This window comes from Drosophila hydei, unplaced genomic scaffold, assembly GCF_003285905.1.
Source record: "Drosophila hydei strain 15085-1641.00,03,60 unplaced genomic scaffold, DhydRS2 tig00000001-arrow-pilon, whole genome shotgun sequence".
NCBI lineage: Eukaryota > Metazoa > Arthropoda > Insecta > Diptera > Drosophilidae > Drosophila > Drosophila hydei.
The window spans coordinates 13409738-13548677 of record NW_022045643.1 but is presented as its reverse complement, the minus strand read 5'-3'; the positions used below and the strand labels follow the sequence as shown (position 1 = coordinate 13548677).

The following is a 138940-nucleotide window of genomic DNA, read 5'->3' as shown; positions in this document are numbered from 1 at the left end:
CACCCGCTAGCCGGCAATAACAACAACAACAACAACAACAACAACAACAACAACAACAAAAGCAATAACAATGACAGCCGCAACGACGGCAACGGCGACGGCAGCAGCTGTCACATAATTCCGCTATAAATTCTTATAGAGTTTGGACTAGCTGTTGATTTCAACACCTTCATGGGGCCCACAGCTCTGCTTGATAAAGCCAAGACAGGGCCTCCGCCTCCTACGCCTGCGCATATAAACTGCTTGTAATACGCGCCTATTAATTTAAAATTACAGTTTTTCAAGATTTTGTTGCTGTTGTTCGGGCAGAGTGAAAAAGTTGAAATATCCGAAAGAAAAAAATTAATGGCGTACGCACAGATTTACAAGCCTCAGCATCGATATGCATAAATGCATGCAGTCGAAGTCGGGGCAGTCGGAGACCATAAAAGAGCCTCAGCCCACACTCTCTGCTCTCCTCTGTGGCCCTGCAGCCATACAAACGAACTACAAAGCCACTTAGATATTTTGGCTTTGATAAGAAGCGGCGGCGTCGTCGTCGTCGTCGTCGTATCTTGAACAAAACACAGCAAAACATACGCTTAAAAATGCATTTACAGTTAAACTCATTTAACTTCAATCGATTTCATTCACGACCTGCCTTCGGAGTCCAACTAATTTATGTGCCGACATAAAATGGTCATTCAGTGTCGGGATGTGGCATTCGTTCAGCGCAGCAGCCCCTGTGCGCATCCTTATCACCGATATAAGAATCCTTTTCCTTAAGGACACATTTCATGAGTTTTCATGGTGGCAACCGACTTCTATGCGGCCGCCTACCTGTCACCACCTGTGCGTGGGAATCTCGATTAGGAGCGTCTGCCCAGTTTTTACAACTATCTGGCAGCTATTCCGTTCGGGTACTCGAAAATCTAACTTGACTTTGACACAGGCAATTAAACGCCGCTTAGTCAATGCGGATGCCGAAACGAGCCGCTATCCGTGGCCAAAGATACAAACGATTGACCAATTGGCTTAATCGACTTGCCAACTACTCACACGACTACACTCTCTAACATAGTCGAAGTTGTCTATAAAGCTAAGGACATTAGTTTCAATTAACTTTAATATTTATTTGAATCTAGCTGTGTCTAAGTTTGTGATTCACAGCTATTGAAAATCCTCTTTCGTAGCACATAGAATCGCTTTAAATACTAAATATATACTAACAAATTTCCAAATATGCGATTTGCTTGCCACAACAATAAAACAAACTTGAGATACATTAACTTTGTGGACGCAGTGCCGCCGTAAATATGTTAATTAAAAATTATAGATAATGCACTTTTGTGAAATTAGATCATAATCAACTCGTTAAGTGTTTTTCTGGTTGTTCAGTGTAATTTAAAGTCAGTTTTAGCCACGCACTTGTCGATGGCATTGTCGGCGGCCTGTGATGATATTGGCCAGGCATTTCAATTGGCTGTTCTATGAAATTAGCACCTGTCCTATGGTCCATTTGAAATTCCGCAAAATCATTATGCCACATCATACGATCCGTTGCCCAAACACTAATAGAGCAATAGCTGCCATGGACTCCAATGGTCAATGATTCTCCTCCTCAAGATGATGCTGCTGCTGCTGCTGCTGTGGTTGTTGCTTTGTTCGTGTGTAATAACTCCTTCAATCGATCCGCTGATCGGCAGATCAATTGCTGCCGCTATCGACGCCGCGGCGTGGCATGAAAATTGCATGCTTTCTATTTCAGATGAAATCAACTAACAATGGCCACAAGAACATCCAACAACTACAACAACAGCAGCAGCAGCAGTATACTTGAATTGAGTTTGAGCCATTGTTCTGCTGCTGCTGCTGTTGCCGCTGACGAACTTTCGCAAAGTTGCCTTTGTGCAATATTATTAACAACAGCAACAACGGCGCAGACAACAACAACTGCAACTGCAGCTTTGAGCTCTCAATCGAGCGTTACAATTTTCACAATCTTACAGCGATTGGTCATGCAGCAGCAGCAGCAGCAGCTTATGCAACACCAGGCCCACAGCTACAGATGCAGATACACTTGTGGAGGGTACACAGACGCAGATACACAACACGCGCCTCGCTATATGCATGATCGTATATGAAGATCTGAATGCCAAACCTGGACTCGAACTGCTGCCAGAGTTTGCAAAATCACACGACGAGTCGATGCAGCGCAGAGCGACGAAATGCTCTGCGTTGCAGTCGCAGCCTCTGGGTCTGATCTTTGCCGCCGTTCAAGGTGTCTGCCTGGCCCCGATCAGACTGCACTCAATGTGTGTGAGTGTATGTCTGTGTGTGTGTGTGTGCATTAAGACAATTTATAGCCGCTAATGTGCAAGAAAAACCCACCGCACAATTGGCCAACTGCTTGGCAGCTTCCGTTCCGTATCATTTGTCTATTTAGTTGCGGGGCCTTGCTTTTCCGATTAACTTTTTGCTGAACTTCATTACCTGGTGAAAATGCAATAATACCAGACTGGATCTACTGCTACTGCTATGCAATTTGTTTTCTGTTGGGGGAAGAGCCAGCCGCACATGTGATTCTCTGATCATCCTGTACGAGCACCGATACGAACTCCCGAACTCCTGCTCGCGGGACATAATGATTAAAAATCGTGTGATGAGAAATCGAATGCAATATGAACTGCAAATTGGAACAGTGGCCAAAAACACCTGTGTCTTGAGCAGCTGATGCTACCCTTGATAACATCCTCAGGGGCAGGGGCCAGGTTCCATTGGATTGATCAATCCAAAAGACAGCACAATGATTGTGAAATTAATATTATGATTGCGAGTTAATGATGTGGCGAGTGAGTTAGTCAGCGTTATCTTTAAGTTAAGTTAAGTGTGTTAAGTGTTGTCCAAACCTAAAACGTATAAGCAAGCATTTGATTTGATTTTTTATGACAGTCGACAGAACAAACATCAATTAACTTGGATAACATTAAATAATCACTTTCAATTAATATAGTGCGAGTCTTAACGCCATTAAGCTATAATCAACTCGCATTTAGGGTGTGTGCCGATGGTCTGGAGATAATCACTTATTCCTACCTAGTTGACAAATGCATATAATTTCTATATAGCTCATTAAAGTTTGTATTTCATTCTATAATAGAATCACAACACAAATTTTCTCATATTTATTCTTTTAGAAAACGATATTATAATTAATATTATTTTATATAATAATAATATAATATTTCGTAAATCTCTTTTACATACTTGCCATTCGTCCGGCTTTCCTGAATTTTTTCCTCGATTTTTATATACTTTATATATTTGTACATATAACATTTATCGATTTCGAACTGACTTTTGATACTTTTACTTTTATAAATAATAACGTCCTTTATATTTACTACTACGTATTCTTGTCTTAAGCAGTTGCAATAAGTAAAATATACATTTAGACAAGTGAGAGCCTTTAAGTCGGAAGTGGCTGGCTAAAATACCCTGAACACTGGGCGATCTGTGTCTTCAAGCATACAAGCTTGTATCTATGTATACACACGGAGTAAGACGTGGAAACGTGTACATAAATAAACATATATATATATATGAAAATATTTACTTCCCCAGCTAGGATCAAACTAGCATCTATATACATATTCTAGTATAATTTTCATTAAATTTATATTTTAAACAAAAAGTGTGCCTTCGGTTCTTTTAACTGATATTTAATGTATTGGCTATATTTGCAATTGAACTTGAATGTTTTCGGACCTCTCAAGTTTTGGTTTAGTTTCCAAAATATAATATTGCACATGTAAAAGTCGGAGACTTTAGCTCTAAGATCGAAAGAGATATGACCTATTAAATTAAGCTTAATATATTTTTTATAAAATTTTATGGAAACCGACAAACTTATTGATCTGCGCGCTCTACATGATAAGCTCCGTGCTCATGCTTATGGGGAGAGACGCGACAGATGGCCGCTTCGCCTAGACTCAGCTCTTCTTTCTGATTATGAATATATTTGCATTATGGGATAATGCTTTCAACTTTTGCATACATTTTATGAATGTCATTATACCCTGAATAGGCATTTTCAATGGGTTCAGGATGTAAAAATAAGTGTCAAGATGTCAGAAATGAAATTCTTAAAAACTTACTCATTTGACGCTTTTCCATGACATTTCGCCATTTGCTTCTATCTGGCTCTGCAGCCATGAGCTATTAAATGCAGCACAGCCATTTATTCAAAAGCATAATACGTTTTACTTACAATATTAATTACCATCAAATTTCTCATGCCGTTGATTTGTGGTCGACAAAATATGTGATGCAAAATTATTTCAGCCTCATATGCGGAGCTGCCCACAACGGACACCGCACAAGAGCCGCAGGCATAAAATATGCACAGTGTAACCCCCGTCCGGCCCGCCTTTCAAGCGCCCCCATCAATAGGATCATCCTCGTCCGCAGTCCGCAGGCGGCAGGCAGCAGGCGTTGCCGTTGACATGTTGCCGTCTCTGTTGTTGCTGCTGCTGTTTGTTGCTGTTGCCGCTGGCACTAAATTAGTTGTTGGCAGCGTCGCTAATACAGCTCACTCTCACCTTCTACCCACTGCCCCGCTTTTGCTGCCCCGCAAACGATGCACTCAATTACAAGCATGCACCGCCGCCACCGGCACCACCAGCACCCGCACCACCAACGACTTTTGCCGTCATTTTTGTGCAAATAAATTATAGATTTTTTTATTATTTTTTTTTGTTCATTTTTATTTTTTTGTCATGCAGCTTTTTGTCTGTGTGGCTGTCTCCCTCTGCTGCTGCAGCTCGTCGGCGCTGCTTTATGTAAATTTTTGTCTATGCTAGTCTAACAATAATTTGCATATTGAAATAAGTTGCCGTCCACGTTGTTGCTGCCCCGTCTAATTACAAATGCTGCACTGCCCGCCCCTTGAGATGTGAGCTGCAAACTGCGATCACAGCGCGCTGCATGCGACGAGATATTTTGCGGCTAATTGGCTGTTGGGGCAGGTGTAAGACACACGGAGAGACTGGCAAACAGACAGACAGACATACAGGCAGGAACTGGCAATTCCAAAAGACCAAAGGCAGCGCCAAGAATTGTCAAATTCGTACGCAAAATTCATTGGAAATATTCGAGTATTTGTCAGGCGTACAAATTGCGTTTGCGCTTCTATCGAAACCAAAACAAATTCGCACTCAAATCTTTGGACAGGTCGACGACAAACGTGTCGCGTGGGCACCTGGCAGGCATTTTAAGTCGATCGCCGCTTTTCAAGTTCCACTTTGGGCCACATTGCACATGTGCAGCACGTACGTCTCTAGTTTTCGGGGTGTTGACGCCGCCGCCCAAACGATAGTTGCGATAGTTGCGCCCCTCCGCCCACCGCCTCCACAGACTTACCACCTTGCATACAACGTTGCTCATTAGCAACGTGATTAAATTGACCAAATTATTATGTAATTAGCCATTGGCTGACCCACTTTGGACTCGACTTGGCTGTTATCTTGGCCTGCCTTTGACTCTGCCACTCTGCTAGTTAACTGCTTTAAGTTTTTCATAATTTATGGAACGTGCCTACCGTCTAGACAGGAAATGCAATTGCCGTGACGAATGTACACATGATAAGCTATGTAGACAGCATTTTATAAACTATGCGATTTCTAATATCTATAGATCATACATACATCATAAATATTTGATCCCAAACTCTCAAGCACACAGCTGGTAACCAAGTTCTTTAATAAGGTAGACCCACCTAGTGTTATTAAGAAAACATCTCCGTTCTTAGCAATTGAAAATATAGCATAATTATAAGACGAAAACTTAACTTTTCTCTAGAAATGTAACTGATTTCTCACATTTTTATGCAGCTCAAGTAACTTGATTCCTGTCGTATTTGGCTCCCATTGAACCAATTGTTTATAAATCAATTATGTCTACAAGCGTATTGACTCTTCGGTGCTATGGGTTTATTTTATGTCTTATCTGAGTTTGGTTTCCTTTATTGACAACTGGCAATTCACAGTTGGCAGGGCGCGAATATCTGGGAAGTCACGATTGATAACACCCACAAGTTGCTAGCATTATTTTTAGCACTATTGTGCCAATATAAATACAGAGATATTGGCAAGCCGCGAACATCGAATTCCGCCGACGATTTACGCACGTAGTGGCTATGAGTTTTGTATGCCCCATGCAAATTGTGTGAATGGATTATTTTTGTCGATTATAAAAATGTTGTATGTTGGTCAGCTGAAGCTAACGCTTTCACTGACAGCAGATTGCCAAATTGGTTGCAAAATGCACTCCAGTGCACGGAGCCGCCGAACTATCGATGGCCTTGCCAACAGTTGCCCAGAATGGTGCAACCCCTGGCAAGGTGAGCTAGGCCTGTAAGGCCACAAAATTATGACATGACCGGCGACGAGTGTGTGCCAGCTGGAAATGGTTTATTGACTACATTGCGCTCTTTACATAATGAGCGGGACCATTTTGTAGATTGTTTGAAATGTGACGACAAAGCTCATTGAGCATTCCGGGCACGCCGGCCACTTGGCTGGCCCGGCACACATCACATCACTTTCATTGCTTGGCCATTTTGATAACGTTGAATGGCTTGGACGACTGGCCATGCCAGCTGTTCGACCTACCAGGCTGCACGTGAAATTGGCCAACGATTGCAGCTGTTTGCGGTGCTATAAAATGCGTGGGCTCCGACCGATTAGAGCACAGTTCAACGACAACAGCAGAGAAACACAAGTGTCTCAGGCGCCCCGTCAATCTTAACTTTTGGATAAACTCAAATTAAGTGTGAAATCTCCATAATGAAGGTGGGTGCAAGGTGGAAGATTGGCATAACAAAGTTTCTTCTAATGGTTGAAGTTTTCTTTAGTTCTTCATCTGCACTTTGGCTTTGCTGGGCGTAGCTCAGGCGGGTTTGCTGCCGCATCTGGAGCACGATCTTCATCACGAGGAGCTGCCACACTTTGTGGACGGCGACGTTCATCATTCGGATGGTATACATCTGGGCCATAGCTCCGCTATAGTGATCGATGGCGGCGATCACCATGTGGACCCAGTGCCACATCCTGTCTACCATCACGATGGCTATTCTGCCCATTTGGATCACGATGTGCACCATGCCCATGTTCATGCTCCGGCCAAGATCGTCAGCCACGAGCCCATCCATGAAGTGGAGCCAGTTCATCATGTTCACAAAGTGGTGCACGATGAGCCACACCATTTCCTGCACTACAGGAATCCCGTGGTCGATCATCACATTATCCACAACAACCATGCCCACATCGATACGCACGCACATGCCCACGCTGACCTTCACCACTATGCCCACCACTCAGCTCCGTTGGTGCACCATCATCATGCGGCTCCGCTGGTGCACCATCACAGTCATGCTGCTGTGGTGCACAAGACCATCTATCCGGCCCACTTGGATGTGCACAGCCATGCCAATCTGCTGTCCTTTGCCAAGCACCATTTGCACGGTAAATACGGCAAAGTGAAGATCACCGAGACTCATTACTGAGAGATTTCCCCCTCCACATCGATATACACCACATCTCACATACACCCACATATAAACACTTATCCAACTGCATGACGACGCTTTCATAGCTAATTTATTACGCACAACGTTTAGTTTGTAGTGCTCGAATAAACGGGTTGTTTTTTAAAGATCTTTGTGTGTACAGCTCTCCTCTGCTTCTCATCTGCCATATTCCCACCACGGCCATTGCTCAGCTCATCAAATCACTCACTGGCCACTCAACAAGGCAGCATAATACATCAAGCTGCGCGAGCCAGCGTAATTTACTTGCAATTTAAAGATAAACAGGCGCGATAATGTCTACAAAGCATAAACGTGAGTTGACGCCTACAATAGTAGGCAGCAGTCGAGCTTGGGGCAGTGGCAGCGGTTGTGGCATGGACAGGGGCTGTGGCAGTGGCTCTGCCACAAGTAGAGGCACAAACAGCGCAAGTTCAGGCCATACATCATAGCACTATCGCCCCAACCGCAGAGAGTGAAGGTGTTGCAGTTGTTGCTGCTGCTGCTTGCCTCACGCCAAAGCGTCGCTTCGTGCAACGCAACTGCACAACTGAACGAGCTTCTGAACAATTGCAAAGTGCCGAGCACGAAGCCAGCGCGCGATGCAGTCGACCCTGACAAACGCAAATGCTGTGGCTCAGGCTGCGGCTCCGGCTCAGTCTCAGGCTCAGGGCGTCGCGTCGTGTCCAACTGCATGTCTAGGGGCCAAAAGCGCATGCGCAACACGTGGCTGCAACACTCACACTCCTTTTCCATGCCCGTTCCCATTCCCCTTTCCGTTACTATTCCCCTGTCGACGCTTCGAGTTCAGCCAACCGAACAGCGCTTCACCACTGAAATTTTCTAGTCGTGCGGCAGCTAAGCGCGTGCCGCGCTCATTTTCATTTTCATTGGTCCACTACAATGGGAAAGAAAATTCGGATTAGACCAAAGCAGCTTCGATTTTAAAATAGCAAAAGGTAAGCAGATGCCTAAATGCCCTAAATGAAGTATTTAAACTGATGGACGTTTAATTGTATAAATCTACTTGAATAGAAAAGGTAAATATGGCTAAGCCTCGGCAATGATTTTATCTGCAAATTCCAGCAGTCAATGGCTTTAAAAAAAAAAAACATTTTAATTTTGAAAAAAGCTTAGCTTAACAGTTGCCCGTTCTTAGGTTAAAAAATATATTGAATTTATTCTTGTAATCTTATTGTCACTTCAATCTTTCTTTATTTTACTTAGACTTATTGTAAAATGCAAAACGTATATTTAATCTATGGTATAACTATGGTCTATACAAAATTCCGTAACCTCTCGGAAACATTGAAGAAAATAACTATATTAAATAATTCTTTCTTCCACCATTCTTTCTTCAGAGATGTCCGCTCATCAGTAATCAATGTTGGCAAAATCAATTTAACATTTAAATATTCATAAAACTGAAATAAATCTAAGCGAAAAGTTACGACTCAAACGAGACTTTTTTCTAGTTTCCTCCTATTCTATATTTATATTTGTAACTACTGTACATTAAGTGAAGATTAAACATTAGTCAACTCCCACTAGTCAAACCTAAATATAAAGTCATGGCAGCCTGTTCTAGTGTATAAATATTATTAGCAAATGGCCAACAAATTCGCAAATCGCGAACTCTGCTCTTTGTCAACAGTTCGCATTGAAAGCTGGTAACAACAACATTGTTGTTTGTGGCAACATAGTTAATGTGGCTAACGCTGGCAAAAATCGTGCCGTTCGAATCTAAACCAAACGCATCACGACTTTTGCTTTTGCTGTTGCTGTTGCTGTTGTTAATGTTGATGGTGCGTTATACGTTTCTTGTTGCCTTGTCGTGCGTTATGCTTCGAATGGGGCAGGCACTGAGCGTCAAATGTGCCACACGTTGCAATCGGTTTTGCAGCCAAGCCGCAAGCAACCAACTGCTGATGATCAGCTCTGCTCAACACCTGCCAAAAATCGCATATACAATAAATCACAACAAAACGTTAACTTTTTTATTACGTTGCGCCGAGAAGAAGCTGTCAAAAAACACTGATGCGTAAAACACCCGCAACCTGCCGCCTGCCGCCTGCGGCCCGCCGCTTGCCACCTTCCGCCTGCTGTCTGCCGCCTACCTCCTGCCTCTTCCTGCCACCTTCCGACTGGCTCCGCTGCGCTACGATTAAAGTCAGCGTAGTGTGGAAACGCTAATGGCCAAGGTATACAAAAGTTCGGGGGTCCGCGTGATGCTTTTGCTGATGCTGATGGCGATGGCACTTGCTCCGAGCTGCTGGCTGCAGCTCTGGCCGTGGCTGAAGTTTAGAGCTGGGGTTGCAGCCGGCTAGTCAGACAATGCCACAGTTTATATTGCAAGTGGCTGCGCTGTTGGCTCGGCCTGGTCATTAGCAGCAATGCAGCTGCAACTGACGCCGAGGCAGTGTAACTACAGTAGCTATTCAACGGGGCAGGCAGCAACAGCAGCTCACAATTGCAGGCCCGGGACTGCTGACTGCCAACTGCTGACTGCTGACTGCTGACTACTGAGTGCCGTCGTCTGCTTGGCAGCGTAATTGTGTTAAAAATTACTCAGGCATCTTAATCACTTTGGTAAATATTTTGCTTGTGAGGCAGCAGCAGAGTGAACGAGGTTAATGCGCTACAGCTGCAACAAGCGTCGCCAAGACTCATAATGTTGCCAGAAACAGCAGCAGCAACAGCAACAGCTACAGCCACATCAACAAAAGCAAAAGCAGCAGCAGCAACAGCTCGCTCCTTACACACTTCAATCGCCTGTGTGGGTGTGCGTGTTGTTTCCACAGGTTCTACATGCAAAAGGCTAAGACGGTCTGTGCCAAGTTTTCATTCATGAAATTGGCCATATTGATGGCCAGGGTGCACAGGTGCGGCGAGCGGGCTACTTGATTGCATGTTCGAGCTCAGTTCATTTTCAACAGCATCAAGGATCAAATGCATTTAATACGCGACGTTGCCAGCATCGGATGTGGCTCCAACAACAAGAAAAAACTACCTTGTTGTTGCTGCTTTATCGGGAGTGCTCATCTCTGTGAGGCAGCCGGTTAAGTTGCAGGTACGGGTCCTCAACAGAGGCGGGTGGCGCACCTGCGGCAAACTGCTTTGCAATTATTACGTTTTGCTAATCTTGTTGTTGTTGCTGCTGCTGTTGTTGCGGCCCCAATGGCGATGCGAGTTATGCTAAATAAAGCCGCTAAGTCCCTTCGATGGCCGTAGCCTGATGATGTTGCAGTCAGCTTCTGTTGACCTGTGTGTGTGTGCATGATTGTGTGTGTGTGCTACACTTTCTCTGCTGAGCTCTGCACTCACATCGGGGCATCATAATTTAGCTGCAATCATCATTATCGTTGCCGGCTGGTCTCCGGTCCGAGATTCTTGTGCAAAACGCCCGCACGTAGCAATTTTGGCATATTTTTTCTTACAGGCAACAGGGCAGCAACAAATTGCAATTGGAGCGAAACTGCATCACCATCAGCGGCAACAGCAGCAGCAGCAGCAGCAGCAACTGTCAGACAGTCAGTCATTTAGTCAACCTGAAAGTCTGAAAGTCAAGCAGTCAGTGAGTCTATCATTCAGTCAGTCACAGTCCGCAAAGTTGCCAGCAATTTGCTCAAATAAAAACGTAAAAACAAAATGCAGCCAGGAAGCTGTTGCTGCTGCTGCCGCTGCTGCTTCTGCTGCTGCGCATGCGTCTTTGGCAGCATATAATTGTCTTGGGCGAGCGAGGATGCTTCGAGATCTGTTGCGTTGATGCAACACGGACACAGCTGTGCCACTGCCACTGCCACTGCCACTGCCATTTCCATTGCTGCTGTGGCTACTGCTGTCCATGTCCGGCGGCAATTGTAATTACCGCAGTTGCGCCTCCCGTCGTCCGTCTTGGCCAACGCCTTCGCCTTCGCCATCGCCATCGCCCATCGGCTGGACAAATGCGCAGTAGCCTGCCATTTCAGTTACGCCTGCAGTTTGTTATTACGCGCATTATTTCTTCAACCCTTGGCCCCTCTCCCCTGCCACCCCTTCCGCACAGCCACTACATAATCTGCACTGATTGCATTCAAGCAAACACCGGCGGCCAAAGGCATTTGCATTATTTTCGCATTCCACAAACTTCAGCTGCATAATTTTATTTATTTTTATTATTTTCTTTTTTCTCATTATTTATTTAAGAAGTTGCGGGTTGAAAGTCCTTGAAAAGTATCCTAGTTTCATTTAATTGTTGTTAAAGAAAACTAATTTTTACAATAGTTATTCATAATTTAGTTGAATTCGTGTAAACTTTACGAAATCGCATGCAGTTAAATAATGGATCTAGTTTTAAGAGAGTTTCCTTGTCTATAAGTACTTTACTGATTTCTAGTTAGTGTTATTAACATAGTTTGATTTGTATGGCTGCTAAGGATTGTCGATTTAAACCACAACTACGGGTCGGCGCATTAACTTAATCTAGCTAAGCATTAGTTTACATAGCACCATAAAACATTTCGAAAAACGCAGCACCTTACAGAACAGGCTAACTCTTCAAAGAATAAGGTTCTCAGAAGGATCAGACCGGTCCTTTTCAGATTTTGCTTCCGCAAATCATATAGAAACAGCATGGAAGTAATTTGATTTTGTTGTCAACTAATATCACAATCTTGTTCACTGATTCATTTTTTATGTTTTCTTTTTAGATGTACTGTTGCATTGCTTAAAATAAACTAAATGTTCTTAACTGTATTATAATGGCTTCGATTAATATTATGTGTTATTTGATTTCATTTTCGTTGCATAAATCTTTGATTTGCATTCTTATCTCTAGAAGGCAAATGTAAGCTAAGAGTTGAAAAAGTCTTTTGATTTATTTATCAATTAATTGTTGCTTAATTTACAAACTCTTTTTCATATTTAAATTTAAATTTGTTGAAGGTAAAATTCGAAAAGCACTATAAAAATATGTGAGGAAGCGATTCGAGTAAAATTTAATTTCAAAAATTTTCCTTTTTTGGGTTACTTATATTTTTACATTTAAAAAGTTTTTACCTCGGGAATTGAGTTGTTCACTTTGAGTAAATGGATTTTGATAAAAATACTTGACTTGTTCGTTTTGTTTGTATGCTTATAAAGCAGCATTGAATGCTTAGATCTTAAACTTCTTAGAAGCAGTTGAAAAATGTTTAGGCTTATATTTATTTAAAACATGGTACGTATGCTTGGTAAATAGTTATCTATGTAATTAGTATTAGTCAAAAAGTTGATTTCTTTGCAAAAAATCGCATAATTTACAATGCTTGATATATATTTATTGTATATATATATTCATGTATCTATATCTATAACTAAATCTATATCTATACCTATATATGTATGTACAATATCAATAACTCGTTCGAGATTAATGCGTATCAAAAATTGGGTTTTTAAGGCACTTCCGTGTGACGGAAATATACTAAATTTACATATATATCTATATATAATATCTGTCTGCAACATTTATTTATGGCCTGGCATTTGCGAAACTATGTTAGGAGCTGGAAATACCCAGCTTAGTGCCACCTTTTTCGAGCACTAAATCTTTGGCTAACAATCATTTGGACTGGCTCCAAAGCGCAGTGCCAAAGAATTATGTTGATGAAAACAATAAAGTTGGGCAGAAGAATGAACCGAACCGCACCGAACCACACTGAGCTGAACCAACACACGACAGACGACACACAACACACAACACACAAACTTCAAACTCAATTTTCGCGCTACAATTACAAATGACGGCGATAAATTTCGCGATGCCCAAAAAGACAAAGGAGTTGCTTTAACAGCTAGTTGGGATGCCCGTCCAACGTTCCTGTCCGCCAGACGGAAGTGATAATAAACGCACGACACGCGCGCTTGCTTAGAGATTTATGCGTGCAAAAATCCAGGCCGAGCTGCAAATAATGTCAACCGGGCGGCGGCATTCGAAATGATGCACGACCCACAGAATGGGGAATGGGAAATGGGGTACGCAATGGATTATGCAATGCGGCATCAGCGATGTGCGCCTGATAATTCAGTGGCCCCCGGTTCGACTCTCTGGCTAACCATAAGTCACAACAGCCTCCCTTGAGCCCATGCCCCTGCACAGACTGCAACATGCAACTTGACTAGAGCTTGGCTACTTAGTCGGCGGTCGTGATTTATGGTCGCTGCAGTTGCGGCTTTTGCCCGATCCCGCAATCTCTTTCAATTACGTCGCTTTAAAGCTGCCACCAAAAACTTTTGCCTTTTCTTAATTGCAATCGGGCGGGCTGGCAGACAGGCAGGGGTGCTGCCACAATTAACCCAAAAGTTAAACTGTGCCATGACTGCAGTTCGTGTTTGTTTTGCGTGGCGACTCGTCTGCACCCCTGCACTTATTAAGAAATTAATTTAGTCATTGGAAAACAAGGTCAGACATTAGCCGCAAACTGCATTGCAGCAGTCGCAGGCGGACCCAGCTCCAGACCAACTCCCAGTCCCGCCCACGCCCACCTGGCTGGCATTCGTGTCGTTTGGCCATTAAGCCTAAAGAAATTTGCGCGTTGCCAAAGGGACTGGAAATTGGGCAGGACGACGGTCACCCCCGCAGGTGGTAAAGCGTGGGAAAACTTGGCCAAAAAGTCTTGTGAGGGGCCATTTGGGGGCCATTCGTCTGCTGCGTGCCTGACTGCAATTTCGTGACCAGCTGCGACTTTGCTATTTGCCATGTAAGCACTTTCGACTGCCTAAAAGCTTGTAAGCCAGTTTCCGGCAAAAGGACTTTGGAGCCCCACCACCTGGCGATAAGAATAAAGGTGGCATAGAAGGCGAGGTGGAAGATGTCGCTGGGACCGAATGCTCTAACAGATATTGAGCCAGCGTAACCCAGATTTACCCATGATCTGTCTTTTAAAAATCTTGATCCAATAATTTATGTTGTGTTTACGGTTCCGCCTCAAGTTCAAGTTGCTATAAACAAAATAAAAATTATAGCAGTGTGCCATAAAAAGAAAATAAATAAAGATTTATGTGTATTGTTTTTTTTTGTCTGTATTTGATAGTATTTTTTTTTGTTTTTGTCTTGTTTGTTTTATTTTTCAAAAACTTTTGAACTTTTGAAACTAATCATAACGAACTACAACATAAATTAATAATTTATTTAAACGGATAATTAAAATTAATAATCAATATTTCATGCGCTCAGAAAAATGGTAATAAATAACAAAAACTTCAACTTGAAACAGTTATAAAAAGAATTTAAAATATTGGCAAAACAGAAACTTGCCATAATTTTTAATTTTTAATTTATAATTTTACATTTTGAATAATTTTTTGCATTGCTTCAGTTTAGCCAAAAATGTTTCTTTGAATATAAAATTGAACTAAAAAACACAAAGTTTTTATTTCATTTTATGAAAAACAAAAATATAAAATGATACATTTTTTCAAAAATTAAAAGAGATTTTTGTTAAACAAAAAAAATAAAGGAATAATCATTAATTTAGCTTTGCAATCGCCTCACGTATGAAATCGAAATGTTTTAGTTTTTGTGCCCTAGGGAGAATTCTTTGTCTTTTTCTGTGTGTAAAATTGTAAAACTATAATTAAATTAATACAAATTTTTGTCTTTTAGGCGCTAAGACGTTAATAACTAAATGCGCAATGCTGCCGAGTAGAGTAACCTAAAATAAATTAGCGTATTTTAATGTTAATTGTAATTAATAATAAATTATAAATAACCGTAGTAACTAACGTTTTGTTTATGGTTTGTCCGCTTTGCTTTCAATTACTAAATACAAATACGTTAAGTCTATGGCAAATGTAGCCTAGATGGGTTGCATGCCTAGCTTAATAATTTCAATGTTGTTAAAAAATGCCCAGAGGCCAAAATCTCTGACCTCTACCTAACTAACTAACAATTAACGAACTAGCTAACAAACTACGTCTAGCTTGCGCCCATATGTACTATGAATAAGTTTTCAATATGACGTTAACTAACTGCTAAATTGTGGAACATGGAATTGCTAGCTGTATCTGAACGTTGTAAACAACATTATCCAAAAATACAATACTACGAAATACCAACTAAGCCTGTCTCCGTGCGATTGGTGCAGCTCTAGTTGTAGCTCTACAACTAATTAAAACGCTAATACGTTGGGAGGTGGTCTGAGTTAACTCCGTCTGTATTTGTCTCTGGTGTGTGTGTGTAAAAATTAAAATAGATCTTTAAGTTTAATTATATATATAAATATATATACGTGTGTGTGTATGTGTGTGTATATAAACCTAAGCCTTTAACAGTAGGTAGTAATTAGGTTCTCAGTCTTCGCAGAGAGATTTTCAGAGTTGTACGTAGCACGAAACTACAACTGATCTATGGGCTCAACTGGCACTAAGCTGGACAGCCAACTCAACTCTAGTGACGCTTCTAAAAAGTCATGAACTGTCTTGCCGCGGCCGCGTAGAGATACCGTTAGGCACTCTCCGTCTTTACCACAATGGGCATTGGTCCACCCAGACCGAGAGGAGATTTTTGCAGCAGCTCCTCCTGCTGGAGCAACAGTGGCAGATTCATGTTCATTTTCATGTCCAGCAGCGGCATCGGAGATTTCGGCTGATCGCCCCGGCTACCACCACCTCCACCTCCACCTCCACCTCCACCACCACCACCTCCGCCACCGGAGCCACGCGACTCGTAGCGTGTGTGGGTGCGCATGTGTCGAGTGATCATATCGCGGCGGCAAGCGGCATACGGACACTGTGGACACTTATAGGGTTTCTCGCCGGTGTGCGTGCGCTGATGCGTGGACAAGTGGTCGGAGCGCGAAAAGACCTGACCGCACACTTTACAGGTGTAAGGTTTGACACCGGTGTGCAGGCGCATATGACGAGTCAGCATGTCGGAGCGGGCAAACGAGCGATGGCAAACGTCGCAGGAGTAGGCTTTGGTTATGTCGTTGGCGGGATTGCGCGACTTGTGACGTGAAGCCATGTGCTTGGCCAGCCGATCGTGCAGCGAAAACATTTGCCCGCATGTCGGGCACACATAAGCCACATCCGAGCCAGGCGGCATCTCCTCCACCACCGGCGACACGTCCAGGTTATAGCGCCACGCCACCGTCTCCTTTGTGGTGGGTGAGGCGACATCACCCTTAATCACCGGAACACCCACTGTTGTGGTGGGTACGTGCGAGTGCAGCGGATGCATGGGCATCTCCATTTTGATCATGGCTGCTGCAGCCGCAGCAGCTGCTGCGTGTGCTGCTGCTGCAGTCATGGCATATGGAGACATTGCAGCGGGCGGTGCTAGGGTCGATGTGGGCGTTGTGCTGGTCAAGGAAGTGCTCGAGTGCGTGCTTGACGCCGGCGAAAGCGCATTCATGCTCTCCAGGCTGCTGGCAGCGCTCATTGATGCGGGCGGTGGTGGCATCATTGCCGCAGTGGCGGCATGTATAGGCGGCGACCCCGACTTATATTTCTTGGGATCGCCAAACAAGTCGCTTCGCATGCACAAATCCAATGGACGCTCCTGCGGCGGCGGCATGGGCTTCTCACCAGACGACGGGGAATTCTTCTTCTTGGCCGGCTTCGGACTGACACGCGTAGGCTGTGCGGCTGTTACCGAGGAATCGCTGCGCGGTGGCGAGGGCAGCGACGGTGGCGGTGATGCATTGATCAGCACGCCGGACATCAAGTGTTGCTGTTGGCTACCATTAATGTTGCTGTTACTGTTGCTGGTTGGTGTTTTGCCCTGGCTGGTGGGCGAGGTCTCCGTTTCGGAGGCTATGGAGGAGGGAGTGTGCTGCAGCGGTGAGGGATATAGATCCTGTCGTCGTCGGAACACCTCATTCAAATACTTGGTATGCAGATAGTAGCCAAACAGCGGCGATGGTATGGGAAAGTATCGATCATAGGGGCTTGGCATGTGCTCAGTCTTGATGTCCACGTGCAGCGGATTCTCCTTGGCATCTGTAGCAAGATCTGGCGCTGGCTTTGAAGAAGGCGTCGCTGCTACCTGGAGGGGACTCATGCTTATTCGCGGACTCTCCTGCTCGTCCTGGTCCGAGTGCGAGAGTTCCTCTGCGGAGAGATCAGCCTCGGCCTCAATCTGTTCCTCATCGCTGGCTGCCGTCAATGCGTCACGCGCTTCTCTCTTAATGTAGTTAGCCTCATGTTTCTGCATGGAATCATGCGCTGCATCTCCGTTGTCCTCATTCTCTAAGTCTGCTTCCATTTCATCCATATCCCGCTCATCCATATCCATGGGCTCCGTTTTGCAGGCCACGCCATTATTGTTGTTATTTGTGTTGTTGTTATTTGTATTATTATTATTGTTGTTGTTGTTGTTGTTGTTGTGATGGAGCTTATCGAGCACAGCTGAGAGGCGCTTGCGCTTGCGCTGCTTCCACGGCATAATGTTGTTGTTGGCTACAAATGGCTGATTGTTGTTGTGCTGCTCGACACTGGCTACTGCAGCTGCTACCGCTGCCGAAGCGGCTGCTGCTGCCGCCTGCTGATGGAGACTGAGGGCCAGTGGCAAATGCTGGTGGGGCATGGGATGCCGATACTGCAGCTGAGCGTAGGGCGCATAGTGGGAGGCGGCAGCAGCTGCTGCTGCTGCTGATGCTGCCGGCGGCTGCTGTGCGGGCGCATAGTGCTGGCTGGGATGGTGGTACTGCGCCGGATGATGGTGCTGATGCGAATGTGGGTGTGGATGATGGTGATAATGGTGGGGATTGTGCGAGCCGGCGGCGTGATGATGATGCCCCATGGGGTCGGTGCCTTCTGCCATCGTCATTAGGTCAACTTTTTGTGGCGTGGGCGTCGTGCTAGCAACCTTCTGGCGATTATTGAGTTGCCTAACCTTGCGCGGCCAGGGATTCTTGCGGGCGACCTGACGCGAGCGATTTGGCTGCAAATAAAAACCGAACATGAAATTGTAATAAGTAAGTGTTTGCATATATCTATTAAGTTTTTAAATGCCTAGAAATGTCCAATTTCGTATATTTCTATTGCACTGTCTTAGAATTGCCATACCGGCATATTTGTGATCGAGCTTGCTTCTATTTGGTCTGTGGAAGCTTTTAAAATGTGCAACTTTTGTTAAATTATCTCTTGTTTTATAATTTATTTTCGTCTCTACAAGGATTTTTGCACTGAAAGTTGAATTCAAAACTGCGATAAAATTGCGTCGACAGCTTAAAAAAAACTACTCCTGTCCCGTTCTACGCTGCGTAAAGTCAAAGCTGTCAAAGTGCAATAGGTGCTTGCTGTCTTCTTTGCACAACGGCATTTCAAACAGTCTGGCAGCTCTAGAAGTTTGGCTGTTATTGAGTGTGACACATCAATCAGTAAAAAGTGAACAAGTTCAAAACTTAATTAATGTAAATAATTAATTGAAAATGCAAACGATGTGTTAAAAATTAAATTAACATGAAATCGGATGTTCCTGTAACTATTTCGTGACTACCAATTTTTAATCTAATCGTTATTTGATTGTTACTTTATTAAAGTTGTCAACTCTACAGCACATCACCAAGTGATTGACTGGATGGCAACGCTGGCGCTGCTGCGGCATGCATATTGCAATTGGCAAAGCCGTGGCGCCTCATAAACTGAGTCCAATCAGTCAAGCATCAAAATGCTGCACTTGCTCTTGGCTTTCGCTCAACAAATAAATAAGATAAATTTTCGCTTGCGCTGCCAAAACAGACAACGTCGCCGCCGTCGTCGTCGTCGTCGTTTACGCTGCGTTAGTTTTATGCGTTTGGCGTTTGTCGCTAAATCTGCTGTTCCCTGGTCACGCCCTGGACTTGGACTTAAACCTGGCACAACTGGCGACGCCAACAACTACATCTCCATCTCCCGCTGTGGCTTTTTTTATTGCGCTGCCAGCAAATTTTATGGTGCTCAAGTTTATGACATTGCCTTGACCGCCGTCTGTCGTCGCATTCGACGCTATCCACTAGCTACTCTTCGCTCTCCGCTCTACTCTACTCTACTCGTCGCTCGCCGCTAGTTGGTCATTCAAAGGCAAGTGGAAATCAATGAATGGTTGCTTGGTAACAGGGGCACACAGCATCCTAAGCCGGAGTCTGGCGCCAACGTTCGCAAATAATTAAAAGTTACACACATGAAGTTTAGTGGAACTCCCGTGCCCAGTGGTCAGTGCCAACTGAGTGCCGCCTGGATATCACAGGACAGTGCAGGCTGGCAGCGACGGCACGTCTGGAAGGACGTTTGCTGCATTGCGCTTATCCTTGTGATATATGAATATTGTGCACACACGCACCCAGCCGGCAGAGAATGGAGGCGCTGGGTGAACTACGAGTTCTTGTACGCTGCACGCTTCACTTGCCTTTTGGCTAGGACTACAGGGTGGCAGCCAGGCTGAGTTGGCTTTGTATCTGACATAAGCTGGCAGTTTATGGAGGGTTGCCGTCGTTGCTGTTGTCCTTCTGTTTGCAATTTGCGCCTACAACAGAAGCCAGAGCCAGAGCCATAGCCGGAGCCGTGTCCGTGTCCTTAACGGTCACGTGTTTGTGTTACGTGTTGAGAAAATGAAAAGAGACCAACGAACGAGCGCGTCGCACGAGTTGTGGCAGGCAGTTGCTCGGGTGTTGAAGTGCCAGCGACATGGACACCTGTGTCAGCCTCCCACTCCCCCTCCCGCTGCCCATCATACACTGCACCAGTTAGTGGCTTGTTATTGTTGCTGTTGTCGCATATGTATGAATGTCTGGCGCTCTCGTTTAATGGAGTGCGTGTGCCAGCCTTTGTCTGCTTAAAGTTGTTATTAACTTTTTCGATTTTACAACTTAAATGGAAATGCTAAAAACTTTGCTCGTTATGTGCCATATAATCATAACTCATGTTCTATTTTCTGTTGCACAACAATAAAAAACCTTCCCCGAACGAACGGCGAACGGCGAATGGTGAACGGCAATTAATATTCTTAATTAGCGTAATTAAACAAAGCAGCGCTGACAACTATGCGAAAAAGTTTTGCTCCACCACAACTGCTCCATGGCACTACTACCCTTTTCCCTGTGCCTGAAAACATTGCGATTTAGGTTTTGCATAATTTTAAAAATATATAAAAAAGTACATAAATTTTGACGCCCGCTCAAGGTTCCAAGTGGGGTCGCCTCGTTAGCACGCGAAGAGGAACTGAGCAGAAAATGCCGAGGAAGAACTGTTCCTCTGCAACGGAGATTTTTGATTTATGGGAAATGATTTTCACATTTTATTTATACTCCAAAGGAAAAAGAGCATAACAACTTGCCTTGAGCTGCAGTTGGCGTGAATTTATACAAAATGAAGTGTTAATTTGACTTCAAAGTATGCGGGATTTTTGAGTTGATGTTGGCTCGATTAGGAGAAAACAAAAAATAAAAGTTTTCTTTTGACAATCTCTGTTTTGATATACCAAAACATTAAATTTATGTCAAAGACTAGCTGCTCAACTGCTCAGCTTGATTGATATTTCGCAGAGCTTTTTGCTGGAAGGGCCTCACTGGTTGCTTAACAATTACCTCAGAAACAGAATAAATAAGTCTGGCACATAGACACAAACAATTACAGAAAGACTATTAAATGGCTAACTACATAGTATACTATATTTAAAGAACTTTATTAGCATTTGCGGCACTCGAAAATAAGCCAAAGCCAAAATTCACCTCAGAACGCGGCGTTTGCCATACACAAAGCAAACATTATGAATGTACATGAATTTGGCAACGCTGTCGAATTAGCCAGTGCTAATAGCTGCTTGTTTATGTCTTGTGCAATTACCAAAAAAATCAAAGATTTTATGATCATCTTTGCGGCACAACATTTTATGGCCATTCATTTGCTGGCTCAGCAACATGAAATAAGTTTCATTAATGAAGCTAGACGTCAAATTCAAAATCTGGCAAGTTTAACAGTTGCGCCTAAGCAAAGCCCAAAAAACCTAAACATGGCGCTACGCGCCACGAAACAGCGAAACATGCTTGTAAGCAAATGTTTGGAAAAACTGGAACAGCGCCGTGTCATTTATGAGATACAAATAGCCCAGCAGAAGTATCTATGAGATACATGCAAAGAATCAAGTGCAAGGCAAGCGAAAAAGGTGCGAGCGCGACGGCAGATAAGCTGAGCACTTGTGTGCGTGTGTGTGTGTGTGAAATGATGATATGCTTAATTACATTATTAAACAATAAACGAGACGAGGAAGCATTATTAAATGGCGCTCATTTGTTGTAGTTGGATACTTTTTGCTGGCGCTGCGCTGAGCGCTGTTCATTGTGAGCTTAAAATGAAAAATGCAAATAGCTGTAAAATAAGAAAACTGTGAAAACTGAAAATGTGCAATGCCAGTGGAAATATGATTCATTGACACTTTTTTTGCTCCAAGCTGCATAATTATGACAACCGTTTTAACACCAAATAAAACAATGCAAATAACAAAAGCGTGAACTACAAAAACCAAAATGCTGCCAACAACAAGAACAATTGCTATATTGTATTAAATGCAACGTAGCTGCTTCTCAGAGCGAATGAGAGTGAAAGGCAGAGGCAGAGGGAGAAGGAGATGGGAAGGGGAGAGCGAGCGAGCGAGCGAGTGTGTGTGAGGGGGAGTTGCTGCAATGGCGGTCACAATGGGCGCCAGTTGTGTGCGTGTGTGTGTGTGTGTGTGTGTGGGATTGTTTATTTAACTTTAGTCACGCTTATTACACATACACAGCTACACTGAAAGCTGATGAAGTTTTAAAGTGGCCCCCCTTCGGGAGGGTAGATCAACTCAGTTGTCACCGCAGCGATAAGACCTTGTATGCCTATGGGCGTCCCTACGGCGAGTGCTCGTAAAGTTAACTAAACAAAATTGCAGAAATTAAAGTGTAAACAAATTGTGTGCACAGCCACGCCCACACACACACACGGTGGCAGAGCGACCTGAAGTGGACTTCTTTATTAGCCATCTGTTTGTTATTTGCACAATGTTGGCTTTCATTTTGGTTGCTGCTCCATGCAGGCACACAGGCTGTGTGTGTATAGGTGTGTGTGTTGGATTGGAGTCGAACACATTAAACTAGCAAATGTCTTGCTGACGCCATTTAAGCACACTTCAACGACTTCAACAACAAGCGAACAACAACAACGTGATACGCATTGATAATGGACAGCTTAGTGTTGCCGCGACAACAACAGCAACCAACAACATTAACAACTCTGGGTAAAGAGGAGTTAAAGCCAGTTGTATAGAGTTGTTCAGTCAAAGGCAAACAACGCATGACAGAGCACAAATATGGCCAATAAAATAAAACGCCATTTACTCAGCGCAACGGCAACAACAACCACTGCATAGAAAATACAAAATGAAAATGAAAAAAAAGGAAAATGAAGTGCACAAACAAGTGAAAAAAGAAATTAAAAAGCATTTCATACGCCTACGCCTAAGCACAAACCAATAAGCAGAGCGCACTTGACGGCCAATCCAACAACAACTTCAGCAGCAACATAAGTTGAGCCAGCAACATGAGCTAAGCAACATGTTGCAATGCTCACAAAACACGCCCCATTCCAGCGCAAGCTCAAACATACTTAACAGGCGGGCAAAGCTTGTTAGAAAGCTTTTTTTAATTGATTTAAAATGCACGCAGACACACACACACACACACACACACAACCGAATGTTTCTCTCTCTATCGCTCTTCAACTCGCTCATTTGTAATTGAGCATTGAGCTGTTGGCTTCCAGTTTGAGAAGCAGCGTATTGTCTGGCGCACTGCAATTAAAATGATCACCGTAATTTGGAGTACGGCTACGAATTGGTTTTGCTGATCATTAAATGCCAGACCAAATTTGACGTCAATATGCGAGCTAACGATATGCTAATTGTTGTCGTTGCTTTTGTTATTGTTGTGATTGCTTGGTGCCATTAATTAGGGGAGGATCACTGAAACCTCTGATCTCGACCAGAGATTGACGTGCAGCCTACGCCGCCTGCACCGACTGCACTGACTGCTGCTACTGTTGCACAAGTGGATAATGCCAGATAATGGCAATTTCCTGCCACTTGGCCAATTGTTGCTGCCGTGCAGCAGCAGCAACACCCAGCCACCGCACACACACATTCATACATGTGCCCCTGGCTGACCGCAGCTTAAATAAAATTACATTCAAATTCAATTGTAAATGCATTTTATCTGTTGGTTTTCAGTTGTTGCTGCCGGTGTTGCTTAGACTCTGCAACGCTGTAAACTGCAATCATGTTGCACATTTTTCTTTTGCAGAGCCCCGGCAAACGGCTCCGTGCCTGTGTCCGTGTCCAAGTCCGAGTCGCCGGCCTAGATGCTGGCCTTTTACAATCAAATGTAATTATTTTTGCAATATACACCTTCAGCTGCCGCTGCTGCTGCTGTTGCTGTTGCTGCTGCTGCTGGTGGTGCTGCTAGAAGTTGCCGGCGTGGCAGCAACAAGTTGCTTAGCATACTTCCGTTTGCCACAAAGGCCGGGCGATCGCGTGATCAAAGTCAATTTAGTTACGATATACAGACACATTTGTTTTTGCTGCTGCTGCTGCTGGTGCTGCTGCTGCAGTTGTAGTTGCACGTGGGCTGGGCCCAACGATCCTGTCGTCATCTGCTGCCGTTGCATTTTTTGTAGCTGCCTTTTGATCGGCTGTTCAGCTAAATTAAACCATTGCCGCCTTATCGACGACGAACCAAGCTGCAGCCAGCGCAAAAGTAACTGCGGCGCCTGCGGTCGTCCAAATGAGAATAAAATGGGCCAAAGGAACTGCAAGTGCTGGCCCTGGCCAGGGTTAACTACTAACCGGTTTGCAGGCACTTAAGAGCTCTACGAACCACAAAAGGCCCTCCCTACGAACTAAGCCAGTTAAACGCCCAATAAATGTGGTAGCAACTTCAAACATATTGAAATTACAAAAGATGATTCATAGACCTTAATCGCAATGCAATGCTGTGCGAGCTTTGCCGTAGAGTTTCTAGTCCTTATGCACTCCAAAGAAGTATTCTTATTAATATATATAATATGCTGTGTCAGTAGTTTCAGTAATCCAAAGCGAGGATCGAGACTCAGGCAAGCTCTAATGAGAAGACTTTAAGGCATTTGAAAGAAGCTGCTAAAATAATTGAATTTCTGACTGTTTCAGTTAGTCAGTCAGAGATCTTTCAACTGGCTAGAATGTTTAAAATATTTGTTAATTTTTTGTTAGCATTTTGCTTAATCTATTATCTTTCATTTCCTGTTGCCATTTTTGTCTGCATTTATGCTACTCCTCCTTTTTCTTCGTCTTCCTCGTCTTCGTGAAATGTTTATCATAATTAGCTACACGATTTTCTGCTTAATTGCCAAAGCGCCAAAAAATTAACATAGACCACTGACGAGATCGCCAGAAGCAAAGCTAAGTTTTGAAATATTTAACTAAAATCTTCCAAATCCTACTCATTTCATGCTAATTACATGGCTAGGCAAATGAATGGATGAATGAATGGTTACTGCGTCTGCTGCGGCGTTCCGCCCGCCATTTTGAGCTGGGTTCGAGACGAGACTTGGAAGCAAGTTAAAAATTATTTAATTTTAACCTTTGGGGGCCGGCAATCATCATTAACTACGCGTTTCGTATTTGTTTAGCTGGGCTTTGTGTGCTGGCTCGTAAAGGTTTTGGGTCAGAGCCGAGAGGCATCTCAATCGCTGGCTCAGCTCAGCTGCTGTTGATGCTGCTGCTGCTGCTGCTGCTGCTCGTTTATCAACCAAAAGCGATCTTTGCAATTAGCCTTAAACGATTTTTGGCTCAACACTCACGCATTGCCATCTAGGTCAGACGAGGCTGCGACTGCGACTGCGACTCGGACTGGGACTGGGACTGGAGCGGGACATTCGCCTGTCCGTCACATTATCAGAACGAAATTATCGTATATCATACAGCGCGTCGGCAAAAGAACTGCACTCATTTTGTGGCAGTCAACGCGGACGTCGACAGCGACGTCGACGTCGTTGCATATTTATTTTTAATCATCTTTGTGAAAGCAGGTGAAATTTTTGGCATTTATGAAAGTATGCAGCGTGACTGGCACTGGGCAGCCAGGCAGCCAAGCAGCCAGGCAGCTCAGTCTCGGGCTATATAAAAATTAATATAGATTGCAGGGTACAGATACTCTTCGATACTACAGGTACATACTCGCCGGATACATTGGTACTTTAATACTCGGCACTTGGCACTGGGCTATCGGTACGCGACTTTCGGCTGGCCATTGCTAACTATAAGGATGAGTTCGCAGGCTGTGGACGCCGCCAACAATTTGGGCTTGAAAGTTGCCTTAACGTTTTGTGTCGGTGCTGTAAATTTATTATGCCAAAGGCCGATCATTATCGGGTAGCCAAATTATATATGCGCGCGCGCACATGATGCGCATTAAAGGGTTGCTGCTGTTGCTGCTGCTCCTACAGCAGTTCCCACCAGTCAACAGCAGCAGTGGGCAACATGTTGCTAGCAACATTACTCGTTCGCTCGTCCGATCGATCGTAACGACCACAAGGCAAAACTATAAAATGTCGCAGACTATAAATCCACTTGGAGCAATAAATTTCTCAAAATGTCAGCACAGGCTCCCGCATTAATTACAGCCTCCATTCGATGTTGTTGCTCTCTGTTATTGGAGCCTTTCTGCGCCTGTCTGCAACACCCGCATCGAGGTCGCTGTTGCCGTGTTGCTGTTGCTGTTGCTGACTGTTGCCTGTTTGTTGTATTGGGTAATGTGAGACTCAGCGATTGGCAACTTGTAATCAATAGTTGTAACCACCAACAGGCACCACCAACACCACAAGCGTGCACTGGCACTGGCAAAGGCACTGTTGCTGCTGTTATTGCTAGTGTTGCTGTTGCTGTTGCTTTTGCTGTTGCTGTTGTTGGCGTATTGGGTTTTGACCGCAAAGCAAGTGCAAAACTAAAGCTTTCAATTTGCTTGTCGACGACTGCGTGCACCAGGCGGCAGCCAGCAGGCAGCAAGCGGCAGGCAAAGCAGCCAACAAGTTCTTTCAATTTGCGTTCGCAGTTGAGCCTGCCAGGTGGAAGTCTGCTGCAACCAACAACCAACAACCAACAACCAACAAGCAGCAAGAACAACACTCAACGCATATTCTCAACTATTGCGAGTTGCACATGTTTTATGCTGCATTTTGATTGCCTACAAGACGCTGTCGCTGTCACTTTGCCTTACACAACAGTTAGAAGCAGGGCTGACCGTTGCACAGTCAGCTTTCGAGGAGCGTCAGGCGTCAAGAGACGCGTGTAAGCCGCACCGAAATATCAATGAGCTTCCATTTAAATGAAACGATGTTATTTTTGAATAATGAGTTCTTTAACATATTTTTTCCATATGTTTTTTCAATATAATAGAGAAATATGAAGACAATATAATGAAGATCGATACACAGATGTCTGATAGAACAGGTTTCATTTTGACATTTGGTTATTATCGCGCAATTATGTTGTATTTGATATGCTAATTTCAATGTGTTTGTTTACTGATTTCCAATGCGAAGACCATATAGATGGGAAATTTTAATTTATTCAACTCGTGGCTGCTCCTGTTGCTGCTGCTGCTGCTGCTGCTGCGGCTGCTATTGTATGAAGCAGTCGCAGGTGTTAATTGATTATCATTGATTGGCCTGTTGTAATATGTGTTGCTTTTACTGTTGCACGATTCGTTAACGAAATTCTGGAACTCGACTCACTCAATTATGTGAAACAATATTATGACAAATTAGTCAACATAAATCTGAAAATACGCACTGAATATCACTTGGGAGTCTGAATGGAGCGAATGTATGAATGGAACTGCGCTTCGCCAGCGAGCTGCTGCAGGTTTTCTTTAGATTTTTTGTTAATTAAGCTGTATTTCATTTCGAGATACATTTTATGAATAAAAGCGACCAAGCTACCAGAAATACAAAAAAAAAAACAAAAACTCAAAAAGCTGTTGCAAAAAAGGTTTATATTAAACGAAACAAATGGAAAGAAACAACAATTGTGATGACACCAAAAGCGCGTCGCTTTTGTTAGGGCGTGTCAAAAGAAATTTCAACAAATAAATTAAAAATTAGCTGGCGGGCAAAAAAGCAGAGCCAGCCAGCCAGCCAGCAAACCAACGACTGAGATTAAGTTGTAGTTGCTGCGGCGCGGCCTTAATCGCCCAGCCAGCCAAAGGTCGTACTCTAAGCCAAGCAATTGACAACGTTTCGCATTGACGTCATGTTAATTTTAGCCACAAAAAGCCAATTTTTATGGCTCGAAGGGGCAGCTGCAACTGCTGCTGTTGTTGCTGTTGCTGTTGCTACAATTTGAACGTTGCCATCGTTTGCAAACTGTCGCAAGCAATTAATCTTCAAAACGCAACAACAGCGAGTTTCAGCTGCTGCACCGAAGTTGCCGCGTTTTTATGACAAAACTTGGCAATCTGTCTAAAATGTTCAACTTCACTCATTTTCAATGGCAGTTGCAATTCCTTAGCGGCCGACTTAGAAGGTCGCCTGCCGTGCAACGCCCGCAACTAAAGCTGCCCCAGACGCAGACTCTGAACGCAGACGACTGCCAGACTTCGAGGCTCGAGCGATCGGGCGAGGTGAGACGCAGCTCGATGCCGATGCCGATGCCTATGCGAAATTCATGCGAAACACAAGACGACACTTGAATGTTGCAGGCCGGACAGGCGCACATGATCGATACGAATGAAAACTCCACCTGCCCGCCTCCGCCTCCGCCGCCTTCACCTCCGTCGCCTCCTTCACTTCTGGCCAGCTGCCTACTTTATACTCCTGCAGTGCACGCATTAAATTCAAAATGCGTTTCAGATATTTTTTTATTTTATATTTGTTTTTGTGCTTGCGAAGGTTGCCAACGTAGTCTGTGCATGGCCAGGCCAGGGTTGTCATTGTCAGCCAAAAAACAAATGCAATAAAAACAAAAAGCAGCTGCTACTGCTTGGAAGCTTGTGATATGTTCTTACCTCGTTGAGTTAGGATGTGTTCACTGCTGCTGCAATAGCCTCTGGCATATTCTGAAAGGAAGAGTAGAAAAGCAAATTTGATTAACGCTTCATTTACAAGTGTAATTCAGCTGAACTATAAAAATGTTTGCTCTAAAATCGTGGTAAAACTTTCTAGAAACTTTCGCATGGCTTTTACAACGCGCTGCCCACTTTATGGCCACTTTATGAGGCAGCTCCATTTTTAATATTTATATACATACATATATGTTGATGTTAATGCTTATGTCTATGTTTATGTTTATGTTATAAAGACATGTGAGCTATGTGTAACATGAAATGTGTTAACATTTCGCTGATGCTCATGACAAATCGTTGGACCGAACAAAACTCTATTGCGTTTAGCTGCTAATTGCCGCAGTAATTAAAGCAGCTCGAAACAAATCAAACATCATTAATCAAGCTCAAAACTTATGACTGAATAGTTCTACGAAGCTGTATAAATATTAATGCCACACAAACATCTCTCTACTATATTTGCAAATTTGTGATTTTTTAATGATATTTTTTTTTTTTTTTTTGTTTTTTAAGCTAAAACGTAGACTGCGTGGCTTCGGCTCAAATTTCTTGGCCGCTTATGAATTTTACATTTTAATCATTTTTTATTGATTAACAAACTCTGAATATATTTGCGAAACATGTCGCTGGGCCGAGGCGATTGCAACATTGCCGCCGTTTTGGGCCACAAATTTGGCAACTGGACATTGATTGATGGAGTATTTGGCAATAAATGCGAAATTAGTAGAGAACCGAAGCGTCTCCACCCACAAAAAAAAAGAAACTACTACCAATATACTTAAACAGTTGCTAGTGGGCAATTAGTGGGGCGTGGCAACAGCCTCCAAAACGGTGGCCGCACAGACAACAAAAGCCTGAAAAGCCGATCCAATGCCAAGCGCAAGCTTCAGAGTCATGTTCCACGGCTGATTAATGATCGTGGCCAGTTTGAAATAAATTATAATATTTAACTCATTAATTATTTGAGCTGCAGTAGCAACAAATCAAAGCCCAATCAAATGCCATAGCCAAGTGACAACATAAACTGCTTACTGCTTGTTGTTCTTCCCATTTTTGGTCAACATCAAACATCAAATATCAAACAACAAACGATTATCAATTGTTTTAATATGTACTATTATTTACTAATCATATAGCAGAATTGTCAACATGAGCTGTACTACATTTGCATTTTGCATTTTGCATTTTGCATTTGACAATTGAAAATTGTTGCTGCTGCTAATTGGCTTGTTGCTGGCACAAAGGCGACATGTTGCTGCACCCACTCTGCTCCCCCCAACTGCAACTGCAAGAGCGACAGCGACAGCAACCCTTGTAACCGCAAACAGTAACTGTGTGCGTGTGTGTGTGTAAGTGCGGCTGCTGGCATTTGCCACCTGTTGCAATTAGGCATGCAACATGGCATGTTGTTGCGGTTGCTGCCAATGCGGGTGAGCAAATAGCCAAAAAAGCAAAAAGAAATATGCACAAAAACCATGTGCCACATGAACAGCAGCTATTTATGTGGAATGACTACCACAGCAACAGTTGTTGGCAGCGCAGCTGTGCGACCTTAACAAATATGCCGCCCCGACAAACTTGTTTCTAAACATATATCTCAGCAATGTTGCAGGCAGTCGGCCAGACAGCCAGCCAGACAGCCGGCCAGCTAGCCAGCAGCGCGCCGATTTCTGTCCGCTGCGACATGAATTTATTAGCACAACAATTTTCAATGTTCGGCATTTTTCAGTTTTCAGATTTTCAGATTTTCAGCTTTTCAGCTTTTCAGTATTTGAATTTTCAGTCGCAGCTGCGCGCGGCATGCTGATAAACTCTGACTTCGACGCGCGTTAGCGCTCTGTCTTATCGCGCACCCACAACAACAGCGGCAGCAGCAACGGCAACAGCAGCAGCAGCAGCAGCAGCGGCAGCCGCTTGATCAGTGCACGCATTGAAACTGATGGCTCCCATGGCGTTATCTAGCCATTGAACTGGCCTGCCCTGCCCTGCCCTGAACCTTGGCCCTGCGCATCTGTATGTGCGTAAATTGGTACAAGGCAATGCTATGTAGCTCTGGTTGCTGCTGCGGACAACGCCTACTCAAAAATAAAAATAGAAAAGCCAAACAACAACGAATACTTAAGCGCTGCCGATAAAGATCATTGAGCGTTATTGAAATTGGAATTTCAAATGAGCTGAGAGGGAAAATCGGTTCACTTCTTCTTCTTTGTGAGAATATGGCATTTCAGTCGTTTAGTGGAGTGTGTTTTTATGCATATCTGAAAACCGTTTGACTTTTGCATTTAAACTTTCAAATGCAATTAGCTACGGGCATAAATTACACATGCAGAACTTGCAACTGACCAGCAAGCAGCAAACAGCAACAGCAACAGCAACATCAATAGCGACCAGCAACAGCGGCGAGCAAGAGCAACCAGCAACCAGCAACCAGCAACAGCAACAGCAACGGCAGCAATACAAGCTGTTATTAACATGATTGCGCGGCTTTGGTCACCCTCCAAAGTGGAGCAGCACTTTGAGCCGAGAGAAGCTATAATGACCACTGGCTAGCCTAAGCCAGGCTAGGCCAAGCCGGGCCGGGCCACCTACTACAATCAACAAGGCGTACATGCAACTTAGAAATTGCTGCCTGCCTCGCAGCAACAGCAGCACAAAATTAGCAGCGCGTGCTAAACAATTGGCCCAGTCAAAAACAACAACAACAATAGTCTGACATACACACCCACACCGACACACACACACACACATACCATGCAAAGAGACTGTGCATATATTGTTTTACAGCTGCTCGGCAGCAACATGCTCAAACATGGCGGCAGCAGCAACAGCAGCAGCAGCGCATTCAACGCTAGCTTTGGTAATTGCAACAATTTAACGGTCTGTCGCTTTGCTTTTGCACTTAAGTGTACTTTGGTGCGCTGTGCCAACTGTATACAATAAGCCAAAGACTGCCCTGCCATCTTTTTGGGGACTACAACTTAATCAAAAACTAATTGCATTTGCATACTAGCAACATAGATGATGTTGCTGCCGCTGTTGCTCCTACTATAAGTTGGCAGTTGCTGCTGCCCACCACGGATGTGGTTTCAACGCTTGGCTGTGTCAACTTTCAATCAAAGTCAACAAAAAACAACTAAAAAACCCCTACTGTGGTTTACTGTACCACCAGCGCTTCCTGGCAACAGCAGCAGCAACCGCAAGCAGTCCCGCTGACCCGCTGTTAGCGGGTGCTGGTCAGCTCAACCGTGGGAGCAAGAAAATTACAAAAAAACTGAGTAAATATATATTTGAGAAAATAAAATACGAAAAGAAACTCAAGAAACAACAACGCACATTCTAATTTATATGGCGGACGCCCGCGCAGGCCACGCATTTTTTCACGCAACAACGACAACACCAACAGCAACCCGAAGAGCAACAGCAGCAGGAGCAATGGCGGGGTAAGGCACTCAACTGACATTCGCAAGTGCCTCAGTGCCACACAGCTGATGGATCACCGTAGATAAGCGAATCTTGCAGATAATCGCATCACTCACTGGCCATGCCAATGCTGCAAGTGTTTCGCCTTCTCAGTTTCTCGGCTTTGCATGCATGAGCCTGAATCTCAGACTCGGACTGCAAACTGCAAGCTGCAGACTGTAGACTGTGGACTGTAGACTGGACATGCAATAATTTTCAAATACAGAAACAGCAGCAACAGCAGGAACGGCAGCAGCAGCAGCAGCAGCGGCAGCAACCGGCTCCAGTCCGGGCTGCAATGATGATGATGCATGACAGTGACAGTGCGTTGTAGTTGCTTATGGTTGCCGTTTGTTGTTGTTGCTGTTCCCGCTGCATGACATTAAGCAGGTTGCAAACAGACGCTCACATGTCTGGACAGACTGTCTGTCTGTCTATCTGTCTGTCAGTGCACATGTGCGTGAGTGTGTTTGTCAGTCCCAGGCCGAGCTCTGTTCCCGGCTCACTCTCTGCAGCGAATTGTGGGTGCCTTTTGCAGCATTCTTTGCAGATTACTGAAATTAGCCGCGATTCGCCTGCAGCTTCAGTTGCACAACCCATCTGCGTGTGTGTGTGTGCGTATGTGTGTGGCAGGCAAAACTTATTTTCATGCTTTATTTGAGCGCGAGCCTTTACAAGCGCAACGAAACAGAAAATGAAATACAACTTTCAACTGTAGCTGGCTGTTGCTTTTGTTGTTGTTGCTGCTGTCTGGCAAAAATCAATTAAAATTCATAGCCAATTGATTTGCGCACACTTGAGAAACTGCAATTGAAAATGCATTTTACACATACACACACACGCGTACAAGCGTTTTAAAAAGTTATCTGAAAACCTTTCGATTTTTGTTTTGGGGCAGTAGAATACATAAAAACTGGCGCCAGTTGGGCAAACACAAGGGCTCCAACTGATAAAAATCACGCCGCTTACATCAACAAACAACCAGCAGCAAAAGCAACAACATTAATGGTTTTCTCTACCTGTGCCTTGGTGGGGCGAAAAGGGTTTTTTATGTCTAGCCACCGACGCAGTTGCAGCCACCGTCACCGCCACCGCCACCGCCACCGCCGCCGACAACGTCAACGGCATCATCATTATCATCATTAAAATGTCAGTTAATAATTTTCTTCTTTTGCTGTTGCTGCTGCGGCCAGTGGCCGCTTCAAAACGTTGAGTGGATTTTCAGTTTGACGTTTACAACGTGGGCCAGCGGTGTCTGTCCAGCGCCAGCCCCGTCTGCGACTGCTGGGGCTACCTGACAGGCGATGGACTGCAGCTGTTTGTTGAGTGTGTTAAAGCTGCGGAGAACTGAAAAATATCTGGGTGGCCATTTTATTGGTTAAGTAGCGCTAGAGCCAAAGTCGAATTCAAATTTTCGACCAGCCCTCGATTAGTTTGACTCACAATAGCAGCTAGTTCGTTGCTTAAGTCTTTTGTTTTTGCAACCGCAGTTAAGAGTGCAAAATGCTTAAATTGCAGTGAAATATCAACAATAAGTATTAAAGAAGGCAAAGTTATGTTGCTGTTGCTGTTGCTTCTTGGCTGCTGCACCTGCACACAATTGCTAATAATTATTTATGCTGAGCGGGCAGACAGAGATGGCGAAAAGGCGAGTAGGAGAAGCGGCTGCTGCTGCTGCCGCCGAGTGGCATTGGCTACTGTTTCTCACTGCTGCGCGGCAGCGGCCACGGCTCATCAACAGTTAATGACCGGGCAGCCTGGCCAAGCCGTCGTCGTCATCGCCATTGCAATCGCCACGTTGGCAACGTCATGACTCCATAATTATGCACAGGCTGCATTTTTGCGCATGCCTTTTGCTCGCTCGCTCGACTCGCGGCTGCAGTTGCTGTCGGGTGGGTGGAGTTACGCCTCAATGTGGCCGCCTTCAAGGCAGCAGCTTCAGCTGGTGGCTCAACTTTTAATTTAATAATATTTTTATAGGCCGACGCGACAAGCTTGTTTACACGCGTTCAACATGCAACTTTAAAGATACTTTTAGCCTAGCATAATGCGGCAATCATTTCATCAATGTTTGTGTGTGTGTGTATGGGGGGGTTGCACTTTGCATTTGCAAGTTGTGGCATTTTGCGCACTTCCTGTCGACTGTCAAGACATGCCAAGTTGTCCTCGTTCAGCTTCTTCTGCTTGACTTCCTGCAGGCAAATGCAAAGGTAAAGCCAAGGCGAAGGCGGCAAAACTTTTGCCCTTTGCTGCTTGCTGCCGTTAACTTTTTCCTTGCCACACGCACGCATTGCAGTTGTTTTGCATTTCAACTGCCCCCACTGTGGCAAGTGGCAAGTGGCAAGTGGCAAATGGCTGGCATTTCACTTTTTACTCAACACCCCCGACAGCAACTCCGGCGCCAAGTAATCCACACCAGAGACATGCGCTCGTTGTTGCTGTTGTTGTTGTTGCTGCTGTTTGTTGCTCGCTGATTTTCTGCTCGCTTGCATGCGATAAGTTTGTAATTTGATTGCCGCTCGGTTGTAAGTTGTTAGTTGCTCGTTGCTCGCTCCTTGTTGCTAGTTAGCGGTGTATCTCACAGACACACATGCCAAGTAAGTTGTAAGCTCTGGCTTTAAAGTGCGCCCTGCGCCATTTGCCTTTCGCGTGTTCGCTAATTGAAACAAGTCAAATTTCAGCCTCAAATGACACCAAAGTTGTCCAAAAGACTTTACCAAAACTGCGCTCAACACGTCAACTTATATGGCATCCTAATATCGAAAAGTAAAAACTATCTTTAGGTGAGCAATTTGTCTATTCTTAACCTTTAAAGAGGCTTAGAACTTCACTGAGTTGGCATTTTTGTTCGACTGCAATTGCTGCATTTCCTGCTTAGGCTGGAAACTGGGTAACAACAACGTCATGGCAGCAGAAATCTTACATAATTAGCTTGCCATGACGCAAATTCTGCAGCATCATCTAATCAAATCAGACCGAGAACCACCAGACATCGGCGAGGCGTAATAACTTCCGTTTTAGTTTCAATTAAACCAATGCCCCGGCTAATCAGAGGCCCTAATGGGCCTCTGAGTTATATAAAAGGCGCATTGCATATCCGTTTCGTTCCAGCCAAATCACTGGCCGTCTTCCTTGGCAAGTCATTATCCAAACTGCCGTTTGGACCCCTGACTATGCTATGCTCTGTTGTTCCTTCTGCATTTCATTCAGCTCTCTTTCAGCTCCTCCTGGCCGCGGCGAGATATTTTGGGCCCTCCGACAGCTCCGCGTGTGCGTCGTGTGTTGAGTGTGTGTGGACCAGTTTGACAGGTGTTTCTTGCGCCGACTGAAGCTCAATTCTGTCGACGCCGACGCCGATGCCGACGTCTTCGTCTCTGTCTACTTATTCGTTTCTGATTCTGTTTCTGTTTATTTGTTTTGTTTATCTGCTGGTCGTGTGGCGTCGGCGTTTGAATGCAGGTTGTTCTACTCGTATTTTAAATACGCTCTGACATCAGAACAGCATCCCAGCATCAGCATCAGCATCTTCAACTTAGTGGTCTTCAGCTGCGGCTGCTTTAATTATAATTTATCTGCCTGGTGGCTCGACGGCGACGGCGACAGCGACGACGACGACGGCATCGACGCAAACGTATCTCAAGTTTTTGACTTTTATCTGCTGCTGAATTGATGAGTATATAATAAGACTTTATTGGTCAAAGCCAAAGCCAAAGCCAAAGCTACAGCCAAAGCCGACGAGCCAAAAAGCCGATAAAAAGCAAAAACTGAACGACAAATGCGGCTTGAAGCGGAGACATTTAATACTCTCTCCCTCTACTTGTTTGTCTAGTGATTGTCAGACTTTTAACACCTGAGCAGCGTATCTTCTAGTCGCATAAGCCTTGAGCGATATACGTTAACGTGCTCTTCTTTCGAGCTGGGTCAGAAATTTATGCTATAAGCTGTCATGAAAGCTGCGCTTCGGCATTCACCTTCAGCTTTCTGGTGTGGGTGTGGGTGTGTGCTTGGACGAACTCTGCGTGGCGTGTCCTCCGTCCTTTCGTGGCGAGCGTGAGAAGCGACTGCGTCTCCGGCCTCAGCCTCTTGCATTGCTTAATTCAGCTCTTCTCGTGTTCGCTTGTCAATGTGTTTCGCTTGTTCTTTGCCTCCTTGCCCCATGCTATTGCAATGCATTTTTGTTGTTGCTACAAATTCTACAAGCAAATCAACAAAAACAAACAACGTGTATGCCTTGGAATTTAAAACTTTACTTGGCGCACCGCATTTCGCTGTGGTTGTTGCTCTTGTTGTGGGTTCTTTTTCTTTTCTTTTCTTTTCTTTTTTGTTGCTGCTTTTTTTTGTATTTGGTTTTTTGTATAAGTTGTCAACGGAAATCAGTTTGCCACTCAACAGGCTTCCCTTTTCCTGTGGCCAGCCGCGCAGATAGCGCTCTAGTTCGCTGCTTCTGATACATTGGGGTGACAGCAACGACTGCGTTCACTGGCTTAACTTTAACATCAGTTGAGACCCAAAATAAATACATGTATCAAAAAAAAAAAAAAACAAAAAAAAAACAAAATATATATGAAGAAAAGGAAGAAAAAGGTAAAGTTTAGCTTCTCAACAGTCGTTTGTTTAACTTTTTACTTCTTCAGTATTTTCTTTTGATTTATTTACGGCGAAGTTTATGCACACGTGCCACCATTTAAAAGTCGCTTTGAAAATAACAAACTCGACTCTTTCTTTCGACAATTAGCGCACAAAAGCGGCAACAAGAGTAGCAAACGTTAGGAGAAGCACAGCCCAGCATGCCTATAGAAATATGCATAAACATAAACATAAACATAATAATAACTATAATTTGCATATTCATTTGCCATTCGCATCCAATCATTTCTTGAGCCCATAAGTCAGCCGAGGGCAATAGATAGTTCGGCTGAGTTAGGCTCTGCTCAGATTCCAAAACTGTTTCGTATATTGAATGTTAAACATATTGAAATATCACTGAAAGGCGGCTGCCAAACTGTAAAATAATCGCGCGACAAATTTATGATTAGTGGCTGGCCAGTTGTTGGCCAGTTGCTGGCCTTTGTGTGGATAAGGGGAGGCCCATCTTTTTGTTTGCTCTTTCACAGGCAGCAAATCAAAGAAAATAACGAAAATGGCTTAGTGACAGTTTCTCAGGTTTGTTGGGTTTTAGGCGCGTCTACAATAGCAACAACAACAATAAAGCGGCTTACATTTTGTTTACAATGTTGCGTGGTATTTTACAGATTTCTTGTTGTTGGTGTTGGCGGAGTTGGCTGTTTTTTTTTTTTGTTCTGTTGGCTGCGTCAATATTGATAATAAATAACAGGCCAGCAACACACAGAAACAACAGCAGCAACAACAAAAAACAAAGCAGCATTAGACAACAACAACAGCAACATCTACTAAAATAACGACAACGTCAGCAGCGGTCACGTCTCAAGTGAAAATGGTTTTTAAGTGCCCCATTGCCTAGTGAGAATTAAACTGTCCCTGGGCACGTCAGCCTCTGAGGCTGGACACAAGTCAGCGACAACTTCTTTAAAGCGGAGTCTCTTCGTTCTGCAGTCTGCGAGTCGCGAGCCCTTTCGAGCCAAGTCGCCGCCACTGCCGTTGCCGCCACCAAAACCAAAAGTGTCAACTCTAATTGCCTTTTGCTTGGTTTGCCCGCCTCGAAACTCAAACAGCGATTTGGTCATGGACCACTCCAGCTCCAGCTACAGCCGCTGAGCGTTGCGTCTTCAAAACCTTTCCACCCCGTTCCCTCTCTCTCTCTCCCTCTCTGACTATCTGACTCTCTGACTCTCCTGGTCGCCGTTGCTCGGCGAACATCTTATGGTCAGTCCCGCTGCCTGTTAAATATTTGCCTTAGCATTGCCTGCGCTTGCGCAAATACTAATAAAATTTCGGTTAATTTTTTTAACTTAACACACACACATTTACTTTTATTTATTTGCTTGGTATTTGTTTTTTTTTTTTTTGTTTTTTTCGTTAGTTGCTGTTGTTGTTGCTGGTGCGCACTTGACTGTAATGGATTTGTTGGCATGAAGATATTTTTTATTTTTGTCAGCCATTTGCGCGTACTTAAAACAAAACAACAGCAACAACTACTACAACTACAACAGCAACAACAAAAGCAAGGCCGGGCTTTATGTTTTTTCTGTTTTTTTTTTTTTTTTTTTTGGAGGCGGCAAAGGAAAGTCAAATATGTCAACAACAATGAGAATTACATAAATTAAGCGGCTGCAGTGTTTTGTTAAGAGATCAACAAACAACAACACCAACGTCAACAACAACAACAACAACAATATAAACTTCAAGTCGCTGAAATTGCGAGGATTTATGTACTTAATTAGCAGCGAGGAAGTCAGTGAGTCGCAGACAGAGCGAAAATCAGATTGCAAGACCTTGCATTATAAACTAATTGACTCATCATAAATCATGCGCCTATGACATTAGCTGAGCCAACAAACAGAAATGATTAGAGCAAAACTTGTTATTTTTGAGAATTTTATACTCCCAAGCAATATTTTTTATTATATTAATAGTTATATATATTGTTTAAGACTTTCATATTTGCTAGATTTTTTGCTAAATTAAAGTTTGAGCTTGTCTCTTCTAAACATATCATCGCATCCAATTTTTATCTATTTCATTTATTAGATTATTTGAATATGTAATACACTAGTCTTGTTCATATCTTAATTTGGCGTTTGCTTTTACTTTTTACTGTCCAGTTGCATATTAAAAATGTTTATTACAGTACGAAGTTTGCATTTGGCGCATTGCCCATACGCCGTGTGGCTAAAAAAACTTGTTTAACATTTACCGAGCACATAAACAAACATTACAATTAATTTTTATGCGACAGGCATTTGTGCTTATAAAGTGCACTAAAATATTATGCGAAGCAGTCACAAAAACAAAAAGCAGCTAAGCAAACCTCAAATGCTGCCACAAAGATAAGCAACGGGCACAGCAAACCGCTTAACTCGAAGTGTGCGAGCGAGCGAGTGGCAGATCGCGCCAGAGAGGGATGGGCACAGCATTCAAATTGGCGACAGCGAGCGCTAAGTGCAGACAGTTGCATGTGCTAAGCGACAAATAGACAGATGGACCGAGAGACAAAGAAACTGAAACTGAGTGACCAGCCGACTGACCAACTGGGTGACCATTGCGTGCGAGCAACAGGTTTGAATGTTGGCCTAATGAAGCGCCGCCTGTCGCTTGCCACTTGCCGCTTACCGCCTGCCGTCTGCCGTCTGCCGTCTGCCGCCCGCCGCCTGCCGCTTACCACATGAAGATTATGAGTCAGTTATGGGCTTTATGCAATGCTCGCCTTGCGCAGTTTACGAGCTAATCGTAAATTTCTTAATTGGGCTGCCCGCTAAAGAGCCACGACACTGTACCTCGTGCGATAAACCCAGAGACTAACCACCCTCACCTCGCCATCGACGAGTGGCTCACGTATCACCCGCTTATCACTGCCACCACCTACACACGAAACGAAGAATTCAAGAAATTATTTATTAAGTATAAATTGTAAAATTCATGAATTGCGCGCCGTTGTGACGTAAATCGTCGTCTATAAATTGATAAAGCTGACCGAGTGCGAGTATTATTATGTTCTTATTATTATTTTTTTTTAAATATATTTTTTATTTGTGTGCAAAAGTTTCATTCAATTTGTTGCTGTTGCTTGTTTGTTTGGTGGGTGGTCGCAATCTCATGATCTTTTAATATAATTTTTTATATATTTTTATATTTCCTTTCCTATATATATTTTTGTCTTCATGGCATTGCGAGCGCGTCGCATAATCAACAATCTATGTAGTCCAATGACGTTAATTGAAACTACTTGAGATTAAATATAAATTGTTTTCAAATGCCGACGATGTTGCTCTCTTGCCGTTGCTGAAGTACCTCAAAGCCGTCCACCTCCAAGCTGTGGCACGTTTAGCTAACCGAGAACCAACAACACCGCAAAATGCATGTGAATTATTTCTGCGAGCCACACACACTCGCAAAAATGTTATGTTTATCAGTGCGGTTCAAGTACAATTTCTGCGTGTGGTTTCCCATTAAGAAAAACAAAAAGAAAACAGCCATGCATATTAAAAAACCATCTATATATATTTATACAAATATATATTTACATATATGTATTTACGAAATGAGACCCGCTGATAACGCGCGACGCTTTTGACGTAGTAAGGCGCAGCACTTTGCTTATCAACAGCTGACAAAAATAAAATATGAGGAACACTAAACCACCAGGCAGGCCGCTTGAGAACATTTGCACCACACAAACCACACTGAAAAAATGGCCGACAAAAATCGGTTTTAGATTACAATTTGAAAGAGTTGCCGGGAATTCGCCGCTGGCTGCTAATTGAAGGGGTGTGATCTGAATTAGTCCATGGCTGAGATGCGGCTGGCAACGCCTTGGAAGTTGCCTACGGGCCACACACTAATGAAAAACAAAACGTTTATCAAATGCATGATAACAACGCATGCCGTAATGGCACCCAAATGGTCCAAAGCCAAACAAAATTCGAGTCGACATCCAAAAACTAAGCCCAAGTCTCCAATCTGAACTCATATCGAGCCCTATCAAATGTCTGCCGCCCGTAAGGTGTTAATCTCTTCGCAACTGTCGCAACGTCCCCCTCTAAGTCAAACTCGGCCATTGGGCCTTTCTTTGTTTTATTGTTTAACGCATTCTAATTAACAACTTTAGTTTTAAACATTGCCACAGATCGAGCGTCTCGAAGCCGCGTCTGTCCCGCTTTTTAACGCACACGTGATGATTAAATTTTAATTTTAGTCTTTATACGGCCGATCGTACTGTGTGCTTTAAGGTCTCGAACTCGACTTGTGAACCCCGCCAAGCAAGCACAACTAATCCAAATCAAATGGCTTCTCCAAATCAATTCGTTTTCAATCGTTTAAAGTTAATTAACGCGCCACAATTTTATTTCAACTTAGACATTCTTAAGTTCTTCGGTTTCTGTATTCGCTACGTTTCGTTACGATTTATTGTTGCTTTTGTTGCTTTGCTTGCTTTTGTTATTTGTTCAGTTACACGCTTTTGTTTCTTTTCTAAATTTTCTTGTATATATTTAAGCGTTTCCATTTTGTGTATTGTGAACATTTTATTTTTGCTCTGCCCGATGTCTCAATTTCAAAGCGTGCTTTTGTTATTCCTATTTGTATATATACTATATACTATATACTATATATAGATACATGTATGTATATGTATACATACATATATATTTTTTTTTGATTGTTTCTTCATGTTAAGGGCATTAAAATTGTGAATTTAAGGCTTTGCGTTAAATAAATTAATGCACGAAACGGAGTGCCAGACTTTTTTATACCTTGCCCACAAAACGGGTCAAAAAGTTTATAAAAAATCGCCAGCTAGTCTGATGGATTGAACATTATAGCAAATTAACTCTAGAGTTATGAACCTATGCAGATATCTAGATTATATTAATTTACTTTGTGTTCTATTTCCAAAAACTACAAATTAATTATATTTCTAGACTTTTTGGCACGATTCTCTCTTAATCAATAACAAAAATAAATGATTTTTCATTATAGGTGTAGATATATTTATATATAATCTGCTCAAAGAGGGGAGTTAGTTAATAGCGTGAACATTATTTTGTTGTAAATTGCAAGACAAAATTATGAATCAATAACCCTTAAGCTAAACTGGGAGTAGGCCGTAAACAGTTAATGCTTTGTTAATTGTAACGGTATGACAGTTGAAATAAATGTTGTTGTAGGGTATTCCATGTTCGACACCTGGGATATATACGATTTTCTTTCTCTTGTTGTGAAAAATGTAAATGAATAAATGCCAATGAAACGCACTGAGGGTGGCAGGGTATTAAATGCAGTTTCAATGGGGGCTTCGCCGGCGACTTTTAGCCACTTTAAAATGGCGTCGACTCTGGTGCGGGTGCTGTCGCTAGCTGCAGCTCTGGCTAGCCGTGCGCTGCCTGCTTTATATGCCAAACAGTCGCAGCAGTCGGTCTGACCGTCCGGCAGACGTCGTCATTGTCTTATAAGGTGCGGTGCGTATAAAGCCAGACATCGACATCGACGAGTTGGAAAAAAAAAACAGAGAAAAAATCACTTGGTACACTCGCGCGACATATTGAGAAATGTGCAATAGCTTAATGCCCATTTATGGCCTGCACTTTTCATGGCAAGTTGCATTTATCGAGCGATCAGCTCAAACGAGCGATCGATCAACTGTTTAGCCACCAAAAAGTATCATAACATTTTGATCATTACTCATACGACCTGTGGCACGCACGCATGCTAATCGCCAGCTGCACATAGTCAAACAGACTAGAACTAGAACATCAGATAAAGGACCTAGGAAAATGAACAGAACTGCTTTGTAGCACCGAGCCAGAAACATGTCCTAGCAAGAGAGTTGTTGCTCTCGCTGCTGCCTCTGTTGTTTGCCTTTAAATGGTAAAAATTACCAATGAATGACATACAATTTAATTGCCCGCTCTAAGCAGCAGCAACTTCTGCCGCATACAGAGCAGCAGTTGTACTGTTGCAGCTTGCAGTTGTCGCTGGAATTAATTAATATTGCACTTTTGAAGCGCGTGCATACAAATTTGTCAGTTGGCCGTTGCCCATTTTTATGCCCAAGGTGTAGCCAATTGGCATAGTTCACATTCACGCACTGGCTGCTGTGCTTTTTACTATGGCATTTGATGGCAATTAAAAGTCTTTCGCATTAATTGTGCGTAAGATTCAAGGGCTTGTTGCAATTGCTGTTGCAGCAAGCATTGTTACTGATGCTCTTGCTGCTGCTGCACACCACTGCTGCAACATGTCCGGTTTTCTCATCTGCCTATGTGTGCCTGTTGTTGTTGTTGCCGTTGTCATTGCTGATGCTGGTTTTGTGCGTCAATTTGCTGGCCACACAATGTCGTTGTCATTGGCAGTGTTTGTTGCTGACGATTGACGTCAAACCAAATCGCAAGCAATAGCAACGGGGGCAACAGCAAGAGCCATCTTTGGGGGCTGGTAGATTGATAGCAGCAGCTATCAGTGAGGCCACTGCATTGTTGTAGGTGTTGCAATACAGACTAGCCTAACTCCTTTTGATTTATTTTGTATTCTTCTACAATTACACACACCAACAAAAGAACCCATTTGCCAGTTCCATATATCAACTGGCTGGTGCTATCTGATATTGCGTTGTTTGCAGTTGCAGTTTAACTGTTAACTGATTCCACAACAACAAAAACAACAAGAACAACAACTACAACTACAACAACTACAACAACAATATCCGCAATTGGCAATGTAATTAGATCTATAATTTTTGACACATTTTAAAAAACACTTTTGTGCTGAGGCAATCAGCGACTGGCCGGCCACTGTCAACTGGCGCCTGAGCCTAAAAGACGTTGCCGTCGGCAAAAAAATATTCAACAAAAAAGCAAACTAAACTTATAGTAAAAAAGAAGAATACTTATGCTTATAGTTAGATGAGACTCACCTCTTTTGTTTAGGGCGCTTTGGCAAGCATTATCCAAGCATTATCCAATGGCAGCGACCCTTTTGTTGTTGTTGGTTTTGTTGCTGCTGTTGCCGTTGTTGTTGCACATTTAATTTTATTATTATTAGACAAAATTCTCTTTATTTATATGTTGTATACTTTAATTGCTAATATCATAAAAATATCACAAACTTTTGCTTATTTGCTGAACGCGTGTTGTGTTTTAAAGAATTGCAATTATGTTTAATAACTTTATTGTTGCTGTTGCTGTTGTTGTTGTTGTTGTTATTTATAATTCAAACTTGGCAAGCTTTGCATGTGTAAACCTACTTCATACCATATACATATGTATACGTGTATATATTTATTTATATATATTTCTTTAAGACACTTCAATTGCGACTTTATGCACTTATTTATATTATTATATTATATTTTTTAATTTCGTATATAAAATATTTGCTGTTTAATTATTTAGAAAAATTTGGCAAGTTTAGTTGAATGAGAGAGCAAAAATTGATTAGATTAAAAATTGTTGTTATTTGCTGTTGTTGTTGTTGTGGTTGTTGTTGTGAATCGCAGTTAGGTTGAGTTAAGAGTGGAGTTTTAGCAAGTTAAGTGACTAAAAATTGTAAACGCTATTTGATCGAAGCGTTTTGAATATCAATAAATAGGTAATATTTTGTTGTTTGTTTTTATTTTTGCTTTTATTATTTTTATAACTGACGCGTGTTAACGTTTAACGGTCGTTGTTGTTCTGGTTGTTATTACTACTGTGGCTGTTGTTTTTGTTGTGGTTGCCGTTGTTGTTATTGTAGCCGCTGCACGCGTGTTCGTTTTACACTTCGTACGTACCGTGTACCGTTTCTTGTTGTCGACGCGTCAACGTGCAAATAACAAATAACGAAAACGTACGAAAAAATTTTCACTGCAACGCAAAGAGATTTTCCCGTCGTCGCGTCGTCGTCGTCGTCGTTGAGGGCATCGTCGTCGTTGTCGTTGTCGTTGGCTTCGGCTGCACCACCAACACGCACGCATACATCACCAATAAGGAGAGTGTGAGAGAGAGGGACAGCGCAAGAGAGAGAGATAGTGTGAGGGAGAGAGAGAGCAAGAGCGAGAGCGTCTGTGTGCGACAGCGGCAAAAACAGCTGAGAGGGTGTTGGAGGGAGTTATTGCAATTGCACGCACAATTTGGCCAACCAAAAAAGTTAGGCAGCTATTCACGAGGCTTTTGGTAACTTGCTTTCGAACCGGGCTTGAAACTTTGCTAACTTTGTGCGGCACTTTGTCGACAGCGAACTCGTGCGGGGCTCTGATGTTGAACCTGAACCGACACTGCCCAGCAAGACACTGGCGCAGCCAGCGGCCTTTCTAAGTAGAATTGGCTGCCAACGACGACGCAGCTGCTTTTGCTGCCGACGCCACATACACACACACAAACACACTCTGACACACACACACACTTACAAGCGCACACACATTGACATGCTCACCAACGCAGCAAGCGCGTAACTGTGTGCGTTTGTTGGCGTCTCATTCGCCGGATAAACTAACCTGAGAGAGTGATAGAGTGGCAGTGCGAGAGACTGAGACTCAGCCTGGCTGCAGCACGTGCAAAACGACATAAAAGCTGCCTGCTGGCTGCTGATATTTGTAGTAGTTGTTTTTGCATTTTTATCTCTCCACTTCGCGACTGTCAGCTGATGTTGTTGGCGTTTGTGGCTGCAACCGTCGAGTCGCTGCTGCTGTTAGGACAGCAGCTGGTCATTGTTGGTGTTGCTCTTGCTGCTGCTGCTGCTGCTGCTTTTGCTGTTGCCCCCACGCTAGTCGCAAGCCGTTGTAGTTGTTGTTTATGGCTGCGTGGGTTTCTAATTGCTCAAACTTTATACCAATGAGGAGACTTCGTTGCATTTTCGCTTTTGCGAAAGCGAGCTCCAAATAGGCGCCTCCCACTTTTCCATTGTTGTTACTGCTTCGCTGTTTTGGAGCGTTTCAAGCGTTGGAGTTGGATTGGCTGGGGAATGGCACATAGATAGACAGATAGTGGGGGTGGGGGCGTATAAAAGTCAAGTACAAATTACGTAATGAGAGCAAAAACTAGCCAATCAATTTAGTACACAGATTATGTATTTTACCGATGTCTTTTATCATTTTATAAGGGGAACTCAAATATCTAAAATTAATTTAAACAAAAATGAAACATGAAAAACATTTATAACAGCAAATATTTTTTAATGATTCAATCATTTTACTTTAAATAATACATTATAAATAAACATAATTATAATTATGGGGGTATAGAATAAATCTCGTTCAGATACAGATATATGTACCTATCCATTCAGTTTAATCTCTGTTTATCTCTGAGCTCAAAATATTTCATTTGAATTCAAACTTTTTTTAAGCAATTTGAAATGTTGTTTTTTTTATTGTTTTTGATTTCATATTTTATTATTAAATTTCACTTTTCATTTTCATTTGATTTTCAACTTTCAATTCAAATCAGACCTTCTATCTATTTAGTTTTCATGTTAAAATTAAAAATACAAAATATTGGAATAGTTACAAAATGCTGTTAAATAATATACAAAAATAGAAAAAAAAATGCTTTAAATATATTGTCAAAAAAATAATAGCATTGTATTAAAAGTTAACGATAATATAACAAAATTTTGTTCCTCAAATCACAGTCTACAGTTGGATAAAATTTCAGCCGGATAAAATAAGATACGCTCGCACAACGAAATGCTCTCAGAGTATTTCACTCTTAAACTCTCACACACACGCATAGATTGCTCATTGCTTTTCTCTTCTCTTGCCTCCCTCACACATACTCACTCACATACATACAAATGCCGGCAAACAACTTCAACGGCAGCGTCGAGCGCCTGAACTTGAAATGCCGATGCAGAAGCGAGGAGAGCTGAGCGCGTGCTCTCAGTTGCTGTCGCTATAGCTGTGTGAGTGAGCAACGACGCAGCTGCATGCCGACGGCCTGTGCTGTTTTTGTTGCTACTTGTGTGTGTGTGTGCGGTGTGTTTACAAAACAAAGACCAAAATGAAACAGAGCCGAGCCAAAAGCATGCCAGCCACTCAAACACACACACACACACACACAAATACTCAGGCGCTGGCCACGTTTTGTGAATGAACGAATAGTAGCACACCAACACAAGAGCGCTCACTCACACACACAGCAGTGCCAATCTACGTTGTGCTTGCGTGTGTGTGAATTGTGGGCAGGGAAAATAAACGAAACGCAAAAACGCGTTTACGCGATTCGTACAAAAATTTTTCGTGTAGCAACAACAACAACAGCAGTCCGCTTGTAGGTGTAGCTATGCAGATAGATCTGTGTGTGTGTGTGTGAGAGAGTTATTAGTGTTAGTTGATTGGTGTGAAACAACTACAACAATAAGTTATTGAAATGAGACGACAGCGACAACCACAACGACAATATTTACGCTGACGAGGCCACGAGCAAATAAAACCAAAATGGTGTAGGCCCAGTTGGCCGACGCGAAGGTGGCAGCAGCAACTGGCAGCCAATTCGCGACAGCAGCGGCAACATCAGCATTAATACGAATCCGAATGCTGATACTATTCGTATCTTACGCCTCCGTCGGTCGGTCTGGAGGCAGCCAACCAATCAACCAACACACAAAACAACACTTCTTGGCGTTGGCGTTGGCGCGTCGCTGATTTGTTGATTTGCTGAATTGTTGATTTCTTGATTTCTTGATGAAGTTGTCGCAGCTGTGGCGCTGCTTGTTTTATGCATATTTTTAGTCGATTTAAGTAGATTTTAGTGTCGGAATTGCCTACGCCGGGCAATGCCGAACAGTCCAATCCAAACATTAACACCCCGGCGCATGCAACTGCGACTGAGCGATCTTGAACAGAACTTATTATTATTATTTTTATTTTACTTTTTTTTGCATCTTTTTGCGCAGCTGCATCGAAATGTACGTGAAATTGTATAGAAAATGCCTTCACAGTTTATGTGCGCTATTGCTTTTTGTGCTGGAAATCTTCCCACGGTTGGGCAGTCATCACCCTCTCTGATTGAGCATTGTTGTTGCTGGCCCACCACTACCACCACCGGCACCACCCGAGCTACCAACCCACCACCGCCGATCCTTGTCGTGCAACCCCCTAACTTTTGGCGGGAAACGACAATCTTGCAATCTCAGTTAACGTCTTTCAAACTTTTCGGGAACAAAAGCAGCCGCCCGCGGCCCGCCTGTCAAGAAGCGTATTCTAAGCCGCAGGCAACCCAACCCAGCCCAGACCAGCCCAACCCAACCCAATTCGATCGGATCCAGCCCAGCAAATTCTGCAGCCACCCCTGAATAGCATTACCTGAGGACTGCTTCGCATGTCATGCTGCTCCTTTTTCCTTAATTTTAATGATGCTCATTCTTTCTCGACGACGTCTGTCCGCGCAGGCTTTGGCGCGGCGGGAGGGCAACGGAAACTGCGCCGCGACGTCTGCATTTGACTTTCCCAAACACACAAAACAAAAATAAAAATAAAAATAAAAAACAAAACAAAAATCAAACCTTGGCTAGGAGGCCGCCACAGAATTCTCAATTAAAAACGCCAACATTGCGACAATGTTAACCACAATTTGGCGCATCGATTTGCATTGATGCAGCAGCAGCAGCAGCAGCCACCTAGTGCAATAACCATAAAAGCAAATGGCATTGTGGCACCTCGAAGACGCCAACGGCTCAACAGAGAGTTTTACCATTGCCGCTTTTCGCGAAATTCCCAGCCTGGGGGTCAATTGCAATACGAATGCTCTAACACTCTGCCCTCAACCCGGCACCGTCACCCTGCCCAGCCACTAGCTGCCAGCTACCGTCTCTCAACGTTGTCGCCGCCTTTTATGCGCCAATTAAAAAATCTAATTTGCATGCGAATGCGCAGCCAAGATTTAGCTACAGACTCCGATTCTCACGGATAACCAGCGACTGACTGCACGGCATTTGAATGTTTTTAATGAAAACACGTGTGGCTTATGATTTATCATAAGCAGCTGTTGAGTCGCAGAGCACAGAGATCACAGATCAGAGATCACAGATCATTGCAACAATTATTTGCAACTAAATTAAAACAGTTAAAAGCAACTATGAAGATGAGTTAATGCTGCGCAACTCGCAGCAACTGTAAATATAAGTCAGTTGCAACTTTTGTTCAATTAGGCGTTACGACTTCTCCGACCTGTTGGCGTATTATCTGGCTATAATCTAAAACCGGCTTAAACAATTTAAAGATTATTATTGAATGGTTATAAAGATAAATAAAGATATATTTCTGTCCAAGTATTTAAGAAATCATTCGTATAGAGAATTCTTATTACATCTGCATTTAAGCATTAAAATTTTCAAGTTACAATACAATGTTATATTTGATATATGTTCTCTTACCTTTTTTACATACATATATTTAACCACAACAATTTCCTTGCAACAACGCTAAACGAAATCTTTTTAGAATCAAGTTTGCTGCCTAAGTCTTTCGTTTTGCGGCTCTAGTGAAACACCAACGCCAATGGATAATTTATGTTTATGCCTAGATCCCAGAAAAGAAAGCAGCTTAATTTTGTTGTACAACTCGCATTAAACTCTTAGAAGCCTAACAACTCCCACCAAATATTCCAGATTTAGTGAATGCTGCTTCCGAAATGCTGTCGACATTCTCTCAACTGATGCTGCTGCTGCTGCAGCTGCTGTTGATGCCACCTTTTGCCACTTTGGCATAAAATCAACTGTTCATTCAAAAACAAATTAAACTATTGGGCCCGTCGCTCAGTCTGTCTGTTTATCTCCACTCGGAGGAAAGAAAAAATGAGCTTAAGCTCATAAACGATTAACATACAAAACACACACGAAGGTCCAATCGGTCCAAACTGAAGCATTTCAATATATAAGCCGTATAATAAAATATAACAATCATGCGATAAAACTCTTTCTCAATCACAATCCCATGAACACTCTCTCGCACACACACACGCACACACAGATGCCTGGCGTTTGCCCATTCACCTGTAAAGTGTGGGAATGCATATACCGAAAATCGAAAGAAAAAAAACATAGAAACCATCGAGATCGAGAGATGGTCAAGCTCTGGCCTCACAAATATCAATAGAAATCAAAGTGGAAGGTAAAACCGAAGTCAGAGTAGAAATAGAAGTTGGAAGACAAAGCTAAAGCCAAAGGCGAAGGCGATGGCGGTGACGAAGGCGAATTCGAAGTCGATTCCGAAACGCGCCTAAAGAAAACGTTGAAAATTCAAATTAGCTTCAGACTCGTAAATAAAAGATATTATAGCCAATCGAGCAATAAAACCAGTTAATCTCTAAATGTGCGGAGCGCTGAGGAAGCTGCTCGCGACTGGAACTGGGACCAGCAACTCCATCAGCTACAACCTCATCAGAGGTCCCATCAATGCGGCTGCAGATTGTCGGCCTATATCTGAGCTTTAACGGCAAGCAACCTGCTAGGAAATCAACAGCTCCAACAACAACGACAAATCAGTTAGCCCAGTCATGAAGCGTATTTCGGTTAGTATTCTCAACCATCAACATCTCGATCTCCATCTGCATCTGCGACTTCATCTCCATGGCCAGGTCTATCTAAAAGTTTATTTCCATGGGCGGGTGTTAGTAGTGCCTGAAAGGCAATCAAATCAATTTTATGCGCTCCACAGACGCAATTGCAGCAGTTTTATGGCATTTCTAATACAGCCACAGCCGCGAAGAGAGAAGACTCATTCATTAGCCTGCTACGTTGACCCATTGATGGGATGTAGACCGCAGACCGGAAGCGGCAACGCAGCCTGCGTGGGCATTCCAAGAGCCACTCAGCAAGAGGAGGGGGAGCGATTACCACCGCTTAAAGCTAAGCCACAAATGCATTCGGTTATTAAGCCATTTAAGCGACGTGAGAAAATGCTCAGCATTCAATTGCGTACGGCTCAGCGGATGTTGTAAGTTAGATAGTTAAAAGAAAAAATGGCAAACAACAGGGCGATGAAGCTCAAGCTGGAGATGAAGTAAAGTGATCATCGCTTGCGGAAATTATTTATTAAACACTTTAGACCAATCAAAGCCAGCTAGCTAACTGGCTGGCTGCCTACACAGCTTGCTGCCAACTCTCTCGGTGTCATGGCTTCAAGTTAAAATACGTTTCTTTAATGACTATTTTCAAGAAACTAGCAACAAATTCAATTAATTTAACAAACACCAGTGGCACCACTGCCCCGCCGAAACAAGCAGCTACAGCAAGAACAGCTTTAAGGCAGCGAAACCTCTAACTTAGCTGGTGGCCTTCACTCACTTAGCTGACGAATTGCTGCTTAGTTCTCTTCCTTTTGATCATTTTGGCAGATCTTTCATTAAGACAAAAATTTTAGTGAATGAAACACAGTTGAGGGCAGCCCCTCGCTGCCCTGCGTTTCCTTCCTTTCTATCCGCTCACTCGATCTTGGCCATCGCGTGCGCAGACTACGCTGTAGGTAAATCATTTGAAATTTGTTTTCCCCAAGATCTTGGCGAGATTGAGGCGTGCGCAAGATTTTAAGCTCATGTTGGTAGCGTCGTCGTCGGTGTCAGACTCGTCAGCGTTGGTGTTTTTCGGAATTTTACTGTGTGTGGGATTCGTTGTGTTGCCGGAGAGGAAGTGCAAAGTGATCCGATAAGATCGTAGCTCACAAAAAATTAATTACCAACGGGTGGCAAACAGCTTCTGACAAATAGTTTAACAAGTTGGGGGCAGTGCTCCAAGCTTTGAATGGATACACATTCAGCCTGGACTTAAATATTGTGGACTCTAGCGAAGTCGATGCAGCCTTATATCATAAACATGTTAAGGATATACAAACTTCTTCTAAAACTTCTTTAAATATAGCAATTTTTTGGCTATATTAAAATCTAGTCGGAAGAGAAAGTATGATTAGAATATAAATCTCTTATTAGTTCACTCTTTTCAAATGCAATATATCTAAGAATTTTATAGAATTGTAAGCACATTTTCCTAATTAGAAATATTAAGAACTGTGTCACAAGATGCAACTCAAGTTCTTTCTTAAGCTAATTTATTGCTTAATCTGCAAGGGAATTGCTAAAACATATTCACTTGAAATATATAGTACGAATCGTGTCTTTGATAGATGAGCTGTGTGAGCTTCTTATTTTGAGATCGAAGAAAACAGTAATAGGGGGAAGATAATCTTTTCTTAATAGAAGACCGTTTGCATAAATGGTTCTTCGATCTAATTTAACCATAATAATACCATACATTAAATCGTATACGACCTTGTAGTGTCCTTAATCTGTTGCTCAAGGGAAAGGATTGAGAACTATTTGTACTTGGTGGATACAAGGGATTCATTAGTTTCACAGACAAAGCTTATCAAATTCCAACCAGCTGCGCTGCGCTGTTACCCTTTAGGTGGCCCGCGCAAAGCTTATGAGCGGAAAACAACTTTTCGCTGCCTTAGCGTTTTCAGCCGGCAATAAACCAGAAGGCGACAGAGTCCCAGGCCAATTGCCCTTAGCAACTGCGCAGAAGTTGCCTAATTTTTAATTTACATGCGCAGCTGCGTTATCTGCGTAGCGGCAAAAAAGACACAAAACCCTACAGCTAGAGGGTCGGTTGGAGGAGGAGGCGTCCCTTATGGCTGCCCGTTAAAGGAGCAGCCGGTTTATCCTGCTCACGGGTCGGCGGTGGCGTAAGGCGAAGGCTGCTTGCAAAGACTGTGCTGCAAATGCGCAAAAGATTCCGGAAAAGGAAAATAAAAAGGGGTGGTGGGTCGCCGCCGCCCTACCTGGTGTCAAGAAACTCGTTTTTCCTTAATGGACAGGCAGCTGGCTGGCAGACAAGCCCAAGCGAAGTTTCTGCTGCTTGCCAGCAACTTGAGCGTGACACATTGATAAATATGACTAGATTTATAGTCGCATTTTGAGTATTGCACAATAGAATTGCGAGGGGCACATAAATTGCGGACTACATACGCACATATGGGAACCACCCGCCACAGTCCTTTGAAGACATAAAGACAAAGTTTGAATCGGAGTCCAAGTACGACCCCAAGTCGAATTCGCAGAGTAACTCCATTTGCCTCGTGTATATTTATGTCATTAAATTTAAGCATTTTCGTTTAGGCAACTCAACTGGCAACCCTATGATTAACTTGGCTGCTGCTGTTGCTGTTGCGGTTGTTGTTGCTGTTGCTGTTGGTGCTGCTGCCTCTTGGCCAATTGCATGTCCGGCTAATAGTTGGGAGTCCGACTTCAACTCCGACTCCGACTTCAAGTCCATAAGAATTTCATATGAAATTATAAGCGCTTTAGTTTTATTATGCGTTGTCTGCCTTACCAAGATGTTGGCGTCGGTGGTGATTGTGCTGCTGCTTGAGATGCTGGTGGTGGTGTTGACCACTGCCACGCAGTGATAAATGTTTCCTATGCCTTGGTATTTCACCCGCGGCAGCACCACAACAACAACAGAAGCAACAAAATTCATACAAATGCAAATTTAATTGTAGTCGCAGTGGCATCCACATTCACATCCACAGTCTGAGTCCGAGTCCACGTCTAAGTCCACATCCAACTCGGCCTTAAAATGAATGCTTTCAGCATGGCACGCAATTTAAGTAGGCGTGCCCGGGGGCACAGCGACAGCCAGAGTTGAAAAAAGGAGCGCAAACAAATATGCCAATTCGTTTGAATTTCTCTAAATGTTTCTCTTTTTTATTTTTTGTCCACCTTCTAATGCAAAAATTGAGAGTAGCTAACGGGAACAGTCGCCTTTTTGCTAACCCCGTTAACGGTTCTGCAACTGTTCTTTATTGCAACGTCTGGCCACAGTCACACGCAACGCAGCTGCGTCGGCGTGTGCGTCTACGTCTGCGTCTGCGTCGGCGTCGCCCATATGTCATTCGAAGCAACTACGTTTGTGGCACTTGTTCTGGCCAATCGATTGCTTTAATAGCTGCCCCATGGCCAGGTTCTAATTGCAGTTGTAATTGCTGCCACAGATGCTGCTGCTGTTGCTGCATATCTGACACCTTCTCGCATGCAACCGCAAGGGATCGGGCTATAGTTACACTTCCTTTAACTGTCGACCCGTGCACGTCCTCTGACTAGTCACACCTTCTCAGCTGTTCCTCAGATTTGTTCGACAGTTTTTTCAATGGTTGCGTTGTAATTGCAATTGTGCGTGACTTCTGGCCGCGTCTTCCTCTGCAATGCAAGCATTTGTGAGCGTGTGTGTGTGTGTGTGTGTGTAGGAGCGCGCCAAGACTTTTTGTCCTGAGCCTCGCAACAGCTGTTGATGCTGCTTCTGTTTGGTGCTCTTTATGGACAAAGAACGCCGCCCTTGCAATATCATTGTTTGCTGTTTGCTTGAGGTCAATAATCTCCGCAGGGGTGGCTTGCAATTAGGGGAATGTTTGCAGAATATTCTGCACTTAGAGAGACCCTAGTTTTCGAGCCTTACGATCTAAACATCCACATCTTGAGAAATATATAATATTAAATAATAGTTAAAAAATATTTTTATATAAGTTACTATAATAGTTAAAATTCCTAAAACTCGTATAGCTTCTTATTTTGCTAACTGAAAATATGTTACTATAATATATATTAAAAAATATAATTTTTGGTAGGAAAGGAAGGAAAAAATTTACACAAAATCTAATTTATATAAATATAATAATTGAATTGTGTTCATTTATGGAGTAGCGTAAGTATAAGAATAATTACATTTGCCAAAGAAGGCCAAAAACTAATTACAGAATATTTCAACGTAAGGAGATTTATAAATATCCAAACAGGACCCTTTCAATAGCATCTCTGCAAAGATTTGTAGACAGATTCTAAAACCGAAGGAAGCTCAAAACATTTTAGAAATAATTTGCTTCAAGCAGGCAAAGTATCTTTATGAATACTTATAGAGCTGAAAAAGGTGTCTCCTTAAGTTCCTGTAAGAGTAGAGTAACTTCCCTTTATTTAGTTAATAGGAGCTATAGAGTGCATGTTCCAGCGAGAGTCGAATGTAAAGCCGACTAATAGTTATATATCTATGTAGCATTTGCTGACTACGATCGGTTCGTCTAGCTTTCGTATTGTAATTCAAGATTATCATGTTTAATTTCAATGCTATCAGCAATCAGAACAATTTGCTCTTTGTCGATGCTAATGTCATTAGCGTAGAATACAAATATGTTACATATGCTATGCTTAATGGCACATGCGGGTGTTTTCTTTCCTGGAGCAGCGACTCAGCAATTGCAACAACAAATCAAAGCAAATCTCAAAGATGCTGATGCTGCCAAAAGTAGGTAGCAGAAATTGGATGTTATTGTATAAGCGGAAGGGAAACACACCGGGCCGTAGATAATAACAATAATGATGATAATGCACAGGAGGGAACGCGCGCCAAGCAGCCGAGAGGAACGAGAAATGAGGAACAGCTGAGAAGCGCAGCAGTCAAAGGAAAGAAACCCAATATAGCCTTACGGCAGGGATTTCAGTTTCAGACTCAGGTGCGAGGGTGTGCATTTTTTGTCATGCAGCAGCAGCAGCAAAGCAGAAAGAATATCCTCCAGCTTGCTCCCTGATCTCTTGCCATAATAATTTGTAGCACGTGGCCTATTTGGCCATCGTGACCCGAGCAAAGTTGGCGCCTTTTTTGGGCACACGGCCATAAAAAGACGACGTCGATGAGGACGATGTCGACGTGATTGCGGGTGCCTCAATTATCTAACCGTGCGATTGGCTGAAGGGGAGAAGATTGGAAAGACGGTGTCTGGTATCTGATTACAGAGCTGTGATATTTTGTTGCACGCTCAGTATCGATTGTTGGTCATTCAACACCCACGCGATGCGGATGCAGGAAGCGCTGCGGGGCTTCATGGCTCGCACAGGAACTATGTTCACTGGATCTGCATAAGACATAAGACATAAGGCCTCGCAATTTAACCGCAACAACTCGCAACAATTGACCATGGCCAAAGAAGGTTATAATTGGCCCAAGGCAACGCCAATTCATCAACGCCGATTGCCATTTGTGTTGACAAGTAACACACTGAACACTGGAACTTGGACACTGTGCTGGAACTGAATGCGAATCCGAAGCTGCCACTAATGTAGCTGATGCAGCTGATGCGGCTGATGCAGCTGATGCAGCTGCCAGACTGCACATAGTTGGCATGAAGCGTGTTGATTTCGCACTTTACAGCTTGTATAACCAGCAATGGCAACTGACACAGCCAACAAGTGCTACTCCTGTTGTCGCTGCTGCTGATGCAACGCGCCAGCTATGAAATTATTTTATTTAATAACAAACTACAAACGTGAATATGGTCAGCAATTGTCGCTGTTGGCCAAAACGCGCTAATTGCGCACGAAAAACTCCACAGAATTTATTACATTTCAATTATGTATATGGGCAAATGTTGGCACAACCAATTCGCATCGCATAAATCTTAACAAGCTCTGCTCACCGTACGAATCATCATCAACATCATTCAACTGCTGCCTGCCTGTCAAATTAGCCAGAAAATCAGTCAGCAACATTGCGCACTAAGTAGCAGCAGCTGCAGCTCAGCAACACCTTAGCAACATGTTGTTAGTGCTGTTTGCAACATGCAAGCCGTTGTGCCTGGTCCATAGGTCCAGTTGGCTGCACATGTAGTTCCAATTGGTCTATGATGGTCACACCAAAGGACATTATGTTATGTGTGATTATTATTCATGCTGTATAAAATATCTGTATAAATATCTAATCTCATTAAATATTTGGAAATAAAAAATATATCGAATTATATAAAAAGAAAAAAATATTTTCAAAATTATTTGCTCGAAGAACATATATAGCTATATTTTTAATGGAAACAACAACTTATAAAATGTATATTATATTTTATATATTTTATAATATAATATATATTTTGAAATAAATATTTTTTAAATTAAATTTTAAATTTGAAATTTCACGATCTGTATAAATCACTTTCCAAATTATTGATCCAATGAAAATCGTTCTACTTTTATCAATTTAACGTAAGCTAGAGATTTTGCTGATTTTTCAACTCATCATCTTAATACTATCCATAACTTTCTCACATTTCATTTTTGAGCTATTTTCAAGTTATTTCTTGAGACATAATTCATTTTTATAAAAATATTTACCACGATAGTTTGCTAAGGCTTTACCTGCCAGTCCCTTGACGAGACAATTACGCATTCCTACAGCTCTTACTGCAGCACTTAAGAGGAGCGAGGCAATAGTTAAAGCCCTGCAACGTGTGTGGCCGCTTAAAAGGTTGCTAGCAGCTGTTGCTCTTGGCTGTTGCTGCTGGCGTTGCCTTTTGCAGTTGCAACTCTTGTCGTTGTTCGTGCATAAATCGTGTGAAATATCGCATTTCGCGCAGTTTCGCATCGTGTTAACGAGTGTGACATACACACACATACAAAAACACGCATTTATTTGTCTTAGCCAGGCATTGTTGCAGTTGTTGCAGTTGTTGCTACTGCCCAACTCCTTAGCAGGCAAGTGATTGTCACTTGATTGCTTTGCATGCAGTTGTTCCTGTTGTTGTTGTTCTGCTCACTGTGTGTATACTTGCATATATTGACAGCGCTGTGTGATAATGCTGTTGACATTGATATAGCTCTGGGACTAAGGCCCAACTATGGGCCATATTGTTACTGTAGTGGCTGCCGCTGCTGTTGCTGCTGCAACGCCCACCAAACAATTGACAGTCAACATGCCAAAAACCTACAAAAAAAATCGAGAAAAGAATCAAATAAAAAAATGGACTGTTGCTGAGGCAGCTTCAGCTTTTGGAACTGCGAACTGCGAACTGCGGCAATCTGATAAAGTTGCGGCTGTTGCACATGCGCATGTTGCACGCCTACAAAATCATGTTGCACGTCAATTGCAAAGCTCGCAAAATGTGTATGCGCTCCGCTGTGTGCGTTTTTCATAGCTGTTTTGTATTTTTACTTGCCTGCTTATTTAAATTCTGCAATGATTTTTTCAAAGTACTCTTCGGTGCTCGGATTGCTTTTCAAGGCCGCCCGTGCGATGTGTGTGGCCATAACTTAGTCGAGGGAGAGGCGGCGGCAACATGTTGCTGACAGGCGGCAGCCAGAAGGCGGGCAGTACGAACAGCAACACTAGCAACTGCAACAGCAACAACAAAAACAACTGCAACACCAACGCCAAAGCCACAACGACAATATCGAATTGCGACTTCTGCTGTTTTTGTTGTAGCTGCTGCTGCGGCTGCTGCTGCTGCTGCTGTTGGGCGGCAATTGATTCTTAAAAAACGCTGACATCTTACATGTTGCAGCAACATGTTGCCGCATGCTTAACTGCTTACGAGTAGAGATTTGCCTACGTAGTCCCCCAGTCGAGGCAGTGTTGACAAATTGTTACATGTGCTCTGCCGACTTGAAGACCATCGCATTACGCAGAGGAAACACAGCATTGCCCTGAAATCACAATATGGCGAACGGAAATTGAAAATTACTTAAAAATTCGCTGAGCAAAACGCCCACCAAATGGTTACGAGTAGGTAGCAGGGCGTTGTTAGTAGTACAATAATCCTTACCGGGCCAAACTAATAATCGCATAATACACGTTGCAAGCTAATGATTAACTTGCATCATTATCGCACAAGATCAGCGCAGCAGCAATTGCAGCAACAACAGCAGCAGCAAACAACCCATCGCGGACTCTAAGGGCTTTGTGCTGAGCCGAGCTCAAGGTTTGGGTTGGTTTTTTGCTCCGATCTTGAAATTAGCTGCTGCTGCTGCCGTATCTGCAGAAGCTGTTCCAATGGGCAGGACAACAGGGCATCCTGCACTTTTACTCGTTTCATTGAAGAAACGACGCGCGCTCTATGCCCGAGGCTATGCTTTGGCTGCAATCTGCTTTTATTTTATGCGCAGCGTGCTTAAAAATGCAGCCAACGTCTCAGAAGCCGGGCTCCAGACGACACAGACAGGAACCTGCCGCTTTGGCGAAGACCTGATGGCCCCAAAAAGGCAAACGGCCCGACAGCGACAACAACAACTACAGCAACCATAAGAAGAGCAACAACAACAACAACATCTCAAAGCAACAGCAACAAAGTAAACGGCAGCCGACGCTAAAAAATAAGTTTTGCCGAGGGAGAAAATTCACTGCATCCTCCCACTTTTTGCTGCTGCTACGTGGCCAAGGCAATTGGCTATTATGTTGCTGTTGTTTCTGATGTTGGTCTTGTATTAGCCGTTGTTGCTGTTATTGCTCTGGAGCCAATCATTATATGCGTTTTTCATACTTTTTTATGCGGGAGTTGCTGCCTGCTGGCTGTTGCCGCTCTTGCTTCTGCTGCTGTTGCTATTGCTGAGTCGCCGGTTGAGAAATGCTGCTACAATTTTTGATTTATGCGCGACCAAATGAGTTCGAGTTTGAGTTTGCGATGGAAAAAACATAGCAAAACAAAAACAGTAATAAAGAAAAATTAAAGTCCTGGCTGTACAAGTGGGTACATCAAAATGCGTGCACACCCACACTTCCGGCTGTAAATTGAATGTGGGCGTGGCATGTGCTGCACACAAATGGCAAGCGGGCATATGGGCAAAAGATCAAATGGAATGTGGCACCCATGTTGCTGGCGGGCAATAGCAGCAGCAAAATACACACATAATTATGCTGCCGCTGCTGCTGTTGTTGCTTTTGTACATTTGAGTTGATCGTTTGGTAGCCAAACATCAAAGTATCAAGCTTGAAGCAAACGAAAACCAAATGGCAAACCGTCAAGAAACCAGCGACGAGCGCTGAACGACAAATCGTCGAAAGTTACAGTTTAAGTTGCTGCTTAGCTTGACTCTCGGCAACAGTTGCTTGTAGTGATTGGCAGCAGCCAGCCAAACAGCCACCAGATAATCAGAATTCCAACATTTTCACCTGTTGCCGTTTGCTGCTGCCTGCAGTTTGACATGTGCCGCACATGCCGTTGCCATTTGTCTGCACTTTAATGACACACCACGTCCAGCCCCAGCCTCAGCTACAGCTCCAGCTTCAGCTGTAGCTACAGTCACTGACTCCAATCCTCGCCTCGACGGCAGCAATCAGCTAAGCATCTTGGCGCGTTGACAATCTATGCGCATAGTTTAGCATTTACTGTTGGAATTATTGAACCACATGCGAAGTTCGACTTGCAGTCGCTGACCCACTTGCTTCACCAGCTGATGCCAGCTCACGGCTGCCACGGCTGGGGCTCCAGCGGGCCGAGTTGCTTGGGCATGGCCCGCAGCTCGAACATCATCAATGGGCAGCGGGCACCACCCTTGGCCAGCCTCAAAGTGTCATTAGTATGTTAATTTCACTGAAAATTCATACGCAGCGTGGTACGCCTGCAATGCAATTGCCAATGCGCATATTTAAATGTCTGTTTAGTGCGACTGTTTCTTGTTGCGGCTACTGTACATATACCCTGGACGCCTTCATCCGGACTGGGTAGTTCAGCTATTTATATAGCACAATAATATTTATTGAAATCATTTTCCCATTTTTTTTTTGAAGCTCCCCGTTTTGGCTGTATTACGTTCAGCTCAGATTTTTATTTTGTGTACAAAATACAAAAATAGATATGATTTTCATAAGTAATATATCAAGCAAGAAGCTTTACTTAAAACTTTTTCATACTCCGTTTTATGTACTACATATCTTAGCACTTTTATTTAAATAACTCCAGTTTTATTTGGTTTAGATTATAATGGTATTTATATAACTGTAACTAACTGGTCTTGAACACATATCCACCACGTTCGAATTATTTTATTAGAAGTGTATAAATTTCCAATCCCTGACCTCCCACACACACACACACGCGCGCACACGCACACACATACAGCGAAGATACTTTCAAGACGATGTCAGGCGCATTGAGGGGGGAATACTCAATAACAAATAGCAAAAGCAACTGCAATCAAATGCGTAGTTGACCCCTGGTTTGGCCTCGGCGAAAACAAATAAACAACACAGCAAAAGACACTTGGTAAATGCAAAAAGGGGCACTAACAGAATTTGCATAGGAAAAACATCGTTTCCGCCAACACAAAGCGGCCAAGGGGCGGTTTAGTTAGTGAAACGAGAATGAGGGGATGGCGGGGGCAAGTGTATATATTAAATGTGTACTCGCACTCGCACTCACACTTGTTATTTTGCACAACTACTATCTAGCCTCGTAGTCCCAGCGGGAGGCCTTCCATGGGCCGCACACAATGGGGACTCAGATTTAACTAGAAACTGTACTTTCTTCCAATCGCCTTGAATGATGTGGTGCTGTGCTGTGCTGTGCTGTGCTGTGGGGCAGTACGGTGTAGTGGTTTGGTCAATTTATGGTCTGTGCCATCATCACTTGGTATTTGAGAAATGCGTGCAAAATGACAGAGCTGACCACACTAATTAGTTTGTCTTTTAGCTGTTCTAGAACTTGGCGAGCGGAACAAGGCGTGCCTGTAGCTCCAGTTGGATCATTGCCGACTCACCGCCTGGCCGGCTTGCCGCTTCGACTGCCAGCGGCTGCTGCATAATTTAGGTAGCAGAAGCAGCCACGAACAAATTCCAAAGTCCTGTCAGACCGAGGTCTTGGCCTGTTTTTATGACCAGTCCATTTTGCCAGGCTTTAAACGCCCACACAGCAGACGCTTCTTCTCTACCTCTTGCTGGTGTGCTTAATTTCCTGGAATGGATCCCTGCTTTAGGCCATGCTAATATTTTGCCATTGAATTGAAAATTCTCTTGAAAGCTCTGAATAGGGATTGCCCTATATAAAAATTCAAGCAAAAAAATTGCTCAAAGCTTTTTAAGCTGAGCTCATATATATATAGAAAGATGAACCTACAAATTATTTATAAATATATAAAAAAAATTGTTTACTCATGTCTAGTATTCTCCATATATATCCTTTATCTATGCCACTCTGCATTTAACAATTTTATTAAGAGTGCGAACTGTGCGCTCTTCTATAATAACCTCTTGACTTTATCTTCTATTCGCTGAACTATTCACATAATTTGCAGCAAAGTTGGCTCTGAAAATATATAGAAAAAACACATACAAGTCAATATAGTCTTTTTAAAGAGATATGTGTTTATAAAACCTAATTTATTTATATCACAAGATGTTACCAAAGATGAATCCCAGCCGTCAGCGTTTGAATTCGCAAATTAGCGAGAAAGCAGAGAGCAATTTTAGATATACTCCTGAGTTCTTCCATTTTCTTAAGGCAAACTTGGGGTAAGTATGGTTGAGTCACTCTATATATTGTGGTACTTGCAAATATTTCGATTGCTAACCAGTTCAGTATTGCGTCTTATACTTCAGATCGGTTGCCTACAACAATCCGCAATTTCATCCCAATGCTCAGAATCAATTGACGTAAGAATTAAATATTATCAATTTTATCATCTAAATCAGCATCTATTACATAGTGACACGGAGGCGTTTGTAAATTTGATCAAATGTACTTTTGGCACTGGTGTTCTGGCTTTGCCCAGAGCCTACTATAATTCGGGCTGGGTACTGGGCCTGGTGGGCTCAATGCTAATTCCCACGTTTATACTATATGCTATGCATGTGTTGGTAGTGTTTAAATAGATGTGTGTTCCTATACTTTCTACATAATTTAGCCACAGCTCAATGACATCAGCATGACTGGGAAGCGCTATAAAATGACAATGCTCACCTACAGCGAGGCAATGCATTTGGCTATTTCGAACGGACCTTCTTGGCTCAGGCCTCTGAACAAATATTTCGCGTAAGTCGCTGTTCCCCAAAATCAATATATAATTAAAAAATCATATAATTAATAGGCGACAGGTGGATGCTTTTCTGTGCATTTATCACTTTGGCGTGGATGTCGTGTACGTCGTGTTTATTGGCAAGAATATCAAGGAATTGGGCGATGATTATCTGCCACCCATCGATGTGCGCATTTATATTGCTCTTATGACGCTGCCACTAATGCTAACCTTCCTTATACGCAACCTCAAATACCTGGTGCCATTGGCCGTCATCTCAAACCTTTTTATGATCGTTGGTAGGTTTCAGAGATCAGATTTAATTGACTGAGCACGTGCTAAGTATGTTCTACCTTTCAGGTATTGGAATTATCGTAACCTATTTATTAATCGATTTGCCCAATCTGGATGACCGCAAACCTCTACAAAATTTTTCCCAGTTTCCGTTGTTCTTCGGCACCATTATGTTTTCAGCTCCGTCGATAGGCGTGGTAAGTTCGACTATTATATTCTTGCAAAATTCAGCCTGATTTTTATTAGATAATCCAACTGCAACGAAACATGAGAAAGCCAGAAAACTATTTGGGCACGTATGGTATACTGAACCGGGCCATGTTTATTGTAATTGTGTTTTATACAGTCTTTGGTTTCTTGGGCTACTGGAAGTACGGAGACGATACTGCAACATACATTCTTAAGAATCTACCCAATGAAACGTAAACGAATACTCGCAATGCCTGACTTGCCAATATCCCTACTTAGTAAATCTTCAACAGCCTCTCCAAATGTGGAACCACCTTATTTATTATGGCCATATTTTGTAGCTATGCTCTACAAGGCTACGTAACTATCGAGATTATCTGGCGCGGCTACATGGCACCCAAGCTCATGGAAAGTGCCGCACTGTTGATAGAATATCTGGTGCGTATGGCCATGGTTGTGGGCTCCGTTCTGTGCGCCATTGCCTTTCCAGATTTTGGCCTACTACACTCGCTTGTGGGCTCGTTCTGCCTGTCCCAATTGGTCCTTATTTATCCAGGCATTATCAATATATGCGTCTGCTATAGTGAAGGATATGGTCCCCTGAAAATTCGACTTTGGCGTTCTTTGTTATTCATTGCTGTAGGTTTGTGCGGAGGCATTGCTGGCACCATGGTCTCAGTGACAGCCATCAAGGAAAAATATGACAATCGCATTTTATATTTTTTAAGTTCTTTTCATTTGAAACATTGAAATTTTTATTAATTTATGTTAGCAATATTTTGCAATATATTTCATAAATTTTTAAGTTATTTGGGAATATTAAGATATATATTATGTAAGGGAGGAAGGTTCACTGCCCTACCAAATAGGAGAGAAGTGATTATTCTATAAGAAAAATGTTCCCACTCAAGATATATAGAGATGTCTATGATTTATTTGTGATCTTAGTACGTTAGCAGACACTTATCAGTTTTTGATATTCGTTTTTAAGTTTTTTCCTTTCATTCGTCATTCAATAATTTTTGGTAATAAGGTAACATTGTAAGTTTTAGTAAAATTATACGTAAACATGTATTTATAATTGTACATTCTGCAATAAGTTTTATTTGGCGTTGAGCGGCAGTTTGTTGCATTAGTTTTGATAAATTTCAAATGGCAGAAAGGTATGTGCTTATCTCATTGAATCAATCGTTGGATTAACTATAAACTGTTTCTATTGACATTTAACCCATTGACAGTAAATTTGATCCGTATGCGGCTAGGGAGGTGGACTCACCACTTACGTAAGTCTATTCCATATATGTATATATATATAGATCCAATGCAGCTTATCGAGCTGTTCCACAGCAATTCTGATGCATTGATTTCGCTGTTAAAGTGCGTTGTTGGCACTGGTTGTTTGGCCTTGCCGCTTGCCTTTTTCTACGCGGGACTTGCCGGTGGTATTATACTGACGATATTGGTCACAGGACTTTTAATCTATGGAATGCAGCTTTTGGTAAGCGGGGAATATTTGTAAAAACATTGGTGTTAAATAAGGCTCTTCTTCAGATTATGTGTATGGTAGAGTCAAGTCGACGAAATATGGTGGGTTATATGACCTTTCCACAGACCATGAAATATGCTCTTAGTGTAGGACCAAAAAGCTGCCAATGTACTTCAAAATTTGCTGGACATTTAGTGAATGGTATTTTGATGTTTTCTCACTATGGTGTTTGCGTAGTTTATATCGTGTTTGTAAGCGTAAATGTGAAGCAAGTAGTTGATTATTATTTATCGGAGTTGGATATCAGGCTTTCTTGTGCGATTGTAGGAATCTTGTCAATACCTCTTTTTTTACTGCGGCAGTTAAAGTATTTGGTACCCACAAATATGATTGCAAACGTTTTGATGTACACTGGATTTGCATGTATCTTGTACTATTATTTCAGAGGTTTACCGCCTATTGATACAATGGTAATTTTTAACCATCAGCTGCCTTTGTTCTTGGGCATTCTCTTGTTTGCCACTTCGTCAGTGGGCGTGGTAAGTACTTGTCAAATATATATCTATTGATTTGCCTCTAGAATGCCTACCGTATTTTCGTAGATGCTTGCTATTGAGCAGAAAATGTCGAAACCAGCCGCTTATCTAGGCTGGAATGGTGTTCTGACTCGCGCTGCTGTGTTTGTGGCGGCAACATATATCTTATTTGGATTCCTTGGATATTGGCGCTATGGCAGCGAACTAGAGGCTAGTGTTACATTAAATATGCCTACTGATGAAATGTGAGTACTCTTTTTAAAGGCAATATTTGTGGTCTAATATATGTATGTATGTCCGTCCATACACATTTATTGCAGTCTTGCCCAGGTTATCAAACTTTTCATTGCAATTTCCGTGTTCTTTACGTATCCTTTGAGTGGTTATGTTGTCATCGATATTGTGTGCAATCAATTCATAGCACAGAACCATAATCCGAAGAATCCACATATGATTGAATATATAGTACGCATTCTGTTCGTGCTTCTGTGTACAATTAATGCAATTGCTTTTCCTAATTTGGGTCCAATGCTTGCACTGGTTGGTGCATTTTCCATATCCCTTCTCAATATAATTTTTCCATGTTGTATTGAGCTTTGCCTCTTGTATGGCTCTTCGTATGGAAAGCTCAGGTGGAGACTAATTAAGGATATAATGATGATTTTTATAGGATTACTTATACTTGTATACGGAACTTATACAGCCATCAAGGACATGGTTGCGGAGTATGGGGGCAAAAAAAACGTAGTGGAATCCGATGTACCGGAAACCGTTGCAATTACAACACCTTCCGCTTCTAATGGTGATCAACGGATGCTTGGAAAGTATTACCTTTAATTATTACTTCTTAATCTTGTAAATTGGAGCATTGTAGAAAATATATATGTATGAATTTCAAGTGCATTATAAAGTATATAGAAACTAGAAATCCATTATTCAAATGTATATAAAGCACACACGGTGAGACCTGTACAGGCACGCGTCAGGCATGAAAATAAGTTTGCCTTGGCATTCACAGCCACTTCCAAACTTGCTCTAATATCTCTATATACTGGAAGTTCGTTTGGCATGCAAAATAAATCGAGAGCTGATAGGTCAACTACAAGTCTGCTCTTACTGTCGAATAGGCCCAATGGTTTCATAGCCAGCCATTATCGATAGCGTTGTCGGCATTGGCATCGGCGCTGATTCCGTCACTAGGTGGCACACTGGGTTGCCTGACGTACTGTGGCTTGTGGCATGTGGCATGCGACAGGCAACCTGCTTGCAACTGCAGCTACAGCTACTCAGCAGCAGCAGCAGTGGCAGCAGCACAGCCTGTTTGTCTGGCAGTCGTCTTCAGGCCCACTTAACGATGCTCCGGAATTTATGCCGATATGGTAATGCATCTGCGCTGGGACCGCTGTTGCTGCTGCTGGGGCGGCCCGCCGCTTGCCTCATTATGCCATTGATGGACTGCAGTTGAGCGTTTGAATTGCGTAATTTATTGTTTGGGTCGTCGCTTGATAAACTGGTGTTGGATTCCAACATAACCTAAATGGTCAAACGGGCGACAGGCGACATCTGTTTGTAGTTGTTGCTCTTGCTATTGTTATTGTTGTTGTTGTTGTTGTTGTTGTTGTTGTTGTTGTTGTTGTTGTTGGCGGTGGTGGTGTTGTTGTTTCTTCTGTTGTTGTTTCTTCTGTTGTTGACCGGCCAAACATTTTTTGCCAACGCCTGCATATCACTTTCCGTTCAATCCGCTGGGCTTTAAGCAACTCCAACATGGCTCGCACTGGGGGATTGAGCTGAGTGTATGTGTGTGTGTGTGTATAGCGTTTATGGTACTAATTAGCTACGCAATCCGCATGCAAACCGAAAGCAATGTCAGCGATTCAGCCAGTTAGGCAGGCAGCAGCTGCCGCTGATCTTTAGCTAATGATTTCCGTTGAAATCTGCCACACGTGCAACTCCACCCATGTGGCAAGTTCAAAAGGTTAAACAGCGCAACTGGCAAAAGTTCTGCGTATGCGACGATTGCAGCGCAGTGCAACAAATCATTTCGAGGACCCCCAACCCCAACTCCAGCCCCGGCCGCAGACCCTGCCCCGGCTCGATCTGCAGTGCCAGAGCTAGCCAATTTGTGTTCCGTTGCTTTGCCGTTTGTATAAATCAATTGGCTGGGAGAGCCTGCACGGGCATCCCAGCTAGCAGTTCCTGTACCATGTTGGAGTCTCTGTTACCGTCACAGTCGCTCTTCGATTTGACAACCCGCTGTGCGGTGTCTATTGGCATGGCCATCCTATAAATTGCCTGGCTCTCTGATCTCCACTGATGCATTATGTGTTTGGACTATGATTTTTCACTTGTTTTAGTGCGTGCGATCCGCGGCTGATTGGTCCATAAATTATAAAGTTTATTGCGACCAATGTAACAGCGCTAGTATTGACCACGTCTAGAACTGAACGTCGACCGCCGACCGCCGACCGACGACCGTCGTCCACCCCCGACACTGATGGATTACAAACATCGATGCAGCCGTTATCTATCGCCTGACTTAATATAAATATTGATTTATCAAAAATTCGTTCAAAAACTTGTGAGTTATTGGTTACATATTTATTTGCCGGGCGACTTTACTTTCGATTTCTGTACAAATATTTGCACAATTTAACGGTCAGCGGCATTCGTTTGTTGACTATAGGATAAACACAAGTCGACTGTTAATTTGGCTGCCCCCAAGGCCTTGACCCGTGCAGTGCGCTGCGACAGTAACTACGGCTGCGGCTTCACAATGCCGGCGAATGTCAAAAATGTATACTGGCGACAAGTTTTCCAGGGAACCTCGGGCCAGTTGTAGGGGCTCAGACACAGAGATGTCGATGCCCAAAGCAATCGCTGTACCAAATTTGCAGCCCAGCAACATGGTTGTGAGGTATGTCAGCAACATGTTGTCTAGCAACAACTGACAATTGCTGACTGACTGACTGACTGCCTGAATGACTGAATGAGTGCCTGGACAGGCATTGCCTGTTAGCGGTACCTTTAATTGCCTTGCTGCCCAAAATACATAGACAAAATGTCAGCCTAAGTAGCAGCAGCAACAACAGCAACTGACAACTGTGTTGCAGCAACTGCTGCTACAGCAACAAGCTACAACTGCTGCACCAGCATTAATATTAATTAAATAAACGTTAATTCAGCGCATTAATGCGTAATAAATAATGCCACTTTGAGGCAAAAATTAATGCATAAACGCTACTTATCGCAGCCGACGCCACCGCCACGCACTTATCTGTGTCAACACAGCGCCAGAGGCAACAAGCAGCCCAGAGCTGCTGCTGCTGCTGCTGCTGCTGGCGCTGTTTCTGTTGCTGACAAACGCATTGTCAATAGGCCCGGCCAATTGCAATATAGATCCGTTTGGCAGCAATCGGGAGTCGGGAGTCGGGAGTTGGTAGGCCGTAGTCGATGGCGCGTTGCAATTACATGTCTGTGACAAGAATTTTAAATGAAAATGGCCCGTTGCCGCACTGTGCACAGTGGACAAATGATTCAAACTTTCGCATTACGTGTGGAAAATGTTTAAAACTGTGCAGCTTGTAGAGGCGCCATGCCAGCAGGCACCAATCGAAGCGCTTTTCGCAATTTTTATTTGTTATTTTTTTGTTTTTCTGTGCTTTGCATGCCCGCTAGAAGGTGCCTTCTATGGCGGCATATACGGAGACGCATGAAATTAGAAAGGCATTATTGCAAATCTCTCGCATTTGAGGTTTATTTATCAGCAATTTGTCAGAAAGTGTTTGTCCAGATGCAGCGGCTCAGATTAAAGCCGATGTCTTCGTCTACTTTCTAATACGATTCATTGACACAGAGCATTAAAAGAGTAACATTTTATAGCGTAATGCGGGCAGCACTGCACGCCGATTACAAATGGGTCAAAGGACTTTCTAAGCAGCTTATTATAGAGAATATAGTTAAGACTTAGACAGGACCATGCCAGTTTGAAAATACCAAAAACTATGAGAAAATCGTGTCCCAATTTTTGTATAAACTATCCCCATTAAAATGGTTAGAATATTAACTAAGTAGTTTACAAGTTTCTTTTAGTTGTATTGCTGGTGCACCGAAATTTATTATACATAATTTATGGCCTTTTTCTCTTTCTTTGTAACTTGTAAGTATAGCCCACATTCTTCATTAGCAAATACCCACGAAGCTGTCTTCTTCCTCTAAGCGTTGCATTTGGATTCTCGGATTATATGCCCACATCATTGGTATTTCTCATTTACATACCTAGTCTGTATCCTCCTCAGGATATATAGAAATAACCTTAAATATATTTAATGATACAAGTTAGTTATAATGATAGTTACAACTCGTTTACCTTCCTCTTCTTCATTTTAAAAGAAATAAAATAAATCGTATTTAATACAAATTCATTATTTCGTTTAATACGAAAGGTTTATTTACATAACTCTCTTGCAAAGCTCTGCCTACAACAATTGTTTGCTCAGATATCATTACATCCAACCATTGCAGTTTTGGGCACTTTATGTGAATATATTTTACCAGCCAGATATGGTAATCGACTTGAGCCACTTTGAAAAGCATATTGGATGCTCTGGAGTATTTTGGAATCTGCTTAAACTGCAATTTAATGCAGTAAATCGCTGTACCCACGCCTTAGCACAACTTGCTCATGTAATTTATAGTCAGGCACTTGGCCATGTTACTGCCAGCCCATGAGTGCATTAGAATGGCTGCGTAGTGTGGCTGTGCCAGGAGCAATATAATTCAGCAGCGCACCTTTAGTGCGGTTAACAAATAACATCAACTTATTAAATAAAGTTTCAATTCATGGCAACAGCAACAACAAAGCTGCAAGATGGCAACGCATCCAAGTGAACAGCGGCTACCGTACTGTGAATCTGGACATTAGACATCGGTGAGCAAAGGATGGAGGTCGCTGCAGGCGCAGCCGCAATAAATCATCACATCGAAGCCATGGGCGCAATTTAGGAGAGGAGAATGTGGGGTAACTCTGGCTGTCTGAGTGGCTGGGCTGGCAGTAACTGCGGCCAAGTTATGTGGCTTCATTGTGGACAGAATGAACGCTTTTAAGCAGACAATTGCAGCCTGCGGCGCAACTAAAGCAACAGCGGGAATAGGAGCAGTAACAACGCCAACACGGCAGCAGGTAGGCAAAAAAGAAAGAAAAAAAAACAGAAGACTGAGACTAAAGATTAGTGAGCCACCATCTAGCAGCTCCCACTGCCCCAATGCCATTGTTCACCAGATCGTAGTAGCGAGTAGTTGCTTCTTGCTGCTGAAGGAACAGCAACTGCTGTTGAGGTTGCTGGTGCTGTTGCTGTTGCTGTTGCTGTTGCTTTTGCTGTTGCTGCTACACATTTTCGTAGGCAGCACTGTGCACATAAATCATTGAGTCGACTCGAGCTGCAGCTTCGAATTGCCTGCTTGGTTGCAATATGAGTTAATTTTTGCGAGTTGAGTGCGGGGCCGAAAGCGTATTTGCGTATTTGTCAACTGCAAATTACAACTTTTTCCCACACGTTCGCCTGCCTGCCTGCCTACCTATCGCAACGTTGACATACGACACATGTGGGTGTATGTTGCGATTTATGGCACGCCCGGCATTATAAATTTTCTATTAACTCGCCAGACGTCAGCCGACGACCAGCACCTGGGCGAGAGTGTGAGATTTGCATTGAATGCCTGGCCAGAGCAGGGTCCCACTGTCTGCTTTTGATAGCGCATTATCTGTTTAAGGCTTTAATTTTGTTTACCAAAAATGTACGCAAAATAAGTGCGCGAGACACAACGCCTTCTACGGACCGAGGACGCGGCGGCTCTTGACTTCAACTAACTGCATTTGCATGCAATTGACTTGAAAGGCGTTTCGTTGCGGATATTCGTGAATGTCCCTGGTGCTGGCTGCAACTGCTGTCGCATCTCGTTGAACCCGACAAATTGGTCATAATTCTTAGCAACTAAGTAATCCCAATAAACATGGCCCAACATTGTGCACCTGACATTAAGCTGCCAGCATAAAGCTAAACAGCTAAACAGCTATATAGAAGAGCGAGAGAGATAGAGACTCGGTCTTGGACTTGCAGTGGGCAGCGGCAAAAGCAGCCAATAAAATGCATTTATCTGTGCATCGATCAGCCAGAAACCTGTGTGCATCTAGCCTGCTCAACTGTAACGTACCGAATCGGTACGCTTTTTGGCCAGCAGTCAAACATCAATTGCATATTAATAGTAGTTAAAGCCCAAATGAATTTCCGACTACCGCCAATTGATGCAGCTGGCCGCTTATGCCGTTAAATCTGCCGGTTCAAAGGTTGTGCACACATCTCTTAGGTGATTTACGCACCGGCGCTGAAATATCCTCAATGATGCGTCCAATCCAAGCTGATGACCATTGGCTAAACGGACACCAAACGCCGCGAGTATCCATAAGATATACGCACAGCTATAGCTCTCGTTGCGTTTGTTCAATCAGTATGGCAACGAAGTCTGATTGGCTTTCAAAATTCACACGCTGCGTGCTGTTTATCGAGTAATAACCAAAATCAAGCAGCAGCAGTAAAGGAGTTGCCCGCGTGTGTATCTGTCAGATACAATTTTTGACTGTGCACGAACTTTAAACTCTTTTTCGATTGCTGGCTGCCTTGAACATTGGTAAACAACAATATTTCAATTGCACACACACATACATACACACATACACACATACACACAACTGTATGTTGCGTCACATGCAAAACGCTTATCGCATAAGTATTTGATGGATACAGCGGCTATAAAGCAGCGATATATGAGTTCTTGCTGTAGGTCTGTGTGTGTGTGTGTGCCTCTGTGTGTTATCTGTGGGTGTAATTTTCTCACGGTTCAGTTTTCAGTTACTCGGACCTAAATTGCGTTTGCACATTTCCCTTTTCTTGTATTTCTTTTTTTTGTTGTTATTTTGTAGCCCACTCGCCTTTTTGCCAACAGTTTTGTGGGTGATTACGAGAGGAATACAAAATAAAAACACACAGTCTACAGCACCTGAATAAATATCTTATCAGCGTTTCGTTTCGTTTTTCAGCACTTTATATCACATGTTAATTTGATTTCTTAGCTCTTAGTTCTCTGCTCGCCCTTCCGAACAACATAAAGAAGCGTGGGAAAGCGCTAAAAATTGTTGCAAAATATGGCAACTGTTGTTGTCGTTGCGGTTTGGCAGTCGACTCCTTATCACTCGCTATCAAGTGCTCCGCTTGTTTACGCTTACTGCAAATACACATGTGTGGCAAATCTCTTGTCACTAGCCTCTGGGAAATGTCAACAGAGCGAAGGTGATAGCTAAGTTTTGGGAAACATTCCCAAGGTCCAATAAATTAGAGGGCGTTTGGGAACAATTACAAATAGGATAAGCCATGGGAATGCTCACATTTATATAGATATGTGAGCAGAATATAACATATTGGCAATAATTGACCCTTCTTAATCTCCAGTACAAATTAAGGGCAAATAACAAATTATATGAAATTGTTTGATAGCCATATGACAATAAAATAATTTAACTTGAATATAATTAACCAATTAACCGATTTGTCCAATATAACAATATAATGTAGTCCTACTTAATCGGTCGTAATGTTTTCATAGGTAAATTAGTTAAGGCCTAAATCGGTTTGTTGATGACTGATTATGTTTCAACTCAAAGCCAAAAGAGTAAATTCTGTGTCTTACAACCATTGTATTATGTAAACTCACATAGTAGAGTAGCCGGATTAGATTCGAGCTGGCTTGGATGCTTTGTCAATCTATCTGCGTATCTAGAGGTATGTCGCGCAATGAGTTCTGCGACTGTTGGAATCGCAAGATCTGAATTTTAGTGAAGTGAGACCGTGCCGTGCAGATCTCTAGAGATGTATTCTATACAGGATGATTGGCGACGACTTTAGCCTGAATTCAAGATGGTTTGATCCCATACAATTTTTAAAAATTCGGTTTTGCATTTTGTGGGCTGACTTTAGAGGCATTCGGAATTGGGGTTCCCAGTGACACATCTGGGCAGTCATTTTTATACCCTGATCCCATTGAAAATGGGAAATCAGGGTATAATGGTTTTGTGCAAATGTATGTAACAGGCAGAAGGAGGCGTGGCAGACCCCATAAAGTATATATATTCTTGATCAGGACGACAAGCCGAGTCGATTGAGGACTGTCCGTCGGTCAGTCCGTTAGTCCGTCCGGCCGTCCGTCTGTCCGTCTGTCCGTATGTGTGAACGCGTGGATCTCAGCATCTATTAGAGCTAAAGACTTGAAATTTTTTTGTAGGTCCGTATATAATACGTGCAGGTCAAATTTGTTTCAAATATTCGATAACTATTCGCATATAATTGTTATCGAATAAAAACATGATTGAAATGCAGTTAATAAATTATATCTCGGACGTCTCCAAATTTTGTATTTAGTTGTATGTATATTTTATGCAATTTTGATTTTTGTTGGATTTTGGATATTGACCAAATTTCCCCAAATTCTTTAAATTTAAGTTTAGTTGGAACTCGGACCATTATGTGAAGGCGTTTGCATCTCAACCAAGCCAATAGGATATGTAGATCATATGCTGAAAATTTCATTAAAATCCATTGAGTAAAACAGAAGTTATTAAACAAAACGTTTGCCCAATTTGCAAAAGCACATGTCACGCACGCATTTTTCCTATGCGTGTGCACACATACATTCAAATGCGTGTATTCTTTTCTATTCGAAGAATCGAAATTGCAATTGAATTGTGCTGAATTATTAGCTGCTACTTATGTTCAAATTTGCAACTGCTCGCGTAAGAAGAGTAGTGGCTGCGTTGGCAGAGGCGGCGCTCGTACGCAGGTAGTCCCAGGGTTTCGAGACCGGTGGAGTCGAAATACTTTTTAATCTTAATTGTTGTAGTGGCTAAGGTGGTGTGCACCGACTATCGTGCTTTGATGATGATGCACCTCCTTTACGCCCAGCATCGGGAAGACTAAAGTTATACCTGCGGTGAAACAAAGGCTTTTTGTGCAGAGTGGACATGCAACATCAGTTCTTATACCGGACTGTGATGGCATATCTGCATTGTACAAAGTCTTCGGCTAACAATATTACTTGGGGCAACTCCAGCTTTGATTGGTCAAACTGAGTATAGTTTCTGTCCCTTAGTCAATTGGAAAGTCCATCCGATTAGATATAAGGACAGCATCAGTAAAAATTGTGCTGGTACCCTTATTCTCAAAACAGCCTAGAAGTATGCAGCCCTGTAAGAAGTATTTAATTCCAATCCTAAAAGTATGCAATACTTTTAACAATAAATTCCATAGGATAACCTTAGGCTGCACATAATAATTACTTGTAGTATATTTTTAGTCTGTCATTAATAAATGGAAGCAAATTTTTTTTTTTTTTATATTTATAAAAGTGTAGAACCTGTACAATCAAATTTAGTACCTTAACAACACATGTATATATATGGAATTAGAGCCAAACCAGTCACAATACGAGCAATTAAAAGGAGACAGTTTACACCATTCCTATCGTTCTGGCAAAGCCTTGCCGTTTAAGTCGTCTTAGGGGTCTGGCAGGGATTAGACCTCTTGCAAGTAGGCTTCGGAGTCGTTGCAGTCTGTCCGTGTATCTGCTTGTGTGTCTTCCAAACTGCTCTTCGACAGTAAACAGCTTGAGGTCTCTGTGGAGTATTGAGCCGCGTATATACTAGGGAGAGTTGGTTATTTGTCGTAGTACTCGGTTCTGCAATACCTGAACCCGCTTGTAATTGGATTTGGCAGCAATTCCCCAGATTTGCACTCCATAGAGCCATATCGGTAGGATACACTACACGTAGACAGCTCCTTTGCATCTCAGCGGCAAGGTGCTCTTTTTATTGTTGAGCCATCGCAGTTGTTGCTGTCTGTGACGACATTTTTTCACCGCAGCTTTGACGTGTGGCTCAAAAGTGAGACGCCTGTCCAGTGTCATTTAGGATACGTATTTATATATTTTAAATATGTCATGAATAATTGAATAGCGCATACAAATAAAGAACCTCAATGATATTTTAATGAAAATATAACGAAACTAACATTGGTTGTGCCCATACTTTCGCGTTGTTTGTGCAACCCTGTAAGAAGTAAAATCTATTTAATTCAAATCCTAAAAGTATGCAATACTTTTAACAATAAATTCCATTGGATAACCTTAGGCTGCACATAATAATTACTTGTAGCATATTTTTAGTCTGTCATTAATTAATGTAAGGCAACTGCATTAACAATAACCGCGTAAAAGGCTGCCACCTTTTTTTAAATATTTCACTTCACGACTAGAAGTTCCAATGTTCAATTATTTGCTGATATTCGAAATATTTGAATCTGAAGAGCAAAACTTTTTAGAAATGTTTGAATCAGTTTTGTTGACAAGCTCTTTAGATCGATTTGTTAATTGTACAGGTTCTACACTTATATATATAATAAAATACTAAAAAAATAATAATTATTAATAATCACAAAAAAAAGATATATTATATATATATAAATATATACAATAAATTCCCCATGTGCTCTCTTTCACAATATGCTTTTCCACACAATTTCTCCTCTTTCGCTTGTCTTCCTAAACTTGCAATCATAATGACTCTGTCCAAACGCCTTCAAAATCCATCTCGCTCACACTCCGCAAACCCCAGGATTACGTCCAGCAATAGCTATCTTTGTCTCTTTCTCTCTATCTCCCGGAGTAAATTACATGTTTAATATTTATACAGCAACTCTATACAAGTTCCCAGCCTTACGTTAATACTACAGGATCGGAGGAGACGATCATCAATTTGGAATCTAAGAAAACAGAATCTGCTAACTGTTTATATCTATATGTAACTATTTATACATATAAGTTATATATTTTTATTACAATTTTAATTAAAATGTGTAGGTCTCTTATAGTTTTCACGTGTTCTCCAGTTCATTTCCACTAGATAAACTAAATAAAACTCAAATATTATATTGGTATTATTTTGAAAATCAAATTTTATTTGCAAATGATGCAATTAGTGTCATTTAGGATACGTTTGTATATATTTTAAATATGTCATGAATAATTGAATAGGGCATACAAATAAAGAACTTCAATGATATTTTAATGAAAATATAACGAAACTAACATTGGTTGTGCACATGCGTTCGCGTTGTGTGTTTGTCAGTTTTTCTTTTGTTTTCTTTTTGTGTGTAACTAATTTAGTTCAGCTATGAACTAATTACAACTACTATAACTACGATATATTTTGCTGTCAAAAGATCACTACGTTTACGAAATCACTTCTGGAAGAATTCTCTAAATAAATGTGATGCCACAATTACTATTCGTAATGCGGCATCGACTAAATCAAATACTTTGTTTGGATGATAGTAAATTTAATGGGTAGAAGGGTAGGTTAGAGGGTAACTGCAAGGAAGCTTGAATGAAGCTCATGATATTTTAACATAATTGTTTAATAGTTTTATTTTTATGTTTTCATAGGATGGAGGGGTATTTGGTAGAGTGGTTGGTGTGTAGATTGGGAACGCGGGTGAATGTGTCGCAGAGGGAGAATCTTACAAAACTTTGGTTAGCCCTAAAATTAGTTAAAAACTTAGCTTAGATATCCCTGTGCTTAGAAGAGTTTTATTAAAACTAATCTAAATTAAATTAGCGTAAACTTTGGGCAGCTGCTCACTGCGCATCACCCCCATGTCCATTGTTAAACTCAGCCTGAAACTCGCGTATGCTCACATATGTGCCTGTCACAAAGCCAATAATGCCGAACAATATCAGGCCCGAGTTCTTCCACAACCGCCACTTGAAGCGCCCAAATCCAGGGTCCTCGTAATAGACAGCCAATTCAATAACCGCTGGCACGATCATGCCTAGCGTACTCAGGCAGACGGCACCAATAAGCGAGATGAATGGACCCAGATTGGGCAGCGCCACGGCAATGCCACAGCACAAAAACTGACAAATAGAAATTCCAAAGTTAATCAATGGCAAACTGTTCAGAAAGTTAATCAGACTTACCACTAGGCCCACACGCATGGCGTACTCGCTTATGTTCTGGCGGGCAGCGGGAATCTTGCCCTCAATGCCCTTCCAAAGAATGCTGACTGGCACATAGAACTGCAGCGTAAAGGTAAAGAATATGGCAATAGCAATCATCAGCTTAACCGATTGAGCCAATCTGCAAGAAAGATAATTTAAAAATACATAACCTAATGCGAGCGAGCTGATTGTTACTCACTTGTCTTCCAATGGCAGATTCAGCGTTATGCTTGCCTCGGTATCGTCGCCGTACTTGAGGAAGCCAAAGAATCCAACGAGTGTGTAGAGGCCAATGACTAGACCCATTCCAAAGTTAAGCACCGAGGGGCAGCCAATGAAGTGGTTGGGGTTCTTCATGTCATTTTCTAGGGACATTACTACACCGATGCCTTCGAGGGCAAAAATAACCGTGCCGAAGAAGAGTGGCCATTGTGTTGGTGGAACGATGCCCGCGCGCTCAGATGGCGCTGGCAAGTCCGAGAACATATAGACGAACGTTATCACAATGCCCACAAACATCAGAATATTGGCGATCATTGAAAAGGGCGTCAGAAATTTGAGATTGCGCACCAGGCACATGAACACCAAGGGCGCTGACACAATCACAATCCACAGACGCACGCTCAGCTGAGTGTCCATGTAAACGCCGACAACCTGCTGCACATTGGTTGCAACGAACACCAAGTAGATGCAGCAGCAGCCCAGCAGATCGATCACCAGAAACGTATTCACCATGAAGCGTATGAAGCGGGACCAGCGATTCAGCGAAGGCGGGCCATCCAGAAAGGCTTGTTCGGCCACATCTGCAAAACCCATCATGGGTATCTTGCGACGCCGGCACAGTATATGGGCACACTTGACCAGCACATGGACGCAGTAGGTGCACAAGGTGCCAACGGCAAAGGTGGCCACCAGGCCAAACCACAAGCCGGCATTGGCAAAGGCCATGGGCATGGCCAATATGCCGGAGCCCAGGGAGCCTTTAAGTAGATGCACAAAGGTTTCCAGGTCGCTGGAAATCGAAATGAGCTCGAATAATAAGTGACATGCAATGGATCTAATATTTAAATAATATCTATATTATGCAAATCCCGTCGGGCTGCCAAAAATAAATAAACGAAATCTTCACTTGCATACAAATATTTACAAAATATAAGAGAATTCTGGCGAAACGATTCCGACTGCTGCGTTTTTAGCGCTGTTTCGCATGGTCAGCTATATAATAGAGAGCGCATTGCATGCCTATATATTTCATATGCACACACGCTCACACGCAGAAAAACACACCTATGATAGTACGTCAGCTACCCACAAAATGCATAATTAAAATACAAATTCAATTGCTATGTTTAGTAATTCATTCGTGAGTCAATTCTAAGTATTAATCAAAATTATTTAATCTAAATTGTATCGAACTTAGTTTGCCTAACCCAATGTTTCTTTTTGTTCTACCAGTGCACGGCAATAATATGCCCTCTCTTTGCGATTCTCATCCACATTATCCCACCAAGTTACACATTTTGCACTGCAAATGAATCGTAAAGCACTATCTCGACATTTGTTTTTTTTTCGTATTCTGTTCTCGTTTCTATTTACGAATTTACTTTATTTATAGTCTAAAAGCTTTTCAGCAAAGTCCAAGGACAATGTCAATAAAATTTCAGACGTATTTCCGTTTTTTCCTTTTCGTTGAAATTACAAAGGCAAGTAGAGAATCAAAGTCTAGGCAAAAGTTCAATGACGTTAATTAAATAGTTAGTCATTGATGTATCTTAAGCATGTTCGGCTATAGCAAATATCAGCTGTTTATGTAAGATATTTCGAGAACACACTTTTATTGAACTTTGTTGTGCATTGCTATAGACACTATTATACATACATTCCAAATAAGGACCTTGGGTCCTTAGCTTAATTTTCTTCAAATTAATTATCAAAGCAATCTTTCAATGGACCTCTTGTTATTGTCCCATTGATACTTACGATGTGGGGTGCTCCACTTTGCGATGCTCGAAAGGATTATAGTGGCCATCCTCGCCATCGTCGCCGCCTTTTTTGCGCGTCAACACCAAAGGGAGGGTGGAGCCAGCCGCCTGCTGGACAGGCACATCGGCCATGTCGGAGCGTATGAATCTATCCGAGGACGAATACATTTCAAACATTGTAGTCGAGGAATTGTTATCGATATTCTTGTACATTTTGTACAACGAATGCACAAAATATATCTAATTGTAAATGTGATTGATTCTTGAGTCGTATGCGCGCTATAGCTACGTCGGCCACGGCATCGAAAACTTAAATGAAAGGTACTCACTTAGGCTGGCTTATGCTCGCGTTGTTCCTGCTGCCATTTTTCTTCTCGCTGTCGTAGACCGTCACAACCGTCGGAATTTTCTGCAAAAGAGATTGCCGATCGTCAGAATTCGATTGAGCAACTGTTATAATGTATTGAATCAAAAGGCGCTGCAGAGAGAGTGCGAACTTATGTAAATCGGCCAGCTGCTTGCTGCTAGCTGCTGAGAACTGCACCTATGCCAAAAATTATTTACGTATTTGTGCTGTGCTCAATTGTTTTCGTCAGTTTATGGCCAGCATCGAGAGGTGAGCAGCATCTTGGTTACTTGTTACTGGATTTGCAGTCACATGACCTTGACAATCAGTGTGCGCAAGGTCAAATGAACAGAATTTAGATCACTAGACACGATCGAATCGAAACACTTGAGCAATTCAACTGTGATGTTTCGATAAACAAAACGCCCGACAATGCAGCGCACTGAGACATTTTTTGGCAACACGCGCCATATGCGCAACACTCAAGTTCAATAGACAAACTGTTATGCGGAAGAAGAAAAATGCGTTCAAACGCGTACACACACTGCAAGCAGTTCACTCTTTCAGTCGCACCTGCTGATCCAAGCTGGCGCCACTCAATGATGTGGTCATTGTTGCAGCACCACTTGATGGCGCCGGCGGTGGACCGCCTCGTTTGAGTGACATCTTCAACTTGTGGCGCTTGAGCACTCCACTGGATAAACGCGTCTCGTGTTTTCTAGGACCAAAGCTGCTCAGCTCCTGCGCATGCGGCTGACGCGGCGGCAGTGGAGGCTTTCCGGCGGTGGCGTTCAGCTTGAAGGCGTTGCGCTTTTCGTAGTCAAGATCAAGATCAAATTCAAGATCGAGCGATTAAACGACATGCGCGACGTTTTCACGTGCAGTTCCAGTGAGTGACGATACAAATCTGTTCGCGTCCACGGCCAATGTCGTCCGCTTATATGCACTTTTGTTGCCAAAATGAAAAGCGACAACTACAGCAGCAGCCACAGCCGACTCACTGAGAGAGTGGTCTGCGGTACATTGCAAATAGCTTCGAAAATAAATAGTAGACACACAGCACAGAAACGCACACAACAACAGAGACTGCCACATTAGAAAGGGGCGCCTTTTCAGAACTGAGCAGCTATTTAGTAGTGCGATTGTTCAGAACGAGATTTTCGGCATCTATAGTTGTAACTGCTGAGATACACTGTTTGGGATGGAGCAGCGTACAGAATAACGGCATTAAATATGACGTCATTATTGCTATTGTTTCCTATATATTCACACGTGCGCCTAGCTAGACTACAAGGGCGAGAGAGGAGGGGCAGCGAAAGAGACCCGCGCGCTGCTATTAAAAATCCACTATATCACAGCGAATGCTCCCACATATAAATTGATCAAAATCAGTGCGACGCCGTAAGCGACATGATCCGCCTATGGTAAGTGCGACGTAGATAAAATTAATGAGGAAACTGTAAATTTGCGCAAAAAATGTGCGAAAAATATTTACGACTACAATAACAGCACAAATAGAGAGTGCTTTATTTTAGTAATATTTTATGATTTTTATTTCTGTTTTGAATTGTCCAAATTAAAGCAAGGGACAGAAGTGTCATTTAGTTTTTTGTTTTTATTAGAAAATTGCAGCATAAATAACCAAATTATTCAGTAAATTTAGCTTAATTAAAATAAAAAATTTGTTATTTTGAATTATTTATGAGGTAAACGGACCTAGTTCTACAAACAACGACAGTACACAGTGCGTATACTTATTGTGGGGTCGCTACCGCCATCTATGAGCACTTACGGAAAGCTGCGACAAACACGCCACGTCTAACAGCGGCCAACACCAACGCCAACCTGTAGAAAAGTAGGCAACGAATTCTTAAACCTGTTTTTACGAAGAATGCCCAAATTAAATAATATACAATAACTATTTTAGCTTACTAGCTTTCGACATATGAACTATAATTTTTCATCAATGTAATTGATATTCAACCAAATTAAAATCATTTTTTATATGTAGTTATAGTTTGTCTTCAGATAATTACACAGTAATTTTAATTTATATTATGATATTTAAAATTTAATATTTGGTATGAAAACTGAAAATCATTATTATAATAATTGTTGAAGCCAAATACTGTTCCATTCCATTTTCCAAGTACTGCCAAATGGCGTTCACTGTTAGAAACAATCTCAAACAACTTTAGTACATGGCATAACGCAACTTGACAGTTTTACGCATCAGTTGACATTTTTATGGACCACAAGCTATTAAATGCCAAAAACGTCAATGCAATACAATACTCGAATAAATCAAAAAGATTCTAGACTTTAGGATACCCTGAAATCTCAAGACTAATATTGAAATGTAATTGTTGTACGTTTAAGCTCTAAAGATTTGTTTCTCTTTTAGTATTGTAGAACTGTATGATGTTTGTTTATCATAAAGTTTAGACAGAAAGGCGATTGGGATAAAACATATCATATACGTTATATATTTTTTATGATTTATTTAATGCCGTTATATTCTTGTTACATACATATGTATAAAGCCAGTATATCCTGTTTATTCATATTGACGTATTGAATCGCCGAACAGTGAGAAATTACGCATCTCGTAAGTCTATGAATTCCTTAGTTTACTATACTTAACAGCCAACATTCGAGTAATAAAATATGCCTTATTTAGTGTTTAAGTACATGGCAAAACAATAATTGCATACAATCATCGCTTCATATCGCAAGTTCGAAATAAAAATAGTTTACGCAATAATTAGACAGCTGGGCAGTCAGAAGCTCAGCTGCATTGTGGCGCCAGCTCATCTAATACCCAGTCAGTCTTTCAATGAGACAGTCAACTGTTTTGTCGCGTGCAACATTACGAGTTTAGAACTTTATATACAGTGCAATAGTTGAAAAAAAAAAACATTTACAGTGGAAATATTTTTTCCGCATTTAGCGTAGCGTGTGGAGGGTCTAGAATTTGTACCCGCATTCAAATGGCGGCAACAGCTACCCAAACAACTCGAGCGAAATTAAAAAAATGCATAAACTAAAGCACAAAGCATGTGCACAAAACAATTTACCACAAATAGAACTCGAAAGCGAACTGCAAACAAACTGCCAGCTCTACGCCAGAAGAGCGAACAGAGCGATCAACACGTGTCGCTGTTGCCTTCAAGTTCAATATGGTCACAACTGACGATAGTAATGTGTGCAAGCTATGACGAATTAGGAGCTAGAAAAGCCGTGATAAGACGTAGTTCTTTTATCAAATGAACATTACATTTTTAAGAAATAAGAACTATCAAACTATGAGTTACACTGCTAAAAATATTTCAACTTTCTTTTGTACATTAGCAAATAGAGTTAGGAGCAGGAAAGGATACTTATATGAAGAGTTTTTGAACTTCAATTCTCTATGATGTAGGTACTTAGCAGTTTTAATTCTTCACTGATATTTGCAAAATGACTTAACCTCTGTAGTAAGTCGTGTCAGAATATCTATACAGATATATTGCACACACTTGCGATGAGAAAATTCTATTTTCGTGCTTTAACTCAATAGTATTCCCATTGTCGCAACTAATGTTACCAAAACATGACTAGTAAATCATCAAATGTGCTAAAATCAAGAAATAGAAATAATTACTCCACAATGATATATTTAAATTTAATCTTTCTTCAAACACCTTGACAAATCGCAAAAAATGAAATAGCTGATAAATAGTATTACTCCCATATAGTATAGACAATTGACAAAGTTGGTAATTCATAAAGCATATCAATCAATATTGGATTCATAGTTTATTGCAGGTATTTCCTAAAGTGTGCATTCCGATAACGATAGCAAACAAATTGAGCCCAACAAGACCGATAAGAGCCATAAGAGGAAGCACTGTTCGCAGCACAAAAATCTCAGTGCAATCTAAATACGTGATATTACAAAATTGCGCTGCTATTGTAAATAATTATTTTCTGGAATAGCAATGCGTCGTTGCATGCTATGACGAAATGGCTCATACTCTAGCCTTTCACACACCCAATGTCTCCCCTTCTCTCTCCCCTCTAGGTACAATGACTAACTACACAAATTCATAAATTCTCAGACGTACAGGGCAGGCAGATGCCTTCATGTACACATCTAATTAAAAGGCACCTTAGCAGTTTTAGTAAGTGTGCGTCTACGGGCTCTCAATAGCTTCAACTGCATGCCATTGAACTTACATAAGCAATTGGAACAGAAGCCGAAGCAGCAGGAAAATGAAATCGAAAACGGCAAAAACAGCACAAAACACAGCGCAGCAAAAAAGCAAACAAAAACCCCAACAATTTGTAGTGGAAATTTTTTACAAAACTGGCTAAAATGCAAGCAGCAAAAATATATAAAACACACACGAATTGTGCATCACGTGGCGCCCCGCACCCGTTGAGCGGGGCTGCGACTGAACTCAGCGCAGTTGATTTCTAGCGAAATAACTGTTAGCAGTCAGTCAATGCAAACACGTCGATTTACGGCTAGGTATGTTCGCCGAAATGTCGTACGGGGCGTATGCCCAATGGACATTGCATTAAGGCATCAACTTATGCTAAGATAAGATAGCAAGTGGGTCGAAAAAATCAATGTGGGGATACGATTTCAATATATCAGCTGAAACAGGCACCGACCAGAGACAGAATTATGAATTGCAAATTGAAACGGTTTCGATCCGAACGCAAACTGCATATAAAAGGGCAGTATATACATTGCAGAAATCGGAGAACGCACTCAATGCTCTGTTTACCTGATTCTATAACAAAATGTGCTGCAGTCGAGTTTCAAGTGCAGCGCCACTAACGTAATGACGGCTCATGCTTGACTCTGGGAGAACAAGAGTAATATTTGAATTGCAAGTATTGAGAGAGGTTGGTCACACTTCCACAGTACGACATGAATGCTTATGGCATGGAAAATTACCAAATGCGATCGAATTGTACGTTGTGCCACTTAGAGAAAACGCGACGCAGCAAATTCATCGACGGCGCTTGCGCACCAGCAGCACGACCGACAGACCGGGCGACTGACTGACTAACAGACAGACCGCCAGACAGAGTGTTCGAGCCAAAGTACAACATACCATAATTTGTGCATATTGCCACGAAATCGTAAACGCGCGCAGCACAAAAATGTAAACCCTGAAATATGCTGACGCAGTAGGTAGACGAGAGACGTCGCGATATAGACCGCCTGCTATATGCCCTACTTCGTCCCCTAGCGCATAAGCGCACTCGAACTCGAGTCCCAGCCAGGCAAACATAAAAGTGCAAGGAGCTCGCACAGGCTGCGAGTGGAAAATTCCACTGCTCAGAAACAAAGACAACAAACATTAGCAACAGCAACAACAACAACAACAACAACAACGACGCAAAAAGTCATTGTTTAGCTCTAGAAATATGAGCGAGGGTGGAAATGTTTGAGTGTGTTTGTCATAGCGACAATAGTCACGTCGCAGGGCCAAACGAAACGTATCCGAAACTGAAACATCCCCGAAATTAGACTTCAGTTTTGGAATTCCTCAATTCGTTATCATATCACGCACAGTAAGCGATTTGCATGCGCCAATTTGTCCAGTAGTCGATCAATCATTAAAAAACCTAAGAGTTCTAATGGGTTTAGAAACAAACTCCATTTTTTGGAATGAATTTTGTCTAATGACACTTGATTAAGTGCCTATGTCACATGATTTACTATCTATAAGAATCAAATAAGACCCATTTGAATGGTATACAAGTTAAGGGGAATTCACTCTGATTCATAACTTAAGCATTATGTGTCAGCATTACATTAAATTGTTTGCGAAATTGTTATGAATTGGTCAAATGCTGATAACCTTTCATTCCAATACGATTGATACGAATGGGAACACAACTGTCATTTAAGCAAACTCTAACGGTTCTGTAATAGAAGCCTAGACAAATCGATGTTCTCCTTCTGTCGTCATCAGGCGAGCCCAACATTAACCCCTGAGGAGGAGTGCCGAGTGGTTCTCTCATTAACATAAGTCGGAAATCGGAGCTCGAAACTCTCATGGGTAGCTATGTTACTTACGGTATATTCCGCCGGTGCCAACGGCGTGCGTGAGTCGCTTTTGTGAAAACTCATTTTCACCGCAGCGAAAATCCAGTTGGTCGTGTTATCCTGTCGGCAATGGCAACTGTCGCGCTCTTAACGTATTTTGTAAACTCTCGGTCAACGCGTTGCAGTGCGTTTTCCAGTAATTTCCAAACACTTTTTACGATACAAAATAAAATTTAATGGGGAAATTTAGTGCAAAAATTGAGACTTGATTTTTTTTGTTTATTAATTTTGTATAAAGATAAAATGCAATATTACTAATGCAATTCTCAACACTTGCGACCGCTCTGGCTTCGAAAGAAAACCAAGATTTTCTTCTTAGCCTTATTTTCTTTGTGTCGAGGGAAATTTAAAACGTTGTCAAGACGTTGCAAAGAAATTTTCAAAGTTCTGACAACCGCACGGTTTGACAAACAGAACAAGAATGCCAACCTTCGCGTAAAAACGAGCGAGTAAAAATGCCCGACTTGACGATTGAACTGCCAGAGAAAAGAGAATGTGTAGCCGAGAGAGTCATATAGAGGGCAATAGAGGCTGAGAGAGACAGCGAGAGAGCGAAAGAGAGAGAGAGAGCCCGTCTAGTTCCGTGTTTGATAATGAAAATGCAAACTTCCATCGAAAGGAAACTTGTTCAGTGCTCGTATGGGCGTACCGGGGACTATCCAATATTCTCAGTTCCGTTGCACTTATTTGATATATGAATCACAAATTCTCGCTCTCTCAAACAAATAGTGAAGCCAATCAACAAATCGAAGCATCAATTGACAGAGTAGACTAACAATACCCTGCATCCCACAATGCTATTCATATTATTTATCTTACTTAATGAGATAAATTTCCATTTTAATAGTACATCAAATAAAGTCTAAAGAGACAGATGGGAAGTTAAAAAAAAAAAAACATTTATAAATTGTTTAGTTTTTAGTTTTGGGGTTGGTATTATTTATATAAAGAAAATAACCCTTTTTCTTTAGAAAATATTTGCAATTCCCCTTTATGACGTGCAAATAAGGCCATTCGATACACGGAAAAGTCTACAATATGCATGGCAAATAATGCTCTAATTAATTGGCGATGCCGTTAGATAAGACAGGGCCCAAAACAGAGACAGAAACAGAAACAAAAACAAAATTAGAAACAGAAACAAAAACAGAAAGGGCCGCTCATTCACAGGGGACAAGTTAAACGAAAATATGTACTTATATCCAACTGCGCAAAACCGTGTGGAACGTCATGAAGTTGCATTTGCCTCTCCGCAACTTCCCCTTTGTCGGGTAAAAAAAGTTCTCTTACTCGCTCAATTAGACACCAATTGAATTGTGTGACATTAACCGACGCAAAATTGGCAATTGATTGCCGAAAATATGAAAACGCAAGGCACAGACATCCATCAAGTCAGAAAAGTTTATAAATATATAAATTGATTTCGTGCTTGTATATATAAATGGAAATGTGCCTATAAAACAACTGCAAATTTAAATCAATTTATGTAGGTTCTTTGCGGCGCATTTATTTATGTGTAATTCGAAACGTGCCAGCTGCAAAAATCGAATCGATACCGATCTCGTCTAACATCTAACCAGTGCAAAGCAGTTCGATTTGAGCATATGGAAACTTTTCTGTCTGATTCCTATTTATTATTTGCTGAGCGAAATGCAATTGAAGAAAATAGAAATCACTTCAACTTGACCGAATTTAAGGTATTAAATCAAAATTCATCAATAGAACGGATTAGATAAAAATGACATTGAATTCAGCTGAACCTTTGTCCTTGCATTAATTAAAGTCGCAAATCAGAGCAAAAATATAGGTATGGATCTATAGAATTATATGTTCAAGCATGTATGTAGGTATGGATCTATACAATTATATGTACGAGGATAAGGAGTTGTAGAAAAAAGTAAGAAAACTCTAGTCGGGGTGCTCGACTAGGAAATACCCTGATCCCAGTCCTATCTGCGTTTTTTAATATTTTCCGTAGTTTGTATCGAGTATTGAAAAAAATACATATAAAAACTGGCATTACCACACCAAGATTCGAACCCACAGTTTTTACACAACGCGCATCAACTCTACCAACACCGCCACTTCATAATTAAGAAAATAAATAAAACAATAAAAACTGTCTCGTCGCCACGAGGATTGAACCCGAGATTAAAAACGCTGGCGAGCGCTACCTCTACCAACACAGCTACTGCATAGCTTACTGAAGCAGTTGCAAATTTGAAATTAGCAGCTAAAAATTCAGCACAATTCAATCGCAATTTCGATTCTTCGAATAGAAAAGAATACACGCATTTGAATGTATGTGTGCACACGCATAGGAAAAATGCGAGCGCGTGGCGCTGCTGACATGTGCTTTTGCAAATTGGCCAAACGTTTTGTTTAATAACTTCTGTTTTACTTAATAGATTTTAATGAAATTTTCAGCATATGATCTACATATCTTGGTTGAGATGCAAACGCCACATAATGGTCCTAGTTCCAACTAAACTTAAATTTAAAGAATTTGGGGAAATTTGGAGTCAGTATCCAAAATCCAACAAAAATCAAAATTGCATAAAATATACATACAACTAAATACAAAATTTGGAGGCTCTAGCTCTTAAGACGTCCGAGATAAAATTTATTAACTGCATTTCAATCATGTTTTTATTCGATAACTATTAAATGCGAATAGTTATCGAATATTTGAAACAAACTCGATATGCGCGTGCTATACACGGACCTAAAAAAAATTTCAAGTCTCTAGCTCTAATAGATGCTGAGATCCACGCGTTCACAGACGGACGGACGGACAGACGGACAGACAGACAGACGGACAGGGCTCAATCGACTCGGCTTGTCGTCCTGATCAAGAATATATATTACATTTGCACAAAACCATTATACCCTGATTTCCCATTTTCAATCACGGTATAAAAAGTTATTGCTTTGTGGGAAAATGCAAGTAAAAAGTGTTTAACGCTTTTTGTGAAATTAATTCTATATATATTTAAATAAACCAACTGATTAATAGATATTTTGACATTTGAAATCTTTCATGTAAATTTTTCGAACTACCATTACGGCGTTTGCCAAGTAAAATATCATTGCATACTTTGTTACGCACCGCCAAGTAGCGCCATCTAGCGCATAGTGTGAGCGAGCCACGTTCAACAAACGAAACGTTTGCTGTCGTCAAAACTGAGTCACTTAACGAAAACTAACGTGCGCCAGCTTGGCTGGACATTGCGCATACGCCCCCCAAGACGTTAGTTATGTGCTTTGAATGCAAATTATTTTTTTCTTTAAAACTATGATTAAAATTGACTTAATTTTTGTGACCTTTGCAATGATAGCAACAATTTTAGCTGCTTCATTTATAGAAAAACAAAACGACGGAGGCAAGTTCACACGCTCAGAGCACAAATCAAAATCAAGTCGTACTTGAATGCTTATTTACTGCAATTCCTTCCACATGTAATCCAAATTGTAGCTGGCGTGCAAATTAGCTTTAAGTTGAGCTCAAATATATTTGCATATAAATCTGCCGGAGACCGAAGACATAATGCATTCTAAATTTAGTCTGAAAACCGGTTGAGTACATTCGCTACAATCATTTATATTATATTTTGAGTTTGCACCAGCCGAAATAATACTCATGCAGGCGACCGTGGCAAAACTAAATTCTAAAGAAACAATAAACAAAATTGTTACTATTTTCCATATACGTATTCCTTAAGTGCTCAACCACTTTTATATGCAAGGCACACGCACGAAGTGCTAAACCTATTCACATTAAGCACATATCACAATCAACCAAGAACATTTCCGAGTGCCGACGACGTATTTGTCACAAGGTAAATCCCATATTCCGAGGGCTTAACCCACGATTTGTTTACTTTCAGTTTTAAGATCAGGTTTGAGATCCTGGTGAGAATTATAAATAAACGCCATTGTACACTGCAAGCGTTCATTCTTTTATAGTAAGCAGCACCCTTTGCATCTCACCTCTCCATCAGCTGACATTTTGTATATCCAAAATCGATTATAAAGCACTTTGCTTATGCTCTTTGTGCCCAATTAATTCACTCCGTTACAATGCGTTGAGCTCAACAATCACTGCAGAACTGATTTCTCGACAACACTTTCACCCCCAAAGTAACGTTGGTCAGCCGCGTATCTGGCTGCTTCGGCGCTCACAGTTTGCGTTCATCACAGTACAAAGTGCTTGGCAATTTCTATAGCCAGCTTAGTTTTTAGGTTTTGTCAATAATAAACCAATTTCGGAATGTTTGGAACGCCGATAACGCGGTCTACACTATAGATCACAAGCGCCGGTCCGTCAGATTCGGCGGGCCAATAAAAGGAGGAAAGAAAAGTGACTCTGCGCCATATGTTCCTTTAATTAAAAACCAGACTGATTAGCCTATTTCTAGCTATTTTGGCTGTTTTATCAGTTTTCCATTATTTAAATAAATTTCTATAAATAAAATAGTGAATCATGACATTGAATTCACAGCAATGTTACCAAAATAAAAAATTAGAGCTGTATAAAAAAAGATTTTTATAAATACAATATAGAAAATAGAAATATATATTTACAGCGGGAATATTAAATATATGCAATACCCATTTTTATGCCAAGTCAAACTAAACAGAAATGATAAAGTTGTTCTGGTGCAAAATTTCCATTGGTATTATATTAGATTACGTTACTGCAAGTATCTTCATGTTGAGGAAACAAGTTTATGTTGCAATTTTAAGGAAGTAAAATATAGAACTGATTTGCATAATACTGACTGACAGCAGTGCAATGAAAAAGAGAAATGTAGAATTTATATAGTCTACAGAACGAAAATGTAATGTAATGTGCTCAGCTAGCAGACAACATTTTACAATCTCAATCCCATGTGAATATGCTTAACTGCTATTGTTGTTAATAACAAGTTATCAATTATATGGTGTACCACTTTTATGCGAGTCATTACAGTAATCCACTCAATGCACTTGGCACAGGGAGGCTATTAGGTAACTTGACGGTCGGGCTACTGCCGCTTCTTGTCATCATATAAAGTACCACTAGGCAATCCAAATAAGGCGAGATGATAAGAAATTTTACTGAAATGTCGTTGGCATTGTTTACTGTTGTCTCATATCGCCAGACAGATGATATATTTAAGCACATGCTGCTCCAAAACAGTGGATGTGAACAGCAACACAAAGGACTCACCGCGTTTAGTTATCACTTTAATAGATTTTTGTCAGCCTAATATTTATTTAATCACATAAAAATTGGGCACACGACAGCAAAATTTGATTGAAAATCAGCATTATACGATAGTGAAATCATAAATATGTCTCGCACAATCTGGCACTTATCATTGAAAGTTGATAAAGGCACTTTTCGGGTTGGTAAGAACTTACTTGATCAGTGTTAGGTTCCATAGTTGATCCAAAAATTACGGCCAGCGTAATTTTTAATCACGTTCCTTTCTACACTGAACTCGTAAAACAATTAAGTTAAGTATACGTCGCGTTGTTCGACTATATGTTGTTTATGTGGCGATCGGCGTGCACCGAATAAACGCGCAAATCTTACAATACATTCCGTTTTAAGCACAAAGCGTATACCAATGTACTCAACATTTCAACTAACTGCACTCCATTCGAAAAAATAAGAAGAAGCAGAAAATTATAAAAAGCACTCAAAACCCGCTCACTACCTGAGTGAGTTTTATTGATGCAGCCTGCTGTGCCAGATAATCGAATTTTGTTTCGAGACTGAGATTATTTGGAATACACATAAAACGCCTGGCAATGGCGGTGGCTTAACATTAACATTGAAATTACGTCTGCTAGCCAGTACTTGTCTGGTTTGGCATACTTTTGCTTTTGTTTCTCAATGCAAATTATTCAGTACAATTGGTGATGCAGACAACGAAACGTGCGAATAGACTCAGAGAGACCGACAAATGTTTACCTGCCAAGCTGATAAAATGGAGACATTTTTGTAGGCCAACTAGCAGAGTGATTAGCCATTGCTTATCTCAAATAGTTAAGGGAAGCAAAACACACACCAATTTCACTCAGATTAGTGTTGGAGTGGTTATTGTTCAATTAGTCAGTTTTGGCATGCGGCTGCCAAGATTAAGCAAACTGATTTCAACGTCACCTCGTGCCAAGCGTGTACAAGTGCACAAAACATCTAGCTGCCAACATGTGCTTACAAGTTGTAAAGTCTTGAACAATTGTAATCAAAGTAACTACAACAATATGTCCAATTCCGCGAACAGTTGCGAATTGAGTTGAGATATTTTGTGTTCATATTCTTTTTAGAGAACTAGCCCCGATTTTTGATAGACCGAAACTCGTACTTTGAAGCTAGTCAGCTCTAAATTTTCATTTCCCTTAATTGTGTACGTTAGTTTTAGGAGCGGGAACCGCAGACAAATCAACATCACCCAGTTTTACATTTTACGGTATGCCGAAAAGCGCTATGCGCAATTTTTTACTTGATTTTAGTTGCACGCTAAATTCCTATTAAGTATATAATACGTGAAATAGTTGAGATATGAGATGTCCCACAAATTGACAATAACAAGGTAATCATTCAATTAGGCCACCACTTGCATATGCCAGATGAGCCATGGGTGGCTAACAGCAAGATCTCAATATCACACTGATAGAAACAAAGGACAAGCTCTAAAAAAACATCAAGTCGAAGTGCTATAGTAGGGAGTGCCTGACTTGAATATACCCTGAGCCGCATTAAGTACTGAGAGAACTGCATATACACTATATATGTATATATATATATAAACATAATAAATAGATGTACACGACTTCATTTAACCGATAGCTGTATACATACGGCTAAAGCAGGGAGGAGCAACGCTCAGGAAGGGGAGATGCGCAAGACAATATCTACTGCGCCGTTGATCCTGATTAACAATATATATATTTCAAGGAATTTGCGTCGAATTCTTCTGATTATTACATCCATTTTATCAATACCAGTACCTCAATCTCTCATTGTCAATGAGCACGGAACGGAAACTGAAAAGTCTTGAATATAAATTAAAGTGCATATATCTTTATATTTATAAAGCTGTATATACCTTTATTTATATATTATACAAATATTTTTACATATATTTCGCATGGCTTTGACCCTTCCAGCGACCCTTAAGGGCTACTGCGACACGGTTCTAATTTGAAGTTAACGGCACGTGTTTATTAGTGTAATGGAATTGTTGATGATCGCACAAGTTCATGGCGAAAACAATTTTCAATTATGTAGTACTTTATACTTCAGTGTAATGGAAGTATCTTTTTATTGTTATTATTATTTTCCGTGTATTTATTTCTATATTTATCACAATCTAGCCTGCGTCAATTACAATACGACAACTGTTTATCGCATACGCGATTTTCGCGTCTAATTATTAGATGCAATTCATATTTATCTACATTTTATTTGCCCGTGAGCGTGCAAATTAAACCATTTAATTAGCGTATTTTGTGGTCAACCAGATAATTGGCCTGCTTACGCTTCAGCTAAAAGGTTTTTACTTAACAAAAAAATATAATTTGCTTAGGGCAGCACTTGTGCGGAAATTCTCAATTAGATTTAAAAGTATTTCACAAACCAAAAAATCCAGTTTTAATTATGCAATTTAATCTTAATAAACAACGCAAATCGAATTGATAATTTAATTACTTTTTCAGCAGGTTTCAAACGATTTGGCAGCATTAGAGGAAACTCCGGTTGCTTCCAAATTAGCATCAATTTCTCAAATCTTTTGAAGGCAACTCTTAGCACCTGTTGTTTATCGATGAAGCTATTCCCCTTTAAATGGATAGACACGGACATTGGTACCAGAAGCTCGGATCAAAGATGACAGACGAATAATATTGTGTGATGTGCGTAGATAGCAATTGGACGGATGATCGGCATCTTCAATTGGTTGGTTTGCATACTCATATGATTCACGAGACTACCAACTCGATGTTGACGTCACAGGCGAAACATGTTCAAGTCGGTGATAATGGGGTAAACGAGACTACGTCAGAGTCCGTGTAACGCCTGACCGGTTTTTAGCAGCAGCTAGACATGGGCATGGACCAATGGCTAGCCGGCTTTCGACTATGCTCACGCTCACACACTAGCATTGTAGCTCAGTGTTGTTCGATATCCAAGAAACTGTAACTGTAATTGTAACACACGGCGTATGCGCAATGCATGCAAAACTATTGGAAGGCCGCCGCTGTAAATGAAATTTGGCGCAAGCGCGCAAATTCTCTTTAGCAAACCGGTTGCTCGCCTGAGAAAGTGCATTAAGGCACTGCAGCCCCAGCGGCACTAACAAAAAACCAAAAAATGTTAATTGCAGATTTTGGCAACAACAAAACGATCAGCCACTTTAGTTACATACAGTGCCAGCTGAAAGCACCTTACACCTCAGCTCGTACTGGTTCTTTATGTAGTCTTACCATTGTTACGAATCCCAGCAGCAGTGGTCGAATATTTGGCAACGGCTTTTTTGTGCTTGGGCCTGCCAAGACTGGAAAGCGTTCAACTGATTTGAGTCTGAGTTGTTTTTTATTTTTATTACTGTTTACGCATTAAGAGACAACACGCATCATGCTTACAATTAGCGTAATTGTTTTTTTTTTTGTGTCATGCCAACGACAATGTGATGACTGAGAGTAAACACCAAATACGTTAGTAAATAAAATTACTCTGACTTTATAAAAAGAAAACAAAAATAATGATTTAAAGCTAACTTACGTATATTAAAAAACTAGCTAAGTTAATTCTAATCTAAATCTTAAACAGAATTGATTTGAATAAAACACAATTATATAATTGGAAATATTTCTAAGACTTTAACACTATTTTAAAAGTAATTAATAATTATAGGTAATTAATTAACTATTTTAAAAATAGTATAACATTAAAAAACTAAACTTTATTGAGAATTTGTACAAAAAAGGCTTAAAATTTATTTCAGCTATTCGGGGCTCCAGAGACAAGCATCATCATTCGCTTTGCTGTAAATTCTAAAAAATAAGTTGTCCAGTCGGAACTGCCTTTAAGAGCTTGAGTAAATATTTTGAGCTCAACTCAAATGTACGCGTAGATGGACCAAGCTAAATTTCGTACACTCCAATTATATGAAAGAATAATTTTAATTTGGACCATCTACGCACACATTTGAGTAGCTGAAAGCTATATATCTCACTTACTTCTGCTCTCACTCTCATTTGGGTTTTTGTTTGCATTTTATCCAAAAGTTTTTAGTGAGTAATTTTATAGCTGCTCACAATGATTACAATGAATTCTGTGCGAAACGACGTTATTTAAAAATTTAAGTTACATTTTGTCACTGGTGTAATTTTTCCATGGGACTGGTGGTGCAGCTACCCCGTACCCTGAGAGAACGAGTATTCATGAGTGGTTAGTTGGTTGCTTGCTTGCTGGCATTACAATCTGGGGGCAACATTTCGCGGAGTGCATAAAACCGGTGATCCACGTTGGATCTGATTTAGTCGTTAGCGCGCGGGCAACTCGATCACATCGTTCACATCGCAAAACGTGGATCGTTTAAGTCAGATTCGGTACCTTTGACACCGGCAACACTTGTTTTCATATTCGGGGTTTCTGCTTCGGGGTTTCATTGCAGTTATCATCTTTACTGTTATTTTCGCAAAATTCTGTAATATACAAATAAAAAGTTATAGAAAAAATCGAGCCAACTCGTGCGAACTGGTGATAATTAAAAATACTCTTTCATTTTGCTTGTAAATTATTAAAAAATTCATCTGTTCTTAGGCTCATCGGTAAGTCATATTTGTAGGTAGTATCTCAACCCTCATGCATTAAACTTTTGCGGTTAATTAACAACGGAAGTGTCACAGCATTTGCAAATTTATAGCTCAGCGTAGCTGGAACATCTAAAAAAAAAACAAAAATTCGGAGTCAAGCTTGAGTGCACACTCTCAGCCCGGACTCTGACTAAGCTTGAACGAGTCAACGAGAAAAGCTCTTTTGTAAATCTAAATTAATTGCACTTAAAATTAGCACAACAAAGCGTCGAAACTGTCGACGCAAATTATTGATCAAGTGTATGAAAATAGAACAATCCCAATCCAAGCCAAGCTCATTGTAGTATAATTAATTTTACATATATTATATTAAGTATAGATGAAAATAGAATCAATACTATTAAACCGCTCGGAATAGCACGTCATTCAAATGGCTTCGAGAGTAGGGTCTAATTTGTGCAGCAACAGCAATTCGTCTGGAATGCGCGGAATCTACTTTTCATGTTATATCCAATACTGGTTACTCCACTTCATACCAATTTATGCGTGCTTCAGGTCCAAAAAAGCTTACTCATGAGCGAATTTGTGAACCACCAAAATCATTTTGTGTAATATCATTTGAATTTAATCAAGTGGCAAATGTTATGGAATATTTTTGTTTCTTTCTTATAAATGTGGTTTTCCAAAATGACATTATAAAGCAGAATAATTTAAACCAATAAATAAAGAACTAATTATATTTTTGATATTTTTGAATAATATTTGTTACAAGAATACGGTTATAATGAAGGTTAACTTCAAAAAAGTGGTACAGCCTTCAGTTAAGTATTCTGAGCTTAAGCTAAATACTGAGTTTTACTAAAATTTAAATGTCAGTCAAACGCACATAATTGATATGCGTAAATGTTCCGTCGATACAGGTTTTGCCATAAAATAATTGGAAAATGTTCTCAATGTCAAACAAATATTGAAAGAAATCACATTGTTTTGCACTTAGAGCGTTTCGAATATCCATTAAATTAAATTTAAAAATAAAAATAAACTTACTAGCAATAGGTTGATAACGACATGTGTCGATAATTTGAAATAAAATGATATAGCAGTTACATTCTGACATGTAAAGGTCTTATAATTATAAAATTAAAAAATTAAAAAGAGCATAAAATATTAACTAAATTTAAGTAGAATAAAGGTACTGTTACGTATTGCACACTCGTTTATTTAATAAATTTAAATAAAAGTTCAAACGAAAATTCAGAGCAAGGCCAACAACTTTTTCAAGCTCAGAAGCTGTTGCTGCTGATTGTCGAGAAGCCGTCATAAGCATGACCAATTGATATTGCAAACACGTCGCTGACAAATGACTGTTGAATTTCAAACAGAAAATAATAATAACAGAAACTCTACAAAGGCCGGCCAGTAAACTTGGCTCATTGAACTCGAACCCGTCGGCAGATCTTGCGAAGCGCTTAGCACAAATTATATAAAATGTCGCGTGCTGATTGAGTTTGCAGATATTTCTTATTTTAAATACACTTGTAGAGGGTATTATAATTTGTATCACGAAATGTGTAACACCCACAAGTTGACAACTGCATCAAAAAATAAATCTATATATATTTTCGATCAGTACCTGCAAGCGAGTCTGTTCTTATGCTCGACTCAAAGCATAACATAATATTTGTGTTATAGGCTTTATTATACTTTCTGTCACGAAATGTAGAAGATATCTGACATTTTACAAACTATATAAATAAATATTTATTTATTTATTGGCTATAAAATAAACTGTGAAACAATATTGATTTAACCCCTGCCAAAGACCTGTTCACAATCTAAATATACCATGAATTGATCTAACTAAAAAAACTTAGAACTGATCGGAAGCTTGCAAAACTTTGTGTTGGCCGCAACAGTGATAAATATATTATTTCTCATTTGCCAAGCTCACAGTAGGTCCTATGTATTAATAGCATTAGCTCAAATTAAGGAGGTCAACAGATTAACATCTTGAATGTCAAAGTGAATATTGTTCAAAACTTGTTTAGACTTTAATGACATCTCACGCGTAAACAATTTACTGTTAATGTTACCATACAAGTGTTAAAAGTTCTATTTGAAATGACTAGTCTTAAAAAAGATATTATTTATAGTTTGATTCAGTTTTTAAGTTATAAACCCTAACTAAGTCAATTTTCTGTTCTATGGCTAGGTGCGAAAATACGAATGTGAAAATAAGAGTATCTGCTCTTCGGCGAACATATCTAGTTCATTTTGCTCTTACTATAGCATTTCACGTGCACCGCATCCAATCGGACTATATCGATGGGAATTTTGAATATTTGCTAAAAGTTGTTTGTGTGCTATTCTGCTAATTATATTATTCATCGAAGGTGAATTTGCATTGAATGGTATTGCGCATTTAGACAAAATCGATTTTGATTTGTGTTTTGTCAAATGGAATTTATTAAACGTATTGGGTCTTTGGCTGGCATACAAGTTTTTCTTGCCTCTCTGTTTTGGCCAAAAGGTTCGGTGCGAAAGACAGCACGCATCCAGTTTGAACCGGTTGCAGTTCATTAATAAAACAAACTATGAAGTTTTTCTTTTGCTTTATTTTAAAAGTAAAGTTTCGCATAAATTACTGATGAATAAATTATCTGAAGTATTTCTGAGAAATTAGGTACAACAACTAGAAATAAGTGAGTTTGTGACGTTATTTAAAAGGAAAAATATAAAAAAACAAGCAACTCTAATGTTATGGGCATACGTAATTTATAGATTAGAAAGTTATTATTTGTTATTTTTAGATGCTGACTAGGTCTATTCTTGCATTGTCTCTCGTTTTACGCTTCTTTTATTTCTTACAAAAACGCTTTTAGTCTATCCCTCTTTATAGAATTTCTCAATTTTTCTATGTAATTCCTAAGTCTGTTAGAGTGTTCAAAAAAGTCAAAGTTAGTTGGTTTCCCCAAGCTTTGAATATAATTTCGAAAGCTTTATTATTCTTTTATTTAAGATAAAGTCATCTCCCAAGTTGTATCCTTATTGTTTGACAGCATTTGTAATGCCTTAAGCATATCGGAGTTTTTAAGATTTGCCCTGAAAGCCAATCGCCATAGTCATTTGGCTACATTGTTTTTATGACTTCCGCATGCCTCAGACTTGAGTACCTAAAACTATTGGCTAGAACAAAAAACCAGCTTTACTTGAAATTATGCATCATTTCAACTTCCGTACCACAGTGGGTGTCGAAAATGTGTTGATTAACATATAATAAAATCATTTAATCATTCAATTTAAGACAAGCCCATCGATAAATGAGTTTCGAATGACCTTCTGCCTTAGTTAGTTATATAAGTCAGTGCAGTTGGAAATTTTTCGAATAAAATGCATTCATTATGCATGCATGCATTCAACCGATTCACTGTATATACTATATATATGTATATGTATAAATATATGTGAAAGTCGAGAAGTCAACTGATGTAATTGAATATAGTAATTGCTCTCAAAACCGGAAAAATTGCCATAGGTCTACAGATATTTTGATTGGCAAAATTTCGTACTTCTAGCATTCGGGAATATTTGACTGAGATTTAGATTTTATCTCAACTACGATCTTGTGCCTAATAGTCGGCAATAAAATGTCAAATTGTGCACGTCAGACGAATATATTTTCTAATTAAGCCTTAAGCAATTATTATTTGTTTGTAGATGTAGATAGATAACGACAACGTTTTCTTGCTTATAAAAAGGGGTAACGGCAACAGCTAAGCTAAACCATACCAAACACTAAATGAAATCACCACAATGTACGTACAGTCCAAAGCCACTTACAAGTGACAGTAAAATTGGCTGCAATTAGAAAATGTTAGCACGTTTCATTTACAACAAGTTGTTGGTGATGTTATACATACACAAACACAAATGCACACACACTCTCTCTGTCTCTCTGTCTCTCTCCCTCCGTCCCTCTATCTTTAATACTCTCTTCCTCTCCCTCCCTCCACCCCTCACTCGATCCATCTCTCTCTCTCTTACACTTCCAAACACATTTCAAGCGCGCACACAATAGCGTCTATGTGCCCTGGCGCGGCTCTGTTGACGAGGGCAATGATTCCGCCACACTGAACTTGACATTGCGCTGGGCCTGTTTTTAATTTAGATATATGTCAGGCTATTTTCAGCTGCATTTGCTGCTCTTAGATAGATAGCGATCTCTATGAAGTGACAGAAATTAAATAATGCCAACGAAAAAGATCTCAAGTTGGTAGTGCCCGACTAGGAAATACCCTGAACACAGAAGCACACTGGGCTACTGTGGTAATACAACGAGTTTACTTCTTGTTGGACTTTGTCAATCATATTTTTAAAGCTTGATAATTAATTTTATTTGTGCCTAAGCATAAATATTTATTATTTGAAACAATTTCAAATATAGTAGTTTACGAGATCGTTGCTTTCATATGGATAGCTAGACGACCAGACGGGCACGGCTTAATCGAATCTTAGTCCGCCGTAGGGTCTGCAACGGCTCCTTTTCCCTATCATAAATATTATCTTAAAATGAGTATATAAAATTATATAAAATGATTATATCAGTAATATACATTACCCATTATTCATTTATAATTCTTTACACTGAACTGCTATTCAAACAGTACGACGAAGCCTTTATATTATATAGGCCCATATCTAACAAATGTATTTTTACACAAGCTGGATATAATATACGTAATATATAATACAGTAACCCGCTCGATAAGGGTAGCTCTCCTATATTTAGTAAAGTTGTAATTACTGAGTTGAATCAGGATTTAGTGTTAGGACAGACGAACAATCAATAGAAACATAATTTCTATACAAATTTCCATTCAATATTTTTATAGCTCCTTCTTTGGAGTAAGACTTTCGCTGAAATCCCACATTTATTTTTTTATTCCTCTCTCTCTTACCTTGTCAGTCATGACTAAAAATGGACACAATAATCCGGCATTTGTCAGCGAGCATGTGGATAACATTAAGCAGCAGAGTAGTAACAAGTACTCACTGGAGCTTGCAGAGAAGGGTGCTGCAAAAGATCCCGACTACAATCCCTACGAGCATCGTGATGTTCCCCATCCCACAACGTAAGTTTAACAGGCATGCAAAGTTTACTCCATTCTAATAATTCTATACTGTGATTAGCAACTGGGAAACCCTGTTTCATTTGTTGAAGGGTTCTCTGGGCACTGGTATTCTGGCTATGCCAAATGCCTTCCGCAACTCGGGCTATGTGACGGGGTCCATAGGCACCATTGTGATCGGTTTCATATGCACATACTGTATACATCAGTTGGTCAAGGCAGAGTATGAGCTGTGTCGGCGTAAGAAGGTAAGCTGATCGTTAATTGTATCTCTATTGGAAGCTTTGCTGACTGTATAATTCCCACAGGTGCCCAGTATGAACTATCCAGCTGTAGCGGAAACAGCGCTAGGAGAAGGTCCCTCTTTCTTTAAGTCCTGTGCACCCTATATAGGCACCGTAGTGAATGTATTTCTGCTGATTTACCAACTTGGCACATGCTGTGTCTACGTGGTGTTTGTTGCGTCCAACATAAAGTCCATTGTGGATGCCGTCTACGACACAAACGTGGACGTACGACTGTGCATGATAATCATATTGATACCACTAATACTCATCAATTGGGTGCGACAGCTGAAGTACCTAGCGCCCTTCTCCACACTAGCCAATTTCATAACAATGGTATCTTTTGCCTTCATTTGCTACTATATATTCCGTGAGCCTGTTACAACTGAGGGCAAAGATGCCTTTGGCAAGGTGGAGAACTTCCCGTTGTTCTTTGGAACGGTTTTGTTCGCCTTGGAGGCCATTGGCGTAATTTTGCCTCTTGAGAATGAGATGAAAACTCCGCACAAGTTTGGCGGTTCCTGTGGTGTTCTGAATGTATCAATGGTATGGATTGTTTTCTTGTACGTGGGAATGGGCTTATTCGGATATCTGAATTACGGTTCCAGTGTGCTGGGTTCCATCACTCTGAATCTGCCGGAACATGAAATGTAAGAAAGGTGAAAATATTATTTTTAAGTAAAACTCACGTTTGTCCCCTATACAGCCCAGCGCAATGCGTCAAGGCCATGTTAGCATTTGCCATCTATATCACACACGGCCTGGCCTGTTACGTGGCCATTGACATCACATGGAATGATTACGTTGGTAAGAAGTTGGGCCCCCAACGTAATAAGCTGTTCTGGGAATATGCCGTGCGTACCGGCCTAGTGCTGATCACTTGTAAGTAGCTCGACAATTTTTTATGACATTTATAAGTATCTGATTGATCATGCAGTTCTGCTCGCCGTGGCCATACCCAATCTGGAGCTCTTCATTTCGCTTTTCGGTGCTCTGTGCTTATCCGCTTTGGGGCTAGCATTTCCCGCTCTGATTCAGATTTCCACGCACTGGTACGAGACGACTGGACTGGCTAAGGGCTGGCTGCTGTTAAGTAAGTTTTTGATCTTATTCCTCTTGTGCTTATGATTATATATCTTTCCTTTTTAGGCAACTTTGTGCTGATTATTGTAGGCATTCTTGGTCTTGTTATTGGCACGTATACCTCTCTCAAGGAGATTGTTCTCACTTTCACCGAATAGTTGGTTACTTGACAATGATTCTAAGTTAAATAATTTGTTATTTTTTATTCCTTCGAATTTGCCGCCACGCAATTGTCGTACAAGCAAAGTATTAAGCACACAATATCGAATACGATATCGGTAAACATTCTTAACACGCTTGTCAAATTGGCCAAATAGCAAAGAAAGGGTGTTGTACCGAGGGACTGCATGTAAACTACTGATTCGTAAAGTTAAATTTCAATATTTGTAAAAATAATGTATCAAATTTGTGATATTTTTAAGCATTGTGCCCAAAAATTTTTACATACACATATTGTATTTGTTCATAATTTATAACTGTATGATTAAGTTCTAAGTCGTATATTTTTAAGCATTATTTAAAATACGATAACAAACAAAAATTAATTACAATTATTTTGCCATATTAAAAAAACAAAAACAGTTTACGTCTTAACAATATTCATATAGGACTTCAGAGCCAGACACAGACGAATTATCCCATCCACAAGTTTTTCTTTCTTGTGAAAAGCTATGGATAGACGAAAGAATTGCTCTCCCTTACCCTCTTCAACAGCAAATCGTGGTCCAGCAATGAATGTAATCTTCTCATGCTTCAAACAGTATTCCAGAAACTCGCTAGCCTTCAAATGGTCCGGCATCCGTATCCAAATGAAATACCCACCAGAAGGCACTAAACATTTACAGGTTTTGGGTAATTCAGACTCTAATACCTTGTTGACGGCCAACATGCGATCCTTGTAAGCAGCATAGAGTCGTGCAATATGCGGTTGAGCCAGGTTTAGTTCAAATAGACTGCCAACAATTCCAGCTGTATAGTTATTGAAACAACCACCGCTGTTTATGATCCCACTGCGAAGAAGCTGCGGTTGAACACGCGGAGGCACCTCCAACCAGCCTAAGCGAACTCCAGGTGCAATAATCTTAGAAAAGCTGCCATTGGAAATGACATTGCCAACGTAGTCCGCATCTGTACGTGAGTCATAAGACAGCAGACGCGAATGCAAAGGTTTATTGCCATAATGTAGAATATTGTAAACATCGTCGCACAATACTAAAAAGTCGTATTTCCGAGAAAGTTCCACAATTCCGCGACAAACAGCTGGCAGAGAAAATAATGGACAGACATAGAGCTTATTAATTAAAGCATATGTTTTCATAATTTAATACTTACTCGGTGAGAATAATATGCCAGTAGGATTATGATATGTGGGTATTGTATAATAAATGGCCCAAAACTCTTTCTTCTCCGAATTGAAGCGCCGATCTCTTACTTTTACCTCCAGATCGTTCAGGTCCACACCATCGTCGTTCAGCTTAAGAGGAACAATCGTAAGACTCGAAAAATGTTTCATACTGTCCAAAGCAATCATATATGTGTACTCATCCACGAATATATATCCATTAAAGTCGATCATAGTGGAAAGCAAGAAATGCAAGCCTTGACTTGCGCCAGTAGTGACTATCAGGTCTTCGCTGAAAGTGGGATTATCTACAGTTGTGCAAATTTTAAACTATAACATCACATTGTTACCTGTGAACGGGGCTCTCATACATTTCGGTTAAGTACTTGGCGATTTCGTTTCGTATTTTATGAGTACCGTTTGTTGGTCCATATTGAAATATTAGAGATTGGTTGACTACCTTTTCATTTTTCTGGATATAGCCGAAGGTCATTTCAAATAACGTCTATATCTGATAAGTATTAAAAGCGATCAATACTAACCAAACAATGAGCTGTAGCTTGATCAAAAATATCACAACAGGGCTCCAATAGATCAGTGCCTGGAGCACCTACACCCAAATTTAATACACTTGGATCGTATACATTCCATTCACCGCCATCAAAAAGATGCTTAAGCTTCAGCTCATTATTTTGCTTAGACATTATTGTGCGTTATCTTAAGCACAGGCAAAAATAAACTGATTTCATTCCGATAAGAATAATCCACAAACTTTATGAGCGCCACAATATTAGCCGTTCACAAGTATACGCGTGCATTTGCTATTCGAAGTGTTAGATGCGGTTAGCATTCACTTCAAGTCGGTAACATCAGCTGTTGCTATAATTATTTGGAAAATTTGTCGAGCAACATGGATAAAGAGCAGCCAACAACAAGCGCTAACGCTTCTCAAGCAAAGGATCAGGACCACAATCCGCTACTTGACTCACCGATGCGGGGCCCCACTCTATCAACTTCAACCTCTAGTTTCGAAGCATTGGCCCACGCCCATGACCCAAATCTCAGTAAACTGGCTACGAAAATGTTCCAAAAAACAGAAGAATATATAACGCACGAGCTTAATGCGCCATTAGAAGACTATAAATTGCTTGAGGAAATGAATAAGGCAACCATAGCCAAGTACAAGGACATGCGTCAAATAGCAGAGAACCTCAACGTATCCACTAACGAATTGTGCGGCAAGTTTCAACAGCTGGCACCCCTCATGCAGCAAATTGATGAAATATCAGACGCTGTGGACAAGTTGGAGGCGGCTGCTTACAAGTTGGACGCATACAGCATAGCTCTAGAAAACCGAGTTAAGTGTGTGCTGCAGCGCAAATCGAATCAGCACGTAGGATAATAATTGCGAATTTTCCGAAAATCATTACTAGTACATTTATTACAATAGAATTTAAGTTTTACCCAAGTAACAATTTAAATATAATAGCTATTACGTTAAGAAATATCAGTGGAACTGTAAAATTAAAAACATGGACACGTGTTAGTTATATTCGGTTTGTTTTACGTAAATACATTTAATTATATATATACTCACTCTTGGCAACTGTGCGGATTGAACGAATGAGATTTAGAACTTGATCCTTAGCACTAGGGGTTCCGAAATCCTGTTGACCGGCGTGTCGTCCCCAGCCAACTGTAAATTTAACATTTCTAGGTCAGTTTTACAGATTTCAGCCTTCAGTTACTTACACTTGGCCAAAAAACGCTCCTCGTGTAATATGCAAACTGCATTTAAGCAGAGCAGTGAAGCCTCAATCAGTGTCCACAGTGTAAACATTTTTACAACCAATTAAGATAAATAAAAAATAACTAAATAATTGTTGACGTCAGTTTCAAAGCCACACTTGCCAATCACTAAAAGACGCGCACAAACAGCTGATTGTGTTTCTGGGGCGACCATCCATTGCCAGTCTAAAAACGTTTTCCAACACAGCGATATTCTTTGCAACGAGACGCGTTAAATTGTTTTCGGTTTATTGTCTGATTTTTATTTGTATTTTATTTAAATAATAAATCACAGCGCAACTATAATGGCCTCATTTGTAAAGTTCATTGTATTGCTAGCCTCTTTAGTCACATTCTGTTACACGTTTTATGTGGTCGGAAAATTGACACTATTTCTATCCAAGCCACGATCAATTTCAACAGCACACACCTGGATCTTTAATTTATTGGATAATAAGTCGCGGTTGGAAACCGCATATGGACCAATTGTATTCGACACTCTCTATGTCATCGGATTCATATTTCAGCACAGCTTCATTAAGTCAGCAATAGTGAAGAATCTGCTGCGCAAATTGCGTTTGGCTCCAGCAGAGCGAACTATTTATACACTCACGTCATCGCTTTGTTTACATGTACGTATATACAGCATAATAGCCTTGAGTTTCCGTATACATCAACAAATTCTGCTTCTTCGCTTAGTATCTGGTGCAAAATTGGGTGCCTGCTCAATCGATTGTACTCTGGCAGATCAATGTGGATGAAAGCGTCCCGCTTTGGTGGACTTTTGTTATAACTCATGGTGTATGCTGGACTGTTATTTACGGAGGCAGTTTCATAATGGATCTGGGAGAGTTGCTAGGCATCAAACAGACCTATTACGATCTACATAACTACTTGGAGCCCATAGCTTACAAGTCGCTTGAGCTGCGAAACCTTTACACTCATGTGCGTCATCCGTCCTTTGTGGGATTCAGCCTTATTCTGTTTGCCACCAATGTAATGAGTCTTGATCGACTGCTGCTCGCTGTGCTACTTACCACGTACATGTATGTAGCTTGGTCCTCAGATCAGACTGATATCGCCTACCAAAGGAAGCAGCTGCAGCGCAAGAAACAAGAGTTAAAAGCTCATTAAGGACACCATTAACACAAAGTTTCCCTTGCTACAAATTTAATTTAAACAACACACGTTTTAGTATCTCAACTATATTTATGTACCTAATAAACAACTAACTCATTCGCACCACCGACGAATCAAAGGGTTGTCCTTTAAACGGGGAGCCTTCAGCATCCCACGCAGTACGCAAGCGTTCTAACGTTTTGGCCTGCTCCGGATCTGTAGTACGCAAGTGATTCTGTTTCTGATCCGATTCCATCTGTTGCACACGCAGTTTTTCAATAGCCACTTGAGAGTCTTGCGGCAGTTCATCTATATATCGCTCGCAGTCCAGTTTTTTTATATCGATCTCATTGTCACCCTCAAAGAGCCGCTCCCACCATCGCTCCTTTACTTTGTCTGCGGAGTCAACCGATTAAAATTTGGTCTGGCAGTGGTTTGAAATACCTACCACAGCAGATCAGCAACCTGCCATCTTCTATGGACCACATGGCTTCATTCTGTCTGATGCGCTGACTAAGTGTGCCTTCTAGGATTACCTGTACCGGTGTAGTTTTACTGCTGACCTTGATTTGCTGTGCTTTGATGTCGATGGTCAGTTGTTTGGCAGTTTTTAGAGCAGGTGGGAGCTGAACTTGCACCTCCAAATCCTTTAGTGTCTGAGACCAGCAATGATGCTCAAAGACGGCGCCATTCTTAAAGTCACCAATTTCAAACGCACGACTTGAGTCGCTCACGTTCACACTTGGCCTTGTTAGCTGGCTTTTTGGCATTTGTTCTGAAGTCTCTACACAGATTTCCTGTGTAGCAGGCGGCACATTCTCCCCAGTATCATCAATATTGCTTTCAGCGCTCATAGCTTGTAGCCAACACTCAGGGTCATAGCGCTGCATTGCGCCATATAAAATTTGATCCCTCATTCCTTTGGGAAACCCGATTTTGTCTGACGCATCCTTTTTGGTATGATAAAAGTCGGTGCTACAAAATAGTTTGAATTTTCCTTATCCATTTTATTATTTAGGAGTATTTATTACTTGCGTCTCAAGAAACCAAATACAGTGTCTAAAAACCCGGTGATTGTCTTGCGCTCCTCCAATATTTCCATAAGGATAGCATCGCTCCGTTGAAAATCCATTTTTAATGCAGCATTCAATTGTAATATGCGTAAACAAATTTGGTTCTTGAGCAGCGCTAGTGTTGATAAACGATTTGTAGAATGTCGCTAGGAATGGTAAAAATAAATGAAGTAGATTTGGCGCTCAACTATATTATTCAAATGTAGTTTTATTGAACTCCATTTTTTTAAAGGCTTTTTAGATTTATCTATTTTGTTCACTATTTAAAGAAGTCCACTTAATTTGCAATTGTTGGCAGTACTCCAAGTGCACATCTTGACCAGGCATTGTCTATAATAAATTTTAGTGAAAAAATGCATATTTCAGTTAAAACCGTTCCTAACCTTTATCCAGTTTCCATATGCCAAATTCAGTTTCGGTTTCATCCGAATTATCACTTTTGGTACCCCCCGTAGATTGATTTTTAACATTAAGGGGTTTCTCCTCATTTGTGTCCAGCATTTTAACGGTACAAAGCTTTGTAAAATCTTCAATTTGTTCTTCTGTTAGAGGCGGAACCACGAGAGGCAGCAAACTGAAATTGAAATAACTAAATGTAGAGTCAATTGTTAACTGAATAATAGTAATAATAGTACCCTTTCAAGACGGGCACTGAGTATTTATTTAAAGGACCCAATCTATTCATTAGAAATTCTCGTTCAAATACCCAAGAGCGAGGCTTCTTAGCACATTCGCCAAATACCAAGGTGAGAGTCTGATCCACTCCCGAGTGGATAAGCAGACGACGCATAGTTTTTGATATCTCAGATTTATTAAGTGTCGTAAAATCTACTGCCTTGAAGTTGGAGTTCTATAAAGAAAGAAAGTGTTGTAGAAATTGTACTGTCCACTTAAGATACCTACCATATCCAATTCCTCTTTGTACATACGCTTCATTCGGCACAGCATGCCAAAAGTCTGTAACATCTTTGTAGCCCAATAACTCGCGCCTCGTCGCCTCTCATCACATTCATTTGCATTCTCTGATAATTGTACGAAGGCAACGAACATATTTTCAATGTAACCCTGTTTGGCCAGAAGTCGGAAGAGGCCCTGGGTGGCCTTAATTACGAGCTCCTCGCTTTCATTGTGCGCAAGGCCTGCGCCAAGGAAATAGTTCATTTTAAGTACACCAGCCATATAAATGTCGACCAAATCCTTCATTGTGGAATTTTGGCATTTTACAGCTATACCCAGTTCGTTCACTACAGTATCTATGATTTCGTTTGTACTCTTCAGTTTTCTTGTGGAACAATAAACTCGAATTTTGTTGAACTCCGCGCTAGGCTTGAGTTTACTGATCATCTTCAGCTTTTGTGCTCCCTTTAGTTGGCATTCTAACGCCAAATCAAACATTTCAAACAGAATTCCCAGCTCATTCTCAAATTTGACAACATCCTTTCGCTGCAGTTTTGGCGCATCCAAATTACTCAGGCTCTCTTTTTGCGGAAGCCAGTAAAATGTACGCAGCCATTCCAAACAGTGGGCGGCTGTGTGTCGCAATACAACTACAGGTGGCAGCTCCTGTCCATGGGCACACAAATGCCTTAAGTCCACGATAAAAGATTGTAGGCCGAGTTGTTGTGCCGTGGCATACATGCTGGCCATATTGTAATTTTGCATAATCGAAGACATAAAGTTGAAGAAGCGTGTAAAGGCGCTGGCATATGTTGACTGTATATTGCTGCTGCCTTCTTTATCTTCCAGCTGCGCCTTGACCAGAACGGCAGTCGCTAACACCGAAGCCGGACATAGATTGCCCCGACGCAGGTTCCATATTCGCATATAACTAAGCGCCTTTCGACGATTTGCAGGTACCGTCAGCTTTCCAAACAACCAATCATATACAGTGCTAAACTCTGTGCTAAAAATGGAAAAGATTAATTTTAACGAAACTATCTCGAGCAAATCAATGCATTAAACGCACGTGTCCCGCCAAGGTGTGACAACCATTCTCTGTTTGGCAGGCGGTGGCGCTGTGGTACCAGTCAGAGGATCCTCGGCACGTTTTCTTTTCGCACTTGGCGCTTTATCTTTGGCCACAAGCATGATTAAGTTTTAATTCAATTGTTATGATGCGCGTCCAAACACTTGTGGAATTGCCGCTGTAACTGTAAAGTACCGAGGCAAAAGTAACGAGTCATAGTTCTGGTTATCTATACTGATTGTTCTACCACATAGCAAATTTACAACATTTGGACAGTGTATGCAAAAAAGATTAATAGTTACATAAAGCACTTTAAATAAACGCCACATTTTGATTTTTATTTAAAATTTCTTTTGAGCTACTTTGAATGGTCGTCTCATAGTAAGTACTTGCAATGTATCCATCGGTATTTCTGAGCAATACTCGTCTCTAACTTGTTCTAAGTATAGTGTTGCAAAGCGTGAACAAAGCTACACAACAAGCAACAATATTTTTTCTAGTGATTAAGCTACGGTAACAATATACATTTAATATTGAAATTATAGCTGAATATGATTTTTAATATTTCTAGTTGATTGCACCTACAGCAACCATAAGAAAAAGCACAAAAAGCCAACTTTTATTCCCACCCGCAAAATACGCGCCCTTTTTCCCACGTCTACCTGCTGCATTTTCTCCACACATGCATATCGTCTACAACAACAACAACAATAATAACAACTTGGTCGATATATTTAATTCGGAATATGTCGACGGACCGTTGACTTCCAAGAGGATGATAATTGGCTCGTTTTCAATGTTTCTGATATTTTCATATCTTAAGCTGCTCTACATACTCGTGGCCATCTATTTGGCGCTGCACCACGTCTACTGAAACAGCCCACATATAAAAAAGTCGAAGGAGAGGCAAATGTATCACTTTGTCTCAGAGCGAACAGCGGAACTTCGCGTCTCCGAGAATGTGCTGATTGGCAGCCAAACGACGCAGTACCTAAAGTGTTTTCAACTTGAAGCAGTGCGTTTTCTCTATAAACGGCTGTCCAAACAAGAGTTTTGCATATTGAACGATGAGAGCGGGTTGGGCAAAACGGCGTCCGTTGTGGCTCTGTTAAGTGGACTGGGAACGTCCAAGAAGACGCTTATTGTATTGCAGAACGATGATCAGTTGCTGGCTGGCTGGCAGTTTCACTTGGGCATCCTCACAGATTTGCCCGTATGCGTTATTAAGGACGTTAGTGGTACTCTCCAATACTCCCTTTTATTTTATATATCATTTAATATAAATTTGTTTACGATTATCTTATAGACACTACAGAGTCGGCACATAGTGTTTATCTAAGCAAGTGGAGCGTATTACGCAGCATAGGCGATCTCAGCAAGCTAAAGTTTGACTACGTTATAGTTGACCATCGCGGCTATACGTTAAATAATAACTTTTGCACTTCCATGCTGTTGAAGCAATTTGAGGGCAAAGTGAATATTGTGATATCTAGTGTGGACATAACGGTAAAGATATAAATATAAACAACGTTAGTAATATGTTAACTTTATCCTCATTCTAGTCCGATGTTAGGCTGCTTTATAAGGTGATGCATTTGGGAGGGTGTTTGGATCATCAATTCAAGAGCTTTAAAAGTTTTGAGAGCAACTTTCATCTACCAGATGTTAATGAGGTGCTAAGCAAACGTGTCGATCTCGAGGAGTACTATAAGCAACGAGGTGTCCTTGGCGAATACATCAAGTTGGTGAACATCAGCAGTAAATCAAACGATTCATGTTGATATATTTAAATAAATATATATATATACACGTATATGTATATATTTGTTTTTAATTTTTGCTTAAGACTAACTTTTTATTTACATAATAATTAAACAAATTGTTAAAACTTGAACTTTACATTAATATTCTTCTTAATAACAGTTAACCTTTTTCTTGCTTTTGCAGAGATTATCGTCTTCGTCGTTATCGCCATCAATTCGATTCATATCTGCCTCTTGTAACGCCCGAACAATACAAGAGGAACCTATCTCTTTGGCTGGGCGAAAACAATAGCAATAGCACAATAAGCGGCTCAACTATAGATTCTAGAACATCAGACATTTGCTCGACGGGGGACACAGACGAAATATTCGAGTGTCTGATGAGTCTTAAAAGGGAACAACAGTTGACTCAACGTCAGGAGGCAGATAAAATATCGCTGTCTGAGCACAGTGATGACGTGGTTGTAATGGAACCTTTAGTCTTGGAATCCGAATCAGAAGCAGAAACGGAAGCGAATGCCCATATCGAGGAGTTCAACAACAACGTGGTATTGCTTTCCAGTGATGATTGTGAAATAATTGTATCGCCAACGACATTGCCACAGTTGGAACCAATGGCATCAAATTCACAGACGGTCAAACCCATGCGAAAATACACAAAACGTGCACAAGATCCAAAGTCAGCGGAGCTCACCGAATCAGAGGCAGAAGAGCTGCCTGAAACATCGAAGAAACCAAGAAAAATACTTAACGCTAGGTTGAGACATACTTCCAAGGCTTCGTCTAAAAGGTCACCGAATACACTGGCTAAACCTGAGTCCCTTATAAAACCTGAGCCGAAAACACCTAAACGTGAAACACTGCCTCCAGTTACGCCTAAAACTGAACCCAGGTCCACACGTATTAACAGAAACAAATCAATTGATATGCAACCTAGGCAGACACGTGGAATGCAAAGACTTACGCGTTCCGCGGATTCACGGCCATACAGCAAATATATGACGCAGATGAGATCGCTGGATTACGATAAAAAAGTAACACCTAAAAAGAAACGCAATTCCGATACAAGTCAAACTCCCAAAAGCAGCAAGGCCAAAAAGGAGAAGTCCGCAATGAAGCAAGAGATGGCTGTCACGCCTAAGAAATCTAAGTCAATAGCAACGAAAGTGGAGCAGTCGGAACCCAAAAGGGGGATGAGGGGCCGACTGCTAAAGGAACATGTTTCCAACAAACTCACCTCTTCACCTAGAAATAAAGGGATTGAAAAAGTCAGTTCTAAAATCGCAGAGGCCTCGTCCGCTGTCACCTCAAAACTAGCCGATTCTGTTCCGAACAATGAAAGGAACGGTAAGGCCTGTCTGAAGATCTTAACGGCTTCCTCAGCTGCCACGCCTAATTTACGGAATTCTCAGCATGGCAATAAAAAAAAAGGAAGTTCAAAACCCGTGATAGCTGCACCCGCTCCAACGCCTGAGCTACTAAGCTCTGGCTCTATATTGTCCGATAGCTCGTATTTGCAATGCGCGCAAAAGCTCCCGGAGAACCTTGCAGAACTTGATGACTTGGATCTGCCTGCATTTCGGGTACCTCACGTACCGCCGGCAACTCAACTGATGCTGCCCATTGCTCTGAATTTGTTCAGCGATTCCGAGGTGGCTGTCGTAACTAGTCCGAATCAGAAGCCAGACGTTGTGGTGATCAATAGTTCCTATGATGAAAGCTCGCCGCCGTCAACTGAGCCATCGCAAAGTCGACGCACTCGAGCATTGAAGAGGAAGCGCGCAGGTCCTACAAAGGAGCAACAACCCCAGCCGACCACCTCGCGGTTTGGCCTCTTGCTGGCTCAGCAGCGTGGTTCGGTCAACAAATCTCCTGACATATTCAGCAACTGCTCCGAAGCGTCGCAAGTAACGCTAGCGCAGCCTGTGCAATTTGAGGGCTTCAAAATATTTGGCTCGGAGGTGAAACAGCCGCAGCAGTATGAAAACGCAACTTTTGGCATATCGGCTAAAAAGAAGCGTGATCGATCCTGCCTTGAACTTTTGGAAAAAATGTTTGAGCCACATCATTCTAAGGATAACGAGTCAGGTATTCAGTTGTTGCCGAATTTGTCCAGTCCCAAGCAACAGCTGCCACAACGTCGATTGACCTTGCAGGACGATGACATCTTCGAGATAACCAATAATGGCGAATTCGGCAGTCGACTTCGTGTCGACTCCACGGGGAATGTGTCGCCCGTGCAGCAACAGCAGCTGGCACAACGTAACAAAATTACTAACTATCTGATTGGCGCTAGTGGCGCTTCGGAGGACAGTGGCCAGCGTACTCAATCCAGCCAATTGCTGCGCAAGTCACCCAAAGCCATCAAATCCACTCAATCTACAAAGCTGACACGTTGGTTTGGCACTGCCATCTCAGGTGGGTCCCAGAGCGTGCCTAGCACACCCGTGCAACCATCCGAGAAAGCGGAGCGTGCTCGGTTGGCACGCAGTGCTGGATCCAAGAAACGGAAGCGACTTGAGTTGGACAAGTAACTTGATATTATGCTGACCACATGATCTATTTAAAAGACTAAAGAGCCTCAAGACTATGCAGCGAGTCAAGCTAAGCCATTTGCATAAACTTCTATCGAAATGTATTTCACATTGTCTATACAACCGCCTATCAGACTTCACTGAAAAACATTTTTTCAATAGAAATGTACTCAGAGACTTCAATTGTAATGTCCTTTAAAGGTTTATAACAACTGTACCTTAAGTTAAGAGATTAGAGAATCAAATTGTGTTGGTTAAATCTATTCATTTAATACAAAGTTCTTCTTTATAAGGGATATACGCTGTGAAAGTTCAAATGGATCTGTATACCGTACACAGATCGATGAATTATTTATAAAACTCTTCAAATACAAAAAATAGATATATTTGTATATGTTAGGGGACAAGCATTTCAATTTGTATACTATATTCCATTCTATGCTTGAATTGTCGATTTTAATCGTATTGTTATAATTGGAAAAATGTTTCACAACAATTACTGTATCTTAATTTAGTTAAACATCTAAATATTGTGAGCAATTGATGAAATTTTAAAACGTTTAGATGTGAATATGCAAACATATATAGAACAAAAGATTGAATAGAATGCCAAACGAAGCTTTTATTATGGTTCTGCCATGGGACTAGGTTCTCTTGAAAATGTGAGTCAGATTGTACATAACAGCGCGTCTCTGGAACTCGAGCTCGCGGCGACATGCGGTGCCTAGGAACGGCGGGCACTGATATTGGATCTTCTCGTTGGCATATGTATCCGTTCCAAGGGAGCTGAAACTGAATTCGCTACGCGAGTGCACTGAAAATAAAACAGCAAACAAACACATGCAAGACAGTCAAACATGTGCTTGGCACTACTCGATTACGTACAGCAATAGTGGCCGCCGAGGAAGCAGGTTTCGTGTATCGATTTGATGGACCAGGCTGGGGGATGGACCCCCGGCAGGGTCTTGGTCACCACATAGTGGGCGGTGGCTTCGTTTAGCCAGTGCGGCCAGTGCGCTAGCCGTTCCGTATATCTCACCGTGTAGCGCCAGTCGTGGGCGTGGCCCTGGTCAGCGAGAATCTTAAAATTTATGCTGGCGCATGGATGTATGGATGCATGGATTGTTAGTAGCTGTTATCCGAAATGTGAGCATCTACTCACATTGTGGGATTCAGCAGGCGCATTTTGTTAAAGTCCGCCACATATTCCCAAACTGCTTCCGGTCTCGCATTGTCGATAACGCGGTCTATTTGATACTTGTGATAGCCGCCAGAGAAAACAAATAAGTATAACAAGAAGGCCGCGCAGAGCATCAGCGAGACCCGCTTCATATTCCATAGACGCATACTATGCATGGCGCAAATGTGTGAATGTGTTTGTCCAAATTACAATAAACAAAGCGAGAGATCGACCGACATAAACAATGCTCCAGCAGCCCAGCGACGAACCGAACAGCAGCGCGGCGAGCAGAAGACTAAATGTGGAAGATTTGACCAAGCAAGTGGTAAAATCTCACTGGATCAAAGGCTGGGTCAGTGGCGTAGTACAAGAGGGGCGGAATAATGACTTACAAATAATAAAAGATTGTGTGTTCTGACTTCAGCTTTGAGAAATCCATCTCTTTAAAAGTGTTTCACACTTTTATATCAAAGAAAATGTTTGGACTCAGTATGTAAATTTATAAAAATTATATATTTTATAACATATAAAATTAAAACCATTTTATTAATTTTAATGACATGGTGACTTTTTATCGGGAAAGACCTGATTGCGAATTAGCAGTCATTAGGGATATTTGCCTAATATAGGTCAGAGGCTCGACTGCTTACCTAGCTCTTCAACAAAATTAATTTTTATTTTTAATATATAAATCGATCATCGATCATCTGTTTAGGCTAAAACTATTGAAAATTCCTCCTTCAATTCGTTACAAACATTAAAAAAACTTCAGCTTACCCATTTGATAAATGATACTGGGGGTTAGTGTGGATTGTGATAAGCTTTTCTCTCACTCATCTGATATGTAAACAATATAATATACTGTTAATTATTCAGATATTGTTAGCAATTAAATTCTTTTTTTTTTAAATATATACAAAAAAATTAAGAATTACAAATATAAACTAATCATTCATCAAATTGCTCTTATATTTTTATAGTATTAAATTTGCAATGAAATGAAATCTATTCATATAGTAAGAGTACAAGCAAACGAAGGAGAGTAAAAGTTTTCTCATTCAGCAATTAGACTTACATGTTCCCACACCAATGCGGCTTGCAATTGCGATTGTGTGCGTGTGCGTAAGTATGTTTGCAGAGCTTTTGGATCAAAGCTCACAGTGTGCAAGTGCCATATGATCTGAGCGTTCAGTATATAAACAACAGTCGCTTGTTGCTGTTCGTATAGCCGGTGCAGAGCAATAAGAGTGAGAATTACAACCGCTTTCGCTAGTGAGGTAAGCACATTGTCGCGTCTAAATGCTCTGCTTATCAGAAGTGATTCTAATTGGAATGTTTTGATGGCACAGCAGGAATCAAGCCGCAAGCCCCCAGCAGCGAATTGTAGGTTAGGTAACCAATTTGCCGAGTCAATAGTATTCTGATTATAGCCTCAACAAGCCACAGCGCAAAAACATCAATCAAATGCGATTGCTGGTGAAACGCTCGAATCTGTTGCTGCTGCAATGTACGGCGCAGCTTAGACAGGCGACAGGCATGGCAACCGGTTCGCAGTTCCACAAGTTGGCGACAAGTACAAAGAGTGCGGCAACAGGTGCACAACTTGATATTAAAAATGACAATAACACGATGAAAGCGTCTGTCACGCAGGTGAGTAGCATATAATTTGCGAAAAATAGATTTTGAGATGAGTGACAGTGCATTCGCATACAGAGCGCAGCAGCCACCTCGGCCCTGACAGACAGCTTTGGACGGCATCACACATATTTGAGAATTTCGCTCACCGAACGCTGCAATTTGCGCTGTAAGTGGACCTCAATGCTGGCCAGCCTGTCAGTGTTATCTGTCCAAGTGTTAGACAAAAACTTGATAAGCAATGGTGAAATACATGAGGTATTGAATTACAGGTGACTATTGCATGCCGGCCGAGGGTGTGCCGCTACAGCCCAAATCGCAACTGCTGAGCACCGAGGAGGTGCTGCGTCTGGCACGCATCTTTGTGGAGCAGGGCGTGCGTAAGATACGCCTGACGGGCGGCGAGCCGACAGTGCGACGCGACATTGTGGAGGTGGTGGCACAGTTAAAGGCACTGCCCCAGCTCGAGCACGTGGGCATCACCACCAATGGGCTAGTGCTGACGCGCATTTTGCTGCCGCTTCAACGCGCTGGCCTGGATTCGCTCAACATCAGCTTAGACACATTGCGTAAGGAGCGCTTCGAGCAGATAACACGACGCAAGGGCTGGGAGCGGGTCATAGCGGGTATCGATCTAGCCATTCAGCTGGGCTACCGACCAAAGGTCTGAACAATGTAAACTTTATATTTAAATTCTGGACTGAGCAACTCTCCATTGTTTTAGGTCAACTGCGTGCTGATGCGCAACTTCAATGAGGACGAGATCTGCGACTTTGTCGAGTTCACGCGGGAGCGGCCTGTCGATGTGCGGTTCATAGAATACATGCCCTTCACGGGCAACAAGTGGCAGACGGAGCGATTGATCTCATTTAAGGAAACGGTGCAGACGATACGTCAACGATGGCCAGAGTTTCAACCGTTGCCCAATGGCCCGAACGACACCTCCAAGGCGTATGCAGTGCCAGGCTTTGCTGGCCAATTGGGCTTCATTACCTCCATGACAGAGCACTTTTGCGGCACCTGCAATCGTCTGCGCCTGACTGCCGATGGCAACATCAAAGTGTGCCTGTTTGGCAACAAAGAATTCTCATTACGCGATGCCATGCGTAGTGAGGATTGCACAGAGCAACAGCTAGTCGACCTCATAGGCGCCGCAGTGCAGCGCAAGAAGCGACAACATGCAGGTGGGTGCTGGTGACAAAATGTTATTCTCATGTATAGTTGTCAGTGTTAATGGGCGCATTAATCCTACGCAGGCATGCTGAATCTGTCGCAAATGGAAAATCGCCCAATGATACTCATAGGCGGCTAGCACAGAGCTCGCACAACATTCCCCAGAACTGTTTGCTTGCAGGTATCGGCAGCGACAGGAGCAGGACTCTGCTTCATCCTCATCAACTTCAGCTCGCACAGCAGCGCAACTGCAGTGGATTGACGCACATTAACGCCCAAGGCAAGGCGCAAATGGTGGACGTCGGAGACAAAGCTCTTACCACCCGCACGGCCAGTGCAGAGGCCACCGTACATGTGGGTGAGCGACTAACAGCGCTTATTGCAGCCAACGAGCTAGCCAAGGGCGACGTTCTCAGCGTGGCCCAATTGGCCGGAATCATGGGAGCCAAGCAAACCTCATACTTGATACCATTGTGCCACAATATCTCTTTGTCCTCGGTACGGGTGCAGGCCACGCTGATAGAGCAGCAGCACTACGTACGCCTGGTGGCCACTGTACGTTGTAGCGGCCAGACTGGCGTCGAAATGGAAGCTCTAACAGCCGTTTCTGTGGCAGCACTCACTGTCTACGACATGTGCAAGGCCGTCTCCCACGACATCTGCATCAAGAATGTGCGCCTGATGAGCAAGTCGGGCGGCAAGCGGGATTATCAGCGTCAATAAAATCACTCAGCTTGTGCATCCATTTGCCATTTCAAATTAGCTCTTTTCGTTTTAATTGTGGGCTGGCTGGGTGAGTGTGTGAATGTATGGGTGGATGGCTGGATGGGTGTAGGGATGTGAGGGGGGCATGGATGGTGGCGTTTTTGTGTGTAACGGCGCCTTATAGCTAAAATTACATATAACATTAGAATCATAATCAATGCATTAATTATTGTAGTGCCGCCGCACAAAGAACCTCAATGGACACAATAAATACGCTTCGTTCACATTTCACGTTTCGTCTGCTGTTTGGTATTCCTTTGTTGGGTTAATTAGGAGACTAGCACGTTGCGATTCTCCGATTTGCTGGCGTTATCTGAGTCCGCCGACTTGTTGGCCTCGGTGCCTATTTGTTCACCGCGTATTTTGATGTTGTGCTCCTCTTTGAATTTGTTAAGTTCCACACCCTTTTTGCTCAGATCAACTGTTACCGTTGAAATGGTTTTCGCAATGAAATCCTTGTTGTCCATCAGCTGGGGCAGGACGTCTTTAACAGTCCGTTCGCACAGCACGCCACCAATGAGACGGAAACACTTGCGGTCCGGATCCGCTGCATTTAGTGTTTCTATCACAGTTCTTTTGGAATATAGAGCGTCAATTTATTGTTTATATTTTGGAGGTTAGGTTTAGCGGTCCATTCTGACTCACTTGTGTTCGCGCAGATCCATTTCTAGCGTATTGAGGCTGTTTGCCAAGTTTCTTTGTTCATTCCGTAGCTGTTGGAACTGGGCAACAATTTTTTCCTGGGAGATCTGGGCTTTAGCCGCTTCGTTGCTCATTTTTCTAGTTAATTTTTAAACAGATGTCTAATAAAGTTGAATGCTAGCTCGATAAGGTGTGACCGAAATTCATTAAATTGGTTTTTGTAATTAATTTGGGCACATTTTAGAATTTTGCAGCAGTGACTTACGGTCATACTAATTTGAGGACATGTGGATTTTATATATTGTACAACACTGTTATTGACCCATGAATAAAAGAGGTTGGCAGCGCTTTTTATTTTAGCGCGTATTTTAAATTTTGATTGGCTACTTGAAATGACAAGTAAAACACTAATATTTTTGAGTAAACAATTCTTACTCCTAATTATAGTTCTGCTTATTCATTGAACTATTAATCATACACATGCTTATAATGTTCAATTTAAAAAAGACCCAGTTTCACAAAACTGGTTTGTTGGCGTATTTACTGTATACTAAGACATGCTATATTTTAAAAATTCATTTAAATTGTTTTTGAATTAATTTTTATCTCAGTTGACGTAACAAACTTAATTATTGAAAAACTCTTGCACAAAACCAACTTTTAATTTCCTCAAGTTGGCAGCTCTATTTTATGCAACGGTTCTTTTGAATTTGTATTGATAATATAAAAGGCGAGAATAAGACAAAAATGTTTTGTGTATTCAAAATATTTGTAGCTAGCTGAAAAGGCGCGCTTCTTAGTCATACTGTAAGAATCGCGCTGCCAAGCTGATAACTTTATAACCCAATTCGGCTGCTAATTGTATGCGCAAATGTTTATTTTGCCCGTATTGAGCCACATTCAAACTTCTGATCGCTTCGTCTGCTGTCAACGATCATTCTTCCAACGCCCTGTGCACTTCACGGACAACTGCCTTAGGAGTTTGTAATGCATTTAACAACCTGCTTGCTGCTGTTGATTTGCCTAGTGCCACTGCTGCACTGCTCGTACGATGCGATTGCACCTACGCAGAACTTGACGACTTACTTACTGGCGCGCCAGAAGCGCCATCAGCTGGTCTACCAGAACGGAGGCAGTATTCGACTAGTGGTTGGCCCCGTGATGGCCGTTCAGTTGCAAGATCCGGTTGTGTGGCGCAGCTTTGTGAACTTCTATGTGCTGCACTTTGGAGGCTATACATTGCCCTCAGCACCACTCTACCCATGGGACAAATGGGAGTCCGTTTTTGCCAGATCTCTCAAGGAGAAGATACGTCTGCTAGACGCATCGCACGAGGATGACACACGTCTCTTTGCCTACACCGCACTGGAGCACTACATGGACAACGAGAGCAATGTCCCGGGTCGCGGCCGCCAGTGCCTGCTGCGTGCAATGTGTGAGAATGCGCAAGTGCATCAGCACGTGGGAATCATGGCTGAGCTACTCAATGTGCTACTAACGTAAGCCGTACAGATAGTCATCTTAATTGTCCTTAAGCTTCATTCCCTATTGCAGACCCGGCAAGGCACGGCTCGAGAAGGTCTACACAGAAGCTTACGCCGCGGGCCTGGCGGGCGTGGATTGTATACACCAGTTCCTCGACTGTCCCAGAGGTGCGAGTGCCTTGGATGCGCTCGCAGTGGATGTAAATTATTAAATTTCTTTTATATTTTTGGCTGGTCCAATCTGTAATGCACTTGAATTAAAAAGCAAACTATTTAAACAATTTCAAATGCTTATCAAATTCTGGTCACGCCCCTTAAACGCTGGCTGGTGGCTGTGGCTGTGTCTGCGGCATGCGGAGTGCTAATGCTGTGCAGCGAGCGTGCGACCGCCATTTTGTCAACAATGGCTTCAATTAAATGGAAATGCTGTAGCAGCAACAACAACAAGTGCAACTACGACAGCAGACAGACAGACAGACAATAAATGCGTCTTAAGTGGCACATTAGGCTTGCCAGGTGGCTAACGCGTTGACAACAGCGCTGCTGCACCGGGTGCTTCAGACAATAGCTGCGCCTAGGCATCAGCATGTAGTTGAGGCACCCTGTTTGACTATCGCTTGTCGCTTTGTATGCACAGCTAATTCAAATGTGATTATGACAACGCGAACAACGCTGCTGCTGCTGCTGCTGCTGCTGCTGATGGGGCGGCTGTTTGTTGGGTGAACAATGTTGACAGGGAGTTAAGCATAGAGACATAGAGGCGAGGGAGTGATTGAGACAGGTAGACAGATATAGCGGAAGAGGCATAGAGAGAGAGAGAGAGAGAGCAGGAGCAGTTGTGCAACTTTGCGGTATTTGAACTTCTGATGTCGCATAGGAATAGGTAACATTCCACTGGCTGTGAGGTTTATGCAGGCAGCGAATTCATGAAATGAAAACCAAACTTTTAATATATGTTACACAGAAGCGTATTATAAAGAGCTAATGGGACCAACTTATAGTGCCGATTGTTTAATTTATGCTTAGCATGACTCCTCATCTCTAGTTTGGTTTATGGACCCGATTTTTCACACAGAATGAATAACATGAATTGAAATATAGGAATGCTATAGAACGAGGGCATATTAAAGTTTTCATAATTATTTTTCACTATAATTCGATGAGTTGCTTTGGTAGAGGTCAAAGTTCACTTGAAAATATGAATGAAAAATATAAAACCTCCGCTTACCCAAACGAAACTTATTTCTGTTTATATCAGTATTTGATTCGTATTTGATTTCGTCCAAAGAGAAAATGAATGAAAGGCAATAGCAACACCTTTTGCCATAATACTCAAATTACGTTATTTCCATGAGTAGAAGCTGCGTGTAAGCTGTAATGTTTGTTTAGCTCTGTGTTCTGTTCGTTTGCTTGTGCGGCCGCCCCTATAGCCGTTTCCTGCCGCATACCACATGCCACATGCCACATGTTCACTGCGTGCTCCTTTGACAGAGAGTCGCAAATTATGCAGCAGTCGCAACAACAAGAAGCATTAGACATGCATTTTGATTTGCCAAAACTTTATTGTTATCCAATCCAATGCATCAATCGATCCATGGCGAAAATCCAATTAATCAAATTTCAGTGACGCTCCGTAACCAACAGCTCGTCCAAAAAGTTCATGCCACGTGGACAGGCCTCAAATACGGCCAGGCAATTAGCACCCGCCTGTCCAGCCGCAAAGGCATCGTGATAGCAGTTATCTAAATCGGCTTTGCCCGGACTACAAAAACAGACAGAGAAAGGGAGAAATTGAGAACGAGAGGTAAAGAGAGAGCAGGATAGAGAGTAAAGTGATGCCAGAGGAAAGGTTGGAGTTGTTTGCTCACCTCAGCACAATGTTTAGTATTTCGGAGAAGACGCCTACATGATGATGCACCTGGGCATTCTCGCATATGGAACGCAGCAGGCATTGTCTGCCCACAATCATATCATTGTTTCTTCTGCCTATGTACTCCTCCATGGCGGTGTACACCAGCTGTCGGGCATCGTCCGCGTATTTAACACCTCCGTTGGCCGTGTGCCTTTCGATGTTGCGCCTCATTTGCTGCAGAGATCGGGCAAAGGTGGATTCCCATTTATCCCAGGGCCAAATTGGAGTGGTTGGCAAGCTGTAGGTGCCGCCCTGCAGCGTGAACGAAAGGACCGTAGAGCGGAACGTCACAGGGTCGCCCAAAGGAATCGGCAACGAGGGTCCTATACTGAACTTAATAGAGCCGCTGTTCTGATAGATAAGTCCACGCCGCTGGCGGTGCGACAGGAATTCGGTCAGATTGGCCGACGCGCTGGTACAGTAAATACAGCCTAAGGCTACCAATGCAAAGCTAATGAATCTGTTGCCCGTTCCAGACATATCTGCTGCACGCTTCGAAGCTAACTGCTGGCGTATGTCTAATCAGCAGCGCTTCAAGTGAGTCGTCAATGATGACAAGTGGAAATTTCAGAGGCACAAACATTTGGCCAGCCAATTAGCATTGGAATTGTGCTGGAAATTGTTGTGTCGACGTTCTTCCATTGAAAGCCCGAAATTAGTTTGGGTTTCTATTTGCGCACGTGAGTGAAAGATTTACATTCAACTGGCCAAAGGGGTCTCTGGCTCGACTTGATAGCCTGGTTAAGATTAGCAAGTCGGGCAGGCATTCAGATGCTCGTTGATGTGGAATGGAGACCACTTAAAAGACCATTAAGAAAACACACAATGAAAAACGAAAAATGTTTTGCAAATTATTTATCCAAATAAACATGACAGAGCAAGCCCCAAAAAAGATGGGGACACCGCAGCGACGATAGTGTGGCCACGGAAACAGTTTTGCTGCAGATAATATCCTTTTTGGTTGTTTGTGATTTGTCGACGTGGCCGGAAATGAAAAGCAAACAGCAGCAGCAACAGCAACAGCAACAGCAACAGCAGCAGCAGCAGTGCCAACAGCATACAAATAAATTTGCTTATATAACAACAGCCAAGAAATATCGCTTCTATAAATCGCTCTGCCTAGGTAAGACACATGTGTACACACTTTAATCTATTTCATTATTCGATGCTCATTCAGAATATTCAGATAAAATGCCTTAATACAAATATAGAACAAATATTTTAGCAGACGAAATTGTCGAAAAGTTTTTAACACATAATTGGAATTACTATTAAAATATATATTACTTTTGTGCAGCTATCTGAAATGTCTTTGCAATGTAATCTATAAATGGAAAGATATAGTTTCAATTGAATATAATAAATACTATATATAAATATAATTTATTAGAAAATATGTATAACATTATAAAACTAGTTAAAGAAAATTAATAATCACTAAACGAAATATGAACTGAACTACTTTTAGAGCTGGCTTGCTGCCTGTAAAGAAATTAAATTTGTAAAAAACTTTGCAAGTTGCAAGAATAGTGAAAAAATAAGAGAACTGATTGATAAAAGGAACAATAATTGATATAAAAATGATGTTGATTGCGATAAAGATTTAGGTTAGTTCAGATCTTAAATTTGAAAGAAAATAAATTAATTTTAATATACAAAATTCATCTGTTCATTGGCTACATAACTGGAAAAACTATAATAAAAAATATGTGTAGAATTACAAGAGAACAAGAGAAATAGTGACTACCTTGCGATAATACTATGACCTTTAAAAATAGAAAAACTATCTACGAGTAGTCTTAATAGTAATCATTTTTGAAATTCATATATTGTTAGCGATATCTAATTAATGTGATGCCGTTAGTTAGGGTATATGAACTATAATAAAGCTGCCTACCGCAAGGGCGACCAAGACGACAACAACATAAACTATTACATTAACACACACTCACACACACACACGGACACATTTAGTCGGCACCCATACAGTTGCATAAATCTACAAATTCAAACAGACACTGAGACGGACTGCGCTGCCAGCAACTTGACAAGCTCTGACAAAAGCAAAATGTAGTGATGCTGCCTCTCTCTGCTGCCCGGAGAGCCTTTATGGCACCCAGATCATCACCTTGCTCGCTCCCAGTCCGACGCCCACTGCCTCTGTGAGGTTCATTTCCGCTTGGGATACCGCAAGAAACTTACATGAAACGAAAACGCAACGCAAATAAATTCCTGTTGACAATTTGAATGATTTATTTATGGGTGCGTACCCAAAAACTGTCGTACACCCACGAGGGAACGAAAGGGTTACGGTTAAGTTCAAAACAAACAACCTCCACAGCACGGTTAGATGTGCTAAGTGGAAAGGCCAACAATATTAAATTTATTTAACGCCGAAATAGGAAGATCTCATGCATAGATGAAAATGTGCAGAGCTGGAAAGATTTGGCGTTCAAATCAACTTGAGCAGAGCAAAGTATTCTTAATTATGATTAAAATGTCTTCTCTTACCACACTATAATCAAGGTATATACCATTATGTGCATGCGAGTTGCTTGTATGCCTTGTCTACTTAAAGTTCGTTAACGATAACTAAGTATTAGGTAGAAGGTGATCCCTTTCACGGCACACAAATGTTATTATTTGGATTGGGATATTAAATGATCTTAGTTTTTCAGAGATAAGATCTAGCACAAATTAGTTTTATGATAAGCAAATTTTTTTTATTGTCGCTTTTAAATATATATGAAGGCCTATTAATCCTCATTCAATATGAGCTGCATTTACTATATATAAATATTTTTCTATTTGCCAATCCCTAATGAGCGGCTCATATATAGCCCACTTAGCTGACAAGCCCAACAGTGATGTCCTTGCAAAGCTTAAGAAAAGTAGGCATTACACTTGCTCTCGTTTGAATATGTATAAGATTGATATTTGATGCTTACGAATATATTTCCATTTCAAGTATCTCATAAATTACTATTCAGTGGGGGTAGAAATTTTAGTAGATCAATGAAGGAAGCTTACAGTAGTTCCCTTGCATAATTTTGGAGTATCAAAAATAAATCTGAATAGCGGCGAAATGCTTTGCATTTATATGGGCAGATGGACGGACGGATATGAAATAAAATTCTTAATTTTCTGGGCTCTTGGACCAACAGATGATTTCGTACGGCTTCCTTTAATATTTTGATTTAATTTCTATGAATTAAACTTTTGTTGAATCATATTTTTTGTTCTTGCTTAACTTACAAAGCTTCAGTCAGGTTGTTTCTTTTTACTTTTGTAAAAAAACATATGAAAATATCTGCAGAGAGGAAGTTTTGAGGTTTCTTATTTGCTGAATACATTTAACTTTATTTTGCTTGAGCCACAATTAGGCTAGGAAGGAGTGTGGCAATGCTTTAAACATTTCTCAAACTGTTACAAAGTGAGCCAACAATGGCGAGGAGGAGGCCCTCCCCAAAGGGCCGTCAGTGGAGGCAGTGAGTGTCTGACACACCAACTGTATATAATATTTATTATGTTGGCATAATAAATTGCAACATGGGGCAGATTCATTTTCGCACTTGCGGACATTTTTCATTCTGCTGGCCGGGCAGCAGCTGCTCGGACGTCTGTCTATGTGTGTGGCAGGGGACGAATGTGTGTTGGGTGTTGGTGGTGCCAAAGTTAGGCAGCTGATAGGTAGCAAAAGAGAGTGCGAAGTCGCAATGGCGCCACTTCCATGTCGCCAACATTCGCCTCGATGCAATCTAGCTAGTCGCCTGCTTGTGCTGATGAGCAAAGAAAGAGAGAAAAAATGTAAAAAACTTGTTGCCTCTCGTAGCTGCTGCTGCTGCTGCTGCTGCTACTGCAGCGCATCTTCCTCTGGGCAACTTGCCATGTGCGCATTTTAAAAAGGAAATTTAATAAACCTTGTCCCATTTCATGCTCATTAGTGTCATGATAAATTTTAGAGCAACTTCGCAGGTAGACCAACCTAACCAATCCCAGCCCAACTCAGCGGGGCTGTGACTGGAGGAAGGCGTGCTGGTTGAGGTTGGTTTGTGTGCATGTAAATGTGGCCGGGGTCGAGAGTTCAAAAGGCCACAAGCGCTTAACTGTTGCATTCCATGGTCGTAAATTAGAAAAGTTAGCCGACGTGGGACAAGTTGCTTTGATTTGCCATTTTGCCAACGTTTTATAGCCGTTTAATGTGCTGACATGTCGACAATTACAAGGCAAATTGTGTGGGGGCGTGATGCTGGTTGGGCGCTCCTCATTCAGCAGCAGCAGCCTCACTTCATAGAGAGCACATAAATTTAAGCAATAATTTCATTGTTTCCACATGCGCTCCATTGCGCGGTTTTTAGCCGCTAGATACTCGACTGGAACAGTCTCCTTGTTGTTGTATATCCACGTTGTTGCTGTTGTTGTTGTTGTGGTTGCTGTTGTCAACAAAGTTTTGCAGACACAATATGTCTGTGACGGTCGTCTGTTTGTCTGTCCGTCTGGCTGTCAGCCGCTAGGTTTGCTTACAGCTGCCAACTGATGTTGCTACTTTTATAGTTGATATTATTACGATTTTTTTGCGTTGGCTCTTTCTCTTTCTCTCCCCCCTTTGAAACACACACACTCACTCTTTCCCTCACTCTATCTGCCTCTCTTCAGCATCTGCGGCATATGCACAAAAAGTTTTCAGAAGTTTTCTTAGCTTTGGTTAGCTGCACCTGAAATACACTTATATTTCATGTCACTTATATTTCAAATTCTTTGCTGTGTTCAGATTTAGATTTACTTTTGGGGTTATTTCTAGCTGAAATTCTTGAAGAAATTCTCTGAAGAAATTCTCTTAAGTGTAAAGTCTGTGAGCTTAGCATGAGTCTGTGAGCATGTCAACGCCTATCGCTTCATGGCCATGATATGTTTTGCTAAGAGAAATTAGTACTAAGTAATGAGAATTTACTTCTAAAACACAGATTTTGTAGGTGGATTTCAGCTAAGTCATTGTGCAGCCTTGAAGAGCAAGTTGAATTTATGCTTCCTCCTGTATCTAATAAAACCTATCCCTCATGTTCCATGTTTCCAGATAAAATATACCAGGTTCTATTGAAGCTGACTTTATTAAGCTGTCTGTGTGCTGGAACTGCTTTCATTTCCAGTTTTCATGTTGATCCTTAATTTTTTTATTTGGGAAAGCTCTTAAGATCCGCACTGATCTATCGCAAATCGAATGTGATCACTGCTTGCAGCTTCTGAGCCACATCAGCATACTTGTATTGTGTAGAGTATGCTTGAAGTCTGCATTGTTGGCTTGTTGTTATTGGCAGTTGCCTTTGTGGCTACTGCTGCGGCTGTTGCACTTCAGACGGCGCTGCCGTCGACATTTAAAGCGCCATGAATATGCAAAACTTTTGCACTCAGTTTTTATGCGCAAATATATAAATCTAAAAAACAGAAATGCATCGACAAGAATATTGTGCGGGTGCCTTGCGCTATTAGTCGTTCCTTGGAGGCAACCATGGGGATGGCATCGCCTGCATTGGCAGCTTCTGTTGCCACTCCGCGTAATAATTCTTCAATAATAACAGACCGATGGCGGGGGTCGGCGGCATGGATGCGGGCAATCCAGCAAGAGCAAAGCGTTTGGTGGTTAGCTGCCGGGAAACGGGGAAAGCCAACTCCGTGGCGACTATAAAATAAACACTCGCTCACTTTTGCCACAGTTCCTCGTACCGTGGCATCCTGTTCGTCGCGCTCTTCAACGCCGCCGGCATCGCGCTTTCGTGTTGTCTTCCGCTGCGTTTTTGTCGCGCGTTGCGGTTAAGTTTTCTCTGCGGCTCAACGAAATTTGTTTGCATTTGCAATGCAGAATTAAATTATTGCTTCCTCTAACAGTCTTTGCAGCATCCCTCCCCTCCTGTTTGCGACACATTCTGGCTGTCCTGGCCGTGTCCCAACTGTCCCGCCTGTCCTGGCTGTCCCAGCTGCTGTTGCGGTTTTTCTAGCTGTTGTCAGTTGCCGTTGCAGTTCTTGTTTTTGCGCACAACAGCAACATTATCGCTGGCTTTGCCTTCGAGCTATTCGGAGTGCTGCACTGCGGTCTGCGGAGCATATTGATTGGGTCCCGCAGGCTCAGAGCTTCAGCAACAGAGGCGTAAGCTCGAAAATTGGTTAGCGGAGAAGCTATATCACCCAGCCAGGCATTCAGTGACGATGCGTATGTGACTCTAAAATCTGATTTGAATTGGCTCAAATATTAACTTGTTGGTTTTATTTAAATATTAATTTTACTGCCTCACAAACCAGACCATTGGTGTCATAGAAATAAGCCTTTATATTATTGACGTTAGTTTAGTTTGATAGAGGAACTAGCGCTTATGTCTAACAAAAGCTTCTAAATTAAATGACCTTTAGGAGCAGTCAATTACAGGCGCAGGTCACATCAAACTTAAAATTTGTACAAACGTTAATAATAGTTAGCGACATCATGGAATATTCAAAGGAAATTTCAATTTAATTATTTGTAATTTGGATGTAAGTTGTCTCATTTAATTTCACTGATTTTTTTTCTGTGTAGCTGGATTCTGTGGTTATTCGAAAGCCAAGACTGCTTCAGTTTTTGCAGTTTCTTTCGGATACAAGCATCTTGCAGTCACGGCATGTATGTATATATTTAATCTACGAAAACTTGAAAGCAAGCAAATTCCTTAACGCGTTTTTGCATATCCTGTTGCTGATCCGGCTGCTAGCTGTCGTTTATTTGCCGCTTTGCACTTATTTCAAATATTTGGCGCCACATTCTGCAAACAATATTTGCATGCATATTTGGCAAAGACAGAAAACCAAATCAAAAACGAGGAAAGGAGCACAAGCTGAAAGCGGGAGAAGGACGAACGACGTTTTTCTGATTTTTATGGGCTAAAAGAAATCAACTAACCAAGGCAGACAAGATGTCCGCAAGGCGACAACGCAACTTCCTCGGCTCGATGCGTGTCTCTAAATTATGCAGAGCGCAAACAACGAGCAAAAAAAGGAAGAAGATAGATAAGGACAGAGGAAAAATAGAGATAGAGCGAGAGAGAGAGAAAGAGAGAAGCAGAGGCGAGAAAAGTCCTGAAGGTAACAAGCAGCCCGAGTGCTGCCAAGGAAGTTTGCCAGCTTACGGGCCAGCATGACCTGGCCTAGCCCGATCTCTGAACCTGCCCCTTTGGCATCCCGTTATGCGGTAATGCGGGGCTGGGAGGTGGAAGGTGGAAGGTGGCTTAAATATGTTTTTGTTATTTATGCAAATTCGTTTTTGTTGCCACTGCGAGGTGAGCGTTGGCTTCGCTGTATTGTCAAAATGCCACAGCATTTGGCGGGGTGCGTGGGGCAACTTCTGTGGCTGTACAATAAGAGGGCGTGTGGGGTGCTAACCTGTTGGCATTTGAGACGCTTCGCTCATCGCCAGCTTGTTTATGTGCCAACAGTCGCGCACTTTTCTTTCAGCCTTTAGCATTCTATTGCATTTATTCACTCATTTTATGCAAATTTAGTAACGGGCGCATTTTCTTGCTCATTTTCCACAACAACAGCAACAATAACAACGTCAACTAGTATAACAAAGTTGCAAACTTTGACTCGACATTTTCCTATTCACCCAATGCTTCCACATATTTTATGCACAACAATAGTTTGAATAATGTAAGCATTTTGCCCAGCTTTAACACTTGACCATCCGTTGCTGGCCAAAACAAATACGAGCACACACAGTCATTTAGAGAAACATTATTTGGAATCTCACTCTGTGCACTCAATATTTGACACTCTCTATCTAAGGGTCGATCCTGGGGCCTATTACATTTTTATGTCATAATTAATAATGGGCTTGGGTCTTGGTGTCTAATAACCGGGCAAGGCCAACATATTCGACATATTATATAGTGACGTTCTCGGCCGCCTCCTGCTGACCAAAACAGCAGAAGCCACAACAGCAACATTAACAACAACAACAGCAAAAACAACCACAAGGGCGTGAGAAATTGCTGGCAATTTGTGGAGCGCAGGGTCACAGAACCGTAGCGAGGGCTTGGGCAGCTTCAGAAACACAGAAAGTACTTGAAAAAAACTTAATTAAAATTTGAGTTCAGTGTTTGGGGCATAAAACAAGCTAAAAGGTGCGATTTATTTTTGTATAGGGTGTTGCTGAAGGCTACGAAACATACACAAACCAAAACTTTAATAAATGTGTATCAAATAGAAAACATGTTTCGTTTTTTCATCCACACTTTGAAGTTTTTTCGATACACTCTGCCACAGCTTAATTATATTTGAGGGTAAAGTGTATGAGAATCACATGGAAGAGCGAATATGACACCCTTTATCTCTAATTAGAGGTGTATATATTCCCATTAGTTAGGCGAGCTTGTTTAATATACTCATGGGAATAATACAAGGCCTACGACAAGGACGAGCTGAAAGGATTAACAATATGCATTTGTATGACAAGTTAGGTGTGGCTATTTGTGTGTGTATCGACTATGCTTGTGTATGTATGTGTGGGCGTGAGCTAATTTATTTAAATCTCACTTGTAATTCATATTTTAGAGGCGACGTCGGACGCATGACAAGCAATGCGATCCTGTTAAATAATTTTTGTATGAGTAGTAGAGTCGAGTCGTATCGAGCCGAGTCGAGTAGTGCGCCAGAGCCAGCGCAGTCGAGAGCTGCCAAAAAACGACCTCTAAGTCGCAGGCTGTGTGTGTGTGCTTGTGAATATTTGAGACATAAATTTAGTAAATTTTTGGTAGAGAGCAAAGTGTGCGACGTGTTGCCGACTCGTGCCTGGTGTAAATTTGCAGATAAGTCGCATTAGTTGGGTCTTCTTTATCGGGAGGGCGCTGCTGTTATTCCTGCTGCCGTTAACGTTGTTCTTGTTGCTGTTGCGGCTCCTGCTGGGTTATTATGTACTTAACGAGTGTTTATTAGCATTTTAATTACCTTTCGGCGCGTGAAAGCTGCGCGCATTAGTCAACTTTTAGTCCTGGTTTCAGGCATTTGTCCCAAAGGATCGGCGCCATGCAAAACTTTAATTATGTTTTTCAACTTTGTTAAGCTGGCAGAACCACCAGCTCTCATCTCCCACACAATATTAGTTTTGTACACATAATAACACATTTAATGCACCATAGTATGTATACAAATCTTATACCTTGTGTTATGTGTGTAAATGTCTCATTGTTTATGTTGTTGAGGATATCTTTTGTTATCGGAATATTGATAAAAGTATTTTATACATTTAAATTTATAAAACGATAAGTAATATTAAGTCTGCAGTTGAATTTGTCTTGAATAAGTCTTTTGTTAAGAATTTAATAATTCAGCAAGAGATGCTTTAAGCTAACTTATATAAAACATTAAATTCCATTAGCAGAAATAATTTTTTGGGCTTGGGGGCTTTCACACCTCGAATCTCCACATAACTATAAGCATAACTAGTACATCTATGTATGCATATGTATACAGATATAATATGTTTTTTATTTCCTTTTCGGTTGATGGATGTGTAGTGGAGCAGTTGAACAATATTTGCATTGCGCTAATAAAATCATTGGGAAAAATTGCAAAAACTAATTGGATGCGCAAAAACTAACGCGTCGGCGGGCTGTATATGGTTGGGCGTTGGGTATTGTGGGCGTGGCAGTTGCTTGTTAAAAGTTCATTACACTCATAGAATGCTTGTAAAGCGAGATGATAAATTAATCTACAGTGTGCAGCGAAGCGCGCTATTGAGTGGGCGCGCTAAGAGAGTGAGAGAGGGAGAGAGTATGAGATAGCTATTAAGAGAGAGGGAGAGAAAGACAGAGACAGAGATAAAGAGGGAGACAGAGGGCTGTACAGAAAGAGAGCAAGTGAGAGAGTGAGAAAGAGGGACAGAGAGAGAGAGAGAGAGAGAGAGAGCGCGCATAAATGACGAGTTTAATTTGTATGCAAACAAGTTGGCGGCGTTGTCGACACAAACACGACGATGACGTTGGACCTACAATAATTACATACACACACACAGTCACTGGCTTTAAGAAATGCATGTGCACACATACATTAGCAGGAGGTGGACAAGGGGAATGCGGGCTGAGCAGCCATGATGGCTGCTAACTGTTTCCGCTTGTCGCTGACGTGCGAATGCCAGGAATGAAGTATTACTTGCCATGGGCACCAGTGTCAGCGTCAGCAATGGCTGAGCTGCGTGGCACAGAGGGGCTGCAGCTGCTGGAGGGATTTGAGTTTTAGTGATGAGAGAGTAAGTGCATTAGTTTAAGATGCTGTCTAAGTTTCGAATAAAAGAAGTGACGTTTACAATAAGCACATGTTTTACTATGAAATGTGTTTTTCTATACACGTTAACGGAGTATAGAGAGTATTTAAGGCCGTCCATCTGTACATCATGTAGAAATTTAGCTGTGTTTGAACTGTGAACGAGTATTATGCAGTCGGTCGTGTCGAAGTAAATGCATGATGAATTGCGATAGTTAAAAACGTTTAAGTGTTGGAAGCAGTAAAATTTTAAGACTCTTTTTAAAAAGCATTGCATTTCTTCAACATGAGAATGGATCTAGATGTACTCCCAGCTTAGTATGAGTAAATAAAGAAATCTAATTGTGTTGTTGTCTTGGAGTTGTTCTATAGCGATGTAAGTCCTTAAGTCTGCTCCTTTTAAGGGGCTTAAGCATGAATTAAAATTACAGAATGACAGAATGTTCAACCATAAAACTACACATATATCGATATATTAATCTCACAAACACAACTCTACGCAATAACAAGTAAAAGTGCTCTTGTCGATACGGCTCAACTGGGAGATGCCATGAACCCTGCCAGTAGCTGATATTCTAATCATTCTGCGCTTCTTTTACATTACACATTACACACACAGCACTCTGAAAATGCTATTAAGACTCTGATTGTTGATGAAAATATATGGTATATATAACATATAATAACTTATGTTCGGTAAAAAATCGCTTCATCAAAACAATAAAGCTCTTGCTACAGTCAGTCTGTAAGCGAAATGTGTTCTATAGTCCTAACCTAATTGGATTGCCCTGAATTTATTATGGGAACTATTTTATTTGTATTGAATTTATTATCAGTTGAGCGAAATGTGATATGCCTTTGCCTATACGTCGTATATGTTACAAGTTCTTGAAGCTTTTTATTTCTCTTGTTCTTGGCATTGGGCGACCTTTTAATTGAACGCTTGCCAGGAAATGTTTCGGGTGACTTGCGCGCGCGTAATTAGCATAAACTTAAACAGTTAATTAGCGTAATAATTGCGTTACATGAGAATCCACAGGAAGCAGAGCGAAACGAAAATTGGTTTGTGAAGCAAAGCGCTACACAGCCAAATACCAAATATAAGCCAAGCAGCAACGCACAATCGACAGCACGAACAACTAAAACTAAAAGTAAAGCCAGAACTATTGGTGTCTTAATTAGCGTGCGTGTTCAATTAAAAGCGTGGGTGCTGCTGCTGCCGCTGCTGCTGAAGGCGGAGTTACATGTGAATAGAGGGGCTAAGTATGCCATTATCAGCTGCTGCTCCTTGAATTTATTTGCCAGACAAGACGTGGAGCCTCCAGCGAGAGCCAGGGCAAGCGCTGGCACAGAATGCCACTCATGAATTTCAAATAATGTCGAACACTTTGACTTTGACTTGCCGCCGTGCAATGCAATGCGATTGAGGGTGGCTTACAGCTACTTGCTTTCTATTCTATTCTATTGTTGTTGTTATTGTTTTTGCTGTTGTTTTGCTGTCGGCTGCTTGAAGTCGTGATTCCAAACCTGATGCCTGGCATGCCAAAATCCAATGAAAGACGTTTAGTTTGCCTTGGTGTCCTCAGCTTCATGGCCATGGTTGTCGTCGGAAGAAATTCGCAAAGAAAACAAGCAATGAAAACGCATAACTAACAATGAATTCCTAACTTCAAGCTACTTGAGGAGCCAAGCACAGGATGAACGTGGTCTGCACCATCTCACGTATTCCTACACTGCGCAAAATGTGCTCAGCTCAGTGAGACTGTCGACAATTGAAGTTCCCAGGGATTTCATGGCAAAACTTACTTGGAGCATTGGCTGCTGCGATTCATTCTTATTCCATTTGTGTGCGCGATAGTCGCGATTCTTTTACGCGCCCTAGGTAGGAGCTAGTACATGGGGTATATTATGTCATTGTTTAGTATTCAGATGGCTAACGTTAAATCATTAATTATGATGTACAAAATAAAATTAAAATTAACTTTCATAATGAAAATTATTGAAGTAATTTAGTAAATAAAATTTACAATATTCAATCAAAATAATGCTAAAAACAAGTCAGGCATAATTTATTTAAGACTATATTGCAACCTTTGACTTACTTTTGCAAAGGTAGTCAGGTACATTTCAAGGGCAGATATCATGTACCTGTTTGGTATAATTTATTATGTATTATATTTTAAGCTTAAATGATAACTTTAGTAAAATAATCCTCCAACAGGGTATTCTATGATTGATTACACTCTCACTCTCTCGGTCTCGCTCTCAAATTTAATTTTGTTAGCAAAAAACGCATTTTGATTTTTCCACTGTGAATTCGATCAAACATTCAGCTTTACAATTCAATTTTTGATTGTCATGGCACTTGGCATGATTTTTGAAACATTGTGTTTATAATTTAACGATTTGCTATGACTCAGCGTTAGAGTAAACGTTTACCGTACGTTTACTACAATGAAAAGACGTTTGCAATCGTAGCGTTGAAGCTTATCGAACGTTTGTAAACGTTTACCAAACGTTGGCCGAGTTCTTATAAAAGCTGCGTCGGCTTTGAGCTTTTTATCAGTTGAATGCGTGAGCTGCAAGTGGGAGTATAGAAATTGTATGTTTTATTGAAAGTGTGAGCGTTATACGTTAAAGAAACAAAATACAATATAATCATGTCGAGCGATGAAAATAGGGAATTGATAAGCCGACTCATTCTACAGGCTAATCAAGCACAGTGTTTGCTTGTAGATGTGTTGAAAGAGTTGGAGGAGAGCCAAAATTTAACAGAACTACGCTCAAAAACTAGGCGATCCCTTAGGAGAAGAAAGCGTAGCCAGTGTCGGTGTCGAGACTATTCCGACTCCGACTCTTCCGATCAAGAGTTTGCAGTCGGAAGAAAAAGCTCTGCAGTCGCAAGAGATCGCAAGCGAGATCGCTCCCGCTCTCGGGGCCGTTCTCGCGGCCATTCCAGGGGGCGGTCCCATGGGCGATCACGCTCTCGCTCTCATACAAACACGCAGCACAAACAATTGGCACTGGCTGTGAGAGTTAAGTGAGGAGGAGCCTAAAAAGCTTTTATCACTCTGTAAATAAACAAATTAAAAAAATAAATAATTTTAATCACAAACCAACTCTCTTTTTTATTGGGGGTTTGAGCTTTGGGGTCGCACATTCATATATTATAGGCATATAGAAATATAAAGTAAGTTCATTTTATATCAGCAATCAATTTATATACAGAACAAATATGAGTATCTTTAATGAAAGTCATTCAGCTTTAAGTAAAAAGCCAGAAGTAGACGTAACCCCGGCGAACTGGCAGCTTCACTCTTCACTCTTGATAATCATGTGTGTAATTACATTTGCAAACATCGCAATTGCTTTTGTTTTGCAGTTGTATTTGTTGTATTCGCATTGTTCTGTTTTCAGTACTCAAAACAACAAATAAAAATGTAAAAAAAACACAAACATTGGCCCCAAAAACCATTTTCCTGCCAATTTTGGGGCGACTGCGCTGTTGCTGCCGCTGCTCTTGACTGGTATTTCAAGTGCATGACGCAGCAGTTGCTGTTGCTGTTGCAAACGGTTCATTGTTGGAACTCTTTGGGTTTTAACGAAACAATGCCACACATACTGCACATGACGGCATTTCAAGTTGTTGTACACATACATAAAAGTACAAATCTGCGTATTGTTGTTACTGCTGTTCTATAGTCCACTTGGCCTGCGGCAACTGGAGGAGCAACTGCTCGAATCATGGTGCTGAATCATGGCGGCTCTGCTGCCTGACTACGCCACTGCGACACTGCGATAATCGCGGCTAATGCAAAACGCACCGCAAAGACAGATAGATAGATGCATAATTTTAATGGGCTGCTTGGGATAGGACGACTTGGCTTATCAACACCTCTAATCAGGGCAATAGCGCATAGTTGTCTGGCCGACTAGCTAAAACAACAACAACATCACCAACAGGCAGCAAATAGGTGCTAAACAACAACACACAAAAAGTAAGAAAAATAAATGTGTACAAAATAATTCCACAGCATACAGAGGACAAAAATAAACAAGCTGCCAACGGGCGAATGTACAATGGCATGAAATGCTATGTCAGAGGTCAAATTAAAATGGCATATTCAAATGTAGAATTTGGAGTTCATTAAGTTCATTAACATCAATAATAAAATTTAATATTATTAATATTTTAAATAAATCACGTTGGGTTGCCCGAACCCAACTCAATTATTAGGTAAGTTAAAAATGTATTTGTTTACAACAGTCCTCATTGAGTTCGTTGGAGTTGAATGGTTTTTCTATCTACACATAGATATCCCTAGACTTTAAGTGAAATTTATATAAAAAATAAAGTCTGTTCTCCTTAATAGTAAAAAATATTTGAGCTCTGTAAATGTTTATTAGTTAATAAATGATAATAAAAATAGCTTAATGTGTCATGAAATTCGCTTGATATCCTTACACGACATTTGATAAAATGTCAAAAATTCTAAAGAAGAATAAATTTGGAAATCATGTGATATATATTGTGTTTGTATTGTGGGTGTTATATTCCAGTCTGATTGTTACATCACTATTCATATAACAATAAATGTTGTTATTACTTGTCACTTAAGACTATTGCAATTTCTCACAGCAACTCCATTTCGTATCAAAATATCTTAATGATCACGTGGGGCCTTTGGGATTTGAGTTCAACTGTAATTGAATTGAACTCAGATTTTCAAAAGATTGACTCTTGACCTACAGGTAACAGCTGATGCCCTAAATCATTTGTCCCTATGTTTTTCACATGAGTATGGTATTTATAGCGCCCATTGTGCAGCTGTCATTTTGCGTGTTGGCAGCGTCGACATTTTTATGACACGCCAACACTGAAGCGTACAACAGGCCCCACACACCCGGCAAGCAGAGCGCGTTACTTCACGTCGGGCACCCGGCACACGGCAGCTGGCGTGGCCTGGCGCTTTTTGAATGAATGCAGACAGCGAACTGAGCAAGGAAGGGAGAGAAATGTCCATGTTTATATATGTATGTACACAATGTACTTTGGAGGCTGCAAGCAATTTAGAGTTGGGAAGCCAAGACGAGCAGCCTCCAAACGCCAAGCTGAAAGTCTTCGCACAAATTCTAATAAATGTTAAAGAAATTGTATGAGGTTATGCCAGCAGCAGGCGGCTGCGAATATAGCAAAAAGTGCCAAGCAAACGCATTTGCAGCGTTGCTTGGAAAATGAAATGAAAACTAAACGAGTTTTTGCCTGCCTAGGCAGGCAGGCAGTCGTCCCTGTCGTGTCCTGTCTGCTGTCAGCAAATTGGCAACGCACTGCGTATTCAGGGCGCTAAAATACGAGATATGAAAGTCTTGCGCTGAACGACGACACCGAGACGAAATTGCTGAGCCAAAATGGATATCGTTTTAATTTTTTCTATTTTGTACTTTTTTCTTCTCTTAAATTACAGCCGCAGAAGATGAAGCGTGGGTGGTTCGTTAACTGTACGCGCGCTGGCTCGTCAGGTGAATTGCGGCAAGAGCAATTTGCAACGCCTTAAATTGGCTGCGCTGGGGCACGTTGCGCATACGCCGCACAAGCCGTACAAGCGACTGCTTGCTGTTGTTGCTGCTGCTGTTGCTGTTGCTGCTGCTGCTGCTGTTGCTTGCTTGACTGACTTTACATAATGGCTGCTGATTAGTAGAAAACGCCTGCGATGGAGGCTGGCTGGGAGGCCGGTTGGAGCGGTTGTGCACTAGTAATGAGCCTGACCAGAGTTAATAGCGCCTGCAACTAAGTAGGGCTCAAAATACATAACGAGACCATTGCCATATGCAGCTGCCAGCTACATAATGCCCGAAATATGTACATGCCTGCATGTGCGCTCGTGTGTGTGTGTGCATGTGCACATGCATGTACGAGTTTATGTGCAAGTGCGTACGTAAAATTCATGTCTCTATACGCACAGCGGCGGCGAGTGCGAATCAATAATGATGACCTGAATACGTACGTTGCAGCCGATTAACTGGACCTGCAACACGCCCCGAAATATGCAACGTGCAGCATTGCCAGCCTATTCTCCATTGTGGCTGCTGTTGTTGTGTTTCAATTTGCTGCTGCTGCTGCTGCTGCTGCTGCCGCTGCTCTGATGCTGCTACTACTGCATGCCGACTACACAATTTTTCATTTTCATTTACGCTTTCGACAGCTGCGTTGCGTATACTCTTTTGCTTTCATTGTCTTTGCTTGCTTGCTCTCTGTGTATGTGTGTGTTTGTAGCACGCTTGATTGTTCAAAGCGCAGCTTTCAGCTGCAAATTTGTAAAGTGCCGTGAAGCTGTGCCAGCCTCTTACCTGCGTCAAGCGTTTTACTACGACTCTACATACACACAGCCTCAATAAATAGGCCCATGTGTATATGGCTCCGTGTCTTTGTGCGTGTGTGTGTGTATGTGTGCTATATTTATGGGACATGTGCATGTGCATGTGGTCGAA

The 138940-nt window shown here is 41.5% G+C and overlaps 20 protein-coding genes across 26 annotated transcripts; 11 read left to right on the top strand and 9 right to left on the bottom strand.

Moving 5' to 3' along the window:
• The first annotated feature begins 6824 nt into the window (after positions 1 to 6824).
• Positions 6825 to 7543, top strand: LOC111597572 (histidine-rich glycoprotein). The gene is made up of 2 exons (XM_023312371.2): positions 6825 to 6830; positions 6893 to 7543. Exons 1-2 carry the CDS (start codon positions 6825 to 6827, stop codon positions 7541 to 7543), a joined length of 657 nt encoding a protein of 218 aa, XP_023168139.1.
• A 7534-nt stretch (positions 7544 to 15077) lies between these two features.
• LOC111597583 (transcription factor mef2A) lies at positions 15078 to 18869 on the bottom strand. The gene is made up of 2 exons (XM_023312382.2): positions 18593 to 18869; positions 15078 to 18467 (listed from the first exon to the last, which is right to left on the bottom strand). The coding sequence occupies exons 1-2, from the start codon at positions 18596 to 18598 to the stop codon at positions 16029 to 16031; spliced, it is 2445 nt and encodes an 814-aa protein (XP_023168150.2). The 5' UTR covers positions 18599 to 18869; the 3' UTR covers positions 15078 to 16028.
• Positions 18870 to 61828: 42959 nt separating this feature from the next.
• On the top strand, positions 61829 to 63810 carry LOC111597573 (proton-coupled amino acid transporter-like protein CG1139). Its single transcript, XM_023312372.2, has 9 exons — positions 61829 to 61944; positions 62032 to 62085; positions 62139 to 62289; positions 62343 to 62464; positions 62520 to 62746; positions 62808 to 62938; positions 62988 to 63163; positions 63224 to 63657; positions 63755 to 63810. The coding sequence occupies exons 1-9, from the start codon at positions 61829 to 61831 to the stop codon at positions 63808 to 63810; spliced, it is 1467 nt and encodes a 488-aa protein (XP_023168140.2).
• A 121-nt stretch (positions 63811 to 63931) lies between these two features.
• Positions 63932 to 65844, top strand: LOC111597512 (glutamate transporter polyphemus). The gene is made up of 6 exons (XM_023312281.2): positions 63932 to 64093; positions 64169 to 64213; positions 64278 to 64428; positions 64482 to 64955; positions 65019 to 65197; positions 65273 to 65844. Exons 1-6 carry the CDS (start codon positions 64083 to 64085, stop codon positions 65787 to 65789), a joined length of 1377 nt encoding a protein of 458 aa, XP_023168049.2. The 5' UTR covers positions 63932 to 64082; the 3' UTR covers positions 65790 to 65844.
• Positions 65845 to 75987: 10143 nt separating this feature from the next.
• LOC111597517 (proton-coupled amino acid transporter-like protein CG1139) lies at positions 75988 to 91072 on the bottom strand. 4 transcript variants are annotated; one of them, XM_023312287.2, is made up of 7 exons: positions 85744 to 85894; positions 85459 to 85638; positions 79363 to 79442; positions 79032 to 79181; positions 77251 to 78063; positions 77031 to 77190; positions 75988 to 76967 (listed from the first exon to the last, which is right to left on the bottom strand). In XM_023312287.2, exons 2-7 carry the CDS (start codon positions 85510 to 85512, stop codon positions 76689 to 76691), a joined length of 1536 nt encoding a protein of 511 aa, XP_023168055.1. In that variant the 5' UTR covers positions 85513 to 85638; positions 85744 to 85894; the 3' UTR covers positions 75988 to 76688. The 4 variants fall into 4 exon arrangements, with proteins under 4 accessions (XP_023168055.1, XP_023168056.1, XP_023168054.1 ...); XM_023312288.2 differs by lacking the exons at positions 85459 to 85638; positions 85744 to 85894 and adding an exon at positions 90895 to 91072; XM_023312286.2 differs by having other exon boundaries at positions 85459 to 85894.
• Positions 91073 to 94858: 3786 nt separating this feature from the next.
• Positions 94859 to 102262, top strand: LOC111597595 (proton-coupled amino acid transporter-like protein CG1139). The gene is made up of 7 exons (XM_023312396.2): positions 94859 to 95313; positions 100265 to 100430; positions 100489 to 100675; positions 100736 to 101361; positions 101418 to 101593; positions 101649 to 101804; positions 101861 to 102262. Exons 2-7 carry the CDS (start codon positions 100267 to 100269, stop codon positions 101950 to 101952), a joined length of 1401 nt encoding a protein of 466 aa, XP_023168164.1. The 5' UTR covers positions 94859 to 95313; positions 100265 to 100266; the 3' UTR covers positions 101953 to 102262.
• A 70-nt stretch (positions 102263 to 102332) lies between these two features.
• On the bottom strand, positions 102333 to 103932 carry LOC111597596 (uncharacterized protein YER152C). Its single transcript, XM_023312397.2, has 4 exons — positions 103679 to 103932; positions 103487 to 103608; positions 103127 to 103428; positions 102333 to 103054 (listed from the first exon to the last, which is right to left on the bottom strand). Exons 1-4 carry the CDS (start codon positions 103838 to 103840, stop codon positions 102378 to 102380), a joined length of 1263 nt encoding a protein of 420 aa, XP_023168165.2. The 5' UTR covers positions 103841 to 103932; the 3' UTR covers positions 102333 to 102377.
• A 35-nt stretch (positions 103933 to 103967) lies between these two features.
• Positions 103968 to 104611, top strand: LOC111597600 (biogenesis of lysosome-related organelles complex 1 subunit 2). Its single transcript, XM_023312400.2, has one exon. The coding sequence runs from the start codon at positions 104047 to 104049 to the stop codon at positions 104536 to 104538; it is 492 nt and encodes a 163-aa protein (XP_023168168.2). The 5' UTR covers positions 103968 to 104046; the 3' UTR covers positions 104539 to 104611.
• On the bottom strand, positions 104539 to 105066 carry LOC111597601 (immediate early response 3-interacting protein 1). The gene is made up of 3 exons (XM_023312401.2): positions 104889 to 105066; positions 104734 to 104832; positions 104539 to 104652 (listed from the first exon to the last, which is right to left on the bottom strand). The coding sequence occupies exons 1-3, from the start codon at positions 104974 to 104976 to the stop codon at positions 104597 to 104599; spliced, it is 243 nt and encodes an 80-aa protein (XP_023168169.1). The 5' UTR covers positions 104977 to 105066; the 3' UTR covers positions 104539 to 104596.
• Positions 105067 to 105111: 45 nt separating this feature from the next.
• LOC111597598 (nurim homolog) lies at positions 105112 to 106141 on the top strand. The gene is made up of 2 exons (XM_023312399.2): positions 105112 to 105556; positions 105624 to 106141. Exons 1-2 carry the CDS (start codon positions 105230 to 105232, stop codon positions 106056 to 106058), a joined length of 762 nt encoding a protein of 253 aa, XP_023168167.2. The 5' UTR covers positions 105112 to 105229; the 3' UTR covers positions 106059 to 106141.
• Positions 106142 to 106146: 5 nt separating this feature from the next.
• Positions 106147 to 107243, bottom strand: LOC111597597 (nudC domain-containing protein 3). Its single transcript, XM_023312398.2, has 3 exons — positions 107075 to 107243; positions 106492 to 107018; positions 106147 to 106439 (listed from the first exon to the last, which is right to left on the bottom strand). The coding sequence occupies exons 1-3, from the start codon at positions 107173 to 107175 to the stop codon at positions 106153 to 106155; spliced, it is 915 nt and encodes a 304-aa protein (XP_023168166.2). The 5' UTR covers positions 107176 to 107243; the 3' UTR covers positions 106147 to 106152.
• Positions 107244 to 107304: 61 nt separating this feature from the next.
• On the bottom strand, positions 107305 to 109267 carry LOC111597594. Its single transcript, XM_023312394.2, has 5 exons — positions 109083 to 109267; positions 108020 to 109019; positions 107752 to 107966; positions 107500 to 107690; positions 107305 to 107446 (listed from the first exon to the last, which is right to left on the bottom strand). The coding sequence occupies exons 1-5, from the start codon at positions 109202 to 109204 to the stop codon at positions 107394 to 107396; spliced, it is 1581 nt and encodes a 526-aa protein (XP_023168162.2). The 5' UTR covers positions 109205 to 109267; the 3' UTR covers positions 107305 to 107393.
• A 246-nt stretch (positions 109268 to 109513) lies between these two features.
• Positions 109514 to 109964, top strand: LOC111597604. Its single transcript, XM_023312405.2, has 2 exons — positions 109514 to 109595; positions 109654 to 109964. Exon 2 carries the CDS (start codon positions 109765 to 109767, stop codon positions 109954 to 109956), a length of 192 nt encoding a protein of 63 aa, XP_023168173.1. The 5' UTR covers positions 109514 to 109595; positions 109654 to 109764; the 3' UTR covers positions 109957 to 109964.
• Positions 109965 to 109978: 14 nt separating this feature from the next.
• On the top strand, positions 109979 to 113781 carry LOC111597602 (protein suppressor of underreplication). Its single transcript, XM_023312402.2, has 4 exons — positions 109979 to 110320; positions 110389 to 110588; positions 110645 to 110823; positions 111030 to 113781. The coding sequence occupies exons 1-4, from the start codon at positions 109993 to 109995 to the stop codon at positions 113377 to 113379; spliced, it is 3057 nt and encodes a 1018-aa protein (XP_023168170.2). The 5' UTR covers positions 109979 to 109992; the 3' UTR covers positions 113380 to 113781.
• Positions 113782 to 113822: 41 nt separating this feature from the next.
• Positions 113823 to 114958, bottom strand: LOC111597603. The gene is made up of 3 exons (XM_023312404.2): positions 114542 to 114958; positions 114265 to 114473; positions 113823 to 114193 (listed from the first exon to the last, which is right to left on the bottom strand). Exons 1-3 carry the CDS (start codon positions 114733 to 114735, stop codon positions 114024 to 114026), a joined length of 573 nt encoding a protein of 190 aa, XP_023168172.2. The 5' UTR covers positions 114736 to 114958; the 3' UTR covers positions 113823 to 114023.
• Positions 114959 to 115755: 797 nt separating this feature from the next.
• Positions 115756 to 118126, top strand: LOC111597558 (molybdenum cofactor biosynthesis protein 1). Of its 3 annotated transcripts, none has more exons than XM_023312356.2 (6): positions 115756 to 115836; positions 115909 to 116209; positions 116273 to 116363; positions 116467 to 116858; positions 116919 to 117378; positions 117549 to 118126. In XM_023312356.2, exons 2-6 carry the CDS (start codon positions 116024 to 116026, stop codon positions 118088 to 118090), a joined length of 1671 nt encoding a protein of 556 aa, XP_023168124.2. In that variant the 5' UTR covers positions 115756 to 115836; positions 115909 to 116023; the 3' UTR covers positions 118091 to 118126. The 3 variants fall into 3 exon arrangements, with proteins under 3 accessions (XP_023168124.2, XP_023168123.2, XP_023168125.2); XM_023312355.2 differs by having other exon boundaries at positions 115760 to 115836; positions 115912 to 116209; XM_023312357.2 differs by having other exon boundaries at positions 115760 to 115836; positions 115912 to 116209; positions 117451 to 117592.
• Positions 118111 to 119180, bottom strand: LOC111597560 (probable prefoldin subunit 2). 2 transcript variants are annotated; one of them, XM_023312359.2, is made up of 3 exons: positions 119040 to 119180; positions 118778 to 118951; positions 118111 to 118705 (listed from the first exon to the last, which is right to left on the bottom strand). In XM_023312359.2, the coding sequence occupies exons 2-3, from the start codon at positions 118906 to 118908 to the stop codon at positions 118402 to 118404; spliced, it is 435 nt and encodes a 144-aa protein (XP_023168127.1). In that variant the 5' UTR covers positions 118909 to 118951; positions 119040 to 119180; the 3' UTR covers positions 118111 to 118401. The 2 variants fall into 2 exon arrangements, with proteins under 2 accessions (XP_023168127.1, XP_023168126.1); XM_023312358.2 differs by having other exon boundaries at positions 118778 to 119180.
• A 581-nt stretch (positions 119181 to 119761) lies between these two features.
• On the top strand, positions 119762 to 120485 carry LOC111597584. The gene is made up of 2 exons (XM_023312383.2): positions 119762 to 120273; positions 120329 to 120485. The coding sequence occupies exons 1-2, from the start codon at positions 119762 to 119764 to the stop codon at positions 120468 to 120470; spliced, it is 654 nt and encodes a 217-aa protein (XP_023168151.2). The 3' UTR covers positions 120471 to 120485.
• Positions 120486 to 121878: 1393 nt separating this feature from the next.
• LOC111597574 lies at positions 121879 to 122650 on the bottom strand. Its single transcript, XM_023312373.2, has 2 exons — positions 122127 to 122650; positions 121879 to 122020 (listed from the first exon to the last, which is right to left on the bottom strand). The coding sequence occupies exons 1-2, from the start codon at positions 122648 to 122650 to the stop codon at positions 121879 to 121881; spliced, it is 666 nt and encodes a 221-aa protein (XP_023168141.2).
• A 12378-nt stretch (positions 122651 to 135028) lies between these two features.
• On the top strand, positions 135029 to 135495 carry LOC115483740 (probable splicing factor, arginine/serine-rich 6). The gene has a single exon (XM_030225946.1). It carries the CDS (start codon positions 135112 to 135114, stop codon positions 135493 to 135495), a length of 384 nt encoding a protein of 127 aa, XP_030081806.1. The 5' UTR covers positions 135029 to 135111.
• The last annotated feature ends 3445 nt before the right edge of the window (positions 135496 to 138940 follow it).

Coding starts and splice junctions, on each gene's coding strand:
- LOC111597560 (XM_023312358.2), bottom strand. CDS start 118,908: ATGAGCAACGAAGCGGCTAAAGCCCAGATCTCCCAGGAAAAAATTGTT. Junction 118,706..118,777: donor ATGGATCTGCGCGAACACAA/GTGAGTCAGAAT, acceptor ATATTCCAAAAG/AACTGTGATAGAAACACTAA.
- LOC111597573 (XM_023312372.2), top strand. CDS start 61,829: ATGTTACCAAAGATGAATCCCAGCCGTCAGCGTTTGAATTCGCAAATT. Junction 62,290..62,342: donor TATATGCTATGCATGTGTTG/GTAGTGTTTAAA, acceptor ATTTAGCCACAG/CTCAATGACATCAGCATGAC. Junction 62,747..62,807: donor AAACCTTTTTATGATCGTTG/GTAGGTTTCAGA, acceptor TCTACCTTTCAG/GTATTGGAATTATCGTAACC.
- LOC111597602 (XM_023312402.2), top strand. CDS start 109,993: ATGTATCACTTTGTCTCAGAGCGAACAGCGGAACTTCGCGTCTCCGAG. Junction 110,321..110,388: donor CGTTATTAAGGACGTTAGTG/GTACTCTCCAAT, acceptor ATTATCTTATAG/ACACTACAGAGTCGGCACAT. Junction 110,824..111,029: donor GTCCTTGGCGAATACATCAA/GTTGGTGAACAT, acceptor TTGCTTTTGCAG/AGATTATCGTCTTCGTCGTT.
- LOC111597594 (XM_023312394.2), bottom strand. CDS start 109,204: ATGCTTGTGGCCAAAGATAAAGCGCCAAGTGCGAAAAGAAAACGTGCC. Junction 109,020..109,082: donor GTCACACCTTGGCGGGACAC/GTGCGTTTAATG, acceptor TTCCATTTTTAG/CACAGAGTTTAGCACTGTAT. Junction 107,447..107,499: donor CATATGGAAACTGGATAAAG/GTTAGGAACGGT, acceptor AATTTATTATAG/ACAATGCCTGGTCAAGATGT.
- LOC111597598 (XM_023312399.2), top strand. CDS start 105,230: ATGGCCTCATTTGTAAAGTTCATTGTATTGCTAGCCTCTTTAGTCACA. Junction 105,557..105,623: donor CGTCATCGCTTTGTTTACAT/GTACGTATATAC, acceptor TTCTTCGCTTAG/TATCTGGTGCAAAATTGGGT.
- LOC111597600 (XM_023312400.2), top strand. CDS start 104,047: ATGGATAAAGAGCAGCCAACAACAAGCGCTAACGCTTCTCAAGCAAAG.
- LOC111597512 (XM_023312281.2), top strand. Junction 64,214..64,277: donor GAGGTGGACTCACCACTTAC/GTAAGTCTATTC, acceptor GCTGTTCCACAG/CAATTCTGATGCATTGATTT. Junction 65,198..65,272: donor AATATGCCTACTGATGAAAT/GTGAGTACTCTT, acceptor CATTTATTGCAG/TCTTGCCCAGGTTATCAAAC.
- LOC111597596 (XM_023312397.2), bottom strand. CDS start 103,840: ATGTCTAAGCAAAATAATGAGCTGAAGCTTAAGCATCTTTTTGATGGC. Junction 103,609..103,678: donor AAGCTACAGCTCATTGTTTG/GTTAGTATTGAT, acceptor GGCTATATCCAG/AAAAATGAAAAGGTAGTCAA. Junction 103,429..103,486: donor TATGAGAGCCCCGTTCACAG/GTAACAATGTGA, acceptor TCCCACTTTCAG/CGAAGACCTGATAGTCACTA.
- LOC111597595 (XM_023312396.2), top strand. CDS start 100,267: ATGACTAAAAATGGACACAATAATCCGGCATTTGTCAGCGAGCATGTG. Junction 100,676..100,735: donor AGCTGTGTCGGCGTAAGAAG/GTAAGCTGATCG, acceptor TAATTCCCACAG/GTGCCCAGTATGAACTATCC. Junction 101,594..101,648: donor CGGCCTAGTGCTGATCACTT/GTAAGTAGCTCG, acceptor TTGATCATGCAG/TTCTGCTCGCCGTGGCCATA.
- LOC115483740 (XM_030225946.1), top strand. CDS start 135,112: ATGTCGAGCGATGAAAATAGGGAATTGATAAGCCGACTCATTCTACAG.
- LOC111597584 (XM_023312383.2), top strand. CDS start 119,762: ATGCATTTAACAACCTGCTTGCTGCTGTTGATTTGCCTAGTGCCACTG. Junction 120,274..120,328: donor CTACTCAATGTGCTACTAAC/GTAAGCCGTACA, acceptor TCCCTATTGCAG/ACCCGGCAAGGCACGGCTCG.
- LOC111597603 (XM_023312404.2), bottom strand. CDS start 114,735: ATGCATAGTATGCGTCTATGGAATATGAAGCGGGTCTCGCTGATGCTC. Junction 114,474..114,541: donor CGCCTGCTGAATCCCACAAT/GTGAGTAGATGC, acceptor TCCATGCGCCAG/CATAAATTTTAAGATTCTCG. Junction 114,194..114,264: donor CCTCGGCGGCCACTATTGCT/GTACGTAATCGA, acceptor TTTTATTTTCAG/TGCACTCGCGTAGCGAATTC.
- LOC111597574 (XM_023312373.2), bottom strand. CDS start 122,650: ATGTCTGGAACGGGCAACAGATTCATTAGCTTTGCATTGGTAGCCTTA. Junction 122,021..122,126: donor ATACTAAACATTGTGCTGAG/GTGAGCAAACAA, acceptor CTGTTTTTGTAG/TCCGGGCAAAGCCGATTTAG.
- LOC111597517 (XM_023312289.2), bottom strand. CDS start 80,045: ATGTCACTCAAACGAGGCGGTCCACCGCCGGCGCCATCAAGTGGTGCT. Junction 79,182..79,362: donor GCGAGCATAAGCCAGCCTAA/GTGAGTACCTTT, acceptor GTCCTCGGATAG/ATTCATACGCTCCGACATGG. Junction 78,064..79,031: donor AAAGTGGAGCACCCCACATC/GTAAGTATCAAT, acceptor TTCGATTTCCAG/CGACCTGGAAACCTTTGTGC.
- LOC111597601 (XM_023312401.2), bottom strand. CDS start 104,976: ATGTTTACACTGTGGACACTGATTGAGGCTTCACTGCTCTGCTTAAAT. Junction 104,833..104,888: donor GGAGCGTTTTTTGGCCAAGT/GTAAGTAACTGA, acceptor TTAAATTTACAG/TTGGCTGGGGACGACACGCC. Junction 104,653..104,733: donor AATCCGCACAGTTGCCAAGA/GTGAGTATATAT, acceptor TTAATTTTACAG/TTCCACTGATATTTCTTAAC.
- LOC111597558 (XM_023312356.2), top strand. CDS start 116,024: ATGCGATTGCTGGTGAAACGCTCGAATCTGTTGCTGCTGCAATGTACG. Junction 116,364..116,466: donor CGAACGCTGCAATTTGCGCT/GTAAGTGGACCT, acceptor ATTGAATTACAG/GTGACTATTGCATGCCGGCC. Junction 117,379..117,548: donor CAAGAAGCGACAACATGCAG/GTGGGTGCTGGT, acceptor GTTTGCTTGCAG/GTATCGGCAGCGACAGGAGC.
- LOC111597604 (XM_023312405.2), top strand. CDS start 109,765: ATGCATATCGTCTACAACAACAACAACAATAATAACAACTTGGTCGAT.
- LOC111597597 (XM_023312398.2), bottom strand. CDS start 107,175: ATGGATTTTCAACGGAGCGATGCTATCCTTATGGAAATATTGGAGGAG. Junction 107,019..107,074: donor TTTGGTTTCTTGAGACGCAA/GTAATAAATACT, acceptor ACTATTTTGTAG/CACCGACTTTTATCATACCA. Junction 106,440..106,491: donor CAGGTTGCTGATCTGCTGTG/GTAGGTATTTCA, acceptor TTGACTCCGCAG/ACAAAGTAAAGGAGCGATGG.